This window comes from Netta rufina (assembly GCF_964035555.1).
Source record: "Netta rufina genome assembly, chromosome: 1".
In the NCBI taxonomy this organism is placed as follows: domain Eukaryota; kingdom Metazoa; phylum Chordata; class Aves; order Anseriformes; family Anatidae; genus Netta; species Netta rufina.
In genome coordinates, this window is record NC_140123.1 from 173,007,808 (window position 1) to 173,151,986 (window position 144,179).

Consider the following 144,179-nt stretch of genomic DNA (forward strand, 5'->3'; position numbering starts at 1 on the left):
ATTAATCCTGGAGAACTGCTAAGAAATCTAGATCTCACAGAAGACAGCAATTCAGTACTGCTTTCTTACTCAGAACTTATTAGGAGAAAAGAGGGGAACAGGATTTTTTGCTTTCTTTTCATTGTGGTTTCAGAATAGTCAGCTGGAAAGAATTTGTCACCTGCAGATTCTTCCTCCTTGAAAAATACTATAAGAAACAAAACTCAGGTAACTCTGCATTTCCTGTTCTAGCAGTAATGGGAGCACTGGAGGACCTGCTAAGTCTATACACCCACGGTATTTTTTTATTTGGTTGCAGAACAAAAATCCTCAAAGCATAGACATGTTTGAGATGAAATGCAGATCATGTCCTTTGAATTATAATTTCAGTGCCCTGCATTTTGTCCAATCAGCATTCCTGATTTTTCAGGCTGTTTCCTTGTAACCTTTCTATGACATTTTCCTCACATCTCTTGCTGTCTTCTGAATTAAATAACATTATACAGGTAGTGCTTGTAAGGTATATCTTGATTTGATTGTCTTGAAAGCTAACTCTTACAATGGCACTTAGAAGTGACTGGCAAGTTAGGTGCAGATAGTGCTTAAATAAACAATAATTTGAACCAATGAATCTAAATTTATTTTGCTGTTGTTCTATGTGATTTGTTGCCTTCATTTATGGAGTCAGACAAACATATTCATAAAATTTCATTCTCTCTTCCTCAGCTAAGTTATTGCTTCATTCACGTGTTAAAGCTTCAGCAAACAGACTTCCAAATCTTCATAGCAGAATGGATAATTTATGTAACACATTTCACTGAATGAATTTATGATTTTTTCTCCTTATCTTGTTGTTCTGAGTGTATCTGTCCAATAATGATGTTTTACACTCTCTGGATCAATTAAGAAAACTTAAATTTAGCTACATTATAATAATATCCATATTGTAATGAAACTATCTAAATTGCAAAGAATTATTTCTGTTCCCTGGTTGGAAGAGAGATCAAACCACTTCAGCACAAATATTAAAAAGTAATTTAATACTGTTTTCCATAAGTATTAATGCCAGTAAACTTCATTTCTTCAATGTTTGTGGAAAGCAAACAGAAAAAAACACACCTGGAATGTAGCCAGTTAGATTCACTTAGCAAGTCTAAAAAATACAACTAAGAACTTTTATATTGTTCATGATATTCTTTTTAATACTAGGAGCTGATGTTGATGCTGGAGACAACTTGATCCTATAGTGGGGAAGGAGGCTAAGCTACAAGGAAGTCATTTCATCTAGTGGTTGTTCCTTTACAGGTGTATATTTTTAGTGTTTCTTCTAATAAAAGTTCTAATAATCCTTTTGCAAATAGTATGAAAAAATGTTATCCTGTTGTAACTTCTTTTTGAAAGGTTCTAGGTAGATTACATTAGTTTTATTTTGTCAGTGCTCACCCAGAATATGGTTCGATGAACTTGTGTGAAAGAAGAGAATATAGAATATATTGAACGATTAACAGATAGACCTGGTTATGCAGATTTTATGGGTTGATTATATTACTGAAGGATGAAATATATGACACAGTAAGCATCAAATGCATTTTCTGATGCCATATTTTAGAACTGACGTTCTAAGTTTACACAAAAAATACTGTTATGAAAATACCAAGGAACTTGAATACAGAATGGAATAGTTTCAGTGTGTTTTAGACTTACTCATGAGTATGTATTCTTATTGCTGTTACAAATCTTGCTGTTTGACCATTAGCTGAAGAATTTAAATCAATGGTTCATAATTTCCCCACAAGGATACTAAATGGATACCCTTATGTCTCATGCAGCTTGACAGAGTGCAATTCATCTCTTACTTCCATTTGCCTTGCTACTTCTTTATATTTATATATATATATACTTATTAATATTTATAATATTAACAAGTCCCAGTCAGACCAGACAGGAATGTAGAAATTAAATATAGCTCTGAAAGCACTCAGATATTATTATTCTTTATATTTTTTTATTATTATTATTAATTTGTTTTGTTTTCACACTTCCTCCGAGAGTAGACATCTGAAAATATTGTGGTACTGCAGTAGGAGGAGAAGAACTTCTGAAGAGAAGGTGTAAGCAGAGCTGATGATCAGCAGAGGCAACTGTCAGTTTTTGGAACAGGGAAAACCCAAACACAGAGCAAATCCTGAGATGAACAGCACACAAAACATGCACACATGATAAAGAATCAAGGAGGAAGGAAAAAATTGTGTAGAAGAAAAAAGAAATATTTATCTAAATGTATATCTGACAGTCTAACTTCCTAGAATTGTTCCTGGTTCATATGATGCTACTTAAGAATGCAGTGGCCTCTCAGTACTATCCTGGAGAAACATATCTAAATTCTACAATACAGAACTGGAAGGGTGATAATGTTCACAGTCCTGACTCCTACACACAGCACAGTTCAACAATGTGTATGTGTCTATATTTAGTCATTTATACAAGAATTCCAATACACTGAGATAATAAGTTTCTTGCTATATATTGTACCAATCCATTCATCTCAGGATTTCTCAGGACAAAACTTATGTCTTAGCTCAATTTTTAACCTGATACAAAATTTGAAAATAGATCAGGTATGGAGGTCTGCTCAAATCTCAGCAACCTTATCTGCCTAATTCGGATGCCCTTTGCCATCCAAGATAATCTGGCTCATCCTGTTCTGAATATTCTACCCTATTTCCTTTGTTTGTTTGTTTGTTAAATACAAATCCACACACAAGTGTGTATGTGCATACATCTCCCTTTCCTCCCCCTCCCTGTATATCTGAGAGCTTCTGCCACTTCCAAAGACTTTGGTTTGAAGAAACATTTGGATTGCAGTTTTGTTACTGTCATTATATCATTTCTGAAATGTCTTTCAAGTTTGATTTTGATTACATCATCTATTTTGCCCTATGTGCTTCAGGCCACGATTTGAGCCTGAGAAAACTTTGTTGTCAAATAGTCTATGGATGAAGTAGTATACCACAAGATATCAAACAGGAAAATGGGAAATACAAAGACCTCCCTGTCAGCTTCTGTTCATAATCTTTACAAGGGTAGAATTACCTCCATTTTAATCTAACCTTAAGTATTTAAATTTCAATAAAACAATTTTTGTTTGTTTGTTTGTTGTTAATTTTGAAATAACTAATCTTAGAGAACTGAGTTAAGAGGTTTTGTAATTTGCCCACTATTGGAGGTTTGCTCTAAACATTATTAGTATTCTGTACTAATCACTTCTGTATCATACAATTACATCTGCTATTTCTGTAAAAACAAATGAAAAGACTCCTTTAAAATAGTATAGTTCTGTTCCTTCTCTATTCTGTAAAGAAAAACAAGAACATAAGAGAGAATACGTATAAAATCCTGGAATTTTAATTGTGATAGCTAGTTCTGCTGCAATTTAACCAAAACAGGCATTTTATGTTCTGATAGAAATGTTCTGACTTGGTCTTGCAGCCTGACATATCCCAGCTTTCCCTGAATCTTATTTATTTATTTATTTATTTATTTTGTCGGTGTAGCTATTTCTTTTGCCTTGTTGTTTGCCAAAGTTTGGGGGACAATATGGATTTATTTTTTTTTTCCTGATATTATGAATATATTGTTCTACCATTCTTAAGTAGCCAAGTTCCACAGGACACAATGTAGTCTATTCTTCTTTCTTAGTTGAAGATTTTTAGCAAATATTCCTCTGGAATGTATTAGCAGATTATATTATACACTTATGGTATATAATGCACGCAGTGAATGGTGAAATACTCCCACTTCAGATCTTACATATAATTTGAAGTGTTAATTCCATTAGAGAAGGGAATATAAGCTCCCTTTATGCACCTTACATATTTTTTCAAGTGTCTGTTTAGACTACTGAGGAAAAAACAAGTCTTTATTGTTGGTGTTGCAAAGTCAATTCTTGAATCACAAAATGCAACTTTTTTTTTTTTTTTTTTTTTTTCTGACATAAGGATCGCTAAAACTAACTGCTTAATTGCAGTTTAGGAATATGTTATTGTACGTAGTACCTGCCAAAGACATTTCTGGAGCTTCAGAGCAACACAGTATTTTTAAACAAGCTCTTCATATTTCATATTGAATGGTTTGATGCAATAAAAGGGAGATAGATGGGCAAGTGGGACAATCATTAACAAGTTTTTTAAACATTAAGCTTTTTCTTCATCAGTGTGCCTGTCCATTTTCCAAATTAATCATTGATATTGACTAATGAATATCAGACTCAGAAACCTGAGATATAATACAGAGATGGCCAAATTTCCAAGAAGGATTTCTTTCCTCTATGTATTATCAAATATTTAGTTTACTCTTCTAGATATATTAAAACTGAAGCAAAATATGTAGCCACTAAAAAGTCTGTCTGTTAGTTTGAGTCAAATTTGGTTTTAAATTTTAAAATGCAGAAGTGAAAAAGATCAAGAGTTTTCACCAAAACTATTAATGTTGGTTTCTTCAGAGAAATTTTTTAATCTCTTTAGAGTTTGAGATGTGGGTTTATGGGCAGAAGTGGACTGCAATCTTGGTGGCTTTGACATCAGTGAGATCAGAATTTCAAGAGTTAATATGTTGGTGAAACAATATCTCTAGCACACATATATTTTGGAGTTCTTCACATACCTGTACTGAAATATTGCCGTAAGTTACAAGACTCAACTCATTAAATATTTAAGAACTGGCATATTTGAACATTTATCTGAAACCTTACAAAAATCTACTAGAACTCACTAAGTTCATTCCTACAGCTTTTTGTTAATATAGATTTCAATTAATATTGAAAAATTATCTCTGATGAGAGATCAAGTTTTGTAATTTTGCAGGTGCTATTGTAATTTTTTTTATTTTTTTTTTTTTGGGGGGGGGGAGGCAGTGGCAGCATTCTTGAGTTTATGCCTATTCAATACTATTGTTAGCACACATAGGCAGAATAAGATGTAACAGCCATGCATTATTTAAAAGCCACCCCCCATCCCTTGACAAGTGATGACAGTTGAACATGACAATTTTGGAGATGCTTATTTGTTAAGATTTCACAATAATCACTTTTCAGACTTCTTGCAAAATTCCTGTTAAATAATAGTTTGAGGCAGCTCAGAAACAGTACTTTATTCTATTAAACTAGAAAATTCCTCCCCAAACCATCTGGGCTGGCAGGTGTTCATCATCAGATCTAGGTTGCTATGAGACAAGAGATTGCTCATGCTAATTAGTCATGCAGCAAGAAACTCTAATTTTGCTCATTTAAAGCAACGTACATTTACTAGGGTATATTATCAATACCTGTGAAGCTCAAGGTTTAAAACTCAAGTCAAGGATGTGAAAAAGTAGTGATTTCATCTTTGAAAAAGTCCTTCAGAGTAAGACCTGTGAGGGGGCTATGAATATAAGAACATAAATGTTCACAGGTTTGTCCTTAGCTCTCTCACCCATGGACATCTACATTGTATGAATGTTAGTGTTTACCTGCTTGAGATAGTCCCAAGTCTGGCTAAATTATTCAATTTAACAGAAATTTGCAGTGCTTCTCTGAGCTGGAGTTATTGTACTGTTAGACTCCTGTGAACTTTCCTAAAGTTTCAAGGTGCAGGACAGAAGAAGGCAGGAAATGTCATGCAAAGTAGTATGAGAAGCTGAAAAGTCCTTGACTAAGTGTAATCACTTCTCTGCAACAATTGAAACATCAGTATGTTATCAACTTAGTTCTCATACTAAATCCAAAATACATCACCATATCCACTATGGGGAAGATTTATTCTATCCTAGCTCAAACCAAGAGAATTCTTCATGCCACCTAACCCTGGTAGCACTCTAAGGAAGACTCCAATTTTGGATCCCTAATTTCTCTACCCACTGGCTCCCAGATACACTGCATATGATGTTCTAAACTCTTGGACTCTTTGTAAACACCATAAAAAATCATTAAAAAATACTTTAAAAGTTAGGTTGAGAGTGGTATACAAGGATTGGTTATACCTCCACTAAGAGGTCAAGACTACTAGAAAAAGGCTGAGTTCGGTCTAAAGAACAATTGGACAAGATTTCACCATCACCGTGGTCTCATTCAAGAGTGATAGCTGCAAAAGACAGTGTAACTAATGGTTCCACAGAATGGTTTCTAAAGTATCTTCTGATCCTGGCTTTCAGGTTTATGCATGCATATTTTTCTTCACCACAAAAAGAAATGTAAGGATTTCAAAGAAAACAGAACTCAGAGAGTCCTCATGCCACAGGAATATAAGTTTTTTGTTTGGTTGTTGTTTTTTATTCTGCTTGTTGTTATTTTTGTCCCATAAATCTTGCAGAGCTTGTAGATGGGCCTATAGAGGGGAAAGACAGTTTGTCACTGTCATTCACCATGATCGGTGAATAATATTGTAAACTATTAGTGAAAACTGAGGATTTCAATTGTCTTGGACTGATAAAGTCCCCATTACCCTTGTATGGCAGTTTCTCTGTTTATCTAAAAAGACAGATATTTTTCTCTTTAAGTTTTCTGTGCCTGTTCTGAAACCTATCTAAAACAAATTCCTAATGAGTAGCCCTTAGTCAACTGTCAAGGCACTTGAAATGACCTCAGACATATTCTTTGCCTACTTTTTCTCATTGTCTGGTTGTAGCTGCTCCCTGACAAACCTACAGGAGCACTGAATCACTCTTTGAAGATCTTGCTGTTAGAGGACTGAGACTGTCACATCAGAGGCCATGCTGTCTCTGATTTTCTGTCCAAGGTCATGAACCATGTTCTGAGCTGCATCAAAAGAAAAGTGGCCAGCAGGTCAAAGGAACTGGTTCTCCCCCTCTACTCTACTCTTGTGAGACCCCACCTGAATTTCTGTGTTCAGCTCTGGGGCTCCCACCACAAGAAGGACATGGAAATATTAGAACGAATCCAGAGCAGGGACACAAAGGTGATCAGAGGGCTGGAGCACCTCTCCTGCGAAGACAGGCTGAGGGAGTTGGGGTTGTTCTGCCTGGAGAAGAGAAGGCTCCAGGGAGAACTTATAGCAGCCTCTCAGTATCTAAAGGGGCCTACAGGAAAGTTGGGGAGGGACTGTGTCAGGGAGTATAGTTCTAGGACAAGACGTAATGGCTTTAAACTAAAAGAGGGCAGATTTAGATTAGATATTAGGAAGAAATCCTTTTCTCTGAGGGTGGTGAGGCACTGGAACAGGCTGCCCAGGGAAACTGTGGATGCCCAGTCCCTGGAAGTGTTGAAGGCCAGGTTGGATGGAGCTTTGGGCAACCTTAGCTAGTGAGAGGTGTCCCTGCCCATGGCAGGAGTATTGGAATTAGATGATCTTTAAGGTCCCTTCCAACCCAAACGATTCTATGAAATGAAGTCAGATCCAGAGACAACATCTACATCTTCTGATGCATGGCTTGCATTTTAGGTATGTAATTAGTTCAAACAGCATAACAAGGTTTGGTTGGTTGGTTGGTTGGTTGTTGTTGTTGGTTTTTCAGTTGGAAGCTTTTTTTCTCTGTTTCATCTCTGTCCTCTTTGAGTGTACTACAATAAAATGCATATGGATTAATTCCAAGGAAGAGACTTCAGGCAGCTTCTCCTGTAACTAATATGTGATCATATGTGTTCTACAACAAGCATCCTCCTGGCTTAATAAATATACAGGGGCTCAGATTTTATTTTTATTTTTCTTGATGGCACACAGCCATCCAGACAATGAAGAAAAAGAAATAGTGTGACAGACCAGTTTATGATGCAGAAAAATGCTTTAGACTTTTGATTCATAATGATAATAAGCAGTAGTCAGCCTTCAACAGAAACAGTGACTTGCAGTGTGCAGCTTATGTTGCTTTCTGTGATTCAATATTTCCTTTATCTTTTTTAATCAGAAGAGCCCAGTTTCAATTAAAACAGGACAGTTGGATTCTGCAAATTAAATTTTACTGTGAAAAATTCTTCACTCAGGCTTAATACTGCAAGCTTGGTTTTACTTAAGATAGTCCTGGGGGACAATAACCATCTCCAGCTCTATATACATTTTCAAGTCACAGGAATAAAAGAAGTGGATCTTCAAGAATGAATCACATGATGATGAAGGCTTGATGTCCATATGCATTTTGGAGGTTGAGGTGGGGTTCTTACTTCTTCCCAGAGTCTGATGTTATGGAATGAATGTTAATTATTTGAAGTGCACTAGAACATTCCTGAAGCATGACTTTCAGTTTATTTTTAATCTGAAAACAACTGACTTCATGTACTCCAAGAATGTCCTGATACGAAAGACAGCAAAGAAGGTCAGTAGATTCACTTTCAGAAGCCTTTCTTGATCTGAACTAAAAGCTTCATACAGATGCATCATTCATTTTTCAATTCTCCAGACATAAAATGTGAATTATATTGCAAATCTCCTATTGTATCTCTTTAAACCTCTTCAAACCATAAGTTATTTAGGTCTAAATCATCTTGAGTCTCTCTATACTGTGCATAACTTCAATAGGCTCTTACAGGTTAACTGCATTAACATGAAAATAATAAAGATGTGGTATACCATTAAGTTCTAATGCTTGACTGGGGGGTCTAATTTTGGTTCTTAGTCTGTTCCTAAATTTTAATTTTCATTTTCAAATTTTCAAAAGGCTCAAAACTTTTGATCTAGTAATCCAACTCTGAAAGATAGAACTACTGCAAAGCCCCTCTGTTTCATGTTGAAAATAAATGTCATCGTGTGTCATTGTCCCCCCAACCCAATCCTACAAATCCTCATAATCAAAAATTAAAAAAAAAAAAAAAAAAAAAAGAAAGGAAAACAAGGAGATCATTTGAAGCTGACTTGAAAGGTATTCATTACTTTCCCCACAGAAAAAAGTTTGTTGCAGCAAGAGATGAAGCAATGTAATGTGTTCCACTCCGTTGTTGAGTGGCCGGATTCATTAAAGCCTTATTCACTCATGCAACAAGCAAACTGAGAAACATGCTGATTCAAGGAAAGTTTGATTATTTTTACATACATCATTCTACATCCAATTACGGAGAAACAAAGTTTTGTTCTGTCTTGGTAGGGGGGACAGGAAAGCAGGCATTTTATTTTCCGGTAATGCAAACTTTTGAACTGAGAATGTGGAAAAAAAAGCTCTTAATATTTTTGATGAACCAAGTACCCAATGCAGCTGCTCCTTTTATTTTTTTCTTCCTGTTTAATTCACCTGTTTGTTACCTGTTTATGCCATGTGTTTTTCATTTATTTTGTTCGTTTGCAAAAATATAAGAAAAGCTCTAAGAAAGAGCTTTTATCTGCTATTTGTACATATCACAATATAAACACTGTTTTTGTCACTGCATACCTGCCTTAGGTGGTCTGAAATGTAAATATTGCAAAAAGAGCAGGAAGATAGATTTCCAAGCACTAAACAATCAATTAAAGTGAGTCAGAGGATGGAGGAATGTGGGGAGTATCCTGCACACAGAAGGCTACTTTGCTGGAGAGCATTTGTTCTTCAAAGAGTGTCCACTCTATAGCGTGATAAGACAAGTTGAAAGACCAGATGTTGCACAACATTTGCTCCTTATAACCATATTTGTGTGAACATAAGTTAATAGGCTATGGGTTTCCAGACTAGTTTGACTAGTCAGAGGGGATGGGAAGGAGATATACCACACATGGTTCTTTGTTCCATGAAGAACAGGAGAGAAAGGAAGGAGATAAGAGGGTCATAGATAAACACTACTTCTTATAACTTGTATAACACCCCTTTAACAACAGAAAGGCTGTTGAACACTTTTTCATACTGTCCTACTAGGTCAGGTGTTCCTATCAGCATCTTATCTTACTAAGTGCAGGTCACTAAATTCCAAAATAGTCATTTAAGAAGCAAAGTTGTATGCTTTTTAAAAAAGTTTTGGGGTTAGAACAACAACATTTACACCCTGTCTTTGGAGAGCTGTGAATACCCATTGTTAAAAGCACATAGTCAAAGAAATACTGCTTTCTCCATTGTCCTTTTAGATGGCTTTAAGCAATCATCTTTTCTATATTTTTTTCTGTTAAATCAAAGCCATGAAGTTGAGATTATATGTATGTCCAAAAATAACCTGTCTGGACAGATGCCAGAAAAGGAACTAAAAAAGAAAATCTGATACTCTAATAAAGAAAGTATAACCTGTGACTTTATTCTCTCTAGACAAGTATTTGCATAGACCATAACATACACACACCCTCCACAAAAAAAGCACAAAAGTGGGATGTGGGAGCAGGTGTTGTGATAGTCACTACCACAAGAAGGATGAAGTAGGTGCTGTGGTGGGTTGTGCAAAGCTTTATCTGGTCACAGCTAAGAGACTGAGAAAAGGAGAATGGGGGAAGCAGCACAGAAAAGTTTTAACCTTGGGCGGGTGGGGAGAGGGGGGAAAGAAGGGGAAGGAAGGCAAACAAAAAGAAAAACAACCAAGAAATACAATAGAAACCTGAGACATAATGCAGAACCTGGACTTTTCTCTGGCAAAGGAGAGCGATCGGCTCAGTCTCAACCACAGCTTTACTTACTTTCAGTAGAGATTTAGGAAATACTGTGTTCTGAAATCTTTGGCAATGAAGTCATACACAGTATGACACCCTGCTTACACTTTTGAGTCAATCACACTGTAAATCAGAATGGTTTCTACCCCCTCTTCCATTGCCCATGTCTTTAAAAATACCTATTAATGAGCAGACTAAAAGTCTGCCGGATACTCTGACTTCCGGGCTGACTGTTCCCACAGCTGGCAGTGAGGGTTGGTGTAGGTTGCAGCCCCCACCTCACACGAGGCTATTGGAGGAGAGGGCTCGGTGTGGTACTCCCCAGCATGAGACTTACAGTGTATGCAGCCCATGGGAAGGCTGAAGGATCTGCCACACTGCCCCACATTCAGAAGTGGCAGCAGTGTGGAGTGAAGCGCCTGGTCAGCACCTGACCTGCTGCAGGGATAATGAGCTCTGCTTTGCCTGCTGATACCTGGGACACACCAGAGCCCCTGTGCTGTTCAGGGCAGCCTAGAGGCACCCTGCTGTGGCTGAACATAAAGAACATAGGTACTTCCCCTATGTTGGTACAGAGCAAGGTTAAGTTTTTCATTTCCAATAACACTTGAGAGTTTCCATGCCAGAGGACGTTTCCCTTAGACCTTTCCTGCTGTCCTGTGCCACCCTTATGATTCATCAATGATGTAGAAGGCCTGAGTCACAAATGTGGCCCACACCTTGCATATAAATCACATTACTCTGAGTACTTTGTCTCAAAGGATGCTGACAGAATTTTAAAATATCCTTCAAAGAGAAAAACAACCTCAAACACATGCAAAATCCTATAAAAGCAATTCTCTTAAATAAATGTCTAATTGGAAAGTGCTTAGTGCTTATGGTTCACAACTTATGACATTTAATTCTTTTTCTTTTTCTTTTTTTTTTTTTTTTTAAATAAATTAGTGAAAGTCTGTTGCTGAGCTAATTAGTCAACTGCTTTTCATTACAGTTTTGTTTCAGCTTCTTGCCAGCTTGGATTTTTATAAGTAAAATGAGCATGATGATTACAGCTTACTTTCTAGCAACCTGATATACTGAATCCTTATATCTCACATACCTCAGTAATTAGCATAATGTCCAAATGTAATGGGTTTTCTGGTACAGCATCTGAGCTCCACCTCTGGTAACTCATATAATTTACTAAACAAAATTAACCAAGCATGGCTTGTAGATGCTGAAGCTTATTGACAATAAGACATGCAAAAGCTTAAACCCTTCTTTGTCTCAACTGTGTGTTCTCTTGCACTAACATTGTACTCCTTCCCTGAAAAATCAGGTTAACAGAACTGAGCAACATTGTGAGCAGAGGATTGTTATATATGTGTAGACGACAGGGTATATATACTGATGAATACTGATGACAAGGACTTCATCATCAGTCTATGTGATGCAAATGGGTTGTACAAAAGGCTCAATCATTAGGATGCCTGCATAAAATCCTTTAAACTACCAGTTACTCTCTGGAATAAATTTGTCCCAAGGTATGCTTATTCCTCATATGGTCAGGTGTGAAACAGGGAGAATGGCTTTTCTGCATCTGTGAGCATAAACACATTTTCAGGGCAGGGCAACAGGAAAAAATAGGTAGAGCTGTGCTAACAGCTAAAACAAACTTCCAATCCAATCCTTTTCACAGTAGAGAAATAACTGCAGATAAATTCTGCACCAATGTGGACATGAGAAAAGATCCCCTCAAAACTATCTTTTTTAGCCCACATTAGATTTAATTTTTCATCTTTGAACTCATTGCAATAACAAAGCACTTCATAAAAGCAAACAAACAAAGTTTATGTCAACCCCTCTGCACCTCAACCCAAGAAAAGCACTGCTGTTGTTTTCTTTGGATGAAAGAAACTGAAAAATGTGAGGGAGTACGCTACCAGTTGAGTAATAAGCAAGCCATCCACAATGCTTTGCAAGACTCAAAGCAAGATAACAGGATAAGAAGCCCTCTACAAAGCGATAATGGATACATTGTTCATGATAATACCAGCGATAACAGCAAGTTGCATTTTACAATAATGTATCGTCTTGTACAGATGATAGCGTTTGAACTCCTCTGTGCTCTTCTTTCTTGCTTTGAAAAATGAACAGTAAACAATAATGAGTGCTTCTGCCTAACATCTTGATTCTCTGTTTGAAAGATGCCACTTTCAGGTAAAGAAAGCTTCAAAAGCCTGCCATTATCAAATGAAATAAAATCAGTATGCATTGAGATGTTTGTACTTGTTGGATTTGTAGCAGCATTAGTGCACACACACACACGCACACAAAATAAATATATAAACAAAACTAAAGCTATCTGGTATAATTTGTTTCTTGCTTTGGATGCAATTCTATGTTGAAGCACACTTCAACGTCAAGCCTTCTTATTCTTTACATTTTATTGTGGCTGATATGATGTATAGAGGCAAAGGAAAATACAGACCAGATCTTACTGTCATTAATCACTCATCTAAAAGAGCAGCCCATAGCTGTAGACTGCAGTTGGAGCCATGATCTCATTACAGGCTCAATGCCTGGATGAGGGCAACTCCAAGGCAAACTGCAGATGTGTGAGGAGGTCGAGCGGATGCCATAGCTGCGACTCAGCTGGCACTCCTGCCTTGACATGAGAATGGAATGGCCTTGGCATTAGGACGGAAGGTATGGATTAAAATGCTGAAGATGGTATTTTTTAGTAACTGAAGTAATTAACTGAAAAAAAATAAATGGAATATTCCAGAAGCCTGTGCAGGTATATTAAGTTGCTCACAGCTGGAAGAGGCTGGATAGTGCAATAGGCTAACAGGAAATTAAATGTAGTACTTCCAAGAATATGTAACACCTGTCTTCTGTTACCCTCTGTTCCACATGGAACTGATACCCCTGGTCTACGATGTTCAAATGAGTCAAAACAGAAAAGCAGAAGCACCAGCTAGCTAAATAGAAAATGTCAGTAAGTGCTATGGAGAGGAAAGTCTAAACTCTGCCCCTCAAAGGGCTGACCCCCACAACAGCTGGCAAGCAGTCAGCAAAGGCCCTTCGCATTCTTCCTATGCCTCAGAGAAGGCATGAATTTCAATATTTTCCTGCACTAGTAGTTCACTCCATTTCATAGTAGTTCACCAGAAGCAATCCTCATTAGCTGCTCAGATGGTGACAACTGCAGTTCTGAATCTTTTTTTTTTTTTTTTTTTTTCTTTTTCCCTCCCTTAATGATACAGGGAGCTTCTCTCTTTAAAAGCAAACTCTTAGGGCATGCTGTGAGCAGTTGTTACAGGATTTGGCTCTTAGCTCAAGCTCTGATTTATTTCATGAGAGAATATAAAGTCTTACTTCCAATTTCTTTTTCATAGATTTTTTTTTTTAAGTTAACAGAAAACATGCCAATTAATTTAGGGTAGGTTTAATTTTATCCAAGAAAGAAGGATTTAATGGTGAATTAATAGAGAAGGTTATAAAAATAAATTGCTTTTTATTTATAGCTCTTTTAATACCTGGATATGGTAGGGTAAGCTCCTTCATTCACCTATTTATTACATTATTATTTTTTATTATGATGATTTATTTTGTGTTTATTAAATGTTAATGATGGGAATTCTTCTCATACATCTGTCTCTAAATATTAGTCAGTGCTGGACCTGCAGACAGTCAAAATTAAAGAAAATAAGATGGTTGTTTTCAGATGTTTAAAACTGTGAAGGTGATTTTTTTTTTCCCACTTTGGTGCTAACTGAAAAAGATTACCTTCATTTTTTCCAGGACTTTAACCTAAATTTTGCTATGGAATGAAACACCAATGAAATTAATGTCTGTGAAATTTCAGAGGCTTTTGAGGGTAGAAGAAAAAGTGTACAATGAAATGTTAATATGTAGTGATATTCTAATTATTCCCATGGGCTTAAAATTGTGAGGGAGACGACAAAGATATAATAAGTAGATAGAGCAGGTTTTGTGTATTGTTCTTTTGAACGTATTTTTCAGGACAGCTCTCTTGGTATTAGCACTAGCTCCTTCCTGGTAAGATTTAAAAAAAAAGCAACTAACTTCAGTACACTGAAATTATTACATGAACAGGACTTGGCATTCTTTAACTTTGGAAACAACTACTTTGATGTTCTAGATGTTCTCTGAATGCAAAGTCTCCATGAAAGTGTGTTAGCCCTTGAATCTGTGATCAGTAATGAGTTTTAGCTTTACTCTACCTCAATTCATGAACACTCCTGTATTACAATTTTGTATCAAAATGAATAAAGAAACCTCTTTTTCTTTTAGAATTTTTTTCATGCTATCTTTTCATCTGTGAGTACTGAACAACCGTGGACACATATATATAATTGGTTAATACAATTGCATTATTATCTGTATTTTTCTGTTCAAATTCAGTGAACTTTCTACAAAGGTTAGCTGATTCATATATGCAATTTATTATTTCATGGTAAAGAAGCATTTTAAATACAAAGAAAAAATAAAATACATTATGCAAACATGCACTTAAAAATTATCAGCAGCTAAAGATAAATCTGAATTTTGCATTCATAACTTTTTCAGGAACAGTTCAGAAAGCCATGAATATAGTAGTCAAAGGCTATATCTCTATGGACGTTCATAGAGATATGTTGTTTTCATGCATGTTGGTCTACATGCATGAGAACTCCACACCGAAAGTTACCTATCTCACTCTATGGCACATTTTTTTTCAACTAATCACAATAACAATAGCAATAACAATAATAACAACTAGATTCTTGGAAGAGAAAAATATGTTACAAATATGTAATCCTCATTGTTATTTTCTTCATTTGTATCCACTGCTCACACAATCACAAATAAATATAAATTGACCAAAATAATTGATTTCCGTTATTGGGTAAAACAAGTTATAGCTAAGGAAACTTTCTAATGAACTTCCCAATAAAGTTTTATTTTAAAACGCACATTTCCATCATAAGCATATAAATATTGTCAATGTCCCTTATACAGAGTAAGGTTTCTTCTCTCATTTTAAAAACCATCAGAAGTGTTGTCCCACAGATAGGAGCAGATTGAAAAAGTTTCTTGATACAAAGTATGTAGAATACATTGCCTTGCATTAAAAATCTCAAATGTTTCCCATTATGTCAAATGTAATTTCCTTCTCCAACTCCTAGGAGGTTTTGAAGGAGATTGATTCCTATAAATTTTACAGGCATATCAAGCTACCTTTTCTCAACAAAATAACTTTTTTTATTTGACTTCTGAGCTGCAACTCACAGCAACTTTTATCTTTCATGTAGTCTGTTTCTCTTAAAGTTTCAGTACAAGACATTAGGACACATTTAATCACATTTAATCAAGAGACTTGCTTTTTAATGAAGTAAGTCAAAAAAACAAACAAACAACAACAACAACAACAAATATAGCATTTTACTACTATAACTTAGAATGTCAGTGGATTTAGTACTCACAGAAATAAAACTGAATTTCAGCAAATCTGTCAGTGCACACTACCACACAGTGCAAACATTGTTGAAGGTATCCATGTCACTGTATGTGATTCATCGCTGAGACACACAGTAGGAGGCTAACAGTCATAAATGTCTTCTCAGGGTCTTTTGATGCAGTTGTGAAGAATGACTGAGTTGGAAACATTGACTTCTCTCATTTTCATTTAGTAAACCGAGACAACATGTGAACAGAGGCTACACAGATTAAATAAAATGTATTGACTGACAGTGTCATTAGCCACCAGCATTGCATGTATGGAGTTGGAGAATCTATTTCTGCTTGGAAAAATGCAAAGTTTTATAGAAAAAATATGTAAATCAATGGAGTTAGAGTACTGTTGCACTGACAAATTGACTCAAGAAAGTTTGACTTTCATAGCTCTGTGTAACAACAGGAAAGTATTTTTGACCACTGTGGGATTTCTACCTTCACATATTTGTAGCAATATTGTCTGATCATTATACAGATCTGATGAAAACATGCAAGACAGGAAGTGAAAATAATATCTTAGTTTTGGTTTAGTTTTTGTTGTTGTTGCTGTTGCTGTTATAGTTTATTTTCCATTTTGAATCTTTTTTTGCTTTTTTTTTTTTTCCTTGAGAATGTATTCTTCTAAATAAATATTCTGTTTCTTTTCATTCAGTAACAGCCAATTGTTTACTGTTTTCTGGAGGTTAGAATTAGATATTTTCCTCTTCACCAAAATAATTATTAAAAAAAGCTTTGTTCTAGGGGGAAAAAAATAAAAAATAAAAAAAGTTTTCCTTTCCTTTGCTGTTTAGAGCACTGACGAACAAAAGCAACCAGCAGATTTGGAATTACATTAGTAAATATTTGTCAGCTAACACAAAAAGTAGGAAGCACCAGTAGCACTCTTTCTTATTTCATGTGTGTTTACAGTATGTGGTGTCCCAGCTTGCTTCCACAGGAGGGACTTGAGAAGAATCGTGTGTATCTAATGCTGACCATCATCATCAAGAAGTGCTGTCTATCAGATTACATGACAAACACTGCCAAAAGTGAAGTGGTTCTGAGTTCTGGAGTGGAACAAGGTGGATGTCTCACGTGCTTGTGGTGCTAGCACATGGCACAATGAGGGTGTGCTCTCAGTGTGTGATGCTGGCCTGCACCGAGCTGGACCAGCTGGAGAGTAGATCAGGTGCCTGGGGGCCAGAGGAGGGTGTCCCTAGAACTGGGACATGTGGAGGCCTGGGGTGCTCAAGAGGCCCAGACTGCTGAAGGCAGAGCAGGAGGCCCCTCAGCCCCATTACAGGGGTATGTGACTGTGTGACTTGCTGGACAAGAAACAGCTCTCCAAATGTCACCGGCACTGTGCCTGTGACTCAGACTTTTGGAATCAATCTTTGACTCATCTATGGTACTTTGACTCATCTGTAGTACTATTACTGAAATGGAACTTTATTTTCCAATGAAATGGAAATTACTGAAATAGGGAACTTTACATTTCAGATTTGAATCAACATGACAACATTTTAAATGGTGGGTAATGTCATCTTTCAGTATTCCATTTTATAAAGTGATTTCCATCTGTTTATGAAGATTTATGTAGTAATGGGGAAACTCTTGAATTAGATCAAGCCTCTCTAGGAAGAATTGGATTCAGGTAAATCAAAATGGAATATTTTAAAAGATTATGGGAAATTGAAAAATAAAGGGTGACAGATCACACTGATCTGTGCGGTCTCTGGCCTTGAAGACATTCATGACCCAACTGGATAAAGCCCTGAGCAACCTGCGCCCCAGAGCTGATGCTCAGGGTGCCGTGAGGCTGGTGGCTCCCATGGGCAGGCAGTGGTGGTGTCTCCCCATGGGGTCTCTCATGGCAGGGCTTCCCAACCAAGGCCTGTCCCACCACCCCAGCAAGGAGCAGGACAGCCAGGGTCACTGGTATAACCTCTGCCCCAAACCTGGCAATGGCTGAGCCTAGGCCAGACTGGGCCCACAGTTGGGCCTAGCTCAGGAGGGCCTAAGTCCGGGCAGGACAGATCTGTGGGGAGCTGCAGCCCAGCCCTGCTATGGCCTCACTGGGGTAGGGGCTGGCAGCCCAGGGGACAGACATGAGGCAGGGAAGGGCAGGGGAGGGGAGGCCCTAGAAGATCAGGTCAGGGACAGTCAGGACTGTGATGAGATTCAGGACCCAAACAATGACCCTGCCTTGAGCAGGAGATTGGACTATAGATATTTTAATTTGAACTATTTTAGGATTCTGTGACCTTGGGAATCTCAGTTGCATTAACAGTAACAATTAGTATAGCCAGTGTTTTTTTGTTCTTGTTTTGTCTTGTTTTCCACAAAAAAGCTGAAAGAATTATTTGTCCAAATACTCACAATCGTTTTTTAGTTAGTGGTGTGTACTCCGTTCATTAAGTTGGCTTTGGTATGAGAGAATGGAAGTCAATAAAAAGTGACGATTATTATAAAAATGTTTAGGGGCTTCTCAGAAATTACTGTTCAATAAATCTGACTCTTTCTAAATCTAAAGCTAACTGAAAATATATATTTGACAATGGTCAGAAATAGAATACTTGGAAATATGAGCAGCTGCTCTTGTGAATGGATATTTGAGAATATCTGTAATACTATTTCATTTCACAGAGAAACAAAAGAAAAGCAGCAATACAAGAGATGCAAATACATTCTGAATCATTAAAGAAAATCCACAACCTATTATACCTGATTCATTTTCACTGGTTAAAACACAAAGTAACTTCAGTTGTTTAAAGTGCTTTCGATTTACACTGTCAGATATAGTAACTGGATTGGGAAAGCTATTGGATTTTGCATATAAATTTTTATTACATTATCTGCCTGATGCTCTAATGAGATGAAAGAAAGTTAAAATAATAACCTTCTGTAAAAAGAAAATAAAGTCATTTTCTTCGGTTTTTTTTTTGTTTGTTTTTTTTTTTTTTAATCAATTATAGGCTTTAGATGTTTGGTTTAGTCAATGTAATGTCTTCACGTGTTACTGGAAAAGAGGAAATTAAGTCTATTATTTGCTAATACTTGAGGTTTTATTTTCTCTCTCTCTATCTCTCTCTTTTTTTTTTTTTTTTTTTGGGGGGGGGGGAGGGGTATAATCTCTGCCTTAAGGCACTTGACTAAAGTTTGGATATGTTCACAAAAAATGTTTAGTAAGGTTAAATACAAAATATAACCTTGCTGTTTTAGCGGATTTTAGGTGCTGTAATGATTTCAGTCAGTAGCATGGGCACACTTTGAATGCACAATATTATTTAATTGTCCAGGGAAGAAGCCGGTGGTGATAGGTGTGAAAATGGAAGCTTTCTCTGGAAGAAGTGGGAAAACAGTGGTGACTGTGAAGTAAATTTCTAGAGGCTCAATGGTAAGTAACTGCATTATCAAGTTGATTTACATGTTGTACACTTACAATTACTTTTATAAGGAAGTCTGTGAGGTGAACTGACAGGAGAAAACATTTATTTGCTTCTCAAATATTTTTGCTTCCTAAAAGCATTTCTGATTCTCTTTGAGTTGCTTACCCACTAGGAATGTTTGTGACTAATAATGGCTTTTTGACACTCTGTACAATCAGTGCACATGACCTCTTTTATGTTTTTAGGTTTCCGTTAAACATGCATCCAGTCCCAGCTCTTTATCAAGCAAACAAACAAAAGATGATCTTTTTAAAATGTGTGGCCAGCAGGGCTAGGGAAGTGATTGTCCCCGTGAACTCGGCTCTGGTGAGGCCACACCTCAAGTACTGTGTTCAGTTTTGGGCCCCTCGCTACAAGAAGGACATCAAGGTGCTCGAGTGAGTCCAGAGAAGGGCAACAAAGCTGGTGAGGGGTCTGGAGAACAAGTCTTACAAGGAGCGGCTGAGGGAGCTGGGATTGTTCAGCCTGGAAAAGAGAAGGCTCAGGGGCGACCTTATCACACTCTACAGGTACCTTCTTAAAGGAGGCTGTAGTGAGGTGGGATCTATTCTCCCATGTGCCTGGTGACGAGGTAATGGGCTAAAGTTGTGTCAGGGGTGTTTTAGGTTGGATATTAGGAAGAACTTCTTTACTGAGAGGGTCGTTAGGCATTGGAATAGGCTGTCCAGGGAAGTGGTGGAGTCACCATCCCTGGAGGTTTTTAAAAGATGTTTAGATGTTGAACTTAGTGATATGGTTTAGTGGAGGACTTGTTGGTATTAGGTCAGAGTTTGGACTCGATGATCTTGAGGTCTCTTCCAACCTAGACAATTCTGTGATTCTGTGATTCCCAAGTCCCTCTTATGCTGGAAGTTAAGTTTTCCTAGGAAGCATAGATATGAATTCCAGTTTCTCCCAGAACACTGAACCAGGGTATTGCTCTTAGTGATCCTTCAGATAAAAGGATAAAAAAGGCAAGCTTCTTGTACCACTGCCATCATACACAGACACAGAATAATTTGTATTCAGCTAAATTCTGATTAATAATCTTATGAATTAATTTCAGGCTCCAGTTCCTAAGTAGTAGTTGTTATACTTGTAATACAAGTTGTTATACTTGTAATACCAAGTAGTACTCAGTAGCCTGATTCTGATGATAAACTCTGAAGATGAATTGTTTAAAGGCACCAAAAATATCTGCCTTATTTAAGTTGAAGGCACCTAACCATGTAACAGGATTTAATCTAAGAAGATATTTGCAGGACTACCCTCTAATGCATAACAGGCTGTTTAAATGTAAGACAAACAATGGGGAGCAAAAACTTGGTGTTACCTTAATTAGTAGGCTGCTCAAATTCTCAAGAAAGCTGTTTTGTGTTTTTGTGTGTTTGTTTGTTTGTTTTTCATTTAATCCAGCATCAAGTGAAGATTATCTACGTGTTTTGTTCAAAGGAAAAATGATATTAAATAACCACCAGTACTAATTCCTGTATCATGCAGTTTCCTTAAGGGTCTCCAATCCAAACTGAATGTCTCCACTTCCTTCCACACACCCTCAATTAATTTATTATGTCTGACAGGACAACAGTTGGGAGTAATATGGCTGTGAGGCATAAATTAATATTTAATATCTACTAAAGAGAAGATATTACCTTTGTAATATCACTGAATTTTACAAATGTAAGTCAAAAGAGGGTAAAGATTCTTCACAGCACTAAATGAGGTTCCATTCACATGATAGAACTTACTAACATACTTTCCAAATGGAAAACTAAGCAAACATGCACTTTAGAAGTTGACTGAGTCACACGGTTCCAAGCACTAACTCTTACTACTGGCAGGACAGACTGCACTTGTATTCCGGAATCCCTCAGAGAGTCTCAGTGCTGTGTGAACAGGACAATTTATTCTTTTTTTTTTTTTTAATATATTTGTCCAAAATACAGAATATGGAGAGATGCTGCATTCATGTACAACACAATACTACAAATAACAAGTGTGTCTACATAGCTTATTATTTCTTTATTAACCTACCTTACCCCTCCCCCCTTCTGCCTGCCTCTGGTTTCCCATGTTTTTTCCTCTACAAACCACCTCAATCCCTCCCTTTCTGCACCTTCACTACATCTTCTAACAATTCCACAGCTAGTCCTGTGCAGTCCCAGTATCTCTTCCTTTCTCCCCAGTGGGAGCCCTGTATCCCAGACAATGTCCTTGGGCTGTGGGGCAACCTTCTTGGGCTGTGGGGAGAGCCTCCTTGCTGATGTTGGGGCACCTGGCCTGTGGGCCTGTGGCTCCTCTGTGGTGGTGGCTCCTGTCTCTAGACTAGGATAATGGGTTTCCCCCCACAATCACAGCTTTGTCGTCCTTCAGGGCTGTGGCAACAAGCCTTTCTGCTCCCCATGAGACAAGACTCTGGTAACAGAGTTTAAGTGACTCAGCTTCAGAGTGCAGAGGTCTGCAGCAGCACCTGGAAATGGTGGCATGAAACCTCCTTTTTTTTTCACTCTTCCAAATTTAGAAAATTCCAAGTATATGTGAACCTGTGCAGGTCTCATATAGGACTCTGTCTTATAACAGATTTGATATTTTTTTATCTTTTATAAATGAAGTTAGATAACAAGTATGTAAGTATATGCCTTATCCTTTATATGCAGTTTTCTTAAATAAGTTAAAAAATGAATTACAGCTTTGCAAATGTAATATTCTTGTTCTGTCTTGACAATGATTTTCTGAGCTCCATCAAATGCAACAGGTGAGACTGCATTTCCCAAAGTAAATCAGGATCTTATATTTGAGAAACCCCTCTGGGACATAAGAGAATGCTCCTTGAAATATTAACATTATTTTTTTTCTCTATTTACATTTGGTCATTTCTATTCAAATTGATGTTTTAATCTTGGCCTAGATACGTCACTCTTCTCAGATGCAGTAATGGACAAATTTAAGCACCTGTTATTGAATGCAAGTTCAACAAATCATCAGACACTTCAGTCTTCCTGCTGCCAGACTTAGGTTACCACGTATCTATTCAGCTCTACTGCCCACAAACAAGGCTTCCATAGTCTGCTATCACTGATAGTCTGTGTCACTGAGACACAATTATGCAACTTTGCCTCATGATGGGATACTTTGTTTCCACTAAAATTATGACGCAGTTATCCTGCATTCATTTTATTTTCCTTGCACAAGAAAAAGAAAAACAAAATCCAGAGTCTCCAAACCCTACAGGAGTTTGACTGAATGCTGAGAACTCTGTGGTAGAAGTTCCATAGGAATAAACTGAGAAGAAAATGATTTACTAGGAAAACAAAAACAATGAATCAAACAGACAAACAAACAAACAAACAAACCCTGAAAAAAAAAAAAAAGTTCTTAAGTTTGAGACTGATTCAAAGACATAGTATTTGACTCCTGTATTATTTTAGTGTTTTTTGTTTGTTTGTTTGTTTTAATATTCCTGGTTCAGTTAATATTTTTTATTGATAATCAGGAGGAAAAAATAATTACCATTATCCTCCTTCCACCTCTGAGACATTATAGTAAAGAGCAGCACATCCTTGCAGGGGTGGGAAGATGAAGTCCAAAAATAAAGACAGAAAAAAGAGATAGGCAATCATAGCAATGACTGGGAGAGAAGGCAATATATAATATCTACAAACTGGAAAAGATTGAAATAGTCACACAGATTTCAGTCATTTCTTTAGTGACAAAGAGAGTACATATGGCGCCAACCAGTTTTGTTTTCCTTTGTCTTTCCTACCAAGGCTGACCCAGCCTCACGCTTAGTAATTACACATCTTTTATCACACACACACACACACAAAAAAAAAAAAAAAAAAAAAAGTACATCTTTAACGTGTGATTTGATGAGACAGTTAGGCAGACTAGTTTCAAAACACACAGGGTGTAGCAGTTCTCATTTGGTGACCCTTGGATACCTGTGCTAATGGCTTTGTCTCGATTATCAATGTCAATTGTCAATTGCAAGTACTTTCATTACATATATATGTGTGTGTGTGTTAGGAACTTGATAAACTTTCCTAGCCTACCTGGAATACATGGACTGACATACCATTTTTATCTTCTGTTGCTGAGCTTAAAAATCAAAGCTGAGTCAGTGAACTGGTGTGTCAGTCCAGGCCTAAATGCTCCTAAATGTGATCATTCTGTCTGACACTGTGAACAGCAATTTTCTTTGTAAACAGCGTGTTTAATTTAGACTGGACCAACATAATGGACAGAAAATGTTTGTATTTTTCTCTTATTACATAAAGGTGATGAATGAATCCTAGCTTGATTTTTTTTTTTTTGGAATGTTTTTAATTTATATGTATAGAATCAAATGGAGTAGTCATTGTTCTTCAGTACTGTTATTCCTGTCTTGTCTTGGATTTTAGAATTATTTGTAATAAGGTAATAAGGTAACTTCACCAGTAAAGTTGTGGGGAATAGTAAACTTTCAAACAAAATGTAAGGCTTGCACTTTAATATTTCGAGAAGAATAAGTCAGCATAGCATATCATAACATACTCTCAGGCATCTGAATTTTCATATTGAAATAGTACAAGCCAAGAAAATAACTAAGAGATAAAACATGATAATTTTCAAAATATACAGAACCTATGTGAAGGCTCTTGCATCATTTCCTCTGTTTTCCACTACTGTTGTAGGGGAAAAGGCACCCAGACCAGACTCTTCTGGTCCTGGTGATCACTGTACTGAGAAATCCTTGATGACAGTGAGAGTGAAAATAGCTTTGAAACAGACTGGTCTAATTAAAAAAAAAAAAAAAAAAAAAAAGTTTTACTTTTTAATTTGAAAATAGCTCTTTTTATCTGAAAATAGCTCTTTTTATTTGAAAATAGTTATTTTCTTCCAGGATTTTTTCACTTTGGTGAGGTGTTTGTTTATTGTTGTTGTTGATGATGTTGAGTTTCTGGTATATTTTTTTCAGTGGAATCTGAACAGTGAAGAAAAATGAAACTTTACAAAGATAGAATGAGTGTGGAAGAAGGAGAGGAAGAGGGAGAGGAAGAGGAAGAATGGACACTCAGTTTGTAGATGAGACAGATGTCTCTACACGTAATTAATCTCACCTCACTTAGAGATATGAGGACAGCAAAAATCCCCTTTATTAATAGGATTAATGACCAGAAGGAGAAAAGTGGCTTATGTGTGAAACGAATTAAGTATCAAATACTAGCAGTTCAGAGAGAGAACTCTCTGAACAGAGCAGTTCAGAGAATAATAGTGGTTATTTTCCAATAGTACAAAACTAGTTCAATAGCACAAGACATACATTAAAAATATTAGGTTTATTGTGAGTACACAATCAGATTTATCATGTAGCTAGTGTGTTTCTACTGAAAACGCTGTATTTGCTCTCATGGAGAGCAAGAGCTCCTGGGTTTTGTTGTTGCTGTTTATTTTTTTTTTGTATTTTCATGTTTTTCTTGTGTTTTTTTTTTTGTTTGTTTGTTTGTTTGTTTGCTTGGATTGCCTTGTACCATGACTAAAAATATACCTTCATCAAACCCCATTGATTCTAGATAGAACTGTTCTTCTCTTTGTTTCCTTATTGAGTGCAATTATTGTGTAGGAAACAGACAAACAAAACTTATTTTTAAAAAAAGAAATATACTGTCTTTGTGCTCTTTAAAACTAATGTAATTGTTCTAATTCACATCAGACAAGAGTCTTAAAGACAGCATTACTTAATCAAGTGTTAAGGATATGATTTTATCTAAATCTATTTTTTCTGTAACACATGCTTCTGCTTTTCAGTCTGTTTTCAATCAGTTTTACAATTTAAACTTGTGACACATCAAATCCTCTTGTTTTTCCCTGAAATATTATTTATGACAAATTCACATCTCTTAGCACCAGGCTTGAAATGCTTTAGATGATATATGACTTACATAGTGAGATTTTCAAATGAACAAATATCAGATGACATATCTCTTTTCTATACTAGTCAAATCTCATTTAATTCTAAGAGTGTACTTTTATTTTTAAAGCTATTTCCTTTATTCTGCCAAAAAATTATTTTTCCCTTGCATACAACTATGTAGAAGGAATAATCCAAAAATTTTTGTGGAAAAGTGTATGCTACTGAGGCTCAAGGAAACTTGTTACAAGATAGCTATGATGGAAATATTCTCCATAACGCTACTGGAATAAAAGAATCAGAGATGGAGGATCACGGACTTAGCACAGGTTTTCACTGCAATGCGCTGTGCAGCACGCTGGGAGATCAGGTGAACAGAAACATGCTGAAAGGTCAGAAATTTGTAGATGGGCATAAACTTTAAAATTCTCAGATGACTGCATAAAGTGTTGTTCCAGCACATTAACATAGTCTTTGATGAGATTTAAATATGATTGTTTTGGAGTGGGTACATCTTGTACTTGGGTGTGCCTTGTCAAATTATTTTAAAAGATGTAGAGTCTAGATATCTTACAGGAAGACTTGAAACACTCTTTTTAGGCTTAAACCTAACTTTTTATTCACTTCATTTCAATTCAAAGCTTAAGAGTCTTGAAGTCTGAGAAGTCCACGGATGCCTTTCATTTCTTTTGTTAAAGTACGGATTTCATGAACAGAGCAGCAAGTATGCTTTTTGACTTTACACAGCTACGATTACCAGGATGTTTTAGGGACATTCTTTTAATCTTCTGAGAAGATTCACCTGATAACTCAGATTATAAGGATAGATCTCATTTAATGATCAGTGCAAGCAGACTAAATTTGTTATACTTTCAAATATACCCCCCTGGCTTTTTTTTTTTTTTTAATATAATCTTCCTAACAGAAGAGCATAAGGAGCTGAAATATAAAATAGACAGTTAATTATGTATATAGAAAAACTGCCTGAATGAAATGAGGATTGTTCCCTGTGAGCAGGAAAGCTTTAAAAGTTGAAATATGAAACGTGTTATTTTTAATAATTAATATTTTAAAATTGAAATGAATCAAATGGAAATTCAGCTGAAAGTTACCTAGAGAGTTCTGCAGGAAGTATATACTCAGTAAAGTGGATTCCTATGGACCTTTACACATACTTGCTAGAGAAAATGAAAGTGAAGTGATATAAAAGCTGTATTAAACAATGGAATTTTTAATTTACTTGATTGGGATTTTTAACACTGACAGAAAACTTGCCTGATCTTTTCTATATACCAATTTTCATTAAATGTAAAATGCAAATTAAGTAAATGAGTTGTCTTTTTTTTTTTTTTTTTTTTTTTGGAGGGGGGTGCAAGGGAGAGGAAGGGGAGAATATTTACAAGATATTGAATACCAAGTAAAATGTGTAAATAAATGTGATAAAACACCTTTTATAAATGTATATGTGTTTCTTTCTGTTTACAGACATATGTAATTGAAATATGTGTGTATATATACATGTATTACCTCTCTCTCTCTTTCCCCCCTGGGTCTTCATAGGTATTTAGAAATTCAGTTGTAAATCCAGTGTTAAGTTAGAATGTGTATCAGAATGGACATGTCCTATCCTAAAACACAACTGTAAAAGTGCTTCAACTAGCTTCCTAGAGGTTTGTTTCATCTGTTTTGTAATGTAAAAGAAATAGTATTTAAATAAAGAGTAGCATTCAAAATTACATCAAAATTAGTAGCATACAAAATTACAAATCAGCAGATAGAAACTCGACATTGCAGCTGAGGGTTGGGCTTTCATGTAATGCAACTGAAGGCAGTGAATGTGATTTTCATCAGTTTACAGTGGGTTTCGTAAACCCACTTGTTAACTGAAGACACCACTACACTTTGAACTTCATATATCAGACCATAACTAACAACCAAACATATCTTACCTTTGTGGTTTGCATCTGTTGTTTCCTTGCCTTTGCACTGTTGAAATTAAGGCTTTGGAGAACAGCTTATTTCCTTTTCCTGAGAAGATGCTGTATTGTTATTGTAGAGTCCCAACAGGCAATTCATCTATGACAGTCTCATAGACATATGTAAGTTGGTAAAACTGAAGCAGTAGCAGAATGTGACAACAGAAGACCTCCTCATTCTCTCTTCCTCTCTTATAGCCTTATGAATGAAGAGTCAGACTCTGTTTTGAAGGGCTGTTCATCAATCCATTGCTGCCTGAAAGGACTCCCCACACACACCTTCTTCAAAGTTTCTCACCTTTGTACAGGAAATTTTTGCTTTCAGATGGGTAGAAACAGCTTTAGAGATAAATTTATTTGGTGATGTAGCCAGGCATAAGGACATACAGAGATGAAGTGAAAGATCTCTTAGTATAGTAAGTGATCCGTTTCTTCACCTTTAACATTGCGTAAGTGAAAGGGCTTCTGTTTTTTGTTTGTTTGTTTGTTTGTGTTGTGGTGTTTGTTTTTTTTAATTTTTTCTGTTTTAACATAAGTCTCTAAAAGTCTGCCATGAAAATCCCAATTGCTACAACATGCACACGTCACAACCCGTCATGCAGCACCAAAACTGTATTGCTGTGAAATTATTCCTATTCAGCAACTCTTATGTATATTTTCAGGTGGATTGCACTTTGAGACACAGAGGTGGATTGGGAAAGCCTCTGTGAAAGGAAACAGTGAGAGAAGAGCTAACCCAGCTACTACGTTTCATGGTAGATGCTATTGACATGTCACTGGGAAAGGTGAGTCTTACCCCTTCTGATCCTGACTGGGAATTCTGAGATACAATACTTTAATTTGTGAAATGGGGGGAAAGATGTAGTGGGAAAAGAAAACTTTATACCAGCCTTGCAACATTTGATCTTATCTTCAACTGTTGGTAACAAAAAGAAGCTGTGTCTCATCACAGCAGCTTTGAATGTTCAAGGGAATAGGCAGCTGTATGAACATTCCCTTGCTCCACATCCTCTAAGCTATGCAAGGCTGTATAGTGTTATCCAGTCAATACAATTTAGGGGCAACCAGTTGGACTTACAGGTGCGTGTTTTCATAGTTAAAAAAAAAAAAAAAAAAAAAAAAAAAAAGGAAAAAGGGGCGACTGTAAGCAAGGTAAGTTATGTTTTCATGCAGACTAGATATTGTTTCTCAGGTACTTGGCTTACATTTTCAGTTTTGTCTCCTATGATAATAAGCCTGACAGAAATAACAAACTGAGCAGAGAAACAGTTGTCTTTAATTTAATATGTGACTGTGAGTGTTCTGAACTATGAAGTTATTCCTAGCCTAGAGGTGTTAGAAAGTGAGTAGCTGTTCTGGTATTCTTTCTCCAAGGATGTTAGCAGCCTCATGCTGAGAACATATTGTCTGCAATTCTGTAGCACGGAAAGTGGTTCTTCAGCTGCTGCAAAGGTGACAAAGAAAACAGTATGTGTTTTGAGAACATAAAAATATCAGTAATCACGGATATTACACCTTGAATTCATAGGTCTCTCTCTCTCTCTCTCACGCTTCCCCCCCCCCCAGAGGTCTTTAGACATCATTTCTTGTATGCTTAGAAATGTAGGATAATAGTCCAGAAAATCACTAGGACACTAGGAAACTTCCTAAAATAATCCACTGGACAGATACAAATCAACTTCCAGTTATCTTATATTTTAATCTTTGTTTTATTTATTCTGTGGTTCTATTTTAAAGATAAACTTTCTAAATATACAAGTTTTTCCAGAAAGCGTGTATGGACTTTTGAGAGAAATGATATAGGAGTGGAGGAAAGACTCCTGGGTGTGCAAATTCTGATTCTTCTTAAATTCGGTCATTTTTTTCATATTCCTTTCACCCACCCATCATGGGATAGCTAATGATTTTCACAGCCACATGTGATTGGTCAAAAGAATTATTCCCAAATGTATTCTTCCATACAGTGACTGAAAATTTCTTGGCAGAGATGAAATTATCTTAAGGACAGGTTGCGTGAAGTGAAAAAATCTATTCAGAAAGCTTGTTGATTCCTTCCAAGTGAAGAACTTAAGGTCTTTGGCAAAATCCATCATAAAGAGAATTCCCCATATTTAAAAACCTGATGTTTCTTCTGGTGGAATATATTCATGCACACTGAATTTCATGACTAACAGAGAGAGAACCCTCTCACCACCACCACCACGCCTCAAACTGTTTAACCTATAAACTTTGTGTTTGTCCTTTGAGATGGTTTGGGGCAAATAGAGGAAGAATTTGGACTGTGTTTAAAACACATAACTTTCACTAACATAACTTTCAATGAGCTGAGCCACTGAACTGAGCAACTTGCAGACCTGATGTAAGGCATTGGTTAGTTATTTTGTATTTTTTGTATTGTGGATGCTTAGCTATAAGCTGGAGAAAGTGGGGGGGAAAAAAGAAAAAAGAAAAAAAAAAAAAAAAGAGAGAGAGACAAGCAGCAAGCTATTTTCACCTCAGGCTCTCCAGGTAGCTGTCTGATCTGCACTTGGAGGAAAGTGAGAGAAACATTATCATGGAGGCCTCTCAGTGACTTCCTTTGGTAAACAGAAAACTCATTGCTAAGACTGATGACACAGATGTGGGAATAAGTTATTAACTGATATACAAAATGGAGTTGTAAATAGTTCCAAGGTGTTTCATGCTTGTTGATGATGCCCTTCAACACATGCAGAACTTCAAGCAGTCTGCTGGCTGCAAACTTGTGTTAATTTCAAATTCTTGAAGGCTATTAAGCATGTCACACTTTTGAAAGCCTGTGACTATAAACTTCTGTCAAAAGCCCACTTGCAACCCTCTACCAGCTGCACTGAATCTCCAGGTTGCTGCTGCTGCTTTTGTTAAAGCAGAGTTTAGGAATGAGTTTTTAGTATCTTTTCACTTGATCCCTGAATTGAGATCATTTAGTGAGATCATTTAGGCATTTGAGATCATTTAGGCAGTATTTCACATTTTCTTTTTGCATACTTTTTATATACAGATCTAGATCTGAGGATGGGAAGAGAAATATCTAGTTGTGTGAGGTAGTCATTTTCAATCAACTCAAGTTCTGAGTTTGATACAAAAAATCTAGTGTCCATGTAAATACAAAATGTCTGACTGTGAATTTTATTAATATCCAAAAATTAAAACTTTTGTTTGCAGTGTACATCAACCAGGTAAAAGAAAGAGATCATCAATACAATCTATTTTTTTTCATCTTTCAGAAGTGATGCATAGTGTATCTTTCTAAAACAATGCATTTCCTACAATATTACCCAAACACAATTGCATAGGATTTTTCTGGGTCTAGAGTAACAGAAAGTTCTTTCACTGGTGCTGTTTCACTTTGCATAAAATATTCACTGTTGAAAGACTTATAATCCAGGTGCTAGAGTCCATCCATGTGAAATGGAAGAAAAGATTACCAGTCACAGTGGCAGTAAAAATTACGTAGAGCAGAGAACAGCAATTCACTCACTAATCCTCAATTTTTTTTGGAAGACGGAATCATGAGTACCTTCACAGAATGTACAGGCAGAAGAACTGAATCTGTCTGTATGAATGAATAATATGATCATGAATGAAACCTGTTGTTTCATAAATAGTATCCAAATCTTCCTTTATTTCCATTCAAAAGGTCCAAAAAGTCATTGAGAACATGTGTTTTGTAATTAGGGCAAAGAAACACTTTTTCTGGGAAAAAAAAAAAAAAAGTTCAACCTAAATCATTTTTTTTCTCAATTATTCAGTTCAGTGATTGAACTGAATAATTGCACTGCCTAAATGCTACTCATTTATCATTGAGACCAAAATGGAATTGCAGTTATTAATCAAAGTATATTATGATGGTTGGCAAAATGAATCACTGTTCCTCCAAAATAAACTTTTTGTCAGTAAAAAAAGATATATGTATGACACTAAAAATTTTGCCATTTCTTTTGATGCCTAGCTATGGCTTTAGGGTTTAAAAGGACCGTTTCTGAAAATGTTTGTTTTGTGCAAAGTATGAGCACATAAAAGTTAATTATTTCTTTTACTGTTTGGTTTAAACTTATTTTAATAGCCATAAGACCTGACTGGGAGTATGTATTGTTGGTATAGAAGGCACCAAACTTTTCTAGTATCACAGTAAATTGGCAACAGTTTTATACAGAAAATGGACTCCCAGCTATTGCTTGATTTTCTATAATTGAACAATTTACAGGGAGGAAATTATATACATACATATATATATAATTACATTCAGATTAAAAAAGAAAAAAATAATAATAATAATAATAAAAAAACAGACATTGAAAGAAAAAAACTTCATATATTTTGTAAGAAAACAAAGCCTTGCAAAATACTGATAGATTCTGTTGAATATAAGTCAACAATATGCTGTGGTGGCTGAAAAAAACAACTATATCCTGAAGTGCATCAAGCACGACACTGCTAGCCAGTCAAGAGAAGGGATTGTCCCACTCAGCTCTAAACTGGTGTGACCTCACCTTGAGTACTGTGTGCAGTTTTGGGAGCCAAAGGACATAAAGAGTGTCCAAATCACACTGTGCAGAACCAGAAGTTGAACTTGATGATCCTCATGGCTCCTCTTGAAGGGAGCCATACCGTACCAAGATGGGGATGATATTACCACTTGAAAGTATTCAAATTAAAATTGAAAAAATCAAAGCAATAGCATCTTTATTATAATATAAATATATTGCAGTATATTAGAATGGCTTTTATGAAAGCTGAACAATATGTCCTCCAGTCATGCTTTTTTTTTTTTTTTTTTTTTTTTTTCCTTTATGGAGACATTGCCATTCCCAAGAATTTTCTGAGAGATTTTTATCACATATGGTATGACACTTCTTAATTTTCCAAGATGTTGGAAAAACAACAACATTTTTTCTTACAGTTTTTATTTAGGTGTTTGTGCTTTTGTTGCTGTTGCTGCTTCATTTTGTTTAGCTTTGATTTTCTTTTTAAATAAAATCAATGTCTAGCAGCTAAAATGTATCACTTTACTTGATGGGTATTTGTTTCAGCATGGCTAGTGCAGAAAAGTCAGGAGGAGAAGAGTACATGAAAGAGGAGAAACTACTTGGTTACCCTCCAGGTCAATTTACATATTAAACCTCTAAACAGATGATAAAGAAAAAAAAATACAGACTGAGGTCTCCATCTATCTTGCCACTGAACTATCAAAATACAAAGGCTCAGAAACAAGTACATTTGGTTAAGTGTCTATTGGTCATTGTCTATTAATCAGAAATATATTTTAGTCAAGCACCTGGATTCCTTGAGGCAACATAGGTTCAGCCATAGAAGTGATAGCAACAATGTCTTTGATCAAGCTTAAATATTATATTGACATGGAAAACAAATGGGAAAGAGCAGTATTGGACTACATTCATTCTGCCATTTCTTTTACCACTCTGTATCTTCAATTTTACTTTTAGTCTTTGTTTGGTCTATGTCTCAAAATTGATTATTTATGAATATTACACATATTGAAATATGTAAATATTATAAGAGGCTAGAATCTAAACAAGATCTAAATATAGTTTAGCTGAATCAACATTTCCATATCAAGAGAATTATTGATAACATTATTTTAAAATTTGTTTTGCAGTTATTAGAAATCTAAAAATAAAGGCCATTTGCTTTCATATTATTTATTTATTTATTTATTTTGTATTCAGTAATTCAACTTTCTTTAAAAATTTGGCACATTTGTTTGCTACTAGCTTTGTTCTTCCGTGTAGAAGGTTCATAAACTGTATGTAAAGGATATTAATCAATATCTCTAATTTTAAATACCCAATCACATTCTATAAATAGACACTAATTTAACTGGGGCAAGCAACCATAACATTAAGCCAATAGACAAATACATAAGACCTTAAACACTTAGAGAGATGAGAAGGAATAGAGTTTTCTATAACCAGCATTTCAAGCCAAATTCCTCTGAATTCAAGGACAAATTCCTCTTCTATATGAAAATGACTGTCAGTGATACATTAATGATATTGCATGTACATGGAATATAGAAAAACGTCCCAACCAGACTAGTGGGTGTCCAGACATTTTTTGAGTAATGTACAAGATTCAGTTGTAATTACAGAGGAGGTAGGGACAGCAAAGGGCTGGTAGCATCCTTCCTATACAGGAAAATTTTTAGTACTGTTTCTGTATGCAAGTGTAAGTGATTTTGAGATCTTAGCTAAATCTGAATAGTGACTCTATGAATATCTGCACATTTTAAAATTGCAAAAAAATTACTACTAAAGAATTAAATAATTAAAAAAAAAAAAAAAAAAAGGTCTTACATCTTCTCAGAAACTTTACATGGAAATTTTATTTTAATTTCTCTCTTTTTTTTTTTTTTTTTTTTTTTTTTTAAATTCTTATCATACACATTTTTTCCTTGTACTTTTCCATAAATATATATGGACAAACTGGACATTAGACACTAGTACAGGCCTGGAATAAAGGTTTATGAGCAAGAATGCATTTAAGTACAATTTAATGCAGTGCATAAGCATTTTACAGGGTTATATACATTATGAACAATGAATTTTGTCAGGTCAAAAATGCATTTGGCATGTAGAAAGAGAATGTTATCATCCACCCAGATGTCTTTGGAACATAAATAGCACCTCTAGCTAATAAATGATTGTCAAAACAAAACAAAAATAAAAGCCTAGCCAATATATTCAAGTAAAAACCATACAGTATTGCAAAATACAAAAAGGAAGAAAAAAAATTGTTAGTCAAAAACAATGGCTACTGCATGTTGAATTATTGCATAGCAATACCAAGTTCTATTGGTAGATTGTAGACACGGTGAACTTTCCAGGTAAGTGGTAAGCGGAAAATACACCTATGTCACACTTAAGGAAGGGTATTCATTTAAGTGCTTTATGTACCACTCTGAATATTTTCTCAAAAAAAGCCTTAAGGTAAAATGTTTTAAGAGTCAGAGACAAATGTAGACATTTCACTGACTTGCCTATTTGCAGACAAAATAAAAACAAAATGTGGAAAAGATACCAAAAATTGTCATTTTTTTATAGCCTCGTGTTCTGGAGAGTTTCCCATAATAATTTTATGGGAGTATTGTTTGCAGGGCCTTCAGTATCCTCATTTTCCATAGTTTTTACAAGAGTATCATGTCCATCAATTTTTCATATGATCTTGTCCTACATACTACAATAGAAGAAAAATCAGTCTATATTTTACAGTCTATTCAGAGATCAAGTAGATAATACTTCCACAGCAAAACCAACCAACCAACCTCTCTAAAATGGAGGATTTCTGCTGTCTAACAACAATGATAATTCTCGATTATTTTAAGCCAGGTGAATCATTATTGAAATATCAGTGTTATGGAATATTTCAGTTTTCTGAATGAATTTCTAATATAAATGAAACCACCAGAAACTGAGAAATAATAAAATATACTCTTGTAGAAAACATTTAAAATTTTCTGTCATTTGCTGAAGTCTTTTATCTGTTTACAAATACGTTTATCAGGCACAGTATGCAACTTACTCTAAAACATTATATATATTTTATATATACACAAATATATATAATATATATAAATTAGAGTTGTATATATAGGGGAATACATATATACACACATACACATGTGTGTGTCTATATTCCCATATATATTTATTAATATGTACATTCCAAAAGACACAAACTACTTGCTCTGGAAAGAAGAATGGGGGGCAAAAAAAGGGAAGAAAAAAAAAAAAAAAAAACAACAACAACTGTTGAAGGAAGGCTTGATTGGAAGGAAATAGATAATTTCCTTAGGGGCTGAACAGATTAGATCAGATATATATTCAAATATATCCCCTATATTTATAATCTACATTCAGAATGTTTTTTGTTTTGTTTTTGTTTATTTACAGACTATTAAAACAATACATATTGTGCGTTAACTTAGGGACTGAGTCATTAGGAATATTATGCAGGGATAGCTAAATTTGCCAGTTGCAACAAATCTTGCATTTGCTGTTTTATATCTGACATTCCTGAGATTTGATATGGAGAAAATAAGGCTGAAGCCTCCACTGAAGCCAGATCATTTCCAATGTTTCATAAAGTTCTTTCACTTTGATAGTTTGTTTATATTGGCTTCAGTGGACTCTGTACTAGGTCCTAGAAGGCAAGAATGGTTTGCAGACTAAAAAGAGTATCTTTGAAGAAACAATCATCTCTGGTTTTGTAAAGATGATATGAACAACAATCATTTTTCCTTGGCCCCAGTGCAATATTTTGTGATCATCTTCCCCAACTACCCCACAAAGGGAAAGAAAGTTAAAATTCTGTATGACTTCCAAATCAAATAATTTTATTTATTTATTTTTAGGGGTGACGAAGAATGTGAAATATTCTGTAATACTTTTTAGAAATGTGTGGAGGTATTAATCATGTAATGTTTCCATTTAGTTGATTCCATTAATTCAGAAATTGGGGAAAAAGAAAAAAACAAAGGCAACATCATCTCAAAGAAAGGGCTTTGGATACTTAAATGATACTTTTTACACTTCATTTTTTTTTCTTTTAATGACACTTTTTACACCAGTTCCGTACTGTAAAAACTATACCAGTATGGCTTAAGTCTTCATACTTACTAAAACCTATTCCAATTGATTTAAAGAATTTGGTCATCAGTACGCACTGCCTTAGAATATAATAGAATATAACTGTAAGCCAAAAATATTGGGGAGACTTTATAATATTCTGTATGTTTTACCACTATGCTTTTGTTAGCTGTATTCTTCCAGGGTCATGCAAGTCGCCAAACTGTAATTGAGAGGTAGATGACAGAGAAAAAAATGATTGCAAAATAATAACATGCAATTTATGTTGAAATTATATAGCAATACTTCTGCAAATTGTGATTTAAAAGGTGTCTATACATGCAAATGCTTTTAAAGTATATATGCACAAATATCAGAAAAGTACCCACTCCCCCAAAAAATCCAGAGAGCCTTGTTAAAATTGATGTCATCTCTGATAACAATAAGTATTTTTAAAAATTCCCTTTATATTCCTCAGTGTGAATAGAAAAATAGTAATCTATAGAGAAACTAACAAAAATTGCCATTTTTTAGGCAAAATTGTCAGTATCAATTACAGCAAGTTCATCTAAAAAAAAAAAAAAAAAAAAAAGTAATTTGCTTTGTTTAATGAAATCCTGATGGCAGCACCCAATTTAGCTATGTTGTATCTGTAGCTTACCAAATATCTGAATAATACCACCCCACAACCACACAGACTTGAAAGCAGCAAGTGAAAAACATTACTTAGGCAATTGAGGAAAGACAATGAAAAGAAAGCATTTAACAGAAGTCACTACATGCCAGGTACAAGATCTTTGTGTCACATCAGAATGGAAAACTGGGGGTGGGCAGAACCTTCAAGAGCAATGAGAGTGGAAATGAAATTATAAAAATTGCAATTAGGTATGCATTTCTAATGGGAAATAAAATCAGTATGATTTCTACATGGGTAAAACTAAGTAAGATTAATCCTACTTCTTAAGTGAGTATAAGATGCATTGTTGCTTCATGGAATCTTTATGAGCAGTTGTACAAAAGTTGTACATTTGAAACTCCTCATTTGCCAGCACAGCTTGTGACTCTACAGAGTTCTCTGGGAGAAGTTTCAAACAATTATATACACACTGTCAAGTTTTTGTTTTGTTTTGTTTTTTGTTGCTTTTTTTTTTTTTTTAAGTACATTGGATGCTGGCATGAAAAAAAATAAAATTAAATTAATGTGAATTTTAATTCATGAAGTTAGTGAAATTGCTGTCATCAACTTCAGCACCAAGTAACATTGAATTTATTCTCATAAGAAGAAAGTAAATAAAAACAAACAAACAAAAAAATCTATTTGAAGATAACTTTTTCCAAAACAGTTCACAAATCACACTCCTGAAATAAAAGCATTGCAGTCTAACTACTTATGCTACAACATTTCTTATAAAAAAAATACTTTTGTGAACTTGAGGGAGATACAGAACTGGCAACAATTGCAAGCACAGTTGAATGGTGAGAAGTGGCAAGGGTGAACGTTTGTTCTTGAACAAGTACTGAGAATTATTGGTGAAAAGTCTTTCTCTGGAGTTGGAAAGGGCAATGCAGAAGAACCCTCCAGCTACTAGAGAAGTATGCTCCCCCAAAAAAATAAAGAGATAAAAGTACCTGGATATGTACTCTGAAGTATTTGAAATTTAACCTTGATGTTAAAAAGGAAAAATATGATTGATGTAGGTTCAACCTCCTTTCCTACAAATTTTAAGATTTTGGCATTACTTGATTGATCAGATACAATTAAGATGATAATTTAACTCAGTGACACTATGGCAGAGGTTTGAAGAGGCTGAAGTATAAAGGAGGTTAAGACCAACTCAGGATTTGCTTGCATTGACTGACAGAGACTACAGACTCTGTACTGCCTAACATGCATGTGGTACATCTTCAAATTTGAGAGCACATTTCTTGATTATAGGGCAGAGGCATCTCTTAATCTAGACCCTGCAGTGGTGCACACTGGAGGCTGAGGTAACTAGGAGGGTTTAGAGAGACAGCCAGGTCTCATTCTGAAAGCAGAATTATAAAGAAATGATATGCAGTAAAAATTAGTGCTAGTAAGAATGATATTCAGCGGGTTGTAAGGAAGTTATACTCATTTTGAGACTGCTGCTTAATATAGAATTGATGCAAGGCTATTTGTTATTACTTTTAGAAATAAGACCTACATATTCAAAGCAATTGCCTCTTTATAAGCTGTTACTTGGAAGACATAGTTTTTTAATTCCAGGCAGTTTTTGCATAGATATGGTTCCAATCTTCTTCAACCCACCACAGATTCAGAATTCCATAATACTCATAGAATCATAGAATGGCTCGGGTTGGAAGAGACTTCAAAGATCATGTAATTCCAACCCCCTGCCATAGGCAGGGATGCCCCCACTAGACCAGGTTGCTCAGGGCCTCTGTATCAAGTGTATTCTGATTTTTTGTTTTGTTGCCAGTTTTAAGAGGAAAAATAATGAAAGAGGTGTAAAGAAATGTTTCGCTTGAGTCAGTTCACGTTTTATATTGTTTCAGTTACTTGCTACATCATTTTACCTTATTGTATGATTAAAAATCATACATTGGTGAGTGGTGGTGAAGCAGCTCTTTCATTCCTAACATAATTTACTGGTAATAAAAGAGCAAGAGCTCTGCAGAGGGTTGTGTTTATATAAATTTTGATTTCCTTTGAGACAGGAACATCATTTTTGTTACTCATGGTCAGGTGTGTCTATGGCTCAAAGAAGCTTGTTTTTCCCTTATTTCCTATGCCATGTGTATTCTGCAATCCTGCACAGAACAGATTAGATGCCTGCATGTTTCCTAAGAGCCTTTTTGCCCTTTTTTATCATCTTTCTTCTGAGTCTCTTATTTACCCAACAGCATCTTTTAACAGGCTTAAATCAAAAGATGATGCTGTCTTCTACCCTGTATTTTTTTTTGTATTTTTTGTATTTTTTTTTTTTTCCCAAAGAGATAATGAGCACCTCAGTTATTTTGGCTCATTCAAGTACTCAAGAAAGGCTTCAAATCCTTTCAAATAATCTCTGCTTTTCTACCACTTGCTGTCAAGAATAGAAAGAACAGAGTAATGTTCCTGATGACTACTCTTTAGCTGAAGTTTCGGTTCATCTTTTGCAATCCAACCTTTATAGCTGATATTCCTAACTCTATGAAAGCTTAGTGCTTATGAAACTCTTCCTCTCTTTCTGATTCTGGGCATGTAGGGCCTTCACAGACTGGATCCTAGAATTCACCCATTATGCCCATATAGCCAAAATGAGAGAAATGCTTTTACCTCATGGGGTGTTGGCAGGACTACATCCTGGAAAGAGGTGTTTATTTGTTCTCTGGAACTGAGGGTTGGCAAAGGAACTGGAATTTTACTGAGATTAAATCATTTTCCTTTACACAGTTCATTGCTCAAATCCGAACATGTAACCCTTATTTTCTCCCAAAACTCTGAAATGCAACTATTTTCTTGTTAGTGTACCTACAGAACATATAGGAGGTGTTTAATTTTCCTGCACATAATTAGGTAAAAAGAAGACATTTATTTCTGTACCATGTTGCCAGTAGATTCATGATGTCTCTTCCCCAAAACTGCTGAGATAATGAAAAAGATCAGCACTACTGTGGAAAATCATAGTGGAATATCAAGATGATAACCCTGCAAAACAGAGGCAAGCACTATCAATATTTTTTGGAAAAAAAAAAAAAAAAAAAAAGAAAGGAATTAAGATAATTGTATTGAACACTATTCTTAAGAAACTGCTTTCTCAAAAGCAGTAACATCTGCTAGTTTTTACTATTGTTCTTCTTTTGTTATTGGCACTTCAAAGTGTGTTTAAAACATCTGTTAGTCCAACATATTTGCAACTTTTTGATATTTAAAAGAGGGCTAAAATGAATGATACTATTTTTTCCTAAACTGAATGTACGTGTATCCTGCATAAACAGTGCATGTTTTAGGAATCAGACCCTTAATTTTCACAACATCCAAAGTATTTATATACAACACTCCAAAACAAATATCACCCTTCCTCACCTATAAATAGAATAAAAGTACTTTAATTTCATACCTTCAGAAGATTGCAATGCGAAATCATTTTTGTAAAGTAAAATTTTAGGCTTTGTTTTCCTTTACATAAAGGATGAGGAAAAATTATGTACATTTTAATTGGTGTAAGTGAATGTGTGAAACCATAGACACAAGATCAAATACCCTGCACAAAAAAATGATATGTCGATACAAAGCTCCCAGAGTGGCACTGTCAATGTGCCTTGCAGCATTTTTGTTTAAATCAGCAATATGAAAAAGAAGTAGCTTTTTACTAAATGCATAGGAAAAGGAGATGAGAACTAGCATGAAGTTACCTGTCTGCAAGGATCAGGATCAGTTAGACCTTTTATCTCCTCTTAGGAGACCATCAACTGATGACTTGCCAATAAAGCCAAGCAGTTACATTGATGCCACTGCCATGAAACTGGTTCAGGCCACAAAAGACAAGGGTGGCCTGGATCCTTTTAACATCAGCAGGTTAAATCTAGTCAGCAGGGTTAATCTAGTCCCTGTAGAAAGAAGGCTTCACAGTCTGGTCCAGTTCCTTCAACCATACAGGAATACGCAACTGAACAAACTAATTGATGCTCCTGTTAGCAATGTAAATCCTGGTTCAAAATTGTTTCATTTAGGTTAGTTCAAATTAGTGAGCTGTGTTCAAATATATTTGTTGAAGTACAACATAGCCACCTATCACAGGAGGAAATAACCTCCAGAATATATTCTAATTCAGCTGTTTATTGCATTTTAGAGATGGTGCCCAACAGTTGTTTGTCTTCCAACCTTAACTTTTACATCCATATTATAATTCTTTATACAGGTGTAATGTATATTTTGATCATACATTTGTATATTTTGAGCATACAAATGAGAAAAAAACTTTTCCATTGTGCTTCACTCAGGTACTCTTGTTTCCTTTCAAACAGACCTTTGAGCTTACATTTGTTTTTGACGTAAGTGGTAAGTACAGTTTGGCCAGATTTTTTTTGCAGACATTAACAATAAGGGTGAACAAAAAGTATCCTCCAATATAAGAGTAAGAGATACTTTTGTATTAGATGTACTTTTGAAACAAAACTGTCACTGGAAGTCTTACGTGTGGTTTACCTGACTCTTGATTGTCCAGAGTCATAGTTTGGATGGGCTCATTGCATGGAGTCACTACCTCTGTAACCTCAATTTTGTATCTCTGAAATAAATAATCTGTAGATAGTAATTTAACTTGGAGTCTTGCCATGGGGCAAAAATCTGTTCCCATCCAATATTGTGACTGATCATTATTACCAGAAAACCTGTCCTGTGTGTTGAAGGCATATTTCTAATGGAAGTCATAAATGTTGCCTTCTGAGATACATTGCAGATTAAATATTGGTTTCTCTTTCTGAAGGATCTTCAAGAGCTTTGTCTGCTCTGCTGGCAGCATCTTCGTTCTCATTGTTTGTTAATGGTTCTGCCTCCTTTGAGTCAGCGTTCTTCTCGGCTTTCTGCTTTTCATCTTCTAACTTCTTCTCTTTTGCCAAAAGCCTATAGTTAATGGCATTACCAATGAACAACCAGATGCTGGCCACAATCACAATCACTCCACAGACAAAATACATGTATCGATATTCACCAGTAACATCCACTAACCAGCCTGGAATAGAAAAAACAAGAGGAGAGATGCATTTTTAGAATAGAATACTCAATACAATACAAATATTTCCTCAGGAAAATATTTATATATGGCCTGGTTTTGAAGTTGGAGCAGAAAAGCTTTTTCAATGCATTCAAATTCTATAAAATACAGAGTGGACCTCTAACAAAACCTGTATTAACCAAACTACCAGTTGTCACTGGAATCAAACACAACAATAAAATATTGAAGAATGAAATGAGTAAAGCTTAATGAATAATGATAGACATTTCCATTTTTTTTCATTTTCATTTTTTCATTGTCTTATTATTTTATTCACCTCCTAATTTTGTTTCCTATTGTTTTGGAGTGACTGTCTGACACTCATAGAAGCTGCATAAAGACAATAGGATGAGGAGGAATGTGCCTTCTTAGGCTGCTGTCACTGTGCATCAAGTGCTTGCTTTTCATTTTTATTTTCCAGTGAGTGGTGAAAGAGATAGAAAGGCTTGTCCCTTCAGCCATCATCTTCAGCTGCTGAGTTTAGATGAAGCCTGTACCTTAAAATTATATTCACAACTCTCAGATTAGTTTGGTCACAACAACGAAAATAAAATCTAAGTGTGGTTCCACTTTATTAGCCATTCTTTCTGATTTTTTCAACTCCCTAATCAACATCTGTACATACCCAAGTAGTTAGCTCTGAACTCAGCTACACTAGCACTGAAATTCAAAAGATAACCTGCCCATTACAATGTATCTATTTAGATGCTTTTACTGGGTTGCAGCCATAATGCCGTAATTCACCTGAGACACACTTACAAGCCATCAAACTATTTTAGTCTTTTCTCTATTTCACTAACCTAGTATTAGGAAACACTCAAGTAGCACTGCAAGTGTATAATTCACCTATTAGTGTAAATAGTACTATTTACCAGTTTTTATCTCTAAGCAGTCTTGCATAACATTAAAAATGAGATTCTGCATTAACATTACTTCAGCATAATATTTTAAAGGATATGAACTAGTCAAAACTGGAATTTAGCTTTTCCCCATTGTCTCTATTTAACAAAAGGAATCAATTACTCATACAGTTATAGCACAAATGCATGCCTTTCAAATTGTCTGCAAACCTAATATATTGAAAAATACTCATATATGCTATTGCAGCATTAATATTAGATTTATATCCTTAGAGTTAATTTTAATATCAATTTCACAGCTGGAATGAAAAGGCTGGACTCTGTAACTCACGGGCTCACTCCCCCCACTAGGTGGCATAGGCAGAGTCTGTGTGAGAAGAATGCATTTCTTCTGCCATTACCAAAATGAACTCATATGTTAAAAGACGAGGAAAATATGGAATATCTTGTGGACTATTGAACATTTACTTTTACACATATAATTGTATTGAAGTAAGTGGAATAGTTTTGGCTTATTTAAAATTTCACTCAAGAATGCTCTTTTCTTACAGATACTGACAATAATCCTTAAAATATGTGGACGTGTGTAATGGCCTTTAGGCACATATGGTCTTGCTGACTTTTCTGGCACTGCTTTGTGTGTAGTGCATATTCACAGGACTGGGAATCTCAGTATCTTTGTATTTTTTATTGTTAGGCTTACACTGCAACACATGCACACACATATTTAACCTATACTTTTTAGCAAGATTTGAGCATCTATGTCTTTAGTCTCTTACATGCTAAGAAACATAATGATTATAAAACTCACTAACAGCATTATTAAATACTTACCAAAAAAAACAAAATAGAAAAGATAAAATAATCTAAGAGAAGATGCTTTTCATCATTTTTGGTGCCAGAAGCCCCAAAATTAAAAATAGCTATACACCAAGCTATACACCTAAGTTCCTTTTGAGATCTCCTTACTTGCAGTGAAAAGAGAAGTCAGTAATATTAAGAACTTCCAATCCAGGCAGGATGATTGAATTATCTTAAACATATCTACTGGCTATAGAAACAGGCTGGACAACAGGCTGATGGTTGGAGGTATGGTGTGAAGTCCATGCCAGAGCACAACGCTCCACAGCACAGCACTTGGAACCCTGCCTGGGCTGGTGAGCCTGCCCCTGTCCTTTCCAGCACCTCTCTACTGGTCTCTTCTGTTTAGATACACAAATCCTCTTCATTCAGACAAATTGAAGTTGCTACTTTAAATGTAAGCATGTGCTTCTCTAGCTGTAATGAGGTTGGAGGTTTACTGAGATCTTCATAAAAACTGAGCAGTGGATTTGATCAGTTCAGGAGAGTAAGAATTGTGCTGCTGAAAAACAAAGTGGAATTAAATACATGTAAATTAAGACCACAAAGATAGCACTAAGTGCTATCAGGAAAGCATACATCTATCACCTGGACTTATAGGTCAGTCGAGATCTTAATCTATCTATTGCATATACATGCAATACACCTTTAGATTTTCATGTGGGTCTGAAATTGTAAAGTGCAAAGTTAATAGATATAGTGCAGTGTTCCTATAGTTCATTCCTATTCACAGAGAAAGTGTTACATAATATTAGGTATAAGTTTTATATTAATTCAATACTATACTGCAAATTTCATGCTGTCATGTCTGGAAAACAAATAATAAAAGAAATTCTTACCTCCTAGAGGAGGGCCTATGAGCACAGGGCAGCATTCCACAATGGTAACCAGTCCAACCGCACTGGAAAATCTGGCAGCCCCAACGAGGTCCATCAGTGTCTCAAAGAGAACACTGCTAACCATTCCAAATGCAAACCCAAAAAATACAGCATATATCACCAAGCCAGTGTAGTTTGTTGCCAGAGGACACAAGATATGACAAACGCCATTGTAGAAGACAGCAAAACTAAAAAAGTACTGGATCTTTGGCCGGATAAATTTGGAGTTTGCTACAAGTCCCATTGAAGGCCTAGCAAACATGTCTACAAAGGCTAAAATAGATAGTAAAAAAGCAGCAGAATATTCATCAATTCCCTTGTGCTTGGCATAAGGAGCCAAGAATACTATTGGAGCAAAGAAACCAATAAACATAATGACATTTCCTGACAAATAGATCAGAAACCCTCTGTGTTTGAATAGGGATAAATCTAGGTATTTATTGATAGTTTGCCAAAAAGACTTCTTGTTGTTTTTGTGCAGGGTAGAATCTCCTGTGCCTTTTTCAACATCTTTTTTCACAGGAGGAATTGGTTTTGGTCCAACAGGTCTCATAAGTGACCCAGCCACACAGCAGTTCAAAAGAAGTCCTCCCAGAATGAGAAAGCTTCCTTTCCAGCCAAATGCATTAAAGAGGAATTGATTGAGAGGTGCCAATGTGCTCAAAAACACTGGACTTCCAGCCATGGCCAGTCCATTAGCAATGGGACGCTTTTTATAGAAATACTTGCCGATCATGGTCAAGGCAGGTTGTAAATTGAATGCCAAACCCAGACCTAAACAACACATAAAACAAAGTATTATTGCATTTCATGCACTAAACAAAACATATCATACATTTACCAAGCTATTTTTAAAATGACCAGTATCTAATCTAGTGATTTTCAGTGAAGATTAAAACCAACTAGCATAAAAGAATGAAAAATACAACTTCTTCATGGCTTTCCGTGTGTGTAAATGCCAAGACTATGTCACAGTGATATTCTGTCATTTCTCCCTGTAGCATTGCAATAAAAGCCCAAATTTCTTGCTGTGTTTCAGCAATGATAGAGACAGTGGAATGACAGAGGAATGATGGTGTCAGTGCCATGACTCTCTGTTTTTTATTTACTAAGCTATAATACAATTCTCTCTTGGCTCATTTCACAAAAGTTATTAGATGTCATCTCAGCTACAATGAAAGCAGGGTGAATTTAAATGCATTAATCTCCTCACTTTATATTTCCCAGCCTATTTAAGATTGAACTTGTGTATAAAAGTGGAATTTAAAATGGCTAATTCTTTTGAAACACGTTCAGCCCTACTTCCTCAGGTACTGAAGTCCCCACTAAAGGAGGAAGAGTTGCGGAAGAGGGCGACAAATATGGGAGCTGACCACACATCCACATCAGCCAAGTGCATGAGCTGCACCTCCAGGCCTTCTCTCCACATTAAGACATCTAGGCAATAAAGGCTAAGTAGCTATGAATCTTCGTGATGGCACAGGAAATAAGTTTTCTTCTCTGACAGACACATTACTGGCCCCAGACTTTACTGTTTAACTGGGAACAAGTTTAAAATGTAGTAAATTAGAACTTAAAAAAAAAAAAAATTAAGGAGGAATCCTTTAGACCCAGTGTAGAGAAAGGTAAGCTGCAACACAATAATAAGTATTATTCATTCATTACATGCCAATATTTCACCTCTAATCTCATTTGCCTTCCTTATTCTGAGGAGATAGTTCTTTTAAGGTACTTCTGGTAAAGAGGTTATTTAATTTACTGGCTTTATGACTACTTTAGTTCATTGCCTTTGGCAATATCCATATCTTTAATGACATTTGAATAATTTTATTTGGGGTTTGACATGGATTTTAAACAGAAAGCCATTGAGCTGAAAGTTGTCATGTTTTCTATGGGAGTTTATGTATGTATAAACCTACAGAAAGCTGGGAGTGGGTTTTGCATTTTCACTAGAATTCTGCTAGCCTCTGCCACCCCATTTGACATTTAATGTGATTGAAAGCTAAAACAATGAATGTGAAATTCCACACAAATTACTGTAATAAGTGCTGTCACAAGCCAATCAATTTTTATACTATAATTACAGTGAAGCATGGAACAGTACATACATACAGCATTTATTGAATAAAATCATCAGTTATTCCTGGAATATCCTATGAAATAATTTAACATTACACCAGCTAATTTAAAAAATTAGGCAGTTCAGCTAGCTAAAATGAATTGATCTTGCTACCTTCTTGTATTGCATTTGTAGAATGCCTTGCACAGTGGGTTCTTGCTCAGTAAGGTAAAACAGCATTAGAAAAAAATAAAATATTTTAAGGAACACTCTTACCTCCAACAACCCCGATACATAGATAAAGCTCCAAGACGCTATTGCAGAAAGAGGAAGCAATCATGCCAAATGAACACAGGATACCCCCTGCTATCATAACTGGCCGGCTACCATACTTATTGACCAAAATGCTGCTTATGGGACCTGTTGGTAGAAAGAAAAAACATTAGCAGGTAACAAGTAACTCCATCATACATGCCATTTTCTTCAGGATATGTTGGAATGTCTTACTATTCCATCCTAGAAAATGTTTAGCTGTTTCTGTACCAATTTGTTGAACAAAAACTGTTTGTGGCCACGTGAGCCTGGATGTGGATACATATACTGCCTCCATGACAATATAACTATTGATTAGTCATGGAGATGGATCAAAAGATTAAAGACATCAGACAAGTGAGAGGGATCGTTACAGTTCACAGGGAATCAATGCTGAGATCAGTCAATGGAAGTTTTGAAAGTGCAAGGACTGAAGAATTTCACATACGAGACAGATATCGAAACTCCAGTTAACAGAGCAGAGGGAAGCTCCAGGCAAGCAAAGTAACAGATCTTCTTGATCCTGTAGCATGTCTTGGATACCTACTTAAAACTACACAGAGACACAGAAACACCATCAAATAAGAATGTAAATCTCTGGCCCCTGAGTCTCATTTCCCTTACCTGACCCAGAGAGGAGCATTAAGGGGCAGTAAAATCACTATAGGCTGTCTAAGAAAATCTAAGATGTGGTTTAGCAAAAAGACCTATAAACTTTAAAAATATTGCTACAAGCCTGTTTTTCAGTTTCAACTGCAGTTCAGTTTATAGTGTAATTATGTCCACACTAAACAAACAGCTAGTGTCCAATTTAGCATGACATGCATTATATGTTTTTTAAATGACCGTGACTAGAATAGATGGCATGCTACATATCAAGATTAAGAGGTTGTCAAAGCTCTTTAGGAAAACCTGCACACCATCTGATTGCACTATATTTGGCCCAAACCGTTATGAATAGTCTTGTTTTTGCAATAACTAAACTTATTTGATTCAAAAATAAAAATACCCATAATAAAAAGTAATACATTTCAAACTGTAACTGGCATAAAGTGGAGAGCCAAGCACTGAACCTGATTTCACTGCAAAACAGTTTTAAATCTCTCTGTATAGATATATTACTATTTAGGAATAAATGCCAGTGTTTCCATGATGCAAAGAAGCCAAATTCCAACAAATTTAAGAATGTGCGCTTCATAGGTACACTGTCATTTTAGACTCCATTGCTTGAATTGCTTTAAATATATTAAATTACTATTGTGAACATACCAAAAATGTTAATTACTGTATCTACAGCAGAAGTCTTAGGCATACTCCAGATGATCAAAATTTAGCTTTCTTCCTTAAGGAAACAAGCTTCTACCATAGTGTTGCCCTTTGCCTGTCCCCCTTTTGTGAATCCTGAAGTCAGTTTGAAATTACATGTAACTTGACTGACAAACTTTTCAGCTTGACTGACTGAACATTTAAAGTTCTAATTTACTACAAAATTTCAGTGATATTTAGATCTTACAGTCTGTGTATTCATTCAATAGCATAGGTCTCAAGGAGCCCGGGATCCCAGGGAAGCCTCTGTTAATAAAAGGGCAGCACAGACACTGGGAAATGTGCTCAGCTCTGCCCGAGTAAAAGCACGGTACATAAAAGCACTTTATCTTCTTGCCCTGGCAGCTGGGCAAGGCTGATAGGTGGGAGCATGGATGATAAACGGGATGGCTATTGTACTGGGAAGGTAAAAGATACTCAAAGTGAGGGTGTTAGGGCTCATCTTGAAGACATATAAAACAAGAGAGCAGGCTCTGTTAGCTCTGCTGCTCACTGAATTCTAGGTTAAGCATAACCATGTATTGAAACCAACAAACAGAATCCCACAGCACAGAATGACCCACCAAATATATAATAGCCTAGAGATTTAATAAAAGACTTTAAATCACATAAGAAGCACTAAAACATTTAGCTGACATGACACCTTATAGAGATACCCAACACTTTTTTTTTCTACTTGAAGAACTACTACTTTCATTTCTACTAAGAACTGTAGTGAGGTGGGGTTTCTCCCTGGAAGGCGTATGCAGAAGGCAGTGAATGATGAAGGACTGACAACGTATGTTCAGAGTACTTCCTAAAAGCACCATTCTTACCTCTCTTGTCTTAATAAGCTTGTGCACTTACAACTACACATAAGGATAATTTTGATCATTAGTTTTTCAGTAAACATTTGTATGGACAATTGGTAGTTTGGCCCATGTTTGAATTAGATAGAAAGCCCTTTTAAAATACATGAGTGGTATAAATATTTTCTCTGGGTCAATAAAAAATAAAAATAATAAAAAAACACTTTTAATTCAACTCTGTTTAACTAAAAGCAAAATGTTTCATCCCAATATCAATGATATTCAATATTACTTCAATATTATAGAAAAAAAATGAATTTTAATGTAATTTCCTGACAGAAAAAGTTGAATTGTTCTCATTGCTAAACACAGTAACAGTATTTCACTTCAAACATTCCAAATTAATTAATTTTTATTATTTTCAAGATCCTTTTTTTATGATGAGATGGAAGTACTTCTAAAATTGAACTGAGTACATGAACAATTTTTAGTATTTGTTAATATTTTGACCTCCCCTCAAATCACTGCAGTATTAAATGTTGCCTTTCTGTACTCATAATTAAAATATTCCTTACCTCATCCTTAGGGGAAAAAAAATCTACAAAAGAGGCATGACACTAGGAATATTTGGCTATACTATTTACAAATTTATTCACCATAGGCAGCACATTGAATTGTACCTTTATGTACCTTTAATTATACCTTTATTGTAAATTTATACTTAAGAAATTATCCAGATATCAAAAGACCTGTTTCTTTTCTCGTTAAACAAAGACAGTATGAATAACCAGGATAGGTATGAGACCATATGAAAAAAAGATTAGGCAAATCCACACATAGTAGACAATCAACTGTTGGAAAGAGAGGAATGGTAATAAAAAAGATTGTTGTATAACATTGCTAAATTGCAAACTTATTTTCAGTAAAACTATTGATCAAAAAGAAAGCATTGCACAGCACTGATAAAGTTTTCCAAATATAACCAAGGACAAAAATAAACTCTGCTGTAGTATCTACCACAAAATAATACCAACTGTAGTATCCATTTCTTTATTACTGTTCCATCAATCCTTCCTTCCTTCTATAAGCCAGGAAAATGAGTCAGACTCTTGTTTGTTTAGGGGGGTAGGGAGGATATTTGCTTTTGGATTTTTTTATTTAGGGGGTGGAGGGTATCCAGAAATGGTGATTTTCATAGCAGAGAATTCTTTCAGGGAGATAGTTTAGAAATGGTTTAGGAACAAGAAAACTGCATCTCTGTGGATCGCAACTGTGGCAGCTGGGCCAGGACTGTAAGTTACAGCTTTTAAGATGACATGCATGCAACATCAGCCTCACTTACAAGATCTGTTAGCTACAGGTCAAATATTAATTCAGGTATTAATTCAGGTTGGTGGATGAATTCAGGATGAAGACACCAGAGGAAAGACAATGCTGCCTCATGTGTCTGAGCTCTGCACTTCCAAATGACCTAAATCTGGACTGTATTATAAATTGAAAATTATTTTAAACATTAGACTCTCTTTGAGATATTCTCTTCAAGTTAATGATGTGTATTTACTATAACAGCTCAATCTATATTTCTATTTTTTGCATATTCTGGTCATTGGCTTAAAATTTTTGTATTTGGGAAATATTATTTTATAAGCCATTATATTAGTTTAAGCTAACTCCATAAGTTATCTAGAAACCCTTGCAACCTGATGAGTAGGTTAAATATTTTCTTGTGACAACTGTGTACATACTTGGTTTTGAGTCTCATAAAATCATGCATATTCATTATCAAATGTATATTAATCTACATAAATTCCAGATGTTCACCTGTCATCATGTGTTTTATAGCTATACACAAATTTCACTTCACATTTAACAGCTTGTGCAATTACTTAAGCAAGGCTCACATGCAGCAGTTGCCTTGGTTGTTGTTTTGTTTGTTTGTTTGTTTTGAGAAGCATCATTAAGCTATTTAAATAATGTATTACTGGCAAAATCATGCTATACATTAACACATGTTAATGCACTAAAGGACTACTGGATCTGTGACTCTACTTTCCTGAAGCCTGAAGTAACTACCTAACAGATGTTAAACTCATAAGAATATTTACTCTGATCTCTCCCTTAGCACCTACAAAACACTGGCCACATAAGACTGTGTACTCCCTAAACTAAACTTAAGGCCATTATCATAATATGCTAACGGTCCCCTGGTTGTATTTTTGTTTTATATCTATCTGTTTGAAGTAATGACCAGACCCTAAGAAGGAGTTAGATAGCAACCATAACTGTGCCACTGAAGAAGAGACTCAGGAACAAACACCTTGGAATAGGATGAAAAAACAAAACAAAACAAAACAAAAACAAACAAACAAACGAACAAAAAAATGGAAGCTTTTCATGTTCATCATATGTCAAGGGAAAGATGGCAAAAGCTATTTCAGCTATGTGGGCAGAAATTGACTTATGCATTTGGGAACTGTTTATTATGAGTTGCTTATACATCGGAAGTTTGTTTGTTGTTTTGTTTGTTTATCTGTTTGTTTCTCACTAAGGAACAGCTAAGGAACATTATGACTACAGCAAGACAACATTTACTACTACCATAATTTGAGGGGAGGTCAAAATGTTAACAAATACTAAACATATGCTCATACATACATAATAAAAAGCTTATAATAACATGCCATCTATTTTGATGGCTAAGTAAAACATTTACCTGTCTATCTGTACTGTGGAAAATGTGTAGACAAAGCTGCTTTGACTTCAGTGAATACCAAAATAGAAATATATTGCTTAAAAATAAAATTTATTATTATTTGTAATAGCAGTGTTAGCAATAATCTCTTTTCCTCTCACTTCCAAGTTAAACTTTTCACTCCCCATTTAAATCTTCCTTCTTCTGTTAAGCAATACTGTTGTAAATGAAAAGCACCAAAAAAGACTACGTAACTGAGTAGATTTTAAAAGCAGATGCCTGAAGAAATAATCACTTTTTTTTTTTTTTTTTCTTTTAAAAGATGTCTATTGTGCTAATATGTATTAAACAGAACTTGAACAATAGAGTTTTCTTCTTACAGGTATGATCGCTTTGTATTGCTTGCTTTTTTTTTTTTTTTTTTGGAAATAAATACAGAGCTCAAACTATGCACTATACATTTAATAGTCTCTCTCTCATGTTACATTCTGACACATTCACATGCACACTTATGTACACATGCATTTATTTGCTTTTTCCAGTCCTAGGTAAATACACATATAAAAAATGATCTGAATCTGGTTGTGTATCTAATATCTCTAAAAGTGTAAAGGATGCAAAACAGGTGATAACAATATTTCCACTTAATAGCTACAGGTAATACCATCAGATCAGTTTGAAGGCCACGAAATAGAATAAAGGAAGATTTACTTGGCATAAAATCTATATCTTGCTCAGCTCTCTGGTAGAGTAACATTTATCTGTCCACATGTATGCTCCATTAATTTATAAGAGGAAGGGAATCTAGGGAACTAGAATTCTTGCTGGCTTCTCTCTTTTCCACCTTTTTTTTTTTTCTTACTAAAAGGAAAAATAAAATATATTTACCTTAGTTCTCCCCTAAATAGACAGCACTTTCTGTGAGGGATGAAAAGAATGATCTGCTGCTTAAAAATGTAATAACTAGTCAGAACAATTCCAACAGGGTTTGTAGCAGTGTACTACAGGATCCAACAAGATATTTGTAGCAGTATCAAGCTGCCATAATTATCTTTTATTTCAATAATGAAGTCATCCTTGGGTCTTTTCTACATTTATATTCACTGGAGTGGCACTTTTTAAAAAGTATATAAAAAGCTAGGTATAAGTATTTAATTTATTTGTTCTTGGTTGATTACTTGATGATATAATGTAAGATGCAATTGAAGATAATTCACATCTGTAATTTTTTTCATACACAACCCGTGCCTTTATGTTTTTTACTTTCCTACATGCATTATATTTGGTAGGCAACTAGAAAAGAACCCTTTTTGATATAGATGTAATTTTTTAACGTAAATTGACAATGTCATACAGTGTTCATAGTGTCATTGACCCAGAGCAATCTGAAATGACTCAGTCTGAACAATCTGACATTTATTCAAATAAAGTGAAATCATGAAAGAAGCTGAGAATAAATGGAATAATATTTGAAGTTGCACAAATGCAGTATCGTAGATTGCATCCTGTCAAGGCAAATGATTTAAACACACATACATTTTTGGCACCTGCAGAGCATTGCACCAGCTATCCTTCTAGTCTGGCTGTATTTTGTTTCTGTTTCCTACAAGGCTGGAAAACCCAGAGGAGTTCCAAGAATTAAAATGAGGACAAGCTACTTGCTAATATCAGTCAGACTTGTATTTGTTTATTTTTTACTACATAGAAAATCCGCTTTCTGGAGCTGATTTGCTTTGTTTGGCAAAGAGTTTCCAGTATTTTACTAAAGTAGAGTCTTACCTTTCGTTTTAAAACTATTCCTTCAACCACAAATGCTTTATGCTAGTACTTAGTACTACTCTTAGAATTTCATCTCTGTCATTCAGAGGAAAAGCAAGTAAAAATTGATTCTGACACTGTTGAAAATCTGTTAATGAAAGTGAAAAGTGTTTTAAAAATTACTTTGTTTTTCTCAAGGTGGACTAACTCAGACAAAGCAACCTATGATAGTTTTATTTCTAATTCAAAAACTTTTGGCTAAATACTATAATTTTTCTCATTACTCTTGGGTTTGTAAAAAAAAAAAAAAAGTATGCATGTTAAAAAGTCGGGAAACCTTTGTTGTATTAGATTCTTTATCACATTTGTGGGAATGGTAACAAACACAGTCTGTTTGTGTAACAGCAACAGAGGTAACATAGTTCAACAATGGCTGTAAAGCTTTCTCTGTAGCTCCTTTATGCATTTTGCAGTATTTTCTTTCTTGTTTCATACAACATGGCTGCACTGATTCCATAAAACCAGACAATATATTAACTTTGACAGAAAGCAAAGAGGAAAAAAAATGTTCTTGCAATAAATAGCATCCCAAAAAAATGGCTAACACCAATTTCAGGTAGTTGAAGTATGAGTTAAATAGCTCAGCAGCCCAAAGCACTGACAGGAAGCAAGCAGTCAATGGCTCAACCATCCACTGCCATGGTGAGATTTGCTCATCACTTCCCCATCTCAGACTATGTTTCCTCAGTGTCATCACCTTACATCCTGAAAGAACAATGAATTACTTTTATAAGAAATACAATAATCATGTGATCATGTGTGTGGTATCCCATAAAAGCCTGGGTGATAGCAGAGTGCCTGCAACTTTTCTCATGTTTATTCCCCCTCAGAAAAAAAAAAAAAAAAAGTTACAGATTGTAATTTTGAACTGTTGTACTTATTCAATAATATATACATCCAGCTGTAAATATCAGAATTTCCTGAAATATTCAGAAGAAACTTAAATAAGTGATGAATAGTGCTGGTGCATACTCCAAATGAACTACTTTTATATAGAAATTACAGATCCTTGTACTTGTTTTTAATTTGTTTTATTTATTCTTTTTGCAGATATATCAGAGTCATTACATACTTTGATGAAAGGTGTTGACTGGCTTGTACTTTTTTTTTCTTGTTTGCTAGGGTACTGAGGTATATGGAGCTATGGACCACATAATTTATAAAAGTTATCTCCGAGTTAATGAACTGCTCTACGCATACGAATTTTAAAAAGTTGGAAAAGTACCAATTTTTAATCAAGGGGTAGACATGCTGATTATTATTTAAATGGATACATATCAATGCTTGATATTAATTATCTTTTGTATGCTCTGCTATGTTTGTTTTTTTTTCATGAAAGGTTCAAAGAGTCAGTCACAAAGCTGAAGTCTTGAAGATGATTTATGATTTTTTTTTGGAAACTAGCAATATGAAACTTCATCACATTTAATCAGAAATGAATGTAAATCTGTGTGTTGCTGAACACTCAGCAGTTTTCAGAAACATTTATGGTCACCGACTACCCAAAAGGAAAAAAAAAATTAAAATTAGTTGTCCAAATTTTGCATTAACATATTTATTTTCAGAGAGGTCAGAAGCAGCAGAACATTTCAGCATTTTTTAAAACTTCACTTATATTTGTATTCCTGTTAACTTCAGTATCTCTGAGTAAACTGAAGCACATGGTATATTAAATATGAAGCGTAAATAACATAAATGCGAAGCATAAATATATAAATACGAAGCAAATTTGCAAATAAATTATTTTTTCAACTTGGAAAAAGGAAAGAAAAGAGAAAGAAAGGATGGAACAAGCCAATGATAAGATGGAACAAAAGCACCTATAAGGGAAATGTATTTAAATAGAGACATTGTAACACCAGGCACATACTTCTCACATAGTAGCCTGCATGCTTCTGTAATGCTGATAGCTGGAAATAGAACCAGCACATGGTAAGTGAATCCCAAACAGTCTTCTCAGAAACCTGTTGTTTTCTTCTCAGAAAACCATTGCAACCAGCTTGTAACTTAGTAAGCTGTAAATGTAATGTAGTGCATCAACATGAACATTAGAAAACTCAATTACAAATGTGAGTTTCCTAGAAGACTTAATGAAAGTTTCCTGTAGAAGAAAAGATGATGAGTTTTTCCAGGGTGGTATTTAACAGCAATCAACTTAGCTCCTTAGTAGCTCATGTACTTTTGTGAATCTAAGTTAACACACCTTTTTCAATCTTCAAAATGTGCTGGAAATTACACCTAAATAATGCTACTGGTGACAAGCACAATGAACCCATGCCATGAAAGGTTATCTCTCCTTCAAATGAAAAAAAAAAAAAAAAAAAGAAAGAAAAGAGAGACAATCATCTTGCCTCTCAAAAATACATACAAAATAATACTAATACATAAATATTAATAAAAATAATTATCTATAGCAAATAGTTAACATGAATGTGTTAATAATAAACTTCATTAAATTTCTGTCTTTTTTAGGGTTTCAGCAAGAATTTCAGTAGGTACAGAACTACAGAATGCTCCAATGGACATAGTTAATGGTCAACATGCAGAATTTTGCATGTCAATGCAGATCACAATTCTTAGCAATACAAGTTGTACATCTTGCTACCTGTATGAATCAGATTACCAGACAAGTTCTGTATATTCTGATGCTACAAAAGGGGGATGATTTTCTGTATTCTTGCAGATCACAACACTGAAATGAAAGACAGCAATTACAGTATACCATTGTTGTAGCTACAATTTTAGCAACTAGAAAGTAAGAACAATGTTGTTAATTTCAGAGTTAATCACTGAAAAAAAAAAAAAGAAAGAAAATAAATAGTCCTTGCTAATATTTAAATTATTCACAGGTATTTTTGCAAACAATGTTATTATATTACAAATATATAGTTACAAATATTTCCCTAGTTTTTTTCTTTATTTCCTCTTTGAGTAACAACTGTCTTTTCTCTCTCTGCATATGTGCATGCACACATGAGCACAATATTCATAAATGTTTATTATTCAACACTTTCTATTTATTATTCCCTATTATGATTCATAATTTTTTTTATACACTTTCTTAAAAATCACAGGCTACATTTCCTGGAAACAGAACAAAACTGTCATTTGGAAGCCAAGGAGACATCACAGAGACCAAAAGTCAATGCAAACTCTTTCAGAAGACTTTGAACAGGCTATTTAATAGTTCTTATGAATGTAAGATACATTCTCTGCAACCCAATTCAGTATGTTTTTCAGATAATGCATTCACTGTGAAAAATTCAACCGACTTCAGTTAAGATTAATATTGCCATTTGGATTTCTCTGTCTTCTTCAAACTTCCCATTGTATTTATGTTCATACAATATCCCATTTTCTCCCTATACATCATCCTATGGTTTGTTTTCTTCCAGAATGATATTACATCTAACTCAACTTTGAAATGGTTCTCTACACATTGTAACAGACATAACATACATAATTTCAAAGAAAGCACAACATACACGCTTCCTTTTCCTAGTTCCTTTGTCATCATATTCCTGTCTTGTCTCAGTCTTGCACTGTATAATTATATATGAAAGTGAAAATACTCAATCTACTGGCTACAATGTTTCTGTGGACCACTTACTATGAATTATGGATCATGAGTGGATCATTAAATGTCATCTACATATTCCGAATATATGCAATGAGAAGTATAAATCTGGATTTATTTAGAATGGGGCGTCCTGAGAAGTCATCATATATACGTCATTGTCGATAATACTGTTAGATTAGTTTCAAATGCATTTGTTATTTAACACATATGTAACCCGATATTTAAAATATACTTTATATAAAATATTTCTAAAATATTATTTTACCATTATTTTCCATTATAATTGTATGCTTAATAATATCTGATAAAACTATCTGGTAATATCTGGTAACTTTCAGTGGTAACAATTTTAAAAGCTTAAAAGTGGGAATTTCCCAAACTCCTTGATAGCCTCTAAACTAGCTCGTGTCTGAAAATTTGTATAAGGTAAATAAACATATCTCAATAATATTTAGGTCACAAAGTACTAAAGAAAGGGGGGAAAGGGAAGGGAATTTATTTTTTGTTCAGAGACTTTGTACAAAATGAGAACTGGGTGTTCTCATTATATTTTGGCATCCAAGATATTTAGAGTGTAAACGCAGGAGATAGCAGTATATTAATGGGATCACAACACATGCAGAATTTGCATTTTTCCCAGTATTTTGCAAAAAAGGAGATTGATCAGTCAGGGTAGTGGAATGGCAAGGGATGGGGTAGAGGCACAACTACATGCAGTTGTCAACTTAAAGTAAGAATACATATATATATATATATATATATTATTTTTTTCCCCTGTTTTCAAACGAGTGAAAAATAAAATGGAGAAAACTTAGTGAACAATTCCAGAATTTTGGAAGTGTTCCATGGGTTCAGAACACTTTCCAATTCACTTAAAATGTAGACACCCAAAATTATTGTTATTTTTTAATAAGAATATTTACGAAAATATTTTACAGTCAATAAGTAATTTAAGAATGAGCTCTTTTCTCTCTTAGTTCTTTTTCTCTCATTTCTCCTTTTCCTTTTACAGCAAAATATACGCACATGACAATAACATTATACTCAATAGAGCTGAAAGTGAAATCATATCCAAAACATTAAAAGTCAAGCAGGAAGGGCAGAAGGCCAGTTTGGTTGAGCAAAGATCTTCTTCAAGAGCTTTGGCAGAAAAAGAAAGCATATGGCATCTGAAAGCAAAGTCAGGTGACATGGGAGGACTACAGAGATGCTGCTCACCATTGTAGAGAGAGAATCTGGACAGCCAAATCTCAATTAGAGTTGAAGCTGGCCAGTAGTGTTGGGGACAAATAAAAAGTATTTTTTAAGTATTCTTACAGGAAAAGGAGGACCAGAACAAACACTGGTCTGATACTTGATGAGGATGGTCACTTATCAAACAGGGACATAAACAAAGCAGAGACGTTTTATAAATTTGACTGTCTTTAACACCAGTGATGGGCTTTGGGACCCCAGCTGTCCTAAATTGGAGGATCATGACTGTGGCAACAGTAAACTCCCCGTTAACCCTGAACTTGTGCAGGATTTGCTGCTCCACCTGGATGCATACAAGTCCATGGGACCTGGTGGGATTCATCCCAGGGTACTCAGAGGGCTGCCTGATGTCATTGTGGGACCTCTCTCAAATATTCTTCAAAGGTCTTAGAAATCTGGAGAAATCTGGAGAGGTTCCAGTTGACTGGAAGCCAGCAAACATAGTCCCAGTTTTCAAGAAGGGCAAGAAAGAAGATCCTGACAATTACATGCCTGTCAGTTACACTTCAGTGCCTGATAAAATTATGGAGAAGATTATTCTGAGAGTTATTGAAAAACACCTTAAGGACAACACAGTCACTGGTCACAGCCAACACGGGCTCACAAGGGGAAGGTCATGTCTAACAAATTTAATTTCCTTCTATGACAAGATCACCCAGCTAGTTGACCAAAGGAAGCCAGTCAATGTAATCTTTCTGGATTTCAGTAAAGCTTTTGAACTGTCTCTCACAGTATCCCTCTAGACAAAATGACCAGAATACAGTTAGATAAAAGCATAATAAGATGGGTGAACAATTATCTGACAGGTCAGGCCCAGAGGGTTCTTGTAAATGGGGTTACATCAGTCAGGCAACCTGTCACCAGTGGGGTTCCCCAGGGCTCCATTTTAGGACCTGTCCTCCTCAATGTTTTCATAAATGATTTGGATGAAGGACTTGCAGGTTTTTTTGAGCAAGTTAGTGGACAATACCAAACTGGGTGGAGCCGTTGAGTCCATCAAGGGTGGTGAGGCCTTGCAAAGAGATCTGGACAAATTAGAAAGCCGGGCAATCACTACCAATATTCAGTTTAACAACAACTGCCAGATTCTGCACCTGGGAAGGGGCAACCCTGGTTATATATACAGACCAGGAGACAAGATGCTGGAGAGCAGCCCCACAGAAAGAAATCTAGTGTTTTGATCTACAGCAAGCTGAACATGAGCAAGCAGTGTGCCCTAGCAGCCAGGAGGGCCAACTGTATCCTGGGATGCATCAAGAATGGCATTGCTAGCTGCCTGACAGAAGTGATTGTCGTGCTCTGCTCTGTGCTGGTGTGGCCTCTGGTATGGTGTGCAGTTTGGGGTGCCACAGTATAAGAAAGATATAAAACTATTAGAGAGTGTCCAAAGGAGAGCTACAGAAGAGTCTGGAGGGGAATATGTATGAGGAGCCGCTGAAGTCACTTGGGTTGTTCAGCCTGAAGCTATCACAGAGTGAACATCACAGTCTACGCCTTCCTCACGTGGGGGAGTGGAGGGGCAGGTGCTGATTTCTTTTCTCTGGTGACCAGCAGTAGAACCCAAGGGAATGGCTTGAAGCTGCTACAGGGGAGGTTCAGGCAGGATATCAGGAAAAGGTTTTTCATCAAGAGGGTGGTTGAGCACTGGAACAGGTTCCCCAGGGCAGTGGTCAAGGCCCTGAGTCTGCCACAGTTCAAGACGTGCTTGGACAACACTCTCAGACATATGACCTGATTTATTTATTTTTTAATTCTATGGTTCTATGATTCTATACTATACAAGTATATTTTATCTATACATTAATTATATGAGCAGGTGTCAGTTTATCTTTGCATATTCCCATACCTACTTCACATACATTTTGTCATCTGATTTGTCATCAGACTGACACTTTTTGATTTCCATCTAGCTACAGAGCTTTGTATAATGTGTCTTTCAAATTTTTATGTCAAATTTTTATAAAAAAACATTTTTATGTTTTTTATCCAAAGTTTCCTATGGATATTAGCCATATGCCATTTCTTTTGTGTTGTTCAACACATACTCTTTCCACAGACCGCAATCAGCCAAAACATGATGACTTCCTTTAATGTGCGGGAAAGTACACTTTCCCCTATAAAAAGAATATTTTATAAAATATTACCAAGTAAGGAGTGTAAGAGTCATGAAAAAATGAGTGGAAAAAGAAGATATTAGCAGGGAGCTGGGCAAAGTTATTTATGGCATTTGTGTTTTGCCTGGACTACAACGGAAACAACATGCATAATGTTGTCTACAAAGTCCTTTCCCTTATAGCAACAGAGAATATATCCCCGTAGACAAGGTGTTTTTTTAAATGGGAGGGGTTAGGGAGGTCTAACTCAAGTTTGCACATATGAATAAGGAATACTTGAGCTCTGCTGCAAGCAGCAACATAAAGTGTCTTGGTGACCCATAGCCATCTGATTGCACTTGAAGATAATATTTGTTTGGCTTTTGAAACAGTCATATTTCCTTACCTGTTGTGAACAAATAAAACAACCTAGTACTGGCAGAAACCTTATTCTCTACCAAGTAATATAAAGCAGCTTAGTTCTAATGATTGTAATGCATCATAAATTCAAAATAAATTAGTGGCCATTAAAATATAGGCTTCCTATGATTTGTATTACAGATGCTGCCTAGATATCATGCATTCCTGGAGCCACCTTTCATCTAAGGAGTTATGCTGATATTTTTCAGCCAGAACATATTAAAACGATCCAGTGAAATACACCATCCTCTGCAATGATTTAACATATGTGCTTGTGAGGAGAATATTGCTTAGGTTTCCTAATAAAATAATTATTTTCTTCCTTCGGGAGGAACTATGCTTCTCTAGTAAATTTTAATACATCTTACTGAAAAGCTATTTCTTAGAAAATTGAGAAAATTGACTTATTTAGGCAGTATGTATATCTGAACACCCTGTTGTTTTTGTTTGGTTGTTTGTTTGGTTGTTTTTTTCTTTGGTTAGTTGGTTGGTTTGTATTTATTCTTTAATAACATCTGGAGAAATGATCAAGAAGAAATTACATGATCCAGATTTGTTCCTGTCTTAATCCCACCTGCCACTTCAACTGGTTCTGAGTATAGGGTCAAGTGCTGTGCATTTAAGTTACTGTTTATATTTGAGTAAGTAAATATGAAAAGCTTCTGAACCAGAATAGCAATGGATTATATATCTTTGCGCATTCTTTCAACAGGTGTAGATTCACTGTGTGAAGCACAAAAAAATCACTCCCAGATGCATTACCTTTGTGAAATACTATTTGATTTTTAAGGAACAATACATAAATTAGAACTAGTATTGTATGAAACATTCTTTAACATCCATTTTATTCCTAAAATGAAATAAAAAATTCAAATCTCAGAATTCTTAGCTGAGTTAAATCTGTTAAAAATCTTCAAATAACTCGCTCTGAATTATCTCAAACTTCTTCTGTGGAACTAACTTAAGAAATCAGAAATAAAACTATGCAGCATTCCCATGTTCCAGGTCACTCAATAGTATTTTGCATTTCTAAACATTACCAAATCATCTAAAAAAAAAATGTTGCAGCTCTACAGTTTTTAACTGCAGCTTAGTGTAAGACCAGCTACAGGACTGTATTGCTCATTATTATACATAAAGTCACAAAATGTACAGTGGACATACCACTGGGATGAACCCCCATCACATTCTCAGAAGTGCAGTCTTTGTGTAAGTCCAGCCAATTGGAAGGAGGGATTTCATTTATTTATTTATTTATTTATTTTGAGATTTTCTGTAAGTTTCTATTACAATATGTGTTAATTAGAAATGATTGTTCAGGTTATCAACAGCTTAAAACCATCTCTCATGTCAACTGTATTCTCACTTGAGAATCATACAGTTTCAGGTCATTACCGGTGGATACTTTGTTACACTGTGTGTTACATCAGTAAATATCAGAACAATTCTTACAGTCAGGGTGCCTGCTTGCCTACTGCTCAGCCCACTTTGCAATACTGGAACTACACAGAATCGAAATAATTAACATTTATATTAGGAGAAAGACTCATACTTCAGGTCAAATTGTACTGCGTCCTTGAATTTTTATTTTTATTTTTAATTTATTTATGAAGTAGAGACAAGATTACTGACAAACAAGTCATACCAAAAAGGTTGGTCAAATGATTAATAAAGTGAATACTCCCAGTTTTTCTTAAATGCTATACACCCTCAAAACTACTCTTGCATATTTTATATTTTATTTGGGGGAAAATAATAATTTATGCATAATGTATTTTTAAGGTTGATATTAATAAAAATGAGATTTTAATGACTGCCTGTGGGAGCACTTAAGTCATTGAAAGTACACTGCCAAAAGACCTTTATGTCACAAACACCTATGCATAAACATATTTGCATATGTTTATATGTTGACTTGAAGCAAGCGAGAAATAAGTCTTAGCTTTGAACCTGATGAGATCACTTAGGCATTTGAAATTAAGCACATATTACAGGATTAGCATCATGGAGACCATACTTGGAACAGAGTCCCAGGCAGTTATTTTGCGTATCTCTGATAACAGCATAACATTGTTACTGAAACATGTAATTCATCACTATATATTTTATGTTTTAAGTTTTCCTACTGACTCCTTCTCTCTCCCCACTCCCCCCGCCCCCAAACAATGGTTCTAGAGTATCTAGCTATAGATTCAAAAAAGACCTGCAGATTCATCATATGTTGAGCATGAACATATCTTCTTTATCAATAATGTATCTATTTACCTGGTTTAGTTATTTTATTTTACTGCATTTTGCTCGGGAGATGTCCAGGGAAACTAAAATAAGTAAATACATGAATAAATAAATCTTATTCACCATACGTAATGCCATGTTGCTTCTCACCAGCTTCAATACCTCATGTGCCTTAATTAAATCTTTCATGGCAACAGTTTTTAAATAGAAGATCCAAAAATAAAGCCTCCTGCACTTTGCTTATTTACTTGCTGCTTTGAAAATTACAACTATTCCGATTAGGCAAATAACAGGAGCTTAATTAGAGACATTCAAGGCTTAGCAACATCACAATAAGGAGGGATTAATACTGCCATTTACATATATGATAACAGTTCAGGCAATTTAGAACAGAATTGGTCTTGAAGCATTTTTGAGTGAAATTTGACTTCCAAGGACACAAGATTACTCCGCTTCTAAGGAAGGCCAAATAGGAAACCTATCTTCTTGAATTGTGCCTACTCTGAGAGCCACTGCAAAGAGTCCTTAGTCCTGACACTAAACTGTTCCTCTGAGTAAGTTATGTTTTACTATGTAGAAAATAACAAGAAGATCAAATCTAGGCTACATCTTCAAATCTGGAAGCAGCATGTATGGGACAGCAAAGCTTATTCTTGTAAAAGAGGAAAAAAATAATCACTCACATAATTACTGTTCCTGGAAAATCAAAGACATTCCTCCATAGGAGAGCGGTATGAGCAAGATTTGTAGCAAAACACATTTGGTACTGCCAGCTGATACTGATAGGGAAGTGTTTTGGAGCTTTCTACACAAAGACTGAAATGTTTTCAACTTTCAGATCATTCACAGAGAATAGGAAAATATAACATAGATTATAGATTTCTGTCCATAGATTTTTATCAGCTTATAATCAGCTACAGAAGGATGTGGACTTAGTCAATTATTAAGCAAAAAACCTTTTCTCCCAGCTGGGTTTTTTATTTAGCTAATGATGGGAGCTGGAGAATTATGGGTATGAGGAAAGATTAGATATTTACAAGCTAATAAATAATTTTAAGATTACCAGAGAGTTTTAATAGCATCAAAACTAGTACAACCTAAACAGTGTCATTGAAACATGGAAAAATTACAACCTATGCAATATTCAAGAGATCTAGAAAGACTACAAATATTAATAAAACCAGCAGGACAAGTTCAAAATCACTATCAATTGGGTGCATATCTCTGCAGGAACATACTTAGATTTTAACGTCTCTAGAGAGTGAAATATATCATATTGGTATAGGGCAACAATTGTGTAGAGTAGCATCACTTAAGGTGTGTGCAAAATAGAGATCTGAAAACTTCCTCTAGGTTCCTTTAGCACTGAAAAGACAGCCAGTCTTTCTAAAACATAATTTATCTGTCGTGTTTTGGACAGTTAACATAGGAAAGGACAAATCAGAAATTTCCATTTTTATTGACTGACAACAGAAGTTGTCTAGACAACTGGTTCAGATGTAAGTACCTATGCTGAGGAAGACTAAACAACACATGAATACCATCCATATGATCTCTAGTTACTATTGTTAAAAAACTGTAAGGGTACAACTATTTCCTTCACAATTTTCCAAGAGTCAAAGCAGTTAATGAAAAGTGTTTCAAAGCAGTATATACGAAACACCTAAGAAGGCACAATTAATGTAAAACATGTCCATGGAAAAGTACTACAAGAATTGTTTGAACTAGATGATTAAATGAACAACTTATTTCACAATACATTCTCCTATTTTAATCACAATCTTCACATTTAAATCCATGCCATTTGGTTGTCTCTTTATAGTACATATTAATCTGAACAAAAGTCAGGTAAAATTACAGCCATTGCACTTACTTATTTCTTGATAATTAAATAAAAATGCCAACATTTGTGAAAAATGAAGATAAACTTGTTTTCTGCTTATATGCTCCAATGAAACATATTATTACTGAAGCTATAGTTGTATGTACTCTTTGACATGGGTAATCTTAACAGCAATCTTAATAATCTTCACGGTAATAGCAATCTTAATAAACTTCAGTTACGTGAAAAGTTTCTGACTGATTAGAAAACTCTCTGCGTGGCATGTATATTTACATGCAATCTCTGCAAAAATCTTCAAAATCAGTTAATCAATTAAGATTGTTTGAAGTAATCTTAAAAGACAATTTAAAACCATCTCATTCTTTGATTTCTGTAGTTTCCCTGGCATCAGAATAAACCTGTCACTAAGTCCAGTTACCTCTGTTAGCAACTATGTATCTACATACCATTACAAATGTCAGTAAAAATTCAGTTGTTGCCAATTTATACTGGTTTATAGTATCTTATAAATATCTCAGTTCAGCTCTGTTTCCCTTGGCTATACCTTTCAAAATAAACAAAGGAATAGTTCTTAGACATTCCAAAACAATGGACCAGTAAAATTCTATAATAAGTTCTTTGTAGAGTGTTAGGTTTATTATTTCATTTGAAGTGCTGGTGTGATTACAATGGTATACACAGCATGAGTAGATAGACTTTTCCTTCCCCACAGAACTTCTCTGGTATCTGCTTAAATATCTCATGATTCCCAGTTGTGCTACACCATTGTTTCATTACCTTTGAATTACGCGACACAGATCACAAATGCAGCCATTGTATAATCCAGTGATATGAAAAACTATATGGGAACTGATCCAACATTATTAGCATACAGAAAGAAGAAGAAAAAAAAGTATTCCTTCATCTAAGTTTTACAAGCTCAATGAATATATCAAAGGCCTAAGTTAGTCCCTTGATATCTTTTTAAAACAAACCAGAAGTTTTAGTCCCTTAGAAAATGTATTTTATGATGAATGCTATTTATTATTGTTTGTCTTTGACCCGTTACTTGAAATGAAGTGGGAGAGAAAAAAGAATCTTCTTTATGGATAAAAAAGCTGTAAATATTGATTACTTTTACCTATAGAAATGAAGATCAAGAAAAATACAAAGCCTTAAATGGGAAAAAAAAAGAACCTAACTAATGTTCATTATGTAGTCTATTATGTTGCCTGCTTGTATATAAACAAGAATTTTTTTCCTTATAGGATGGAATTAATTTAATTAAAGTCACCACAACTATCTCTATGATAATCATTACTATTATCCTATGTCATGGACATTGAAAATGTTAGTAAAAGTACAGTGGGAATTTTCTTATAAATGGTTTTCTGTCAATTACTGAAAAGACAAAAATATTTCTCTCAATGGCAGCATGTCCTTAACTTTAAGACTGGCTTTTTGAGTGTGGCTAAACAGATCCCTGTAAAAACTGTTTCATGAAAACTTGACAAAATTGGATAACCAAAAGGCACTGAATAACAATTGCATCTTGTCTGTTCAGCCAAACATAACAAGCTGAAGAGTAAAAAAGCAACTAGCTCCTGTAGACAGAATGGCACTCCTGTTCAAAAAAATACTACGTATATATATATATAAAACAATCTACAACAGGTGTTTTTTCTCATCCTTCTTCCCACATCCAACTTTAAGGGTGCTTACTAACTTATTAGGGTGTTAGAAACCTCTTTGTGTTTAAAACACTCATTACTACCACAGAACATTGCCCTACAAAGTACAGTTTTATTAAAACTCAAAGGCTTCCAAGAAATGTAAGAAGTGGCTGTGTTACCCTTCAGAGGCTTTATCAGAACTCCTTAGCATTCAGGTCTTCTTTTAAAAACTGAACTACTGTAAGTTCATAATATTTGTGTTACTCCTGATACTTCTTTTTTGTACTTATCTCCATTTGTTAGTAAGATTCAAAATGCTCTGTTCCTGTGTCACCTCATTACAACTTCTTTTCCTTTATCTGTGAGTCTCAAATTAACTTGACATAGATGTTTTACATATATTTTAGGCTAAATGTGAAGTATTCCCTCATGCCCATGAGGCATTTGGAAAGTTGATAAGTTCTGCTTTCAAGGACACTCTAAATGAGGTTATTAAAATTCAACACTTTGCATATTCTGATGGAGAAAAACATTTGTCCCTGACTACAAAGGACATAGGTCAATTCAAGAAAGCTTCTCAATCTTCTTATCCATGGGTACTGAAGGCCTTGTACCAGTATTTGTAAAATCTAAATAAGAAAATGTTACCAGGGAGGGAGAAAAGTGTAGGAGCATAGATTCTGTCCAAAAGTAAAAATCCATAACCATCTGTTGTTTGTGTTGCATGCATTTCGCAACTGTCATCTCCACTGTGCACGCCATTTCATCTTCACAGCAATATCTCTAAAACACCCACTGAGATAAAATCACAAATATTTTGAACATACCATATGATACGTTATTTTCCAAATTAATATTCGACAAAGTCATAATGAGAACTTTTTTAGTTTACTTTTGTGTTGTCACCTGAAAACTCTTTTAATAGTTTGTTACTACCTGATAGTTAAGCTCAAACTTGAACAATTAAACAAACAAACAAACAAACAAACAAACAAAAAGAGATAGGAAACTATTAAATGCTGCATTTTTTTAATTGTTGGTATGTTTTCAAAAACAGTAACAACCACTATTTACAATTCTATAGCACTTTTCTCTTCAAAAAAGGTTTCCAAATGCTTTTTTAATCATTTACTTGGAAAAATCATCTAGAATTTTGTCACTATCCCCTGGGTGGTTTAAGAAAAGGTTGCATGTGGTACTTAGTGACATGATTTAGTGAGTAGTATTGGTAGTAGGGAGATGCTTGGACCATATGATCTTGAGGTCTTCTCCAACCTTAATGATTGTATGATTCTAAGACAATCCTACATTTCACAGCTGAGTCTGGCTTGGAGAAATTAACAGCTCTTAAGATAATTTCTACAGTGCAACGTCAAACCCACTAAGTAATTTTTGAAAACAAACAAACCAAAACACCAACAACAACCAATACCAAAACCAAGCAAACAAATAAAAAACACCAAATAGAAATCTGTCCTTGGAAAAATGACAGAAAAAGAGTTAAATAAGTAAACCAACTGCTTTTTCCCTAAGGAAATCTAAAACCCAAGGTCAACTGTGTCTGAAATCAACAGACCTGTCACGCAGCTTTCATGGCTGCCACTAAGGCTCCCATCAAAACTACAATGAAATTATTAAAAACATTTTGTGTTGTGTTTTTGTTTTGCTTATTTTTAATTTTTTTCTTTTTTTGCTGGAAACAGATTGAGCTTTGAAAAGAAGCTCTCTAATCATCTTTGGCTGGTTAATGATGCACAAAGCAAAAGGTGAAGTTTAGAAAAAGAGAATGAACTGAGAGAACTTGATATCAAATATATTTGGTCTTTTTCTTCAGTTCCTTAATGCTTGCATGTTTCAGAGCACACATACAGCTCTGTAAGTATACATACATAGTCAATATATATAAGAATACATATATGCACACATATCATATATAACTATGTGTTCATATACACACACAAACACAGGGTACCCTGTCAAGATAGCTCAACTAATTTCATCTTATCCCAGATTCTGTCCTCCAGCACAAGAAGTTTGGTGGTCTCAGTCACAGTCCCTTGTGTGTAGGAGTCCATCACAAAACCATCACCCCTAATCTAATACAATTGACAGTCTCTGCTCAAGAGAGGCAAAAGAAGGAGTTGCCATGGAGACTGAACTATTGCTCTTCTCCAGAGGATGCTTCTTTCAAGCACAGGCTGAACAACAGAGGCTGTCCAATATCTGTAACCTTGATCACATTACAGGATCTTGCAGTTTGGGAAGGCTTTTTAGTAAACTCTAACAAATATCCAGGAGACAAGAACAGGGGAGAAAACAGAGAGCTTGAGGGGAAAAAAATAATAAAAACAATAAGAACAAACAAACAAACAACAACAACCACAACAAAAAACACCACCACAACAAGAACTATATGAAAGTACATATTATGGTAGATTGAGAGAGGGAAAAGAGTTTCATATTGACTTGATTTATCAGATTTGTCACCTCTGTTTAGTGCTTTCCTAACAGGGTGAATGCTGTGCTTGACCTATTTGCTGGAATTAACCAGGACTGCAGGAGACCATATGGATTGCCAGATGGTCTCCTATAATTTAATGCCATTTATTCTAAGTATGAAGTAAGTGATAAACATAATTAACATTCTTTTAGCTCCTTACTGGATGCCTTTTATTAGTGTTTTTTTTTTTGTTTTTGTTTTTTTTTTTCCTCAGGAATTGAAAGGTAAGTTAATACCTTGTTATTGAAACGCAGATGCCAGCTAATTAACTGCAAGAGGCTGCAGCCTCTAAAGCAAAGTGTCGGCACAGACTCTTACTTATTCACTGACCCCACTGTGATGATTAATAGGTTGAATGCTAAGCTCTAATGAGGATGACAGATCTTAGATGTTTTCAAGTTACCTTAATTAATAGCATGATGAACAGAGTGTTCATGCAGACATATCACACTTCATAGTAAACACTACACCCTGTACCATGGTCTTAACGTGTCTTTCACATTACAGCACATCAAATACTAAGGAATCAAACCACCTTCAGACAGTAGAAACAATGCAGTGATTTCCTCCAGAAATGTTTTTCCTGATTCCTATTTCATACTCTGCCAGTGATTGTCTAAATGGCCTATTTTTTAGGAAGTGGTTCTAGAGAAGCTGTGGCTTCAAAGAGTGTTTTATCAGGCAGGATCGTCATTCTCAGCATTTCAAAACCATGAGTCCATAACAAGATATGCAAACAACTTTGCCTACTGTTCCTGTGCTAACAGTCTTCATAGGGACTGGGCTAGGTCTTAGCAGAATGAATAGTCAACTATTTTGTAATGTTTAACATCAATGTACAGGTGAAGATATCATGCTGGTACTCATAACATTGAAGGAAGTACTAGAGAAAAGGCAGCAGTACTGAATGCTTTGCATTTTACATTAAATATTGTGTACATTGAACCTGGTATATAAACATGACCACAGCCGAATGCCCTTTGATTTGCATCTGTACTGTTATTAAAACTTAGGTGAACTTTGAGATGACAGAAATGGCATAAATTAAATGTTATTCAGAGATTAAAACAAACAAACAGCACCCGTGCTATAAAGCAAATCTGTCCTTAGAAAATTTAGCTATGAATTTAGCTAAAAAACACAATGAAATAGGGTCCAGACCAAAAGTCATAGCATAAGGTAAGTAGAAGCAAAACACAGCTCTTTATCATCTGTGTTCTTCCCTTCTTCCAGATGGGTCCACATTTGTTCAGGGGCTTCAGAAGCTAATTTAGAGGGGGCCTGAACATGACATGCTGTCCATGCCCAGAGCAGCCATGCATACTGCCATGCCTTTGAATTGCTTGTAGACAGTCTGTCCAGATGTGCCTGGCAGAGTCCTAGTCAAGCAAGCCTGGGCACATGAAATGCCACATCACAGGGTAACTCATTTCTAGGCTTGCAGTACCCATAAAAGCCAGTCTGGTTTAAGAATGACTTGGTCACACATAGCAAGAACATACATGATCTTGCTCTTTACCCTGCTCTTGAAGGCATTAATTCAAGTTACTTCTTCATTTGGTGAATTTTCTCATGATTGTTGCTGTTCCTATAAATTCCTTCAGGATTCTCCATATGAACAGATATAGGTTAAAAATATCTTAACAGCAGATGTTTATTGCTATTGACACCACTTGTCATGTCATCTTTATTGGGTCTCTGCCTCTGTCACCATTTGAAAAAAAACATTCATTTTTCATTCCATTAACCAAAAAATATTTACCTGCAGTACTTAAGACAACACTGTGCTGGCTGCAGGATCTTTTTTATAGTCAGAGGTGAAAAACAGATACTTAGAGAAACTCCCATAGCCTGAAATCTCTTCTATGCATACCTACCTCTCTTCCTTGACTGCTAAAGCAACTATGACAAGTGCTAAGATTTAGGAAGGCTGAAATCAGTGATAAAATAATAACCATGAAAAAGTAAGACCATGGTTGTTTCAACAGGTTGTTTACTGGACCTGACAATACCGTACTTTATTATAGATACCACTTCTGAAAAATATTGGAGTGATGCTTTTCAGTGAGTAAAGACACAGTTCTATTGGCACAATGTTTTCAGTTTCTCTTTATACACTTTTATACATATGTACATATGCATACATAATATATGCATTTAATAGCTCCATTACTGCAAATGGTCAAATGTTCCAGGTGCTTACCTTACAACATTTTTATTTTAAAAAGGGCATTAGGTAAATTCTTACCTGATCTTAAAATTATTACCTAATAAATTTAGGTAATAATGATAAAATCAGATAATAATTAACTTCAACTGCTTTAAGATCATAGGGAAAAAAATAGACAAACACAATATTTGCAAATTTCACAAACATCTTACCTCCTGCATACATGACAGCCAACATTATTGATGATATCCAAGCTATTTCACTATATGATGTGTGGAAGATTTCCTGTATTTCTTTGAAGAATACTGTGATGGCTTTGGGGAATGCATAGGAAAATCCAATGGAGATAAAAGCCCCAAAGACCACAACCCATCCCCAGCCTCCATCTGGAGGAGGGTATTGTGGTGCTCCTGTTGCTGGTGGCATTTCTATTCTTTGTCTCTTCTCCACCTAGGCTGAAAAAGAAGAGAAGAGACAAAGTTTCAAACAGTTTTCCTTTTTTATCAAACAGCAGTATTCTGTCATCATCTGCAGAATCCTCAAAGCTGAGACCTTCCAGTTTACATGGGACCACATGGGACCTGTTTTTAGAAGCAAAACCTGTTCTGAAAAACAAAGAAACAAAAAATATGTCAAGAATATTTGAAATATCCGATTCAGTATGTTCCACTATTACAAAGGACTGACCTCAGTTACTGAAGTTGTGCTTGCAATTAGTCACTTAGAACATTAGTCACTTAGAAAGCAAATGTGTCTCTATGGGTAAATTTATGTAGCTTTATGCTCTACATTATGCTCTACAGTATGGATTTACGATAGGTATGAAACAGAAAAAAAAAAATGAAATCAGATGTACAGGAAACAATGGAAAAAAGTTATAGTAAATTATTCCTAAATGCTATTTTTTTAGCAACATTTGCAGGTACTTCAGAAAAATTATCAGCAATGACAGCAAGTCATAACACAGTGCTTTGTCATATGCTGCCATTTTCCAATTGTTGACAATTGTTAATATTACTTGCTTAACTCACGAGAACATTTTAAAAGCATATTTAAAAAAAAAAAAAAAGAGAGAGACTTAAAATTTCTTGTGTTTCCGTAAAATAAATGTAAAATATTACAATTCCAAATTGTATTGTTTTTAATGTTTTCATATGTGAATTGGTAGATGTTGCTATTACTTGCAGGAACAAGGTGGTGGTACTCTTTTTGCTGTATCCACATGTTTAAAGACATCAGGAAGTCTTTCACTAATAAATTTTCAAACTTTCCACAACTATTCTCTAATTTAGAGTTTACCATAATAGAGGACAGCAGAGTGATTTTTTGTAGAGGTTCTGAGAGGTGCAATCAAGAAATTCAAGGAGCTCAATAAATCATAAGTAATTCACATAAAACTCCTAAGGCCTGAAATTAATTTTATACTTAATCACCTTGATATCTAAATACTTAAGATGACTATATTATCCATTACCTTTCTAGAAAACACGTAGTAGCAAGAATCCATTTTGTAGTTTAGAGATTTTTCCAACATAAAAACCCTTTATTACTAAACAGAGCTGGGAATCTACTATATTTTCTTCTGTGCAATCCAGCCTACACAGACAGCATGAACCGAAAATTCCTCCTTCCTCTGTGTTCCTTCCTTGGGCATTTAGGTAACTTAGTACTCTTGATTGGTCTCCAACCACACCAGTACAAAAAGCTGTGATTCATAACAGTATGTAGGTTTTTGTTATGCTTATGATTAACAGCGAATCTCTGTAAGACTTCTATGCCACTTACGCCATATCCCAGTTTCTCACAGCAAACTGCATTAGCAGTGGGATGATATAATTACCTTAACAAAAAATAAAAAATGAACTGTGCCAGCTTATATTAATCTCTCAGGATAGCGTCTAGAGTACTCTCAGGGTAAATGCCATGTAGTACTGCCTACAACACGACAAAAAAATTGCAAAGTGTTGCTTTTCAGATTATCACAAGGCCACTGCTGTAACAGAAACCTCTGTATTTCTGATTCTCCAATTTACTGCTTTTCGTTGTAGACATCACCTTCATATTGGCAGACCTCCAAAGGAGCTAAATCAACCACTAAAACATCTGGCTTCTATGCGAGGTTGGAGAAGCCCAGGTAATTTGGCTTCTGCATCGTATCATACAGATTTGCTGCTGGCAGCAATAGGTATTTGCCACTCTGTACCCAGACTGGATATATATTTTTATATGCACATCTAGAAAGAACCCTTGGCATATATTTTGTTTCCAGTTACCCTGGTCTCAACTTAGTCCACTGACATGCATCAGTGAGGAAAACCTGGGTCTGCCCCTAGAAGATGGACAAGTAGAGACACTTCTGGTTGCTAAAACTTAACATTGGCAAAGCAGTTAAACACCCATTTGCTGTTGCTGAATCAGGACCCATTGGTAGGAAGAGTATCTCAAAAAAAAAACACTGGACTTGAAAAAACACATAGTAATTGATTGCCACCACAAATACCAAAACACAAATTGGTATGAAAAGCAGAGCCTATTTCTGTAACCTAAGTGGTAGTAAACAACAGAGTTTTCTATCTGTCCCAGAAAGCTGTTGTTCTGCTCATCAGAGAAAACTTTTGGTTATATCCTAAAAAAAAGGGTAACTATTATTTTCTTACACTTCAAAGTTTGAGCATATTTGTTTTCATATTTCATATTCATATGACAACACTTCTATCTTTATTATAAATTTTAGTAATGCAACACTACATCAAGGCATTGCTCCCCATACAAATGGCAAGTGCTTACCAATTTATTGAGGAAGTACTCCTTTTTCTAAAAACAACACACAACTGTTTTGCAAAGTCACTGCCACCATATTGGTCAGAATAACTCCAACGGTTCCTGAGTGTTGTAACAACCCAATGCCCTGATACAGGCTTGGGGAAGGGTGGCTAGAAAGCTGACCAGCAGAAGAGGACCTGGTGGTGCTGGTCGAAAGCCGGCTGAACATGAGCCAGCAGTGTGCCCAGGCGGCCAAGAAGGCCAAGGGCATCCTGACTTGCATTAGAAATAGCACAGCCAGCAGCGCTAGGGAAGTGGTTGTCCACCTGTAAGTGGCACTGGTGAGACAGCACCTTGAATAGTTTTGGGCATCTCAGTTTATTAAGGATACTGAGTTGTTCAAACGTGTACAGAGAAGAGCAACAAAGAAGCCTTTTGTAAAGACCCCATTATATCTACTTTTCCAGAGGAGCAGCACAGACTCTGACAATTCAATGCTTTCCCCCCTTCAAAAGCTTCACAGTAACCTAAGAAGGCACCAGGGAAAAGAGCAAAGGGGCAGTGGCTGTTCCTATGCTTCAGCCTAGAGGCAACCTGCTGCAAAGCCAACTGCACTGCCAGCTTCTAGCACTGCTACAGTAAAAGACTGCCTGCTAATGTATGCCAGGCATTACCCTGCCAGAAAGAGGAGTCTGGATCATCATATCTCACACCTCCTATTTATCCCACAGAATACAGTTAATAATAGCTTCCCTGATATTTCTTTATGATTGTGATAGTCAACTTAGCAGCAGTTAAAAGGTAAAAAGGGAAAAAAAAAAGAAAAAAAAAAAGTTATAAACAAATACATTTACACCAAAAGGAAAAAAGTATTCATTTTGTCAGAAACATTAAGCCCAACATTTCAAGTATTCTTCTTAGCAGCTAAAGCAGCTTTCTTCTGTAACATTTTCATTTAATGTCCCTGAAACTGAACTTCTAGAGCAGTCTAGCATGTTAACATCTTCATCTCTTATCTAAGCCTAACTGTAAAGATCCGGATAGTATAGGAAGTATACAGACAAATGCAAAATCCATTAGCAACCAAAACAAAGCAGTGTTTTAGATGAGTGGATGTAGATGCTGAGAAGGTGAGAGACAGAAGAGGGAGGACTGAAGCAGTGACAAGTGAAATGTCTTCCCAGAGCTCTCAGGGCTTATTATGGGCTATGAAGAATAAAAAGACATAGGGTAGAAAATGTAAAAGCAGGCATACGTGAAGATGTTCAAGTGAAGGACATTGCGCCTGAATAACAACAACAAAAGCTGCATCTGAGTAAATAAAGGTCACCAGCAGAATCCATAGTCAGTCATGTGAATTCCACCATGTGCTCCAGGGCTTACACGGGAGCATTGCTCATACCCCTCCTTTTACAGGCAGGTGGTGAGTGAGGGACACTGCCTGCAATCTGTACAGAGTGGAGCAGGGCAACAAGTTACTGAAGCATGTCCCTGGTGAAGCCATCAATGCCTCTTCTCTCTGTCAGGTACAGAAAGGCTACTCAGCCTTTCCATACCCTGAATGAGGCTGTGCACAAGGATCTTCTCCTCTGTATAAATCTCATTTATGAAAGCAGTGAACAAATACATAGCTTACAGTAATAAGAGCTCCATGTGTTTACTAATAAACAGTAGAAAGAGGACAAGAGGACACTTTAAAAACATGTGATGTGCTACACATGTGGGTCTCTCATCACAACAACGTTTAATTGGGCAAAAGAGAATTGAATTAAAAAGAGAGAGGTGGAGAGAAAGCAAGGGAAGGAGGAAAGAAAGAGAAAGGAGGAAGAAAAAAAGAAAAAGGAAGAAGGAAAAATGGAAGAAAGGGAAAGGAAGAAGGAAAGGAGGAAGGAATGGAGAGAGAAGCAAGCAAGCAAGCAGCAAGGTCAAACTAAGAGCAAATGCTACAGACAATGCACCTTGATGCAGACTTCATTCAGTCATGATCAACCTGTTCAGACTGCTCTTGTACCAATGCTTTGTTAATATTCTGCAGCTGTCAGCTGCCAGAACCAGCTATCAATACAACTCTTCTCAAAAGGAGTTGTATTGTTCTCATGTTTACAGAGACACTGATTTTACTGGGAGTTTTAGTTTTGCATTTCTGCAACATTAGAGCAACCCTTTTCTTTTCCATTCCTGTTTTGTCTGCCTTGCCCTCAACACGCCCCATCACTTTAACTCAGCAGATATTTGTCCCAGAGGAAAAGAGCTGGTATGAGAAAATTCTGTCCCTAGTTGTAGAGTACAAATATTTGGCATGTGTGTAGGGCATTCCAGCTCCATGTGGTAAGCCAAGGACCGCAAAGATTTACAAATTTGAGCTAATTCAGTCTTGTAATATTCCTGCAGGGTGATTCAGAAGTATCATCCACTTTCAGACATGGGAAACAAATAACAGCAACAGGTTAAATAACTTGACTAAGTCTTGCACCAAATGAATGGCAGTGCTGGAATGTGGACTAATGTCTAAGTAAATTGTCAGTTAAGCCTGAGATGAGAACACGTGTTTTAAAAGCTCATTAGGTAATAAATGCTGATTGATCGTACAGCTTGATACCTGAGCTGAAAGCACAGGTGTGGTACAGTTTTTGCTTTATAGGTTTGGAGAGTCTGCTGCTCTAGCTAAAACCTAATGAATATTAATTGCATTCCTATATTTGAAATCAATGATTTTGTGGTAGCATTACCTAAAGAATGAGCTATATAGGAATTACACTTTTATTAAATACCCTTGTTTTAAAGATATAAATAATAATAATAATAATAATTGTGATTATTTTAAAAAACATCAAGCCCAAGCAGGGAAAGGGGTATCATCTCACCGAATGGTACTGCCTCAGCAACTTCTACAAGCTCTTCCCATTATTTTGAGAGCAACATTCAGTATTTGAAAAAAAAAATCTTATTAGTTTTGAGACATGATGTTGTTCTGACTTGGGATTTTGTTGTGGGGAAAGGGAGGATGTGGAAAGACTTGGACTGAAGAGACCAAGAGAGATTGTTCTCTGCTCTTATCTCTAACTACTCACTTCTAGAGGCAAAATAGCTCCTAATGAGCACTGGTACCCAGACTGCCGATCTTCCTGAAAGAGGAAAATAGGCTATATTTTGTGTGAATATTTGTATTCAGAGACTGAAGAGCATGTGATAAATAAAACCCAGGTATATTACATATATACTCAGAATCTGAGTTTACCGCACTTTTTCCACTGGGGTCTAACCTGCAGGACAAATACTCCCCGTGAGAGAACAAACCTGCTAAAATGTACCCAGGTTATCAAGCATTATCGAAAGCTGTTGGACTTTGTAGTTTCTCCAATATGCTTGAATTGAAAGGCAATGTCTGTGAATGCTTTCCAGACAGAAAAATGTGACAATAAAATACATTATACTATAGCTATAGTATACTATATTCATTTGCATTTATGGGGCTTATGTTAGGATTTGTTATTTCTGATAAAAGTCTAGGCAAATCTTAAAAACAAAAAATCACTGGCCTTAATTGGTTTTAAACCCTTTTTCACATCAGTCCTCAACAGCACAATAACCAACAAAGTTAAAATATATTACCATCGTTATTCTACATACCCAGTTTTATCCTACTAAAAAAAAAAAAAAAAAAAGACAAATTATTTTTTCCCTTGATGAGGGGATGAAGGAGTAGCTCTAAATTTTCATATTTATGAAAGAAACATGCTGTTAGTCAACCCATCCATAATTTATAGTTGAGAATCAATACTGTAGAATACTTTTCATCCCACTGAAGCAGAACCAAGACAAGTATGTGCCTGAAGACAGCGTGGGAAAGTAACAGCCCCTCACACATCCAAAGCAGGCATAGCAGTATCTTTCTTCCAAATGCGTGGAAGGTGAACATAGGCAGGCTCTGTGGAAGGAGGCAGAAGGAAGGGAAAGCTACGTGTTGTCAGATAAAATAAATGAACAATCCTAGTACCTTTCTTTCCTCTTAGGGTTTGGTGTTGTAATGGACTGAGTCTTAGTAACAGCATCAGCTGAGCAGATAATTGGATGGAAAAGCAAGAACTGTTTGTTGAGTAAAACAAGCATGATTACAGATGTGAATTCCTGATGCCTGGGGGAATAATGAAAGGTCTAATTCACTTTTACCAAGAATACTGGAATAAAGGCACATCCTCTGTTTGTACCAGTTTGAGGACTCATAATAGGATTACTGAGACAGAAGTGAGTCTGGTGTGGTAAGATATTGTCCTATAAAAAGCAAAAGTGTATAAATTGCACTGGGAGAGAGTAACAAATCCCATTCACACTAAGGCACTGTTTAATCGATGTTTAAACAAAGTCTGAGGCCAAAGGCTGTTTCTAAGTCACTAAAGTCAGGGTTTTACAGAACTGGGACCTCCACCTGACAAAATTATATTGAAACTAGTGTTGCTACATGTATGAGATCAGATTGTGAGCACTATTAAGTCAGTAGTGAGATGAATAACATTTCTCAAAACTAATATTAATGCAGCATTTATAATTCCTTGGATTTAGTTTCCTGTTGATGTTGTTGTTGCTGCCTCTTTCTTCTAGGAAATCATATTCGAAACTTTAGAAACCTGTTCTGTATTCACAGTCATTCTGGGTAGGACTTCCATTCATCATGCCTTCTGTTATTACCTTTTTTCTTTGACTTTATGGGAAAACTAAATGACTGGCTTACTCTGGATGACTAAATGCCTAGATGAGTAAAGTTAAGTGAAATGAATTCCAACCAAAGTGATTGCAATTCTGTTTTAATTACTTCAAAAAAGAAGTCAATAGAATATCTAACCCAGAGAGGCTGGCATCTCACCCAAATTGGAGCACACTGAAATGAAATGTTGATGGCTACATTGAAAATGACAGTGATACAGTCCGAAGAATTAATTAGTTTTAACAGTAAGTTGACTGAGGACGATGAAAAATTCTGTGCATTTGAAAAAATCCCCAAACTAATCAACCTTTAAAAAACAAGAACAACAACAAAAAACAACCTCTGTTGTACCATTAAAGAACAAGCTTTAATAAGCTCAGCTAAACTTGTTTGTTATAGCTCAAAGTATCAGCTCTCTGCACTGTAAGAATATTGATCTGCTTATTAGTTTATTTCTAACCACCACTACCATCCTTTCAGTTCTGGGAGTACTCCATCATATTTAGCTATAAGCTTATTATTTTAACCCTTCAGAAACCAGTTTTGGACCACTGGCAATATACATGTAAGCCTTTTCAGTACATCGGCACGTGTATATTCTTTAAAATTTATGTTGAATGAATGTTATAAAAAAAGTATATCCAGAATAACAGAAATGACTTCATATAAATCTGGAGCTGTATGTTTGATAGATATTTTTAACAGTTCTGATATTTGGAGGGAGTAGAGTTATATATTCACTTACTTGTAATATTTTATACATGGAAGAACAAAGGTTTCAAGTCAGTGTTAATGGAGTTATCTGCACTGCTGCTGCACATTATTTGAAAAACATATAGCATAATCTTTCCAAAGCAGCAGATTTTCCATTATCAATAATAACATATATTCATTTTAATATCATTCTCCAGTACTAGGCTGGATATTGATGATGGGGAAAAAATAATCTGTTCTTAGTCTGTGCAACTAGTTAAAGTTTTTAAAATCGAGACTCATATCTTTTTACATAATTATATAATCCAGAAGTGGCAATATTTAATTCAATTCCTACTGAAGATAATATTCACATCCATCAGTTTAATATTTAATGTTATGAAGATGCAATAGATTCCAATTCAAATTTTGCTGACATAAATTTCTGTAAATGCTATCAAAGTTAATCTCTGCTCTTGAGGCTAGAATCCAAGCCCTGGCTGTTTTCTTTACTTCTACATTACAGACCAGGGTACTTTCTGCACATGTCCTAGCACTCACCTAAATCCTGTCCTGGAAACATCATCTCAGACATAATAAGAAAACATTTTCTTCAACGTTTGTGCAGCACATGACTCCCATGGGTGGAAAGTTACTAATATTTAAGTCTCAGTGACAACTACTTAGATTATGTAACAGGAAGCAAACTGATCTGGATTCTGTTCCTAGGAACATATGACTGGGATCAAATAACAGTCCAAGCCTGGAAAGTATCTCCAGACTGCAAAAGCTTATGAAGGGTTCACACTTCAAGTATTCCTGCCAGTTTGGAAATTGTTACCGGTTTAAGAAATGTTTTCTATATTATTAATAAAATGGAAAAGGTTAGTAATGCTTCTGATGAGATAGAAACATTTAAAAGTGTGAACTGAGAGGTCTAAAGAATTATACATTACCTTAGCTATAGTTAACTTGTGTACTGTACTGAAACTTACCACTTAGACAGGTAAGAAAGAAATGGACAGAACCATCAAAACTTACAATAAGCAAAATGCCTTTTAAAAGAAATTATTTGGGAACTATTGTATCTTGGAAAAGCCAGAATATTTTCTGCAGTTGTAGGTATATGGTCTAAAAACTTGCAAAGAATTTAGGTCATAAGTAAGAAGCTATTCAGGTAATGTAGAATTTTTAAAGCTTTGTGGGAGCTAAGAAAGTGAGCCATCTATTTGTACGAAATAAAATTAAAAACGTATAGTTAATTCAAACTGAAAAATCAAATCAATATATCTCTGCCCATAAAGGCTTGATGCATGAGCTCTTTCTGACAGTGGAGGTTAAAATGTGAGCCACTGATTCCAAGCACAATAGAATCAAGAGAGAAATTAATCCAGAGGTCATTCAAGGATTACTGAAACCTATATAAGGCCAGTAGAAATGATGAAAATAACTATTTCATCCATGTGCCTTAACAGAATTTAGCAGAGATTAAAACTTTGCATACATTTATTAAAAAAAAAAAAAAAAAAAAAAAAAAAAGATTTGAGAACTGAATCAGAGCGAGCTCATAAAATAAAGTGGAAGAATTCTGAAAATGTTAACACTTTTCTTACAGTCACAGTTTACCCAGAAGTCTTCTCAAGATGGAGACATTAATTACCATTGTATTTATCTTATGACCAGTGCTTCCCAGGGCTCTGGAAAAGCAAAACTTGTTAAAAAAAAAGTGAGCCAGGTATGCTCACTCCAACCACCTCTGGTTCCATGCAATAGATTAGCAAGCAGATATACTAATATATCTGTGTTGTGGCCATGCAGAACCCATCCTTGCAGATGCACTTGCCTTTCCTTTAGTATGGGTATCGGATTTTAATAGCACTTTGAGGACTGTGCAGGGGTAAGGTAACATCTCTAACCACCTAGCACTAAACAAGACAGCAAGCCCAGCACATCCAATTTTACAGCCTCTCTCATACTGATATTTATGTTAGTAAAAGATTGTAAAAGAAGATCTATTTTTATTTGTTAAACTCTAACTGAATAGACAACTACGTAAATGGGGAGTTACATATTTACATGAAACACTGTAGTATTATGCAGAGATACACTCTTTTGATGACTAAACATGGCTAGTAGGAGCAGAACAGCTATATTAGCTCATTACCCCTTCTAAGCAAATTAGTTCTCCTCCGGTATCATGGCACTGTGCTACATAAAGTAGGTACATGTATGACGATTATTTGTCCAGTCTGGAACATGATGATAAAAAATTCATTTGAAGTATGTACCAAAACTAATATAATTTAGGCAATGACAATGTTTTAGTATAAACAAATACAGGGAAGGAAGAAGTTAGGATTGTATTTGATTTCCATGGGAAGGAAGAGGATGTTTAATTACAAACTTACTATGTACTTTGTCCAAGTGTTAATGAGGTGACCTGCTGATATATATACAACATAACTTTAAAGACCAGGATGATTTAATCAAATTCTGATTGTACTCTGCCACCCATTGTGAGAAATTGGACATGGGGAGTTCAAAAAACCTCTCATGCCTATTATGGGGGACACCTTCCTAGCACAGTACACATTGTCCAGAGAGTGTATCATACAGCTGTACCTCTCATAGAGCTGTTCTACAATGGTGGAGCTACAACATTCTCTGAATACTTTACAGAAAGTTTTAGAATTGATCAAGAGTTAAACATATTGTTTATACCTGTATCATTTGCAACTTTTACATTCTGCCCTCATTGAATGTCCAGAATACATGTATGAAGTCTGTGCCTCTGCTCTGGCATAGTGTCAGTGAAAAGTCATTGTTTGGCATTGCTTGATGCACTTAACAAGATGAAGAGATGACCAGCCACTAAAGGGATCAAGAGAAGCACTATACAATTCTGAAACCCCTTCCCTCTCATGCTGACATGAGAAATGACAAAGACTCTTGAAATCAAGTATTGACTTTTCCCATTTTTTCAGATTTTTCTGTATTTGTCCAGATTTGATTCTTTGATAATACTTTTCTCATTGAGCCCAGAACAGTGTTTACCTTATACACCACCTGTTTCCCTTGCTTATGGTGGCTCTGCAGCTTTTTCCAGAACTTAAGCCTTTTGATCAGAACTTATGAAGCATCTTAGCCTGTTACAAAAGGGCTCCTTTCAAACATTAAGAGTAACTCCTTTCCTTAATACAAATGGACAGTCTAAAGAGACCATCGTCTGGGTTGCAGGCCCCAAAAGATATGCAAAAAGGAGTTTTGAAGTCTGGCAGCCTATATGTGGTATGAAATTGCTATTGTGATAGTTCTGTTTTAGCTGATAAATTACTCATTTTGGACACAGCACATGAACAAGGGCCAGCATTGTTTCATTATTCAAAAGCAACCTGATAAATCCACAACTAGAAGAACTTTTGTGCTGAGCTCTAGTAGTAATATATTAGGTGCTGTAATTTGTGAATTGCTCTTAGATATAAAATAAACATACTGAAGCTCCACACTCAGAATCAGTTTGGTTGTAATGAACTTGTATGGCTATAGTGGCCAAACATTGCTGTGGGTTGCTCCTAAATAGCCTTGAATCATCCACACTTTAAAGCTTTTACATCACTCAGTGAAATTCACTGTATCCTGGTTTCTGCAAATGGAACATCTCCCAAGGTTCATTAAGGTAGGTTTAAAAAAAGAAAAAAAAAAAAAAAGTACAAAAAGGCATAATTCTTCACAGCTTAACACAGTCTGAAAGAACTGAAAGAAAAGTTTTACAAGTTACCTTTCTCCAAAAACCTAAGAAAGTGAAGACTTAACATCCTCTGTGAATAATTATATAATGCCAAAAAAAATCATTCCAATTATGAAAATAGACTTAGAAATAGCAATGATGTTGACATGAGCTAGATAACAAGGTTTTACTTGTTCCTCCTCCAGAACTGCATAAGGAAAAGATAACTTGCAGTTATGTACCTCACATACACAAGCTGCAAGTCTTTACAATGAAGATATATGCACAGGTGCACCTCACTTTGAGAAAATTATTTCTTTTGTCTCTTAACACTGCAAAGCAGTTTTATTTCTCTAATATGTCATACATACCTGTTCTGATGTGCAAAAATGTGATACTGCTCCACCATATGCTGTCATGTAGCTACAAAATCATTGTTAATTGCCAATAAAGCACTTGAAATAAAGTGCTTTTTTAAGCAAAGGAAAGCAAAGATGGCTCTAGGGCATATTTGACACAAAATGGCTACTATAGAATTCCAGATGGAATCTTTATCCTCAATTATATATATATATGTATATATATATACAGACCATCATATGTATCAGACATACATATATATATACGTATGTATATATATATATAAAGAGAAAAAAAAAAAAAAAAACTCTATCCAAAATAGAATTATTATGTGCATCCTAGGGTACTCCACTTACTTCACAGAAAATGATACACACAGATGAATGTAGATATAATAACTGGTTGTAGGTTTTTGTTTTTGTTTTTGTTTTTCTGAATAACAATGCTGTCTTAGCAGCTGAATGTGCAAAATATGCAATATGATGCTTATTTTGCAAATAGGTTGATGTAACCAGGACAGGGAACATGTAGCAGAAAGACATATGAAAGTCTTCAAAGGCATACATTAGTTCTCTCACCACAGCTCATGCTTTTAATCCAGTATGAGTTGACTGGTATATGTCAAGTTGATTGACACATTTAATTCCTTCTTTTAAGTGTCTTGGTTTTAGTTGGTTCCATTATATTTATTCTTTCATCTTAATGATTTTTTCATAATCTATAATATGAGCGTACCAATAATAATAAGTATACACCTGACTTATTTTTAACTCCCTGCATTACACAAAAGCATATTCTTCCAGTCAAGGAAGTGACTTACATTTCAGATGACCTGGAGCCATTCTCTCACTCTGCATCAAACCTTCTAGTAATTTTAGGGAAGCCTTTCATATTTCATTTCAACAAAATGCTTAAGAATTAGGATAAACTTATTTATATTTTAAATAAAACATTTAGTCTTAAGACCTTTGCAAACTGGTTGTGAGTTACATGTGCCTAACATGTCTGTATCAGAAAGAAACCACTACAGGAAAATCTCTAGAGCTTCAACTCACCTCTAAAGCAGCAACTTCTCTAGCTCAAGCTAGATTTTGTTTGTAGTTATATTTTCAGCAGCCATGGAAAATGAGGTTATTCCCTCCAAAACTGAACAATTTGATTACATGGAGCGGCAATGTTCTCCTGAACAGTCTCACAACTGAAGTACTCTCTTGAAATAGAAACATGCTGGCTAGAATTCTGTTTGATAGAAAACAAACCTGAATGTTAGGTAATGCTCTGATCACTGCAAAAGCAGCTAAAAATGAAGTGACAGGGTCACCTGACATGGCCAACAATGTGACACCAACTAGGTGTACTCTACTAATGTCAAACAGCCCAGAACTATCAAATAACCTTATGTTGTTTACTTAACAGATCCCAAAGGCAGAAAAACATCTAGCACGATCAAGACTGGGCATTTTTGACCATGCTAAGCAGCAGAATTTTAGAAGCCTGAATCAACTAGAAAAAGAAATTTAAGGGCATTCAGTGATACAGTGGCTGTTTGAAGTTTTGATTATTGACATTTATATATTGCTAATAAATATAAGCTTATATGTATGAAGCTTGTATATCAAGCTTACATGTGAAGCTTGTACTCCATTTTGTATCAATTGTATTGAATTAAGGGATGATGAGAACTGGCCAAATACATTTCTACAAGGCAAATACTAATGATGACCATTTATTCAGGTCATGAACAGCAATCAGTGTAACTGTTTATATATTAGCAGTTCTGTTAGTTTTGTTTTGTCCATTAGAGGAATTCAGTGATTCTATTGTAGTGTATATTGTTTATTGGCTTCTTTTCTCTTTCAGCCTTCAGTAAAAGAATATGTATTCTTGATGGCAAGGTCTTTAACACTGTATTATCATTGCCCTTGAAAACTGCCTTTTGTGCAAGCCAATGTCAAATCCTGTTTAATCTATCTGCATTTTTAAGTGTTTATCGCCATGTCAAAGTCCCGGGAGTTATGCACAAAGATTAAAATGCAACAGGCAAGCTACCTGCAGGTAGGTAGTGGCATCTGTGGTTTTTGAGAGCTGTGATACCATGAAGTTTCTCCAGAACAAGTACGGCTGACAAAAAAAGACCAGCCATGGCAGACATTAAAAAAAAACAGAAAAAGAGACCAGTGCACAAAACTTTCCAAAATGAGAGTGGTAGTAGGGCTGAACTCCAAATTTCAGAATGTCTTCTTTTTTTTTTTTTTTTTTTTCTCACGGATTTTTGTGACAACATTAAAGGTTTGTTTATGCAAATAACCTTACATGTAAACTGATAAAAATAAAGTGATAACTTCCAGCAATTTAGGTAATAGTTATCAAAAACATTCCATACAATAAAGCCTGAAAAGATAATTCAGTGAGAGAAAGGTTATTTCAGAAACATTCTTTCTCACCCTCTCTTTTCTATAAAAGAAAAATAAACCACAGATTTTTAAATGCAACTTTCTTATTTGGTCTAGCATACACATTCAAAATTTACAAATTAATTTATTTTGCAAGGAATACAATAATGAGTTTGTGGGTTTTTTTAGCTGAAAAAGAGGCAAAACAAACATTGAAGTCAACATTTCAGATGAGGATAATTCTTTGTAATATGAGATACTGTAAAATATTAAGGCCAATGTATACTTTGCAAAAATATTTCCCTATGTCTTCAGTATAAACTTGGCAATTTCAATGACAATCTCTATTTTAATTGGGAGTGAAGGAAGCCTAATAGCAATGCTAATTTATTGATTATATGATAGCAACTTTCTCTCTACAGTTCATCCCAGATTACTTCTCTCTCCTAGGCAAAGAAATGTATCTCTTTTAGTATTATTACTTCAACAGATTCCATCTTTAGCAGGCCAAGTTAGAATCTACGTCCAAGCTCTTCTATTGGAAAAGTATGACATCTTGATTTTGAAAATCTGAAATCATTACGTAGCCATAACCTCCCCTTTTTACTTGTTGCAAATGAAAGAGGGTAATCTGTAAAAGACCCAGTATTCATCCCCATCTCCAAATGTATGGATTTACTGGAAAAATTGAAGTCAGTGCTGGCTTTGTGTCATATGCCACTTAGCAGAAATTGTATATCCAAATTCCACACATTCTGCACTAACAAAGTTACTGAAAATTTGTGTTTTGCAGCATGAGCAAACATTTGTTAAAAGGCATGGGAAGAGGAGCATATCAGCCTATTTTTTTGTGCCAAAATACAATTTACTTTTAAAAAATAAAAGTTGCTATAAACAAAACAGTATCTCATTTGAAGGGAATAGCATACTATGCATAGTATTATTATTATTATTTTTTTGAAACCTCGATTCTCATCCATTCTGGTTTCTATATTAACACACTCATCTTATTTAAACTTATTTATTTTTCCAGTACTTCACTACCTGTGCTAACACTCAAGGATATAGCAAGAGGACTCAGTTCAGGTTTCAGATAAAATATTTGGCAACACAGCACAAGGTCACCTTTTAGCCTTATGACTAGAGGTTTTGGTTCTCCATCACTGACCCTGCCTGTACTATATTCTGTGTTAAGTCATGCAGGGAGGTGGAGAATTGTGTAAGAAAATGCAGACAGACTCAGCAGTGTGTATAGCCACATACACTTGCTACAAAAGAAGTACTCAACTCTCTCCTCTCAATAGGGTTTGCTTCTCTTTATGGCCTTACAGATTTTTCTTCCTTTCTCCTCTTTTCTAGTCAATCCAGAGGAAAAATCTGTACTTTCACACAAATAGTTAGGGCATGTTTCTTTTGTATAGTATCAACAGAGACAGGTATTTTAAAAAAAAACTATTCATGGCTTGCTATCACACTGCAGCACTTTTTCTAAGAGACACTCTCACCTCAGATGACCAGCTCTGAATGCCACAGCATTTCTGGAGAACTGATATGCCAAAAAGCTTTCAACAGTGACATCATTCAATGGATTTTGGAAAGGATGTAGATCTGGGCCAAGCTGCTGAGTGTTAAATAGAACTTATCAGCGAAGAATTTCATGCAGGTTTGTAAGACAATTTAAGTTTTTAGTTTCTTCATCAGATGGTCTAATTAAACAGTATTTCAAGGAGCAAATACAACATAATTTCTGTGGTGTGGCATCCAGCACACAACCAGTTGCTTCTTTGGAATTATCAGATTCATTATCTCCTGCAAGAAATATAGGTATGTGGGCTTGACCCCTTTCTCAAAAATAGTTCTGGCCAGTACAGCAAAGATCAGGTACAATGAAGAAAAGTCATGGTTTTTATCTTAGAACAATCAAAATCTGAATCAAATTAGAGAAGGACAGGTGAGTTTAAAACTAGACTCAGAGGATAGTAAAACCTTTCTTCCGCCCCCTTCCCTCCGTCCTCCCCCCTCAAGTTTCAGAGGCTTTATACATGGGGGAAGGGGGGTTAGAATAAAAAATTCAGTATATGATTTAAAGAAAATTATGTAAAACTTTTCATAATTCTCTTTAAGCAGTTTCCAACAATCAAATAGACATGAAACTGGGAGGGGGCTTGGTTTGGTTTACCCCAACATCAGGGTATAAATATCTGTCATAAATACTCAACTAAGCCATAACCCAATTGCAATGAAATATTTATGTGAAACCTTCCTCTGTTTATTCTAATATTCCGAATAATATTTGTATGTTTCATATTATCATGTTTATTTTAATTTGCCTTTACTAATCCTATTTCCCATAATTCATTTTTTCTTCATCATATCATCACAGAAAAAAACAAATAGCATTTAGAAAGAATTCACTTATATCTGTTTCAATTCCTTATGGTTTCTTTCCTTTTTATCTTTTTTTTTTTTTTCTTTTTTGAGTAGGCAGAATAATCTTATTTAGAAATGACCTATTAATTCAGAGTTCATCAAGCAGTAATGAAGTACATTTCCCACGGATGTTTCAAATGCCAGTGATTTTTTTTTTCTAAAAATTTTAAAGGAAAGTGTTGGCTTTACTAGCAATGAATGGAAATTACTGAGAACAATCAGCTGACAATGTAGAAAATGAAACACACAATATTTCCATATCCTTAAAAGGATATGGAAATATCCTTTTTTGATCCCTGTCAAACCTTACACCTCTGAGGACCAAACAATATGTACTACAGCCAAAGGAAAAATTTCTAGTGAGTTAAACTAAGAAAATGAGGACTCTAAATTATTCCACTAAAAACATTATTCCTTTTAAAAACTGAAATTTTAGTTCTGTGGAAACATATAAAACTTCACACCGATACTGAAAATGAAGAATGGGATCAAACGATCTCATATCCATGGTGTTGATTTACGTGATATAATTAGCAAAGCCTATTTAACCATGTCATATATGGTACGTAATAGTTTATGAAACACAAGCAATAAAGCAACAAATGCACAATGGCAAACATTGGAAATTATGTCAAATGAGTCAAACCAAACCACACCAAAGCCTAATTTTAGTTTTACTCCACACACTGTCTCTCAGAAATTTCCGGACTCAAGACTACAAATCCCTTTTTTCAGGACTCAGACTACAAATCTCTTTGCTACTACTTGACAGGGGTAATTAATGGTCTATCAAAAATGACAAGGAAGTAAATTTTATACTAACAGAGTAACTTGCTGAACCACCCCCAGCTAGCTGAAGCCAGATAAATGAACCAAGTCATTCTGCACTGTGTCAAAGCTTAAGTACAATTTTCCTACTTGCATGGTATGCCTGCAACAAATACAACTTGAGGTTTCCAACAACAGACATGCTGTTATTATGGCAACTACACAGGATAATAAAAGAAACCTTGTGAAAGTCACATGTAACAAAAGTTGAAAGGAAGGTCGCAGTAAATGACTGAGTCCCAAAAGCTTGGCCTATTGCTGTTATTTCAAGTATTTCCATGATTACTTGGTAGTTTGCAGGTTACATAAATTTCATAAAAAAATATTTTTTAATCAGTATTGCAGGCAAGCAGATGACACAACATTTTGTAAAGCAGGTTTTAGACTAGAGGGATGTCTTGATTTTTGATTGCTATATCATGACAGCATCAACTATTATCTTTAATTGACTTCATCCTCCCTTACAGGGCATAGGAAAGAAACAAAGTTGGTTCTCTAGTCACAGAGATGATAAGATCTTAAAAAAACAGCAGGAGTCTCTTGCATCTCAAAGACGTGTCTTCGAATCTTCTGTGAAACAAAATAGCATTTTATCCTTATACTTATTTAAATAAATAAGGCATTTGTGGTTATTGATATAAAGATGTATGAACTTGACTGGAGGAGAAGTAAAAATGTGCATAGGAATTTAATGGATGACTTTCAGCATTTAAATAAAATGCAAAGAAACTTTTACAATTTGTAGCGATATAAGATATTTCCATGATATCTCCACTCAGAAATAGTGTCTATGGTGACATAAGGATCTTCTGGAAATCTAGCATTTCTAAAGCTGGATGAACCTTTTCAGTTCTGAGTAGGCAGAATCACGTTTGTGCTGTTCATACAGTGGAACGAAGGAAAAGATTGAGAAGTAGCTAGAAGTCTGTAGCTAGGCATTTCTGGTATAAGTTCAGAAAAATCCTCCTTCCAGTTCAGTACAGTTGTGGTGCTCATAATGAACAGATAAGCAAACTGTGTTCTGAAAGCAAGTTCAGATACTATTGTCATATGAAATGAGGGAACAGTGAAAGCAAGCCTTCTTGTGAGAGTATACCCCTCTGACCTGCCATTTTAGACACTGAAACTATTTTTCAGAGGCCATGGTCTAGCTCGCCAGTTTTAAATTACCCACAGATTCAACAGACAATGTTTTTTTTGTCCAATGCCATGTACAGGTGGCCATCAGGTATGTGGCCATCAGGACAGTCTATGCTTTCTGCTGATATCTCCACCACCATACATCTCTTCATGGCACTGGTCCTGTTAGCAGGTACCCACACACTAGGCTATCTTGCATCTGGAAAAGCAGCTATTTTCTGCTACCTTGGAGAACATCTGAGATAAATACTATGCTGTTGCTGGATTCACCTACCACCTGAGTGATGCAGAGACACCTACACACCCCTAACCACTCTGTGGGGAACTGCAGATACCTCCAACTAAAAAATGTGCTCTAGGCTTCCAAAACACACAAGATATCCCTTGATTTCTCTAATACCAATGCTTAGAAAGCAAGCCTTAGATGTCATACAGATAACTAGACAAACAGAGAGATCTTACACTAGCTGCAGAACCAAACCACAACAAATTTGGGGTTAAAGAATTAAAGACTGCACCAACGTCAAAATAATTCGGGGAGATGAGACTTTGGGGAGATGCCATGGTCAGTGCTGCTTAGGATCTCAAAGTCAGAGCTTGCCACCTTAAGCTTCTTTTTGAAAGTAAGGGATGTTACAAACCTTCAGTAGAATCTTGGTTGGATAAGGAAAAAATGAATTGTGTGTCAGATGAAGGGGAAAAAAGAAAAAAGGGGAGGAAGAGAGAGAGAGAGATGGATGGATGGATGCATGGATAAATTAATACCTGGGAGACAAAAAAAATGATAATTGCTTTTATTGAATATTGGCAGACAAAAAAAAAAAAAAAGTTTCAACTTCTGCACTCTTATGGTTAGCACAGAAGGAGAGATGAAGAATTTATATTTAGCTAAAGGACAATGTTTTCCTAGTGGGATAAGGAAATTCAGTCATACCTACTTCTCCATCAACTTAAGGTTAACTTGCCCTTCAGACACCTCTGTGTTTGAAATGAAATGTTCCTCAAGAACAGGTATCAATTGTTACCCTAGTCTTTAGATGCAATTTTGTGACTCAGCCAATAGGACAACTGCAATAACTAACAAAGACACATTTTTGTTGTTGATACATTTAATTGTGATAACATATCTACCGGTGAAAGATTTGTTTCTGTCATTTCTTCTTGAAACTTCTGTTTCAACTGTACGATACCCAGCAAATCACCAGCCTTACAGCATGATTTGAATACATACATGCCTAGCACAATTTTTCCTGTTTATATCTGCTGCTTAAATTACAGTAACTTTTATTTTGGAACTAATTACATTTTCCCATATTAACACATCTCAAACTGTCTCTGCTTTGTTGGTCTGTTTAACCAGCACTGCACAAGAATACTGGGCCATTGAGCCTAAAATTATGTATATTTGCTTGCCATTTTCTTCTCTTACTGCTATCGCATGAGTAATTCAGCTGCACTATGCAGCCAGATGTTAGTACATACAGTTGATCTAAATCATTCTTGCCAAGTCAGAAATGAATACCATGGGATCATTTTGAACAAATAAAGTACTTACTGTGGGATGGAAAACAATGTGTCTTATGTGAAGGATACAACGCATCTCACAAGGCTTTTCAATAGACTGTAATTAACTCTATATTTTCATACATTATAGTAAGTCTTCCTTGTGAGTCAGAGATGAATTACTAAGCAAAAAATATTAATGTTTGTTCCAATGGTGCATTTCATAGTTATGGATACAAATGAGTTTCCTAATAACATGTGAAAGAGAGTTCATTACTAATGGAAAAATTCCTAATCTATGGAGTTACCTTCCTGCTTATGTCTTTTCTTATTTCCAAGTTAAAAATGAGTCATTTTGAATTTCAGATTGAGGACATACCAGTAACTGTATATATCGTAGTGCTATTAAAATTCAATTCATCATCTCTGAAAAGCCCATCTTACTAAATCAATAGATAGGCAGACACAGATAATCCAAGCCGCTTAAGATACAGCAATGTACACGCTGAGGCCTTTAAATGATTGTTTCATTATACCAGTCATTTTAATACAGTGATGGTCTATATATAAGGAAGTAAAAGTGTCTGTAGCACCATATTTGGTAAAAATACATTTTATAGATTCTTGATTTGTCATTAAGCAAGATTTCTTCTTTTCCCATCTTTCTTTATTTCACTATTCAATATATTTTTGAACTACCTGTTTTGTGGGAATGAAGGTGCATAAAATGAAAAATTGCTTCCTCCTGAAACTATCCTTTGTCTTCTGATTTGCAGAGGGTGTAATTTTGCCCTCATTCAAACAGATCTTTTCAAATGTTAATGATGTCTACTTTTAAGATGAGTGGTTGTTATAAAACTATTTGAGGTAAAGGCTTTCTGTTTCACAGCTTAAAGATTTCTGCATTTGAGTAGATAATCTTAGGTCACCATGCTCAAAAAGAGCCAGTTCATGTTCCTGTAGCCACATCTCAATTGTCCTAATCCAAAAAAACAGTAAAATGAAGTGTTTTCTGGCTGCTGCTCGTGCAAACTTCTCAATTTAGTACAGTCAGTTGTCCCCCACGTCATATTCTCTTCATCACAGACACCTCCTTAGTCCTGCCTTTCCACTGCATGTCTCAAGGTCTCACATCACTTAGGATTGCCACAATTCCCATCGCACACAACGACAAAACCAAAGTGTGTCAGAGACTTTCTTCCCCATAGAGCAACTGTTCTATTTTTGCTTTTCTAACACCTCTCCACCTAGCACACTAGCCGTAATGATTGCTTGAGCTGGGCACCACCATAACATTACAATGATCTCAGGCTGATGGTGTATCTACCTGCCATTTCAAATTTAGATTAAGTTTTTCGCCTGGAGCCATAACTCAGACAACTTCAGCAAGGGCCAGCCAGCAGCATAGGTATGAATTACCTCCCTAACTGTTCTGAGAGCACTGGCTGCTGTGTGAAGCCTGCCAGGGGCTTCCCTTCAAACAGTGGCCTGAGTACCAGGCTGCACCAGCATTTCTCTGTCTGCATTCCCAAGAAAGTGAAGGCTGTGAAACAAACACAAAGACCAAGCCAAAAACGTTCATACTGTATTATCAAATGAGTATCCTTTTTCTTTTTTTTTTTTCTCAAAATCCATTTGTATTATACTCTTTTTTCACAAATATCTGAAGTTTACTGTCAGCCAAGGCAAGAGCTTCAATGAATCTGACAGGAATGGGGGAGAAGAGAAAAATGACATAACACTTCACACGGTCACCAGAGATAACTGTGAATGAAGTAAAACACATGAGGTGGCTCTTCCCAGGCAGTCTGAAGGTGATGTAATGATATTAATCACATATTCTTGCTGCTGTGTCTGTGACACTATAAAATCTGAATGATGTAATGAAGGAAGGTAAGAACCACTTGCTGTTTCTCACAATACAAAGGGGGGGGCACACAAAGAAAGGATTAGGTAGATTTAAAAATAGTATTTTTTTACAAACACTTCTCAGATTGACAGGGGGAAACTTGTCACAGGACATGATGGACATCAAACCACCAAATGTTTATTACAAGATCATACTAGACATTTCCAGTTTCTTATAGTCTATGCATATCCAGTGAAACACTTTTGTAAACAGGATACTGGGCTGACTGGAACATTAATTTCACATCATTTGTTAGCTTTCATGTTCTTGCAAGGGACATAGACTATAAAAAGTTGTGTAAAATGGAACCTAGTTTCCATTAGGAAAGTATTCTATAGAATGAAGGATTCTCAACTGTACAACCAATATAATTATTAGATTTTTTGTGAAGATTTCTCTTAATGCATACACACATATATATACTTTTGCATATATATTTAAATATAATAACAAACTACTTACTCATTACTATTCCTGGTCCTTTGAAAAGGTTTCAAAGGAAGAACTAAGGACATAAAAATCAACAATGTTTCAGAAGATGATTTATAAGAATTTCCTACAAATTTCCTACAATATTTTAATTCTCCTTTTCCTGTGCATCTACATTGTAAAGTTTGTTTTCTTTAATGATGCATGTTTTTAAGGCAAATCCAGAAGGAGTGAATTGCATCCCATTTTACTTTCCTAAACTGCACTTTGAACCTTGTCTAAAAGATTTCCAAAATGTGGAAGAGTCCTATTCCTCAAATAGATATATAGCAATGCCACTATTCCTTTCTCTTAGAACAAGCATTAAAAAGGTAGTTTGATATTATTTCATCTTTCTCCCACAGATCTAGGTATAAGAAGACACTGTGTGGACTAGAACATTTTGCAGTTACTGTCAGTAGTGTATTTCCTGAACATATTGCAAAATTAACCATTCTGAAGAAGGAAGAGCAATTATTATTCCCAAATGCAGGAGTTAGTCTTTGGAGGCTAAGTGATAAGAGCTTTCCTGACACAAGGCAATGCTAAATTTAATGAAATGTAAAATAGTTCATTATTAAGCATTGTAAAATGGTAGTTACCAGGAAAATACTAATTTCTTCAGACAATATTCCCTAAAAATAAATAAATAAATAAACAATGTTGTTATCTCTCCCAACAAGGACTGTAGCATGCCTCTAGGAAAAGACTCTTCGGCGGTTCAGTGGCACAAGCAGAGGCTAATTATCTTTTTCTGGTTCAGAGCTAGAAAGCCCAACACACACAGGGACTGATTTCTAGACAGGCCAAATGACCACTAAGAAGTTCATCTTCCCCTTTTTGCTTCCTGTTTGCAGCTCAGCTGCATCCTGGCTTGAGAGCATAACTACTGCTGTCAGGCTGATCTCATGAAAAGGAGGGGGATATACAGGACAGCTGGCCAGCAACAGATGGGGATATGCTGTTCCATCTCGCAGCTCCTTTTGCATCACATGCTGTCTAGAAGGAATCCTAACTAATGCAGCACTGGTCTTCTAAAGGGGACCTGGCTTTAAACAACAGTTGAGTCTTAGAACTCAAAGCACTTCCTAAATTGCCTATCCACTACTTTAATAATCCAGTTCATTTAAGTTCAGATCAGTTGTTTGTGCTGGAATTTAATTATTCAGTTCTTTAAATTTCTTTTTGTTTAAGACAAGGTGAAAGCATGCCATAAAATTTTCCAGTTTTGTGAACAGAACTTGATCCACCTGTTGACACTTTAAAGTATCTTGCCCTTGAAGGAGAAAGTTCTTTGCACTTCTAATCACATGATAAATGCAAAAAGGTCATCATCTGTCCCATTTAACACAAGGATGACTGCTTCCACTCACTCCTTTACAGCAATACTGGCTTTGACAGTCAAATGACTTCTGAAATAGTTAAGCTGCATTAAAATTAGACTGTTGTTATTGAAATTTACAATGAACAGAAACTATCTTTTATTCATTCTCATCTTTGTATAGACACCTATAATTTAATCTTGTTCTTTTGATATTTCAAATTAAATATTACTTGAAAACAAAAAAGTAAAACTAATTTGAAAGCTTATAGAAGCAGAAATGAAGATACCAGTTCATTTTGACTTTCCAAGTGAAAAGAAATGAATAAATTAAACATTGATGCTGGTTCTCATTATCTAAGGGTAACTGTAGGGTTCTTATTCTATACAAACCCACACTGACCCAACCAGTGATTGTGTGTCAATTCAAAAAAATCACCGCCTTGATTAATTGCCTTAAAACATATATATTGTTTATTATGGATAAAGTTATCTATATATGCCATAGACACAACATCACAGCACAGTAATCCTCTGTGATAGGTTTACGCCAGGGTTTAAATTGCCAGGTACTATTATATACTAATGTAAAAACTGAACCCAAGTATATAAAATGTAACAAGCAAATTAAAGGGGATTGAAAAATAGGATTTGGCTGAGAAATATTGCTTCATTGCATTACTGTCCGTGGCACTGCATCTTTATACAAAAAGTGTTATAACATCTCAGCATATGACTGGACACGTTGAGCTCATATTTGGCAGCTTGTTAGAAATGTTATGCAAAAGACACTTGTCAATCCCATAGAGATCCACAAGTGTCATTTTCTTCATGTGTTTTTCTTCTTTTAAAGTGGATTTTAAATTAAAAAAAAAAAAATCTATATTAACAGCAGTGTATAAACAGAGCTCTGTATTAAATCCTTTTTAAACATACAAATTATGAATTAGAAAAATTGATTTTGCATAATATTAATTAAATTTCATTTTCATACTATTTATCTATATTTAACTAAAGGGTCGGTTTTACATACATGTACAATTTGACCCTTTTAATTCATTGTTTACTGATTTCAAAGAGAATTTCAAAGAGAAAGAACAGAAATGCATTTTTACAGCTTCCACCTTATTATCAACAAATATTTCAGTTTTTGAACTAAAGGAGCAATTCTTGTGAATGCTTACATACAGCACTTTAGTACTTGTGCATATTCTTAATAGGCTGTATGGTATAAAGTTTCACTCTGATTAGCCTCTTAAAGGAAGTACTGATGGGAAAAAAAGAAAAAAAGAAAAAAAAAGAAAAAACACAAATTCACATAATGTGCTCTATGAAAAACAACTAAATATTCTTTTATATGAATAAAATTAATATTCAATGTTTTCAGATGTGAGCCTTTATACAAATGCAGTGAACTACAATTGAGTTTACCTTACTCTTAGCTACTAATCACCCTCACCAACAAACAGAGCACGCATCAGATCGAGTATCACCCAGAAAAAGGAGTTACCTCACTGAATAAAATTTTGCCATTTTTACATCTTTTCTTTCTTGGCAAAGTCACAGCCCATTCTTTCCTTTTTTTGACCTTTCTGTGCTTAAACTTGAGTCCTGCAGTTAAAAGTTCATTATCATCTTACCAGCTGTCAACTTACTATTACTACTACTAAAATAATTAGAATTGTTATTACAACCTACTACTCCTTCTCCAGCTTCTTCATACACCAGATATTTATTGCTAGTTTTATATGTGCATTATTATCCATGTAAATCACAATCCCCATATCAGAGTTCAAAATGCAGTGCAAAACCACAAGTATAGATAAAATTAGTTTATAATTTTCATACCTTATTTAATTTGCATATGTACAGTTCATAGCTTGTGCATCAGTGTACACCACATACAGTGACGATTTTATGATCAAAGAAATGCATCAATTATGACACACTGTTTCTAAACCTATAATACTAATTTGTTTTAGCATAATCAAAGTACAGGATTTTAAATGTGACAATGCAGACAGTTGAGTGCTTTGCCAGAATTTTTGGGACCTTCATGCATCACATACAGTAATTTTATTTGAGGTTGATGGCTATATCCATTTGTCATCTACAAGAACTTGATTCCATCAGTTTTGTATTGTTTTGAATCACCAGATGCCACTTCTCCCTTCTCTAAAGACTTGCCATCTGAGTGTGTAGGAGTTAGGTCTGGTAGAAACACTGCCAGCTGAACTGAGATGCTTTACAGATCTTGAGCACCTTACCAGTAAAATAATAATAATAATAATAATAATAATAATAATAATAATAATAATAATAATAATAATAATAATAACAACAACAACAATAATAATAAACGCTTGTCTCAATCTACCTCTTTAGCTGGGAATATTATTTCTCAAATTAGTTGCTATAGATAAGCTATGTCTACAGAAATGGAAAAAAATAAGAAAAAAAAAACAACACTTGTCAACACATATGCGCTGCCCAGGGACATTTTTAAAGGCATTCTTTCACATTCCCTACAAGATTATATTTAAAGTTGCACTTCTAACTTGAATAAAATAATATTCACAAGTTCAAATAAAATTGTGTTGAAAAGTTTGTCTCTGTATAAGTGCCATTATAATTTTGCCACTTCTATTTTAGTTACTTTCTTCAAGTAATTTCTCTGCCTTGTTTCCATGTGCAATCCACAAAAACATAACAAAACAAAACAAAAAAATTAGAGAAGAATGCAGTCATGGCAAGAGCTCTTAGCGAAGTTCAACCATGATTCATTATCATCACATAGTAATGGAATATCTCAGTGGAAACACCATAAAGCAATGTTTAAAACATCATGCAGTGATTGTTTTATAATGTCTGTAACTACACTGCACATGTCTTTCACTCTCCTGCATTCTTCTGTTATGTGGGTCAAGCACTGTGCTTCCTTTCTCTGTGACTTTTGGGAAGAAAGGCAAGCTGATTTTATTATTTTTTTTCTACTCCATTTCTTTCCATTTTCCAACTCTTTAAGGGGACAGAGAGGTGTATTAGCAAGTCGACTTTGTGTGACAATCTGAAAAACAGAGTTTTAGGAGGTAAGCTAAAACAAAAGGAATTGTCATCATTTTGAAGCTTCACTAAGATTGCATGTTGCATCACACTTGTTCAAACATGAGTCCTTTATATAAAGATTCAAAGGCCTCTCTATCCTTTTGGAACAGCATTCTGTTATCTCCTTCTATCTTTACTAATACCAAATGACTGTTTTTACTGTTGGAGAGTTACAATACATCAGTTGTACATCAGGATGGGACCACATGAAAAAACACTGGGGTTCCAGCACCTGGTGAAAAACAATATTTTTTTTTCTAATCTTCCCAATATTTTCTTTTTTCAGAAACAGTTTATGTATAATGCTTCACGTAGATTTAATGAGAAACATACCATGAACAAATAAGAACCAAAAATATATACAGAGAGGTATAAAAATACTCAGTGTAAGTTAAGTGTGAAAACTATCACCACTGACCTGTTGAGTAATTTTTGATTTTGCAGTCTTAGTTATTAAGCTTTGCTAAATGGGAAGCCATTAGAGTGCTTTAGAAGAGCTGTGAAGATGACAATGAAATTCTGGTCACTGAGCCATCTCTAGTGAAATCTAAGACAGTTTTGAGCTCTGATTTGAGCTCAGTAAGCACAGAATTAGACCTTGAAGCTGCAAACATTGATAACAGAGGTAAAATAAAAACAGAATTTAAAAATGACATCCTATCTCCATGAAATGAGCCCAGTAAACACTTGTCCACAATGTTGTATAAACAGCCACTGTAAAACTGCTAATGCATCAACCACTAGAAAAACTGTTTAGGTTGGTTGGAGGTTTTGGAGGGGGGAGTTTGTTATATATGAAAAACAGAATTGGAAATTACTATTTCATTTGCTTCAAAGGAATCTAATAATTTTAAAGCGCCTACAGCTAAACTCAGTCATAGGACATTGAGTTCTGAGGTTGCAAAAGACTGAAACAAAGTTACTTGTGTCAGTGAAATAGACACCCATAGTGCTTGCTTTAAAAGCAGTCCATCATTCTTTATTATAAAAATCCCTGGCACTGTCAAAGAACCAACTGCGTAAATGCTCAGCAAGGCAGAATAGCTTTGATTCCATTACTTGGTTCCATGCAAGGGGCTTATGTTATTGCTGCCCTCCCAAATGCTTATGAAAATAAGATGTATACGATAACGACTTTTCTTGTAAGTAAAATTGATATTGCATTTATAAATTGTATGTTACTTCAGAACACAAGATTAATTTTCCCTGTCAGCCTAGGCTGTAGTCTTTATTACCACACGTGTTGCCACAGAGATCATCCACCTTCCCTGTTGTCTCAGCCGTGTCCAACTTGTCTTCAAATCTTCTTCCTGCCCTCATTCATCTTTTTGTATATTAGTTCTGAGGTTCTTGAGTTTCCTAGAAGCTGTGCTTCTGCCAAACACTTTGCTTGTGCTCTTCATCACCATCTTATCATTCTGCTAATTCAATCCAAGTCACATAGCCACATAGCAACCTCCATCACATCCTTCATTCTAACTCCAATTTACATTTCACATCCATCAGTTCTGAAATCTGACCTGAGCTACACTGATCTGAGCTACTTCTTCAAGTTCCTCCTTAGAAGTCTCATCTTTGAACTCTATTTTCTCAGAAATGTTGGCAAAATACATGAAGAACAAATGCCAATCAAACCTATAAAGCCTGACAAGACCAGGGAATTTCACCATTCAGTCGTATCAATCCTTGTTATAAATCATTAGAGGTAGGAAGAGTGTTAGAATATTTCTTTTGTAAAGCACTTCACTCTTTTTTCTTTTTTTTTTTTTTTTTTTTTTTTTGTCAATATATGCTATATAATCATTAAAAAAACGATAGCAAATATTGTGCAATGTGTACTGGTGCACTGACTTGTCTTGAATTTAATTAGTCAATTAGTTTTGCATGGATTACCACAGTAATCTGAAACTATCTATTACACAAAGTAAAGCTAAAAGGAAATAGAAAAACAGCACATTACCTGGCAGGGAGCTGCTGTCCAAGACAATAATCTGAACTTGATAGATACAGAGCCTTTGTTCAGTTTGAACATTTAAAGGCTCTTTGGAGACCTGATTGGCTGATGATCACACATGATGTTTGGATAGTTTATTTTGTGTGACCAACTGCCAAACCAACGAGCATCTCAAATTACTGAGGCACAAGAGGTTATGGTGAAGCTCAAGACTCAGAACATGATCCCACAAAAGTGTATCCTTTGTTTATGAACTCTGCATAGGGTTTCTTTCACAGTTTCTTTGTCTGACATACAGGACTTTTCTTTATCATCCCCTGTAGAAATGTGTGCATTCAAAAGTGCATTCAAATGCTATAGCCTCCAAAATGACTGCTACTGTCTGGGGACATCTGCACATCGCTTATGCCTAATGCTGCAGGAGTTCAGCATTTACAGAGATGGTGGGCGTGAACTTACCATTTAAAATGTAGAGCATTAATATGATTTTGTTCAGCCAATTAAAAATTTAATACAAAATGCTCTAAAGATCATAAGCAGAAACTTAAAAGCAAAATGCAGGCACTCAATCCAGCTAATAAGTTCCAAAAGTCTAATATTTTTTCTCATTTGCAGAAAATTGTCCAGCAATTGACTATAAATATGCAATTAACTTAGACTTTTTTAGACTGTTCCATTTACAGGCATAGTAAAATTCCACATTAGGCTTTGTAGAGTAATTAGAAACTTCTTTGTATTAATAAGCAATACTAGCCACTACATTAATCAAAAAGCTGTACTTTGCTGACAATAATGCAGAATTTGCTTCAGAGCTCCAGAATTTATTTGTACAAGAACTCACCATTTTTGTATAGAAAAAAAAAAACAAACATCTAATTATTTGCCATACTGATGACAAAATAAATGCATATATAAAAGGCAAGTTGTACCTTGGAACAAATCACAACTTCACTCGTGAATTCTAAGCAAAATGCATACACAAGTTCACTTCAAAACATCTTCCTTTTTAATTCAATAATGACCTTAACTATTTTGCTGGAGAAGCAAACAAAAAGCGTACGTGTTGTTACAGTTGTTATTTTTCACCAGTCCCATTCACTATGCCTTGACCCGATAAATGCTGGAAGGGATGAAACTGCACGCTGAAGTGAAATGGAAAAAACATTCTGATGACTCAGGTTAAAAAAAAAATGAAACTTCTTGTCCCAGATATCCACTGTGCAACAAATATTAAAGTCTCAAAGGTCTTAGAAGAGCATTGTTTATGAATTTTAGGCTGTCTCTCGGACAGATTATATGAGAAAACTGCTGTAACTTTTACAGCCCAGCACTTGGAATATTCAGAGGGAAAGAAGCAATTCTTACACCTTTTTTTTTTTTTATTTATCTGAAAATAATGATGCTAATGATGAGAACTGTTCATAAGACCTGTGGTTATCTGTCACGGAAATTGAGACAATTTTAGAACTCCTATAAAGGTACCCAATGCAAGGGTTACTCAAAGAAAAAGACCGGCCTAAACATTAGAAAATATTATCATTTAATTGATCTCTGTACTGTGTGAAACTTTAATTTGAAGCTGAAATGTCTCCTCCAGGAAGGATGAAATATAGTGGAGATAATATGTAGCAGGCATAGGTAAGTCTCTAATGTAGAACTGCAGGGAGGGCTCTTCGCAAGCGGCATTTATCTCAGCACTGAGGACAACGGCAGGAAGGGAACATGTTTGCTGACAGAAGCACATAAGAGAAAAAAAGGGAAGTAAACACGGGTTGTTGAACTCTGACAGAGAGAATGTGGTAACAACAATACTGTGTTTCCTATTATTGGGAAGAAATAGGAAGCAAGCCATTGTTTCTGCTGGACACCCTCTGTTAAGATTTTGACAACTTGCATGTAGTTCTGGGTGCAACTTCTCACTTGTGTCAGCAAAGCTGTTCCCCCCACCGTGGCCTTCAGGAGGGGCCCTTCCTTTCACAGGCTCCCTGTCCCACCCAAGGAAAAATGGGACTGGGGAAGACAAATCATTTGCAACCTCCAGATCTCTGCAACCATCAACAGCAGATGCAGAAAAGAGCATCAACACTGGGTACCACTTCAATGTCCCTAGAAGGTGAATCCCCAGCTGACCTCTGGAGACACTGACTGCACAGTCAACATCAGCAAGCACAGCACAGAACAGCATTAACTTGGCACCACAGTGGCGGATCAGAACCAGCTTTTGTCCACCCACTTCAGATACCAAACAGAATGTCTTAAATCCACTCCTACAGCAATCCTAATCTTCTAAATTCAGGGAACTGAGCATGAGGTAGAAGGTCAGAGCTCACGTTAAAGTGTGCTTCTGAGTGACAGAGCTAATTGGCACAGGGCACAAAGGTGGCAGACAACTGGCTTCCAGTTCACTGTCAGCTTGAACTTGACTAAAATAAAGTTAATGCTGTCTTGGATTGTTGTCTATAAAAATGTATAGATACCAGTAGGGCTACTGCTCAACTCAATGTACAGGACGAATCTAGCAGGGTATTTTGTGAATAATAACTGCAGGAGATTTTTAAATATGGATCTAACTACTTGAGAGCACCTCTGATATGGATGCCTTGATGTAACTGCCTTACTGCACCTTGCAGCCCACTCACACATACGCACATACTCATTAAATTTAACCACTCACTCCTGGAAGAGATCCAGACCTCAGAAAGAGGCTGAGATTTTATTCTCAGATCATGAGCTTAAACTATAAAAATCTAAGTAGGTTCACAACAATCATTTACTTCAGATGCTTACCTTCCACTCAAGTTTGCAACTCACTAATGTCTGTTCTAGTACAATGCCTGCTTATTTACAGACATCTAAAAACTAGTCCCATTTGCATACAGCCAAGTAGTATCTTTAATACTCCAGCACAATTTGTCCTTCAAACACAATTTAAGGATGTTGGCTTTCTTGAATGCTTTATGTTAGCAGTAGTAATAGTGCTTAAAGCTAAATAATGTTTTGTTCTAATAATAGGGATTTGGTCACAGTGTTTTCTGTTGGTGTGATTTATTTATTTATTTTGGTCTGATTCCCTACAAATTGGTGGAGAGTCTCGATTTCTCCTGCTTCTTCTACTGCCACATAATTTTAGCTTTTCGTATATTAGGAAAGATTAAGGTTTGTAATAAAGCACTTCAGGATATTCTTTGCCTTACACACCATGTGTCACTCCTTATGATTTAAGGGAGAGATTCATCACAGACATTGACATTGACAGTGCTGATATTTACATGGGATCTCAGTATCTGCGTTCTCAATGGGCAAAAGTCAATGGGCAGAAATGGGCTTTTGGGCTTTTTTATCTCACTGACCTTTTTAGGTGTCTAAGCTACAATAAAAGTATTTGTTGCCTAAAAGTGCCTATATCTTGCTATTATATAAAGTGAGTTTAGGTAACTAGCTCAATTATAGATATCTATGCTGATGAACTCAGCATTTGATCAGATGAAACCAGGCCTACATGCTCATAATACATTTTCTTGGTATTGCAGGAGACTGAAATAATAACTCATTTGCTTATTTGAGTCAAATACTTTTAAATGTTAAGTTTTGGGGAGTAGGAGGTGATTTTTCTTGTTTATTCAACTCATAATAAAATAAGAAATTGAAAAGTATGTGTTCTGGACTCTAAAAATAGTTCTTATAATCTTCCTTCAAATAGATCCACAGATAGACAGCATGGTGTTGAAAACTGAAATTTTGCAATCTTTTCTTCATTGCTCAGAAAAAAAGAAAAAAAAAGTTCATTTTGGCTGAGTAATGAGTCTCTGAACATCATGTTCTGCAATACTCATATTTTGTGCACAATTTTCTTTTGCTGCGTTTATAAAATGTGCAACTCAGAAATGCTGCATTACTAATGTTTTTGTGGCTATCATGGCTACATAGAAGAAAATATATGGAAAGGGAATATGAAAATACACCACCTCATGCTTTATGTACATACCATAGTCAACTAATACTATCCTCTTTGAAAGTAAATCTTCAGGACAAGTCTTATATAGCAAAAGCAAATATCTAGCTGTCTTTAGTCCAAAAAAAAAAAAAAAGTGACAAATTTCATATGTGCCATATTAATTCACAATTTACTCAACTAAGTCATCACATAAACCATCCAAAGAAACACCAATTAAAACTTGAGAAAAATGTTCGATGTTTTACAGAACAACATAGAGGACAGCTTACCTTATGTAAAGACTGGACAATTTCCCAGAGCTGCAAAATTGGAGAGGCAGCATTTTCAGAGCCAATTTTTGACTGCACTGATTAAATTGCTAATAAGGCATTAATTTGCATAAGGTACAAATACTTTGTCTCATATTTTTTGTGGGATTTCGTGAGACTGCACTTTGTAAAAGCTGAATATGTATCATTCTGAAAGTCTACAAAATGTGTAGTACTAAATACAATTTCTTGTGAATGTTGGAGTAGAAGCAACAGAATGTATTTTATTCAAGGCAACAAAACAGCAAAGGATGTTCCTGTTGATATAGATATTGGATATTCACGAGAGAGAGTTCACTACTGAACAGAAAAACAGTAACTGTTTGCTAGATAAAGTGGCAAACTTTTTGAATGAGGCCAAGAATTTCCTAGTAAATCAACTTGCAGGGGAAAAAATAAAATAAAATAAAATAAATATTCAGTTAAAGTCATTCTCTGTGAATTACTTTAAAACTGTTATCATTCAGGCCTGAAGTTTTGTTGACTTAGGTAACTGCAGATACACAAGAGCTTGAGTAATAAGGCATGCCTTAAGGCATGATAGTACTTAATAAAAACAAGTTTGAGTGTGTTAGGTATGAAGAAAATGCAAATCTGAAAGTTACGTTGCATGTTATGTTGCCTAACACTGTGTGAACTCATAGCCTTTTGGTCTGGTTCTTGTTCAATTCTCCTGCAGGCACTTGTTTTCGGTGGTTAGCATTAAGAGATAGCAAGAAGTGAATGGAGAAGACCGTAAGGAACCATGAAGAGACAACAGCAGGACAAGGCAGAGCTGCTGTACCTGGGCAGTGAAAAGAAAAAAAGGGTTTTCATCTGCCTCCAAGGTGAGGAATGGGGAAGAGGCAGTGGTAATAATTCTCCCTCTTGCACACCACCCTTCAGAATTAGCCAAACACACCGGTGGATTGGTTACAAGCTGCAGCACACCGTGTACACAAGTGTACTTTTGTGCACAAGTTGCAAAAGCTCAGGCTGAAGAGAAATATCAGTAGCTTCCTTCTCACTACCTCTAATCTGGCATTCACTGCAATGGCACTGCTGCGAAAACACATGCTCCCTACCAGTCTGCCAGCCCTCCACAGCAGCCACCGCTGCGTCTGCCTGCCCCACAGGAGCACATGCTGCCAGCCTGCTGTCCACTCTGCCTCCCTAATCCACCAACCTCCAAGGCTGGTGGGTTCACCCCTCTTACTATTACAGCTCTAGTAATTCAAGCACATATTCAAGCCAGCATACAAAGTCCAAATGAAGAAAAACTCCACAACTGACTTCAGGCTTGTTCACCACAAGAGTGTTATTTAATGTTTCCCCTAATCTTCTGACCACCTTATATTACCTATATGAATGTATACACAATCAGACACAAGATAAAAGAATGCACTACCTCCAAAATTATTTTTAAGGCTACAGATGGCTGTAATGCTATAAGGGCAGAGCTAACAGCTGTTCTTATCTCAGTAACCCCTTAATGCATTAAATAAAGCAGCATAATCATAGCCACTAACTTTCTTACATTTTGTGGTTGTTGTTTCTTTGTTTTGTTTTAAATAGCTCATGAAGGACATGGGTGAACAAATCATTAATATGTTTGCCGTTCTTCTGTTTTACTCAGGTCACTTCAAATTCTGGTATTGAATCCCTCCATTTATCTTTCATGGATTATGGTGTTTGCAGGCAGTGTATTTTTTTTAGAGTAGAAAAATATCTTTTTGTAGTCAGATCAGATAATGTATTAAGCCTAATTCTGTAGAACCGAGTGTGTGTACATGAGGATTAGTGAGTTATAGAAAAGGTGTTCTTCAGAGGAGACTGTATGCTGTGAAGGCATTACAAAATATAAGGTAAAAGGCAAATGAGCTTGAATAGAATTATATCACTGTCTTTTCTGGCAACTTAATTTTTAATGGTATTAGTCTTGTGAAAGGCTCCTGTAACTCTTAGTTTTAACTTGGCAAATATTTATAGTTGCATAATTATGTTAAGGAAAAACATTTGTATCCAGCCTGTAAAAAAATACACATGGTCTACAGCTTTTAGGTTTATAATTTACATACATAAATCTTTAAATATGTGTTATATTTGTTGGAGGTTCACTCAGTTTTCATCCAAATGATGAAAAACAAGTAAGCAGTAAGTGTAGGTGTACATTATAGTGGGAATGTGATAGTTGTATGCATTACTTCACATAAGCATAGTGACAAAAGTATTCGGCAATTGATGAAATAATTTTATTTAAAGAAGGAGATATACCGCTTACTGATTAAAGTATAATTTATTTCTGCTTTGCCTAGAGGGGCAGCTGTGCTGGCAGAAGCCCTCAGCCTTGAGGGAGAGACTCTTGGCTGTAGTATCTACCAGGGTAAAGCAGGTTTATTTTTATGGGCAGAAATCCACACAAGTCCTGCCAACAGAGTCTCCTCAAGAGAGATACAAATTTTACGCAACTCCCAGCTGGCCTGAATACTGCCACAGCAGCACCTTTCCCTCACAGCTCACTTTTCTTTTTTCTTTCTCTCTGAACTAATCAGCTTCTTTCAAGCCACCCTGAGTATTTGAGAGAAATATAACAGCTTTAACAGCCACAGACAAAAGATTCAGATTGTACAATTTTGTTATAGCTCTACAGCAGCTATTTTGTGCATGTACGTGTTTTTTAAAGATTGTAAACTTAGCAAAAACAGCCTCTCAAAAGTCAACCTATGGTCCACAAAAGAACTGCTCAATCTGATCTAATATTTATTCTGCTGTATTTTAGGGTTTAAATTAAAGCCAGTTCTCCGACAGTACAGGATGTCCTTTCCCTTTGAGGCACAGAGGTTTTTTAGGTATCTTGGGCTACAATGCCTTCCCTTAAGAGCAGGGCAGCAAACGAGTTGATGCATTGCTGGACTGCCTGAGAATAAAATCCCAGCAGCCTGATGTAATATATCACATAGCTTTCCTTCCTTTCTCTACTTTCAAAACCTTGCATCTTTTCACTGCTGTCACCAGTATTCTTATTCCTGCGCAAAGAATCACTGCAACAATATCCAGACAAGAAATTGCCATTTCTCTGAAAAAAAAAAAAATCTTACATAAGCTCTTCTCTTTTTTGGACAAACAATAGTTTCTCTTGGTTCCCTTTTGCAGCAGAAAGTAGGCAGCTCATATCTCCCCCGCAGGCCCCAGGTAAACTTGTCTACCAAGTGAAGAAATAAACAGGGATTCCCTCAGGCAAGGTCAGTGGGACAGATGAAATTGACCATGGGAGCATGAGTTCAACCAAATACAAAAGATTCCACACTGTGTGGGGTTCGGATAAATAACTCAGGTCTAAGTCTTTTAGGAACACAAACGCAAACTGTTCCCTTCTTGATTGGGGTAACAAAAAAAGAACACACAAAATTAATGAACTTAGCAGGGACTGACCAAACAGTTCAACCTCAGAGCAGTGAGAATAGCCATGAAGTAAGTCTTAGCCACTTGGCACTGGAAAACAGAACCTGCTCTGCTTTTTTGGATCAATAAAAATTTCCGTTACTTCCGTTTCCTTCATTCTTTAGGGGTCTAAATTTACTATTAAGTAATTTCTAAAGGGTCAGTTCTGACAGTTCATGGGGTAAGACAAAGCAATGGCAGTGAAACATCTTCTCCAAGCATTCAATTCTTTCATGTTCTTACTAGGTGTAGAATCTACATCTCCTTACTCTCCAGTACTGACAACATGCAGAGCAAGTTCCCCTCCTTCACCCCTATGCCTTCTTTCACACTGTTCTCCTTGAAAGAAATAGTCTTCCTTTTCTATCTATCAATATCTATTAGTCCTTCTATGAACCTGGTCATAGAAATGTTCCAAACATCCTCTGCTTATAGAACTGTATTTGCTTCTCAACGTACTTTCAAACTAGGCTGTTCAGACTACAGTTGTAACTTCTGATTTCATTCTGTGTTAGGTAGATGAGAGGATTGGCTTGAAAGTAGGATTTAAGCTCCAGTTATTAAGAGATAACAACCTCCTTATCCAGGACCCAATACCACTGAAATTAAAGAACCCAATTTAGGTGCCTAATTTAGGTTTGATTTGATGAGACTATTTTTCTGCTTATATATATATAAAAAAAAGTATTTATACAACTGGGATAAAGCTGGTAAATGGTAAAAAAAAAAAAAAAAAAAAAAAAAAGTGTAACTACCTTATTTGGGTCAAAAACATATTCTCTGTCCTCAATAAAAAGTATAATTCAATATTCTGAAAGAACCCTATTCTATTAGACTGGCAATTTGAGTATAATAATTTTAAAATAAGCTTGTACGTGTTAACTACAATATTTCTGCTATTTTTTCAGGAAATAGGTACAAGGAAAAGAAAAAGAAAAAAAATGGCCTTGTATATTCATGAGTGAGTGAGAACAGGATTTAAATTTTAGATATACAGCTTTTAAGCAATACTTAAATACATCCAGAAGTGCAAGCTGATTACCTAGTTAAGCAAGAATGTCTAGTTTCATTAACAGCTGTTAATGTTGTCAGAAGAACTTATTTTAATTATGGAAATGACAGGTTTTTATATCCGATTACAATATAAATACATATAAATACAATATAACTATGTTTTTCAGATTGCATAAAACAATCAACTTTATTATTAAACAGAATATTGGAAGTAATTTCTTCATTTTTTAATCACAAAAATAATTCTGAGTTGGAAACCCTCAACTGGATCAACACTCCCTTATGCATTTGGGCAGTATAGGACATGGCAATGTACCCATGATATATCTTCATTTCACATGTCGGAGCACTTTTTTCATGGCACTGAGGGAGAACCACCTGTGCATGTGCACATGAACCTTGAAAACAAGCACTGCAGAATGAGTTCACAGGCTGCATGCTGGTACCTGGCTTCACAGTGCTGTACAAGCAATAAGTAGAGAATAATGCCTGTTTCACCCACCCACCACTAAAGCACCTGAAACAAATCCATACTGCAGAGTCCACATCTCCCACTCATGAGGTCACCAGCTATTATTACTCAAGGAAATCTTAAAGATCCAACCTTTAATCATTTTTACAGTGTTAAGTGTAATGTTTTTGAATGTGTATTTTTGTAAAGTAGTTCTGGAATCCAAGATATTCTCAACAACAAGGCTTAACAATGACCATAAAACTCAACACTTTTTATTTTCAATATTTTAGTATTACTGTTTGTGAATTGTATTGTTTGATTGTTAACTCTTCTCATATTGTATTTGGTATTCAATCTTTTATTAGCATCCTGTTTGACAGATATACTGGTATACAAGACAACACAGCCAAGACTGTGTGCCCATTGTGAACAGATAACACAACAGTTCATCAAAAACAAAGACCTTGCTGGCTATGGCCTACAATTACCATACAGATGTAATAAAAGCAAAGGCCAACATTCTTTCCAAATAAATAAATACATAAATAAATATCTGAAGACAAATAAATACAACTCAGAAAATATGACCCATTATTCTACTTCTCCTAGCTTGAAGAATATTTGCCTCTGTGAAACTCCTCAAAGTAATATTTTCTCAGGTTAACATCTCTTGTCCTTCTACTCTATTTTCATCTCTTATGCTTGTCATCCTTCTCAGGCTACATGTTTTCCTTTATCCTCACCATAAGGAGACAGAATATGAAAGGCAGAATTAAAAAAAAAATGGTAAAAATGTAAACACTTGTAAGTCTAAAGATAGCGTGAAAAATACATAAATACTTGTTACTATGGAAGAGCATCAACTATGCCATATAAAAGCTGTCTTACAAGTGAGCATGTTTGTGACAGTTTCCAGTTTTGAACACAGAATGCTTGTAAGATGAGCAGAGTAGAATAGTAACTTCACTTTTTACCTTGGAGTAATATTATCATATATAATATAAAATATATATTATTATAAAGGAGGAGAAGGAAAATGCTCTTACAGAAAGAAAGAGGACAAAGAAAGACACAGGACACATCAAAGGACAAAGAGGATGGATACATTAAATTATTTGTCTGGAAACAGAGAAATCATTTTTCCTTCTCCAAGTGATACAGGAGCCAACAAGGAGATACAAGAGGTATTATGCTGAATCTCGTTGGGAGATTCGACTTTGGGAGAGTAGACTTTGCCCTCCTAAGGGATCCACTTAGTAGAGTATCATGGGACAAAGCCCTGGATTGAAGAGATGCCCAAGAAAGATGGTTGATATTCAAGGATCACCTCCACCAAGCTCAGGAGTGATGCATTCTAACCAAGAGGAAGTCAGGCAAAAATGCCATGAGGCCTGCAAGAATGAACAAGGAGCTTGTGACCAAATTCAAACAGAAAAAGGAGGCCTACAGAAGCAGGGTGGACAGATAGCCTGGGAGGGATACAGAGACATTGTCCAAGCAGCCAAGGAACATCACAGAAAAGCCAAACCTCTATTAGAATTAAATTTGGCCAGGGATATCAAGGGCTACAAGAAAGGCTTCTGTAGATACATCAGTGATGTATGATATATGATGTATGCAGTCTTCACTGTCAAGAGCTCAAGCCACGTAGCCTGGTCCTGAGAAGGCAAAGGCAAGGACTGAAAAAATGATAAGAGGGACACTACAGGCCCACTGAAGAAGATTGGGTTCAAGACCAGCTAAGGAACCTAAAGATGCACAAGTCAATGGGTTACATCCAGGGGTGGATGTATCCACAATGGGATACGTCCAAGAGATACATCCAAGGATCATGAGGGAACTGGGGGATGACGTTACTAAGCCACTGTCAATCATATTTGAGAAGTTACAGCAGTCCAGTGAAGTTCCTACTGGCTGAAGAGGGAAAACATAACTCTCATTTTTAAAAAAGGAAAAACTTAAGACCCAGGGAACTACAGGCCAGTCAGTCTCACCTCTGTACCTGGCAAGATCAGGGAGCAGATCCTCCTGAAAACTATGCTAAGGCACACAGAAAACAAGGAGGTGACTGGTGGCTGCCAACATGGCTTCACCAAAGGCAGTCAATACCCTCAGTCATGCCTGACAAATCTGTTGGCCTTCTACGACAGGTTTACAGCATTGGTGGATAGGGGAAGAGCAACTGACATCGTCTATCTGGACTTCTGCAAAGCATTTAACACTGTTCCCCATGATATCCATGTCTCTAAACTGGAGACATGGATTTGACAGATGGACCACTCAATGGGGAAGGAATTAGCTGGATGGTTGCACTCAAAGAGCTGCAGTCAACCGCTCAATGTGCAGGTGAAGATCGGTAACGGGCAGTGTTCCTAAGGGTCAGCACTGGGACCAGCGTTGTTTAACTTCTTTGTCGGTGACAGGGACAGCGGGGTTGGGTTTGCTGATGACACCAAACTGTGTGGTGTGGTCAACACACTGGATGGAAGGGATGCCATCTAGAGGGACCTGGACAGGCTTCAGCAGTGGGCCTGTGCGAACCTCAGGAAGTTGAACAAGTGCAAGGTCCTGCACATGGGCTGGGGCAATCCCAAGCACAAATACAGGCTGGGTAGAGAATGGATTGAGAGCAGCCCTGAGAAGGACCTGGGTGTGTCGGCTGATGAGAAACATAACACAAGCCAGCAACTGCAACCCAGAAAGCCAACTGTATCCTTGGCTGCCTCAAAAGAAGTGTGGCCAGCTTGTCGAGGGAGGCAATTCTCCCCCTCTGCTCTGCTCTTGTGAGACCTCACCTGGGGTGCTGTGTTCAGCTCTGGGACCCGCAGCACAAGAAAGACATGGAAGTATTAGAACAAATTCAGAGGAGGGCCATGAAGCTGATCAAGGGGCTGGAGCACCTCTCCTATGAAGACAGGCTGAGGGAGTTCGGGTTGTTCAGCAGGGAGAAGAGAAGGCCCCAGGGAAGCCTTTCAATACCTAAAGGGAGCCTACAAGAAAACTGGGGAGTGACTCTTTGCCAGGGAGTATAATGCTAGGATAAGGAGTAATGGCTTTAAACTAAATGAGGGTAGATTTAGATTAGATTTTAGGAAGAAATTTTTCACTCAAGAGGGTGTTGAGGCACTGGAACAGGTTGCTCAGCCAAGTTGTGGATGCCCCATTCCTGGAACTGTTGAAGGTCAGATTTTATGGGGCTTTCAGCAACCTGGTCTGGTGGGAGGTGTCTCTGTCCATGGAAGGAAGGCTAGAACTAGGTGTTTTTTTAAGGTCCCTTCCAATTCTATGATTCTATGATTTTGTCAATAATTAAAATAAATATTTTTAATTTAAAAATATAAGGCAAGTCAAAGCAAGTGATCCAAAAGGCTAAGTCTTCAGAAGAAATCAGAAGAGTATCTTAACCCTTACTGTGTGCAAACCAAGAGTAACACAGTGCAATAGTACCAAGGAATGCAGATCAAGATTTAGAACTAGTCACAGAAACAGAGGAATTGCCAATTTAGCAGTACTGTTGAATTGTTTGAGTGCATCTCCAAACATAAGTTACAGAAAATACCACAGTGTGTTTAAGTGTCAGTTTTAAGTGCCCTTCCTTGATTTTTCAGCCTCATGTCATTTTGGCCCTTACATTCATCAGCTTTGCTTATAAACCTCTTCTACTACTCTAATATAGCTAAAACTGAAACAGGCCATGTATGGCACTCATAATGATATAGTATTGTGTATGAATGAGAAAATAAGCTAAATTGAAATAATACTCTCCTATCCAGCATAACCATATCAAAACATCTCTTTTTGGATAACTATATCAGAAAAACATGAGAACAAAAGCCCGTACGCCTCTAGCCAACATAATTATATCTGCACAAGAATAAGAGAAAAGGTTCTCTTTTCCCATTATTCTTCAGCAATACAATGCATGCTTCATGCTTTATACATACAGGCTATTATGGCATATTCTTTTCTATGTATTTTCCTGAAATATACAACCTAGAGGTCACAAAATATACAAGCTTTTGTCACTCCTTCCTAAAACCTGGTGTTGTGACTTCTAATCATGGGCTACCAAGTCCCCTTTTATAGTGCTGATGAGAGGAAGAGAAAGAGGATGCCTAATGGAAGACAGCCAGTTAGGACCTCTGTGTGATACAGTGAACAATCCCAAAAAATTCCTCAGTGCAGAAAGGAAGGCCTTAGTTTAATAGTATGTACAAATTACTACAAAGATGTATATCTTAAAAAAAGTGTTTGGTAATGGGTTGATATGCTCATTGCCTTCTTCAGATTCCAGCACCAATTTCCTCCTACAGTCCATTCTGTTCTCTCCACCTGCTCTCAGACGCAATCTCTTTGCTCAGCCAGGTTGAGTCTCTGTCTCAGGCATATTTTTTTCTGAACTTTAAATCAGTCATCAGTTCCAGGCTACAGTTTATGTCTCATTGGTCTCCATTTCTAACATCAGCAGGAGGCATTGTTAGATGCTGAAAACATGGGGTCTAGTATCAAGCTTCAGACCCAAATCCAGCCCAGGCATAGCACTCAAAGGCAGTTGACTTCTAGAAGAGACTCTAGTAAGTAAATTCTAGTGGAGAACTTACCCACCAATAGGAGAATCATCAAATAATTTAGCAGATACAATTCCAATTGTTAAGAAATCAGACAACTACATTCCCATGGGGAGCTTATCTGCATCAAGTTGTTTTTTTTTTCCCTTCTGTTTGAAACTTGTCCTGAGGGCCACATTAAGAATGCAAACTATAGGAGCCCAATTTAGTAACTGCAACTCCTATGGCATTTTAATTCAACAGTGTTGCAAAACATTAAATGTCCTTCATGTTAAGGCTTTCAATTTCTGTCTCCCAATGTGGTCAGCAGAGAAAAGCAGCAGTATCTAAGAACCCAAGCTGTTAGAACCGGTAGTTCTAACATAGTCCTATGTCACTTCAAAAATTCTAACCCTCACTGCCAAATATTTATACAATTATCCGAGAAAATAGAAAAAAAGGCCACAAAATACTTCATTTCTAGTGTTAAAAAGTTCTAACATTTTTTTTTTTATCTCCAATACCAATCAAATAAGTTATAAGAGAATCTAGTTTTGTTTAAAGAAATAAAATATGCATGTTGCACGTGTGTTTTTTTCACTGTAACGTACACATTTGTTTTCAATATTTTTTTTAATTTGGAAAACAAGCACTGAGAAGTATAAGCCTGAAAGTTCACAGTATGACGTTGAAACAATTTGAGATTTCATCCTTTATTTTCTCCTTTTTGCTTGTTCCATAGACTTCAAGAATATCTAAATGATTGGTAGCTTCTTATACTGGGAAGCATGTTGTTAAGCATAAATGTGAAAATGTAAATTAAAAATATATTTCTTTGAAAATAAAATCACTTCTATGCTTAGGGATTACGTAGTGCTGTTTTGTGACTCTTTTTACCAATTTCTGTTGCGTGGACCACATGCATGAGGCAACATACATCATCATACTATCATTATCACCATCATAGTGACAGCAAATGGAAAAAGTTCTTTGATGCCAAATACACTTTGAACACAATTACAACTCTGTCTAATACTTGTTATCCCTGTGTGTCAAAACCAGGAATGCTGCCAACAGTCTGCTACCACTGAGGCCATATGATGGGAGGCACATGCACATGCCTGAAGGAACAGCAGGAGTCTGCAAGCAGGTGTGGAAAGCTACTCTAAAGGATCAGAACACTTTAAAAATATAGAGAAAGATATGAGAAACCATGAGTACAGGAGATGTTCTGAGCTGTCTTCTGCATAGCATGTGCTTTCTGAATGTTCTCAGATTGATCATCACCTTGATCATCACCTACAGCTGAGTCCTCCGTAAGAAAACCTGAAAGAGAGCTAAAAGTGAAATAAATACTGTCAAAACAACTGGAAAGTGCTCTTTTGAGGGGTATTCAGAATGGAGGAAAGTAAGCACCATTTAAATAACCCTGCATGTGTTTGGGCAACTCAAGTCTGCAGAGGTTTATACTTCAACTGTTAAAATCACACACTGTCATTATCTCTCATGGTAACCATACGAACAGAATGTCACATCCACCTACTCTGAAATATTCCTGTTCGTGTAATGTTTGGGCTTTCTACAGTTTGTCAATAGTTGGCTTGCAGTACAAGTTTCCTACTGTATAAAGTTATTTGAGAATTCTGTAAGTTTTCCACCATTATTCAGAACACCACTTTCTTGCTGGGTAGAACTGAAATACATTCAGTACTTCACATTGAATAACTATGACACCAAGTTAAAACAAAACACATCAGCAGCTAAACCTAAAAATATATATAAATAATAATTTCAGGATTAAGTTTATTCTCTAGTGCTTAAGTGCTTAATTAATTAATTAAGATTAATTCAATTTTCTTAAGATCTTATGTCTTACAGCCACCAATGGGAAGAATATACCATGAAGTGTCAAGATAAGGTCCCATTCTTTTCCAACTGTTTTCCTCTTTCTTTTGGGGGAACATTTTTAATTGTCCTAGTTATGTCAATATCCTTTGGGAAATGGTTATTCACTTTTTTTTTTCTCCCCCAGCAAACACTCTTCATGCACATCCCTGATTACATATTACTGCAAGTGTCACAAGACAGGAAAGCATCATCTCCTGAAAATAAAAAATTATTAGGAAGTAACTGGTGACTTGACCTTGATGATAACAAATAAAGTAACTATTTAGCACTACTGTATAAACTAAAATCAAAAATATAATCAACAAAAGGAGATCATGAATCACCTCCCCCCAGACATAAAAGTTATAAACTAAAATTCTTGAGACTGCAAGGGGAGAAAAAAAAAAAAAGAGAGAAAGTGTTTGTCAGCCACCATGATTTGGTGAGCTAAAATTTTGTTCTTCAATAAAAGCTTAAGGTTGTTTTGATCACTTAACTTTATAACTTTAAGAACAACAGCTATAAAAAATATTGGAAGCACACAAGCACACAATAGATTGTAAAGCTAAGCAGTGTTCCCCAGTCAGTAAGTCCAACAGCCTGTACTCCTGAAGTCATGGATATTATCCCCTTACTCCTATAACCCCATTACTTTTGTTTAAATGTTCCAAGGTTTACAATAAAATTATGAAAGTTGGCACAATGGCTCACAAATACATACAAGCCAAGGAATGCAGGTTTGGACTAAGATGCACATGTGGAATGCAGCCTGTTTCTCACATTCACTTGATACATAAAACAGTTGGTCAGTGAGGTCCTGTTTTCCTATGTAACCTTTTCCTTGGTGTTGTGCAAACTTTAGGCCACATATGTATTACATGTACAGGAACAGAAACTAGTAACATTCCCTATCAGCGATTAATTGCAATGACCTAACCCTTTTTTTTTTTTTAATAAATATCAAAAGAAAATTACTTTTTCATAGACATACTGACCTTGAAACATTAAATTCATTTAATATCACAGGTAATTAGTATAACCAAATACTATTCTTCTTTTTCTTGATCTTCAAATAATAAAATGGACAGCATTAACTCTAGCAAGTTTAAGGGATAGAGTTAATTCAGAATTGTATACAGATACTGTATTTGCTAAAGCGGGAAAAATCAAGAAAATTTCAACTCAAGAAAAATTCAACTCTTCACAAGTATCTCCTGATGTTGCAATAGGAAAAAAATCAGGTGAGCTGTAGCCTCTTCCCTTAAACTGGAAAGGGCCCAATAATAACCAGAGTTACTGGAAGCAAAACCACCTGCATGTCATAAAAAGAAGACAAGATAATTTACTTAAGAAACAAGGAACACTGAAGAGGATATTTTAAAAAAAAAAAGTCTCCCCCAAAAGTTTCTATCTACTGTTCCTTCACCACTTTACATGTAAAACACCTCTTCAGATCAGTTGTATCAGCATGTAATCGAAAGTCTTCCTATCCATAAAATGTAGGAATTTAGTTTTCTGCAATCCATTAAGACCCACATCTCTATCATATTGAAAAAATAGTGCTGAATTCATCAACCAAAATCACTCAGTGCAACCACAAGAAAAAAAAAGGAAAAAAAAAAAAAAAAAAAAACACACAACCTCCAGCCCTCCAGCTACCACTCTCTGCCCTATCCAAAACAATTAGCTGCTTTGCTCTGAAGCCACTTACATTAAAAGACTGTGTTCCAAACTAAGTTAGCTCAGTGATTACAGATATGCGTAGTTCTATAATAACTTGCACAAATAATAAAAATATTGGAATATACTTTCTTCCTCTTTGTGGAAGGAGTATATATTCAGCACTCATTCTCACGTACAGTATTCAAAGTAGGCATGGAAGAAGAGAGGAGAGCACTGTCTTTTAAAATAAGAAGGGAATTGTTTATACTTTATTCGCAGATTTAAAATGTATACATAAAAGCATTCGCCAGTTTTATTGAACTACTTGTCGGTTTTCTGTTTCCTTTTGATATCAGTCTACCTCCCTCTGTCTTGAAGACTAACTTTCTTATCATGATTCATCTCGACAGAGCTGAGGCAATATATTTTTGGCTTGATTGGTGTGCAGTTAAGTTTATGGCCCCATTCGTGCAATGGAAGCTGCAAGCACCTCTTTCATTACTATTTGATAAGTAACGTGAGACCCACAGGTGGATGTCACTATGGAAACAGGAGTGATTATTATAGAGACCAATGAAACAGGAATGGATGCTTCCGTGAGGCATCAGCATCCCTCAGAAGGCTGTTTTGGGGAAAAGCAAGAATAATTTCAATAACATTTCTTCTTTACTGAAAGCTCAGACTGGTGCCTGAAAAAACTCTCTAAATGTTATTTTACTTTGGTTTATTTTCTTGTGCACCTCTGACTTAAGAAGCAGCGGGGAATCCACATGAATGCTGCGGGCCTGCAGAACTGTGTGGCAGCCTGCCCTCCCAGGAGCACCGGGAGACACTCTGGTCTTCAAAGTGCAAACAGCACGGCTTCTTGGGCTGTTTTATGATTGTTTATAGTGTCTTGTTGGGGCTACTTCAGCAACCACAAAGCCAGGGCACAGAAAACACTGTGAGCATGGAGAAATGCTCTTCTCTCGGGACAAGCCTACAACTGCCCCTGGCCACAGTCCCCTCTGTGCTACAGAGGCCAAGGAGAAATAAAGATGGAGAAGGGGCACCCTCCCTGCTCCGGCACGAGCCTCGCAGGCAGCTCGCCGCACGGCCCCCAGCCAAACCCAGCAGCCTTTGGGGATGTCACCACCAGCGCTACGCAGCTCGGAGCAGCCCGACCCGGGGCCATTGGGGGCCACCATCGGGGTCCGCCCGGAGCCCCCTGCCCAAGGTCACCCCGACCGCTGCGCTGTGACGTCACGGCCCCTCACGGCGCTGATGACGCCACACGGGGCAGCCCCGCCGCCGGCACTTCGCTCCCCCCGCCCGCCCGCGCTGCCCCCGCGCCCGGCAGTGCCGGGGAGGGACGGGGCTGCGCTCCCCCACCCCGCAGCCGCGGCCTCGGCACCGCTGTCAGAGTCCGGAGCCCGCAGGGGCGTCTCTCTGGCAGCGGATGCTTCGGTACCGCGGGGTGGAAGGGGGGGTGGGCAGCGCATCTGTCCGTCCTTCTGTCTGCCTGTCCATCCACCCGTCCCTGCGTGGGCGGCGGCTCGTGGGCGTGTGTGTGACTGACACTGCGGCGGGGCAGCCGCCCTCCCGCGAGGAACCAGGGGGCTGGGAGGGGGGACGACGACAACGCCGGCGCCCCCCGGCTGCGGCAGCCCCGTCTCCGTCCCCCGCAGCCCTCCCCGGCGGGGGCGACCTCAGCGGCCTCGCTGCTCCTCCTCCCTCCTGGCGGGTAGGTTACGTTACCTGCTCTCTAGCTCGGGCTGGATCTAATCCCGCGGCCGCCGGCTCCCTTTCGCGCTGCCGCGGGGGGGTGAGGGGTGAGCGGGGCTATTAATTTATTTATTCCCCCATGAGGCGTCCTCGGCAGCACAGCCGCGAGGAGGGAGGCCCGGGTGCTGCTGCTGCTGCTGCGGGGCCGACGGGGCGCCGCTATCCCGGGGGTGCCGCGGGGGAGCGGCCGAGGCGCTTCGGCACCGGCGCGGTGGGGCGGGGGCTGCCGAGGAGACGCCTCCCGGGCTGCCCAACCCGGCTCCGCGGGGCCGGCGGGGGCGCGGCGCCCAGCCCGGCGACACCGAGCCAGCGCCCGGCCCCCGCCCGATAGCATCACCCCCCCGCCACCTGCCCACGCCGGGTCGCGGAGCCTTGCCCCGCGACCTCGCCGGGGGTGGCGGCTGCGGCCGCGTACCGCGCTGTGCACCTCGCTCCTGGCACGGCGAGTCGGGTCCGGCCCCCCCGCGGCCGGCACCACCCCGTCCTCCGCCCCTCCGGGGCGCGGAGGGCCGAGGAATTGGCGTTATGGGGCTGTTTGAGATCGCTAGCTGTTCCACGCGGAGGTTGCAGAAAGAAACACTCAGTTTGTATGTTAAAAAAAAAATAAATACATAAATACATCACAGCGAGCTTGTTGTCCAAAATATGGGAACTTCATCTCATCAAACAGACCAGTCAACAATGAGTTCTTGATGAAAATCGTCATCTCTCCCTTCAATCCCCTTTTCTCGCCTTCCAAAAGTCAATCCCCTCTTCTTCCCCCCCCCCAAAAAAAAAAAAAAAGTTACACAACTTTTTTGTGTATGTCACGAACATATTAATGAGAATGGCCACTAAATTCTCCTAAAATCCTATCCTTGAGGCTAAAAGGCTCATGGGGAAAACTGCAGAACATAACCACATAATTGCATAAAGCCCTTACCGTAATGCCTACTCACACAGGTAGGGTTGCACTTTATGCGGAACATTTAAAGTAGTCTAAGAAGCATAGAGAGTAATTACAGTTGTTGAAGTGGTGTTGCAAAAGTAAATATGGTTATCAGGATTATTTATTTTTATATATATAACTTTATTGCATGTACATTGTTTGGCATGAGCTTTATGAATAGGATCTTTATAGGCTTATCAGGAACTGAGGCTACATCTAGGAAGAAAGAAAGAGAACTGGGGTTGGGTATATTCCAGTTTGCTGAACAGCTGTTGAACAGGACAAGGACTTGATAGGCTTGTCTATTTTCCGGTAATAACATTTGAATCCCTTTGATATCATCAGCCAAAATGAACAAAGAAGTTTGGAAAATAATCTGCAAAGGAGCATGGCACCCCAGAAAAGGCTGCAGCATGAATGGCAATACCTATTACCCATCAGAGTCCAAGCACAGAGGACTGCCATCTTGAAGAACACAAGTTCATAAAAATCTGGTTTCTTTAGGTCCATTGCTTATTTACTTTATTTGCTTTTATGTGAGAAATGTGAGGAATTTTTCTATTTTAAACTAACGTTAAACCAGAAGACAGACTCAGAAAGCTCAGTAATGTAATATTTTATCTTTCCTTCTTTCTCTAAGATATTGTTCTTGTAATGCATCATCAGCTTCCACTGCCAGTTCTTTAGATTCAGAAGGAGAGAGTAATTTGTCATGTACTTGTAAAGCAGCCAGTATACTCCAGTCTCTGGGCAGATCCTGGCACAGTAGTCGTGTAAGTAGCAGTAAGTAGTTCACTGGGTGACACAGCAAACACTTTTGTTGCTGAAACTGACTGAAAAATTAAGAGTCGTTTTTGCGGCATCACATAAGCTGAGCAGTACCTGAGTTACTTTCCTGAGTCCACACATATTTTTAGGGACAAACATCCATGGTGACTGCCAGGGCAGCTCAAAGTCATAGTTGCTTTGATGTAGGTAGCAGTGTCAGTCATCCCTTGTGCAACTGTGTGAAGGGAGCCTGTGCCCAGAATCCCCAGTCACATTGTCCGCCCCGGCATCGGGTTGCACTGCAGGCTTTGGAAGACCAAAAAGCAATTGAGAGAGGCCCACTAGAACAAGCAAAGGGGAGAGCGGTCACCAGTGACTCTTGGGTCTATGAGCAAAGGGGACTTTGGTACAAATGGCTGTGGCATTGTACCTGCCTTCCAGGGAGGCCCACAATTACAGGACTACAATTGTTTAAATTAGGGTTTTTCAAGCTGCTGTTACTGAAATCAAAACTTTATGCTGGGCATTATAGGAGTGGTAAGCTGTCTTCAATATTGAAACACTTTGTGTGCCCTGAAGAAAATCATAGGCCATAGGGGATCTTAGACGGTTCATGTAAAATGCAGAAGAACATGGGTGAATTGTCTTTTACAGTGAAATATTCACAGTTTACATACTGTTATATAGAATGTCAAAAGTTCAAAAGGGGAGCTGAGACAATAGGTGCATGAAGGTGGAAACGATACTGTTTTTTCATTGCATAGTTCTATTTCCATCACTGATGTGCCTTAACTTGAATGAATATATAGTTATAGAATTTCTTCATTTATAAATGTATGCAATATATATTATAGATAATAAATTTCGCAGTGATATATGTGATAAATCATGTATAGTATTTGTTGTGCATAGTACATACAACTCACTATACAGTACAATGCCACATGCACTATGAATAGCTATACGTTGTGCGTATGTATAATAAATATTTATACATTACCATAGTTATACAGAAATAGTAGATGATATTAATCTGTTAACCATTATATAGATATATACATATTCTGTATATATGTATATATATGCAGTTTTTTTCTACACCTCTTTTCAGAACAGCCTCTCTAGGAAATGTGCATGCATCTTAATTGACTTACTGCTTCTGTGTGCTTCATCACATTTTGAATTTTCTAGTCTGAGGCAGAAATTGAACATAGGCTATCTGCAGTTATAATGGTGTGATTCTGGCCTACAGTCTGCACAAGTTTTAATACAGTTTAGTGGCCTCCTTAAAGTAACAAAAAGCTATGATTTACCCTTAGATTAAAAGTTGGCATATGATTTTATTTTTTATGCAGACCCTGGTTTCAGTGGCACCATTTTTTAAAGCAAATTAACTCCTCTGTGAGTGCTGCAGAACAAGGGCTCAGGAGTGAGTCAGGTCCTTGATGCAGATACAACTGTCATCATCCTACATCCTTCCAGCCTCTGAGCACCTTCAGTGTAGGAAGCCCATTATTCAAAGTAAAAATGTTCACAGCCACCCTCTAAGGGAAAGAATTAAAAATGTATTAGTGATAGTGATTAATAATTTACATGTGAAGCTAGCAAAGGTTCAGAGCTGTGTGTGTACGTGTGTATGCGTCAAGGGGGAGGATGAATTGTGTATTTTCAGTGATCTAATTGAAGGAATTAAACAAACTTACCCATCTAATGTATGTGTGAAAAGAAGTCACACATTTGGTTATTTATTCCACATCCATTTGATAGTGAGATAGATTTTAGGGCATGTTATACACTTTCCCCTTTGGGTTCATAACAGTTTGAAGTCTTTTTTAGTGATTTTAATGGAAAATGTTTTTAAATATTTTTTTATCACCAGAGAAAAAAAAGAAAATGCTTTAAATGTTGAATAACTAAAGGTATTTCTGTGAGTCTGTCCACTGACAGTTTGGGTAAGTCTACTGAATTAGGCCATATTCCCCACCACCACTTGTTATGCTGTTTCATCTGAATGCAAAATTTTTCACTTTCCTCTGCTACATTACATATTATGTCTTCTAATCACAGAGTCTGCATCTAAAGGATTATGCATCATTCTGACCTACAGTATACATAAGGTTACATTTTTTCTGGACTGATTCCTGTTCCACACACACACTACTCATATTTCTCTCATGTACATATGTAAGCTGCTGTGGTGCTTGCTCCCCATTTCCCGCAAATATTCAGTGTTATCATTAAAAACATATTGGTAATTCACCTCAGCCACTTTCTGCAAGTTTTGTATCAACAACTGCCAGCCTGTGTCCCACTGCACCTTCACTTGTGCACACAGTCACTAACAAAAAACTTTAATCCTAGTTTGGCTAGTGAAACAGATATGTACTCTTTTTTGTGTGTGATAAAATTGATATGATTATGATTAGACTCTAAAATTTCTAATGATAAAATACAGCCAATAGGTGTCTTTCTATTGAGGTCAGTTTTCTCTACAAGCATCAACCACACTTGTTGCAGGCCCAATGAAATTCTTGTCTTTTACAGCTCCTGGATGCAGAAAACACAACACATCATAACAGCAGCAATAGACTCAGCTGCGAAAGATCTCTATCACACATCACAGAGAATTTGAGACAGCTGGCAGTTATCAGCTGAAGCAGGTAGTCAGTAGAAGTGTAGTAGAAGATAGATAGGTAATAGAAAAGCAATCTGGAAACTTAGGAGATATAATAAACCTCTGTTCTAGAGGAGAGGTAACAACTCTGGTAGGTCACTGATGAACTCAACTCCCAGATCAGTACTGCATCTAATACTGCTGAAAATACAGCAGCAGTTTGCTGTTTGTGCCTGTCAGGACTAAAGTAGTATTTAGGATGTTGTTGGAAACACAGTTTGATATATTCAGTTATAGAAATTGCTATCACAGTTAAGTGAAGATGGATCATGCTGCTGAAAAGCAGCTGACCACAATCCCAGGGACACCATGACCCTGTATTAAATTATGCTTGCCAGAACAGAAAGCTACTTACACCCACTTCTTATTCTACATGCTGTTGTGTCTATGCTGCAAGTGTAACCATTACATAACATTCCTGTCATATTGATCATGGTTCTCTATAAAGATCATGATTTATTAATTTTTTTGTGTGAGTAATTTCTGGTTGCCTAAAAATAGTTGAACCATTATATTTTCAATAATATGAGAACAGAGAAGAGAGAGAAAGGTCCATCTCTATGAGTAGGAGAAGAATGAGCTGTAATTAAAATAGTCTACAAAAGATCTTTTGCTTCAAATCACTCATAGTTCCCAAATTCATTCCTATAGAAAGTGTGAAACCCTGCATTAACACGCAAGGAAAATGGTACCATACGATCTTCTCTTGCTGTTTTCTGAGGTGTCATTGAACAAATGGTGGTAGGGAGACAGCATCAGATGTTGATCTATCAAGGTGGCCACAGAATAGAAATCTGCTAGTGGCATCGTTCTACCAAAAAAAGTGTTAGAGTGACATCCTTCTCGATTCATTAACACACTTAGGTGGGTCACATAAAGCAGCTGATGTCAATGAAACATGAATTCTTATGGAGCTGAACACACATGGGGTGGGGCTGGGGCGAGGCTTTTGTCCCATTTGCTTAGCAATATGCTTTAAAAAAAAACTGTATAACAGGAATTATAATTCATTCTGTGCTTTTACACTGAAAGAGCAAAAAACAAAACATGCATTAAACGCGTGTGTTTTTTTTTTTTTAGACATTAGCTACCACTATTAAGTAAAATTCTAACTTTCTTTATGAATGCAGCATATTATATTCACAAAACCCCTTAACAAAATTTGGATGTGTCCATGTTGCTGGTTATTTAAATAATGAGTCCTTTGAACAGTCTTCTCTGTAATTCTTTAAAAGTAACTGCAGTACGTGTTTTTATTTTTAATGTGTTGTTTTAATGTATTTTACTATGCCACTAAACGTGAAATAATTGTGTGCCTCTGTAAGTTCCAACTCTGAGTGGCGATTGCTTAGGATATTTTCCTTTCATATCTTGTCAGATGACTGCTAAAATAAGAAAATAATAACAGGCCAAACTTTCAAAGCTTACATACCTTACAAGTCTAAAATGACCATGAGATCTTAGTTTGAAACTTGGTTGGTCTTGTAATTACAGGAATATAATCCTAGAGATAGACTTTGGGCCAGTCTGAATCCATTTTTTATATCACTTACTTAGTTCAGCTCTTATGGAAATGTAAATTACTATCATTGTGTTACAAGCTATACCTAACTTCATTAGATTACAAAACTTTTTAAGTAGCAGGAGACTTTTCTTTCTGACTTGTTTCATTTTAAGCAGATGACAGAGAAATAATCAAAAATAACTTACTCGATAAAATTCTAGAACATACCTAATTTTTTTCATATAAAATTTCAGTATACGAGTAATTATCAGCTAACAAGATGTTGACATGTTGTCCTAAACAGTGCAAACAATACACCACGAATATACAAAGCTAGAACTAAGAAAGTATCACTCCCAGGGTATGATCCTTATTGTTGGACTATAAACAGGTCTTTTTAACTTTTTTTCTCCTTCTCATTAATTCTTTGAATATTTCAGTCTTTTTCGATGCTTTGATTCAGATTTAACAAGAAAAATGAAGAATAACTTGTTCAGCTCAGTATCCAGTCACATAACTCTCTGTTACAGTGGCATTCATGTGGGAGGTATAAACAAAGGTGGGTTCTAGAATCTTTTTCTGGTGACATTCCCTAAATGGGAATAAAGAGAAGCATCCTTCATTATCTGGTTGTGCTCAAAAAGTGAATTCAGTGCTCTGAATCTCAAGGGATAAAGGTACCTGTTCTGCATAGATACATGAGTTATCTAACTTTCTGTACTGCCAATTGAAAGGTAAAGACAACCTACTTGAGTTTTCTGAATTTCCTCTTGGAACCATTTAACCCACTGACTGCATAAGAGCTGGGTTACCCAAGGGAAGATATCTGAATCATCCTACTATGTAGATGTTAGCATACTGGCAGCTACAATAGTCTGAATTGGATACCCTTTAGTGTAGATTGGTTTGCAGAAACATTAAGCCTCAATAAGTGTACCCTGATGGGATCACATTCTTCACTCAAGGTGAAATAAAAAGTCAACTCCTGAGTTGATTGTAATTTGGTCTACAGAATACCATGAACATCTTGAATACTGTGGACCTATTTAATGTGCAGTTAATCTTCAGTACTTTCCTTTATTGTTGAAAGCACTGGACTATATGTTCAGAATCATACATGAAGAGCTTTTGCTTCTTGTCTTTATGTCTTCTTGGTAAAATTAGGGTTTTCTTTGCAACTATCCTCTGCAATAGTGGCAAACCTAACAACAAAAAAAGAAGTGTGTTTTGGTTAGTTCTGCATGCTTCAAAAATAAAACTCCCCAGGATATGAAGTATTTTCTTTCTTTACTGATTAGATCAAAAAATGTAGTTTTGCAATTTGAAGGAATGATGGGAGGTTTCAGGTGTTGGGTATGTAGCCCTCAAAACTTAAACATATTACTACAAGTCCTTCTCTCAACACACAAGTCAACACCAGGAGACTTTGGAAGAAGGAATCACATGATACTTTGTGTATGGCTCTATAGGGAAGTATGAGGAAGCAAAATTCATCTCTCCTTTTGGGAAGGCTTCAGATTGCTAATTATTGCTCTTGTCCATAAAGAATGGATGGTATGACAGCTGTATGTTTGCAGGTGTTCTCATATTCTTTTTGGTGACTCTTATCTTGTAACAGCCTGTGCTGGAGCTTCTGCTGTCACCCTGTTCTGTTTTCATTTTTCCACTCTGTATTTTTACCCTTTACTTTGCAGTCCTAGGAAAGGTCTAAGTCCTTGGCCTTCATTTTGTTTAATGAAACTGCTTTCTCTCTGTTGTGCTGTCTTTACTCTCTCCAGGTACTTCCAGTCATTCCTGTGCATCAGCCTGTATGGGAATAAAATATTTATTTTTTTCCTGTGGGTAGTGAATCACTGTAACAATGAACTGGGCGACTGTACAGCTATGTCAAAAAATCAGTAATAAAAATTGCTCTCTTCATGTTATAACTTTTTTTTTAATCAGTCATTGTCTCATTGTCACTCTCACTGCCAGAATACAAAACTGTGATATCTTGTATTGAAATCTTTACTTCCCATCAAATAATGAATTCTGCAGCAGTTTATAGTGGTCTAGGGTAAGATTCCAGTGGAGGTTAAGACACCTCTGGGTCTCTGTGTGGAAGAGCTCAAGTGTAAACTATGCATGTAAACTCCTGTTCTAGACAACAGAGTTAATCCAATCCACAGAGCCTAGTCAGTGCGTTGTCAGCTGGTGAACTGCCTTGCATATGTTTCAAAATGAGCTGGGTTGTGCTCTAGGCTCTATCTCAATACAGAGGAAGAAATGACATCTTGTGAAAATATACTGACAGTTTTGCATCTTTTGCATCTGGATGCACCCAGACACTGAAAAATATTCCACTGTAATCATTAAATTTCTTAGAAAAGTAATAAAATCTCTCTAGATTTTTTTTTCCAAGTTAAATTGGGATGCCATGAAATTATCAAATCTTTTGTCATTTTCTGTGGTTTGTGCACATCATACACTACACTACAATACTGTAAACTGAATACACCAAATAAATGCAGTCTTTGGTAATCTTCAGCATGCCTCTATCCTGAAAATATCTATCAATTTAATGAAATCAGTTCTTGAATTTCTTGGACTGTTTCAATGCATTAAGATATTAACAGGATTATATGAGTTCATGGCCTATGATAAGAGGAGGCTACATTTGCTGATGCAGAAGGTTGCTTTGAATTCTGTGTTAAAGTGTCTTTCTTACCTGTTCAATGTGAATAAAATACTTAATTTTTTTTACAAATATATATTTATATTCATAATGAATGATTGTATATATCGGTGGAAGCCATTTGTCCCTTTGTCTAAAGATTTCTGTTTCACATATCACCTCCAACCTGTTTTGTTTTAGAGCATTGGGTTGATCTGAAGGGTCAGCAGCCAATATACCATAAAGCAGATTTGAATCCAACCATCAAATAAAAGAGGAAAGCAATTGCACAGGACACAATCCACAAGTTATGGTAGGACTAAGGTTACAGAGGGTGGCTACAGACCCAGGAGAGCTATAGAGACAGAGCCTAGACAGCTGCAGAGCAGTGGCAGCCAGCCAGTGTTCCTGCACAGATGAAGATGAGGCCAAAAGGAGGAGAACTTAAATCTCAGACATTAGCTACACTAATATAGAACAAACAAGCTATGTAGGAACCTTACATACTGTGACAAGAATTACGACAGCTAGTGGACTGGGGACAACTCTCCCTGCCATGCATAACTATCCTGCCTCACAACAGATCTCTGGATCTCTTAAGGACTTGTTTAACCTTAGACAAAACCTTGAGTGCATTCTGGAGACATACCAAGAACTAGCTTGTCTGAATATTCCAAGCATAGTCAAAGCTTTGGAAAGCTACCATAACTCGCCTAGAGGAGAAGAATGGAAGAATGAACCAGTGGGAAGACACATCTTCCCCTAACCCTACCTCAGAAACTGTTAACAATGACACCTTTCACACTTTTTCCTCAGGGTGCCCATCTCAGGAGGGGTCGGGGGGGGAATGGCCAACAATAATTTCTTTCTTTCTAGTTATCTCTCTGAAACTGTACCTTCTAGCAGATTAAAGGCTTTTGACTTGCTTGTTGTGAAAACAGCATTTCTTTTATGAACAGCACATTCTCACAATTGACACTTTGCAAAAGTAGCGATAACACCACCAGCGTCTACCCAAACCTGTTTCTTCTTACCACAAAGCAAGGTAAGAATTCACAGTAAGGCACCTTTTTCATACAGCCTGTTGTTCAGTCTTCACAAATACTTAGAAACATTCTTCAGGGTCAGCCTTACCTGCATGTGCTTGAGCTTCTGAGGTTGGCTTTCTTAATTAATTTATTTTTTTTAATATAATTATTAAGTTTTAGGGCTGGGAAGGAAGCTTAGAATCCATGTAAGTAGCTTCACTAAAAACAGACAAGGTGAAGGAAGTACTCAAACTCCCCAATACGAAACAACTGTAGAACCCAGGGAACACTTACCTGCCAGCCTCTGAACTTGAGTCACTGCCAATCTACTTCCCAGTGAAGTAGTACCACCGGGGTTTTACTGTACTGAGAAGGCACCGCCAAGGTAACTAGCACCTAGAGTCTCTAAAACTATTTCACAGAGACAGTAGAAAACATGAAGAAAAAGCAGCCAACTGGGGAACACTGAGTCCATTTCACCACAACAGTAGAATAGCACCCTAGGTAACCTAAGCCTCAAACTCCCCAGGGAGGCAATTCTTCCCATCAGTCCTCATGCTTCCTATATAGCAAAGGTCAAATGATCCCCACCTGACAGATTTCACTTCACAAGGGTGGAGCCAAGAGACTTTGTGGAATAGGCTCATCTACCTGTGTTTTAATGTTTTAAGGTCCTTATCACTAAGAGAAATAACCTGACAAGGGGCTTACAGTTGACCTAATGAATTAACTACAAAAGGTGCATAAGGGTCATATTTCTGTCAGGAAATACTGTGAGGAAAATTAGTGCAGAGCCTGTTAAAATAAGATAAATAAACATAAATAAAAGAAAAAAAGAAAATGACCTTAAAGGCAAAATTTCTGTCATAGATTTTCACCTGTCTAGTCACGACAGATAAAGAATATAGCAATCAGAATGACTTTTCTTGACATTACTGTTATTTAAATTAGCTTTCCTGAGATCTCTTCTTTATGCAGGACTTTTCAAAATCTAGCACCATGACCTCTGACTACAGTACTCTACAGGTACCTTCTTAAAGGAGGCTGTAGCGAGGTGGGGGTTGGTCTATTCTCCCACGTGCCTGGTGACAGGATGAGGGAAAATGGGCTAAAGTTGTGCCAGGGGAGGTTTAGGTTGGATATTAGGAAAAACTTCTTTAATGAAAGGGATGATAGGCATTGGAATAGGCTGCCCAGGAAAGTGGTTGAGTCACAATCCCAGGAAGTCTTTAAAAGATGTTTAGATACTGAACTTAGTGATATGGTTTAGTGGAGGACTTGTTAGCATTAGGTCAGAGGTTGGATCAGGTGATCTTGGAGGTCTCTTCCCACCTACATGATTCTTTTGCAGTCTCCAAGCTCAGAGCTAACCACCTACTAGTCTGGCACAATGGACTTTTGTGTTCATTGCACTAGCTGTTCCTTCACCTCCTCTTCAGATACAAGGACACGCGTCTCTTTCACGCTCCTTCACGAGTAATCAAGCCAGGATAGATTAAAGCCTCTTCAGGTCAGGAATACACCTGCGTTTGGTTTCAGTGAGAATTCAGGCCCTAACAACTCAAGTGTCTTCTGGACGGTGTTTCTTCTGGGTAGGATGATTTCATTTCCCTTTTGAAGATTTACAGGTATAGAGTAACAAAAGCAAAGGCATAAAACGGTACCTGAGGCATAGGCTACTTTTCACCCTGCAGCAGACTGTAGGTATGATATCATTTCAGACAACTATGATCTACATAATGTGAAGTGTTCCGGCTTGCTTACGATCTGCCAAAGGCCAGAAAATGGGACCTTCATTTTAAGACTGTATGGAAAAGGAAACAAAGACAACAACAACAGAGAAGGAACTTTTCCCTCACCTAATTTTATTATGTTGCAACTCCTTCAGGTGTCCACAAAGAATTTTGCTCCTCCCCCCTCACCCCCCCAGCACCACCAAAAAAACAAAACAAAACAAAACAAAACAAAACAAAAAAAAAAAAAACAAAACAAAAACAAAACAAAACAAAACAAAAAAAACAACATTGCGTCATAGAGGTATAATTTCAGGTCACACTAGAAGACATTCTTCTCGCTACAGTACAGTTAAGCCCCACAAAGTGCCAAAAAAACGCCAAAGAGTAATGTATTTACTAATTAGTTTTACATGTTGGCATTATTTACTTGACTGATCTTGCATTCGGGACTTGATCTATCTGGAGGGGAACATGTAATGCCATGCAAGGTTGGTTGGTTGTATGACTGACAACGGGACTTTAAAAGTTTGAACTGTTTGTGTAGAAGCAAAATACAGAAGAGTACACTATCCCCAAGGGAAACATAGAAAACTGCCTGTTGCTTCTCAGGTTTAAAGTTTTCCCTTCAACGGTGTAAGCATCTGTTAAGGTGTAAGAAAAGGTATAATCAGCTGTTTGAGTACAATTCTTACGTATACATGAACATTTTCCTCTAAAGTTTCCAACTTAGAGCGCAACATTTTTCATCATGCTCTTAGATCAAGATTCTGATTCTAACAATGGTTCCTAGTGCAGAGAACTTTTCCAGAGGAGAAGCAAACCAGTCCTGACTGCTTTGAATGAGATGGAGAGAGCAAACAAATGTAAATGAAGAAAATAAACCTGTGTTTTCCCAGAATTGTCATAGTCCAAAAGCTTTCAATTGGTTCAATCCCTGAAAGTTAATTAGCGTAAACTCAGGTTGCATCACTGAATTTGAAGTAGTAGGATAGACTTGCACCATTGCAGAGCCTCAGTCATGGATTGAATTGACATTGCCTCTAACTCTATACAAGAATGAAAGAGAAAAGCACACCTTTCTACTTTGTCAGCTACTGGCAGACCTACAGAGAGAAAAAAAAAAAAAAAAAAAAAAAGGAAAAAAAAACTTGTTAATTAACAAGTGATGTTGTTTTAAGGCATTTCACCAAATATATAATACTTGGTAGTAACCAGACAACAAATGAAAGGGAAGAGGAAAGAGTAGAAAGTACATGCATGGCCTTAATTTACATGGCAATTGACAACAAGGACAACCTGCAATGATTTCTAAGTGCCTTACACCATTCACCCTTGAGACAGAAAAATGGGATTCCCATATGATGCAAGGGGAATGTAATACCTCTCAAAATACAAGCGTCTGGGGTACGCTACTGAGTACTGAAAGTGCTAAGACTAGGCAGCACCGAACTCAACAGAGAAGGGAGGCCGAGTCCCTCTGCCTGTTCATGTAATAGAAAAGAAACTCAGATTTTAGTCCTAAGCAACGATTCATAGTGACAGGCAAGGAACTAGTTCTTTTTAAGCCAGAGACGATTTCAGCATCTACAAAGCTAAAGAACTGGTTGATGGCTCTGTGGCTTCATGTTCCTGGAGCAAAAATCTGGGAACCAGGACTGGGGACCTGGACTAGAGATCAGATATCCTCCCACTGTCCCTGCCACGCATAACCTAATAAAAAGCCCTACTAAAAATAGAAAATAAAAAGGCAAATAAACAGCTCAAAAAGTAGTGCAGTGTAAAAAGTTCTCTTCATAAAGCCTATAGCTGTCTGTGACACTGTGTGACAACTAGTGTTGTCTGTGGGGTATACTCTGGTATGGTTGTTTGTATTAGCCACAGATACTCAGAATAGTCTGTCTTTTAAACCTTTTCAATTTTCCATTATGAAACTGTGGCATCAGATATGACACAGCCTCTTACACTTTTTTCTTTTAGTGCATGTCAATGTCAATAGAATTACTTTTTATTAAGTTGTGTGTTATGTGCTATGGATATTCTTTTTCCCTATCAAATTGAAAAAAAAAAAAATCCTGATAAGGGCATCTTTTCTCTAAATACTTCTTAAAATAGAATAGCTTGATTCTGTGGATAGTACTTTGACATTGATGAAAACCAGGGAGATACAAACAAATTCTAACAAGTCTGGAAGTGGCGCCTGTATACTTCAGAAAAGGTTTGACTCATTAGTAGATTAATAGGAAGTACAGCGATCTGAATCTCTGAAAGAAGTCAGTGAATTAAGGGCAGACCATTACTCTGTAGCTCCCATTAGCCTGCACATTAGTCAGATAGATCTACAGATATTTCTGTCCCACACAAATCACTGGAACAATGGACATGGGCTTTATATAAAATCAGCATGTCCATAAAGTGGAATGTAAGAACATTTTACAATTACTGCATTTAGCATAGTCAAAGGTTTTGGGTAGTTTTGTCATTATTTTTTATTCTCAAGGGCCTATCTATTCACAGACCTGAGGTAGCAGAACAATACAGATGTGGGTCATATAATATGGACATTTTTTCTCAGTAATAATTCATGAAACCATCTAATAGCTTTCATGTAACATGCATTTTGATATACCTCACAGAAAATATGCTTGGTCTTACCTGAGGGCAAGATGACCCGTCTTCTGTGACTGAAAGACACTTGCAATCCTTTTAAATATGGGTCACTTGCAATGACAGATGCAGTGACAGATTCAGCAAGATACAGCAGTTCCTTCCAAAGGGCTTGTAGTGTTCTGCATGTGCAGGAAGATCCCAAACACTACACATAAAAACACTTGGTTGGGAAGGGCTTCCCCTGCAACACACATTTTGGATTTCAGTTGTTTTTTGTGAGATTTGTATGACCAAATGGAACTTTTGCAATTTAACAGCTACATCTGAGGAAAGCTTCTAGACTACCCTTATTTTCAGTAGTAAAAACAGGCACCTCAAGGACACAAATACTTGAATTGGACAGGTCTAAAATGGGTGAATTGAACACAATAGATGAATTGTCTACGAAGACAGTCCAGGGTGTTTGTACAGAGATACATGTCTGCAGTTTAAATATCTAAAGTAAAGTGAAACGGCTTCCATTCTAACTTTTGCCTTGTTTGCCATCCTTTTTCAGGGAAAATTTGAGCAGTGGACTCATAACAGATTTATCGCACCACCGTTAGCTGTTTTTTGATTGCTCAATAGTTCATTATATTCACTCTATCTGTGTCCTGTCATATAATGACTTACCACAGGCTTCCAGTTTTAGCTGATAGTTCTGCACTAGATAAGCACGTTATTAGCTAAACTGAAAAATAATAATAATAAAAAAAGGCATTGTTATTGATGAGAACTTGTGATTTTCCAGACAGGTCTTTCTGCTGTAGTCTTCGACACAGAGCAGTAAGAACTGAGAAGACACAGGTTATATTGTCTTCCTTGGTTTTACTTTAGATATATTAACAGAAATTTCATCCTTATTGCTACTTGCCCATCAACATATACCCCTAAATATAGTCTTAAAACTTCTTTTCGTCACTTAAGTATACTTTAACTCCAGGTTACTACTTTTATCTATCTATATTGACTACTACTTGAAGAGTGGGCTTTGAACAGAATAGTTCAGCAGTAATAGCCAATAGAAAGGGAAAAAAAGCACAATTTTACTGCACTCTTATTTTGTATAAGGTATAATAAAACTACTTGCAGATGGCTTCAACAACATAATGGTCTCCAGAAGCAGGATTATGGACTGACAAGTCCAAAGATATGGCTGATGAACCCAGGCCAACAATGCAGCTACCATAGACCTGCACATAGTTGGCAGCTGTTCTGTGATATTCGTGGAGCAGATATTTTTCGCCTGCGTGCAACATTCCTTTGCCAAGTGTATTCAGACTTGGCACAGGTAGAAATATTTGACGCTCAGCTATTTTCTACTTTGAAAGGAAATGTTGGTGTTTTGTCATGTGTGGTTTTTTTTTTGTTGTTGTTGTTGTTTTTTTTTTGTTTGTTTTGTTTTGTTTTTCCTTCCCATGTATGAAAACTGTATTCTGTGTTTCTCACAGCCTTCATCAAATACTTGGCTAGCCATGGTTAGCTCTGATTGCTCTTCAGGATATGCTAGCTTTAGCTACTTCTTACACACATGTGAAAGTCCATCTTACTGGTTTCTAATTATAAAGTCTAAAGGTTCTTAGAAAGCGAAAAGGAAAATTTTTGGAGTTTTCAGGTGTTAATGAATTTATGCTTTGCAAAGATTTTCTCATATTACAAAAAAAAAAAAATAAAGTAAAATAAAATAATATCCATTAAAAAAATTCTACCAGTCTTCTTCTAGTGATACTGATCATTTTCAATTATCAAATGCAATAAGGCATGATTTTCAAAGGAGACCAAATTGGATATGTATATAATGGATTCAATTTCCATTTATTTCTCAATGAGAATTTTTAAAGGAGAGAAAGATGTAAAAATTATTCTCATCTGTATGCAGCACGCACAATGAGACTGATTTATTTATTATAAATGAACACTCATGCTCTATTATATATATATATATGACTATATGATTAGTTTTGCATCTTCAGAGAACTGTGTTTGATTAGTTCTTTGGCATGCATTTTGTCAGTCTCCTGAATGAAAGGGATGAAGTTAGAGTGGCTAAAATAAGCAATTATATTGATATTATAATTATATTATAATTATTACTAATAATTATTATTTCTGATGGAGAAAATTCTCTTTATATTTATATCATATTTGGGATAATTTATTTGTGTTTGTCTGAGGACCTAATTTTGGTGGTATCACAATATTTTCATTGTGAATGTAATCAGAAGCATCCAGATTTACAAATGAGTGCTTTTCTAAATCTTAATAATGAAAGATCAATAAGTGATTCCAAAATTACTTGTGACAGATCTCAGCAATAATAGAGGAATATAGTTTCAATTCTCTTGTGTACTTCAGCACATTTAGGTCAATGAGACTGATTATGTTTTAAAGCTGTGCAAAGAATTGATTTTTCAATTTAGCTTCTGAATTAAGCATCAGAAATAATTTTTATTCTGAAAAGGCTGTGTTTTTTGTTTTGTTGTGTAATTTAGGTTCTGGGCCAATAGAAAAAAAATCAATTTGTTGGAGATCGAAGTATTGTGTGGCCTTGCACAAACAATTTTCTTAGAACACGGATAAGAAAAAGCAAAGGAGATGGGCCAGATCAAGACAAGCCTGCTGAGAAAGTCAAGTATTTCTTTCTGCTGGAGTGTTAGAATATCCAGCTGTGCTGTGTAACTTCAGTTTACTTTTCAGTTAACCTCAGAGGAATTAAATCTTAAATTCCTCTTATCTTAACTGCCATTATACATGATTTTATAAGGAGAAGAACAATTCTGGCAGAAGTAACTTAAGTGTCATCTTCCCTCTTGTCTGCATTGCCCTCAGAATATCTATAACCTTGAGAGGATAAATTCATTTAAAATATGAAAGAAACTGATTCAGATTCCTGCCCTCAATCAGAAAGGGAACAGATCTGAGTTCAGAAAGTACCGTAATAGGTGTGGAGCGTGCTAAGGATGGAAAATCTATAGCTAAGATATGTGTATGTTGGAGACACTGTTTTGTGTAAGATGTCATTACTGAGACAGAGAGAGCAATTGCTTGTTTTGGGTTCAGGGAACCTTTCAAGAGCCACTGGATTTATAAGCACTAACATAAAACAGCTCAGTGAAAGCTAAATATGACCTCCCATTTCTGCTTTATATTTATACTTCTGCTTCCTCTTGAAGTTGGACTACTAACCTAGGATCTAGGAGAAAACTGGGAATGTAAGCAGGGACTGCCGAATCTTGTATAAATATCAGGAACATTAGTGTGAACACCTATAATGATAACTCTACATTTATGTGTAATGAAATTTTCAAAATTCTGGTAATGTACACATTTGTCTAGCACTTACATCATTTTGAAGTGACTGGAAATGCATTTATTGAGGAATTTACACTTGCATCATCATCAACATTGCCATCAACTCTCCTCACCTTTGCTCATATGACAACAGCTTTAGCTTCAGTCTTTCAATGGATAAGGATGGAACAGAATTAAGGGATACTATTGGGAAAACTTGGCACAATGGATATGTTCAGTATAGGACAGGTTTAATTTTGCATTGTGTTACTAAATTACTGCAGTTACAGAAGGGGGGAGAGGAACTATTTATTGTTTCTCAAATTTACCAAATGCTGGAAATACAGTTTGTTTTCTTAAAGAATTAACATGCTTATATGAAGATTAAAAATAGTAATAATAATAATAATAAAAGTTAAGATGCTGTTGCATTGCAAATTTGAAACATGACTGTATGAACAAGGACAATTTGACAACATGGCCATCATTCATTCTTCTGTTCATGAGGCTTAGTGACTTCCCTGACTGTTATTTCCATGTCATGTCTCTGTGTATTTCATAGACTGAGTTAAGAGATCTCATTCAGAATTCTAGCAGGTTCAATTCCCTACCACATTAATATTTGCTCAATACAAAACTCTCCCTTCTCTCTGTCCCACCTACACAGAGAGCGAGAGAGAGAGAAAATTAAGGATAGGCATTTTTACACAACCTGATGGTTTAGAACTTTGTAGATGGAATTAGAGCCTGGTTTAGATCAAAATGAGTAAGAGGTATTAAGAGTTCATCTTTATATAACATATATAAATATATAGAAATATTTGTTTAAACTACAAGAACAGTTGATTATGCAGTTTCAAGGTTTTTAGGGAAGTCATAAAAGTGCCTTAGTGAGAACTTAAAATTTTGTTTAGAGAAAGTGTGCATTTACAGCACCACTAGAGGTTTGTTCTTTATAGATCTCAGAAACAGGATATGAAAGGGTATCTTAGGCAAACAAGTTCAATCAAGTCCAATCTCCTGCTATTGCTGTCTATATTGTTATAAAATAATTTTTTCTTCCCAGAATTCCTCAATATTTACTTCCCACAATTCCTTACTTCATATAGATACATTTCAGAACTTCTCTCTGATAAGTCTGTGATTTCTTTTTATTTAAATTGGGTAAAATATCAACCACCTCTAAGGTTCGCAGCCAGTTTGTTCTATTCCTATTCACATATTTACCTTATTTTGACATTGATCTTTTTAAATTAAACTTACTTTTGGAGGTAAGAATGTCTTTTTTTTTTTTTTTTTTTTTTTATATATATTCCCAACCTACAAGCTCTTTCCTGTAATTAATGACCTAATAGCTACTTAATGGCTCAAGAAAGGATAAATCTTTTTTATTCAAAGAACTCAAACATACCTTTAAGAGTAAAGTATTTTTCTTTGCTACACTACGTAGTTAGATCAAGCTGCCTATTAATTAATACAAACAACTTTGTTAATGTATAGTGTTTATGCTGGTTCTTGACTGAGGCTGTTTACAATGGCAGTCAACCACTGATTTGTGCGTGAATCACCCTAAGACTATTTCTGAAGCATATCATAAAAATTATGCCAAAAAACAGAATTACCTTCAAAATTGTTAAACTTCTATGGCATTTGCAGATGCCAGGCAGATTCCATCCCAGCACTACATTTTTTCCTTCAGCTTCCTGTACAAACCAAGAATAGATTTCTGATCTCCTTCAGGACTGAATTCCCCATTGTCTGCAGCTATTTGAATACAAATAATAGCCTTTACTATTGTGATGGAAGGGTGTCTTTTCCTGTGATTTATAGAAATTATTTTTTTTTTTTATCATACTCATATTGAATTTCAGGTTCCCTGCTTTAGGCACCTGAAACAGATTAAAATATCCATGTCTCAGAACGTACATATACTTGAGTGACTTCTAACTCTGGAAATGTCTTATTCAATTAGCCCCTCCCTTTCAGTCTAAAGATTTATACTTTTACTACAAAATTACATCGTTCAGAGCAGCATTACCTTTTCTGCGTCTGAATTCCATTATGATTTAGAAATCTAAAGTGTGCTGCCAAAATGACCTAACTGTACATTGGACAGTCTCATGAATTGGCAGCAGAGTTCAACCTAAGCCAAACCAGAACCTGTTCCTTCAGAATCAGTGCCTGAGAAGAGATGTTATGGTGGTGTGTACACTTTACAAAATAGCTGGGACATTCTGATGGGAAGAAATTATACATGAAGTTTAATCATTGCTCCCTAGATGATTAGTGGAGATTACATTACTTTTAGAGTTAAAACAAAAAATATTAACAAAAGCACAAATTATCCACCTAGTACAGAGTAGATGCAAAACTAATCTTTCTAGCTGCATGCTTTGGGTAACACTGTGAGCCCCAGGCTAAGCTATAGTCTTATGGTTAGGGCACTTTATTAAGATGTGGAAGTTATGGATTTAAGTTTGTTGGATTTGAAGGAAATTCAGTAATTCCCCAGAATATACATGTATTTACAAAATAGGCTACATTCATAGGATAGATAGCATGTGGTGTGTTTTAAAGAAGGAAAGAAGGCGAGCCCTACTTGAATGCTTATGTGTTTACTTATGTGTTTAGTCTAAGGAAAGGACTTAGCACCTGAATCCAATGGTTAGAGAAGCCCCTTTAGATTCCAAATCTGGGAGAAAAATAATAATAATAATAAATAGGTCTTACATACCTGCCTTCAGCATTTCCTGTTAACCTGTTTCTAGACTTCATATTCAGAATGTGCAGCCCATCAATAGCTAAACCCTGCCAAGTTCAGTGACTTTCTGCATAAACAATACCGCTGACCTACATCCCCAGCCTGGCAGCAACCGGTGGCATCTGCACTTGAAAACAGGTAAACCCGAAAACACCAACAGAACAGTCATCAGCTTTAAGGCCAACTGACAAAGACTAGCCACACCCACACAACGTTCTTGACCTTGGTTCTGTGCCTGGGATGGTGTCTTTGGATACACAGATACAATAATGTCTTTTCTTTCTTTTTCTTTCTTTTTTTTTTTTTTTTTTAAACGAAGAAAAAATGAAAAAAATATTGCAACCCATCAGCAATCAGCTTTTTTTTTTTTTTTTTGACCATGTTACTGAGGGCACCTGCTACAGGTTCTAGAGTGTCAGGGCATGTGGGTTTGAGGTACAAGACTTGCTGGAATAGTGCAGGAAATGAGAGGGATGGGAATTAGGTTAGTAAGGGATAGCAGAGTAGAGAAAGCTCTGGGGCTGAGAATGGCTCTCAGCACATGCAATTCCCAAGCATTGTCTAGGAGTGCTGGTTAGTACAAGGTGAAAACCATGCCAGAGATTATGTTAATAATTAAGTATTATGAGCGGCTGGGTTCAGAGTTTGAGCTTGCTCTGTAGTCCAATATTTTTAGCACTATAGACATAGTCAATTGAGATAAGATTTTACTGCTGGGCTCATTTTCTCCTAATCCAAAAAAAATCTTCAAACATGACTAGATAAGAAGACAGAGGAAGATAACATCAGTTTGGTTTCAATAACAGGGAATGAACAAAGGTACCAGAAAATATTTGCTTTTTCCCTTTACAGCTGAAGGAAACTATGATTTTACCCTCTGCTACACATAGTTGTTTAGTGGGTTTTATTGGAACAAGAGCTCTGTAGGGACATCAGATCAGAAACAGAAAGTAGAACAGAAAAACAGATCAGAGTTGTGAAGAAAGGATGGAAGCTTAGAACTACAGAAATGGGCAAAAGCTCAAATAGAACTTCACAAGTACAACAAAGGTTGCAATGACACCTTCATTCTAGTACTGCAATAAGCCTTTAAGAAGGACTATTGACACTAATGCTGCGATACTCCGTTTTATCCAGATATTTATTTTAAATAAAAGATGAAAAAGATAAATGAGCCCAGAACTACATCATTAAAACAGAATCTTATGTTGTCTGATTTTTAAAAATGAACACATATATGTATGGCCAACTCTGGTGTTCAAATCTATTTGTCTTAAAAAAAAAATATGAAAATAAATGTCATACTGTTGCTCTGAAATGTCTTCAGATAAATTCTCCATAAAGTACAACAAAATAATAACTATCTATACCCATTCAAGGAAACGTGACAGTTTAATTTCTTGTTGCCTGTGGATTTTTACATTATCAATTTATTCTAATAATGGCTTTGCAAAATAACTACTAAAATACCAATATTACTGTTATTTGTATATCGTTGATTGCAAATAACTGTAGACAATTCACTAACAGAAAAAGAAATGACAAGTCTTTTCAGTTGGCAAGTTTACAAAACAAAGTAACAGTATGTATTGCATAATGTATTGTTAATGTATTAAAGAAAAGTAAAATAATTGCAATTACATTAAAAATCAGTTGTAATAATGTGTTAAAAATACAGAACAGCATTGTCACTCCTTGAAAAAAGTCCCTTTTCATGGCATTTTCCTTACAACACTTTCTGCTGCTGGTTTTGCAGTTTTTAACCTAAACTAATGTTAAATTGTTAACATTATGGATGTTAACATTTTTTTAAAAAATTGTTAAGCATTATAAATGATTACCAGTTACATGGTACTGATGTTTATTTAAATAAGAAAATTAACACTGAGACTACACCTTGAATGAGGTGCATTGACAACAGTAAAAATGTGTATCTGTAGAAATCTGATGTGGCAGATCTTTCTCCATGCAATGCATTAATCTCTCAATTCAGTTCTGATTTTTAAAAGTTAATGTGAAAGGTTCTTCACAGAATAATCGCCTGAAGTGAAGAAGTGCTGATCAAGCATTTTGTCATTGCAAAGTAAATTATCATCCTGCTGTCGTTAGAATCCCATGAACATGGTTTTGGAGTGTGATTCGGAGAAATATTCTTCCTAATTTTTCAAGGAGATGAGCAAATCTATGAAAAATATTTGCTGAGAAATCAAGAAGCCAAGTTAGGAGGGAGGGATAAATAGTCATAACACATTTAAATCCTTTGACTATCCTTGCACTGTAACTCTGTCTAGTTGTAGTTTGTGGTGGAGTCACAAGACTTCTGTTTTGTTGTTTGTTTGTTTTTTAATGTATTGACAGCCATATAAATCTGTAAAGGTACTGAATCAAGTATATTATTTACTAGTAAAGATGGCAACAGGAAAAGCTTGAATGGCAGCTTTAAGTTTTGCATTAACATACAAAGATGCAGATCTATCATAAATCTTTCACGAGGCTTTCATAACATGTTTGCTTCTCAAAACATAGCTGGAAAGACTGCAGCCCTGTACTGATGAACCTGAGAAATGCAGGTCTCTGCTGTGAATAGGAGAAATAGTGCTGTGCTGATTCTTCTGAGGGCAGGCTGCTAGCACAAAACTCAATAAGCTTGGCTTATGTTCAGTGTGTGTATGCTGTATAAAAAGGCTCTTGCATTGTCTTGCTTAAAAAGATCTCTGATCTGCTCAGACAAGATGATGAAGATCAGCCTCAACCACCCAGCCAAGTAATTTATTAAGATCTTGGCTTGCGTGCAGATTCTGCTTGCTACCGTTTCATGAGTTGCAGCTGCCTTGGAGACCCTAAATTGTGAGGAAACATAATTTAAACAAATTTCCTCACCTATGTGCAGTTCCACACCTCTATCAACAGAGACAAATATTGGTTCTGTATGACCATAAAAGCATCTTTTTCATTCTTACATGAAAGTAAATTCATCTTGGAACTAAACAAATTACTGCCAAAGCTATTTTTCACTGAGCTGATGTATTATTTTCAGATAGCAAAGGGGATTGGTTTATATTTATCAGATAGCTCAAACCTGTCATCAGGCACTCTCTACAGGTGTCATTATTTGACAGTAAAACTGGGAAAACCCTTCTTGATCCTTGTGTCTTTAAAGGCAGGGAACATGCTCAGATAAAGTATGCAAAGCAAATATAACTGTGGGTGAAGTGAGAAAGGCAAAATGAGCTGACTGGAAGTGGATGGGGTTGCTCTGAGACTTAGTGATGACAATTCCACTGTATTAATCCTTTTCGTCAGGGAGAGGATGCACTTCACACAACAGATGTCTTGACTCAAGGTGTTTGGGAGACTCTGAATCCCTTGTCAGATCAAGTATGAATCATTTCTGGAAGGAGGAAAAGAGCAGATTAAAGAGATGAGACAGACAGTACTCAACAGCAGTGAGATGTTTATCTGAGGGAGAGAGCCACATTCAACCTCCTGCTCCATGTGATTCAGAGCAGAAATTAAACCGTTGGTCTCATTCAGACTTTAAGAGAAGAAATCCCATTTTGAGACACTCCAAAGAGACTATTGCCATGTGCAATTGTGTAAATAAGAATAGTTATGCTGTAGCTGAATTTGGCCCAGAATTTGATTTGAGTAACTGCCATATTTCCAAGTAACTGGGAATGAATATTTGACTGCAGATATTTTCCTTGATCATGTAAGTGTCTTATACCTTATTTGCAAGTAGTTGCATTGAGCATCCTGGCATTTTTTCTGCCTATGTGGCTGTATATCAATAGAATTCTGATGTTAGCTAATAAAATAGTTGAAATGTCACCAGTGCAGTTTTTTGTGTGTTCTGGTCATAACTCAGGAAATCATTTCAATGGATGTCTCTCAGTAAATAAAGGACTAGCTTTCTCAGCTTCAGAAATGTAAAGTGAAGCTTTTGTTTGCTTCATCTGTAAGATAACAACATTTTACAAATAGCTTTGACCTTTCTTCTCATGGATAAATAAATCTACCGTTATTTTCTAGAACCTTTTTATTTTTGAATTTGAATGTTGTCCTTAAGAAAAAAAAAAAAGGATCAACAGCAATTGAACCCACACTTATTAAATAAGTTGTGAAAAATACTGCAATAGTACTTAACACCAAAAAGAAATTGATTGACAATTCATATTGATAAGGTTTGAATTTCTATCACTATAAGCTATATTAGCATCATATTGCTACATTTCATAATGTTGGGAATACACAGCTTCATATTAAATATCAGCATTTTCTATGACCACAGCTTTTCATCCAGGACTTTAATATGATATTAGAACCTGCTAATAGTAAACTATAATTGTGCCAGATGAGTAATAAAAGCAATAAAAAGATGAAGGGACAGGCACTTGAATAGAAATATCTATGAAATAATCACTTACATAGAAATGAATTTGAACAAAAAATTCTATAGTCATTTTTTCTGTTTGTGAATGATTTCCACACAAAGAACTCAAAAGAACATCATATAAAGAAAAGGACAAATATGTGGATGTACTTGCAAGCATTGTACCAAAATGTTTATGAATCTGATTCTGAGCAGCTGCAGAATGATCTAGGTAGCTGTTAAAATAGAGATGAAATTCAATACCAATTATTGCACAGAAACGCACAAGGAAAGAAAAACAATCCTAACTATGGAGTTGCATCATTCTAACTCTTTCCACCTGGAAAAAGATCTTGGGTCTTTTTGGTTAGTTCTCTGACAATGCAAGCTTGATTCTCAGTAATAGTCAAAAGCCAATCACAATTATGTGAATGATTAGCAAAATAACGTAGAACAAAGCAGAATACATAATTATACCATTGTATGAAACTGTGATGTTTGCAAAATTAAAATATTTCATGAATTTCAGGGAAAAAAAAAATAGAAAAC

General features: G+C 36.2%; 1 protein-coding gene across 1 annotated transcript; it reads right to left on the reverse strand.

The window, feature by feature from the left end:
* Window positions 1-41,307: 41,307 nt before the first annotated feature.
* Window positions 41,308-119,349, reverse strand: SLC16A7 (solute carrier family 16 member 7; the record flags this gene model as incomplete). The annotated part of the gene is made up of 5 exons (XM_084306378.1): window positions 119,243-119,349; window positions 71,175-71,417; window positions 46,556-46,699; window positions 44,182-44,994; window positions 41,308-41,579 (listed from the first exon to the last, which is right to left on the reverse strand). The coding sequence occupies exons 2-5, from the start codon at window positions 71,386-71,388 to the stop codon at window positions 41,308-41,310; spliced, it is 1,443 nt and encodes a 480-aa protein (XP_084162504.1). The 5' UTR covers window positions 71,389-71,417; window positions 119,243-119,349.
* Window positions 119,350-144,179: the final 24,830 nt, after the last annotated feature.